Raw genomic sequence first — 109,887 nt, forward strand, 5'->3', positions numbered from 1 at the left:
ACCCTAACCCTAACCCTAACCCTAACGTCGCAGCAACACTAAAGATGGCGACTCGACCGGAAGTGGCTTCTGCCAGTACCCAAGATGGCGGGAAGGGCGGAAATTGCGTCACAGCCACGCTAAAGATGGCGGCTCCACCGGAAGTAGCTTCTGCCAGCACCCAAGATGGCTGCAAAACCGGAAGTTTGGTCATCACCACACTAAACATGGCGGGCGTCTACGTTTTTTCCTGACCTTTTCAAGATGGCGGCAGGGAAGGCCCCCCTCTAGCTGCGTCTATTCGACTGCCTGAGCGCGATGCCGACACCAACGCCAGCCCCGCGCTTTCACGCATCTTTCTGAGGCGTTTCCCGCTATGCAGACACCAAGTGTGGAGTCAGCGGCGCCTGGGGTAGGCGGGAGCATTCAGGCAGCCGAATAGACGGAGCGGGGTCCTCAACCGCCGCCATCTTGAGAAGGTCGAATCGCCACATTGGTGCGCTACCGGTAATTTCCGCCCTTCTTCGCCAGCAGTGAAAATGGCGGGGAGCCTGGGGAGCAGCGCGGCCGGGCCAGGGGCACCGGGGCGGATGCTCCGGGCTCGGAGGTGAGGGGGGAACGGGGACTGTCCCGAGCAGACCAGGGGGGGCCGGTATTCCGGCCCAGGGATGGGTGTCCCCGGCACAGGGATGGGTGTTTGCCACAGGGATGGGTGTCCCGGGACAGGGGTGGCTGTGCAGGTACAGGGATGGGTTCCTGGGCGATCTAATGATATTATATAACAATCGTACAAGGAGATCTATGTAAAAAATCCTCCATTGTCACCCTTCTCCCAGCCCCGCTGTGTTTTCAGGATCTTGGGGGCAGAGTTTGGGTCTGGACAAGGCTCTCGGGCACAGGGTGGGATTCTTGGGGTGCAGGGCCAGGATTTGGACTCGATGCTCCCTGTGGGTCCCTTCCAGCCCAGGAAATGCTCCGATCCTGTGCCTCCGAGGGTGAAATAAAGGGGATCGGTGGGGTTTTTGCCCGCTGTGTTCACGGCCCCGCCGGCTCCGGACGGGTTAAAGGCGCAGCTGCCCCGAGACAGCGGGACCGGCCGGGGCTGCTCGCTCCCGGTGCTGCCGCCTTGTGGGGAGAGCCCGGCACTGCAGCCCGGAACGGCGCTGGACACGGGATCGGCGTGGAACAGCAGCCCAGGGAATGCTGAGGCGTCCCAGGGAATGCTGAGGCACCCCAGGGAAGGCTGAGGCAGCCCAGGGAATGCTGAGGCGTCCCAGGGAATGCTGAGGCACCCCAGGGAAGGCTGAGACACCCCAGGGAATGCTGCGATCCCAGGGAAGGCTGAGGCATCCCAGGGAAGGCTGAGGCGTCCCCTGCCCGGGGCACTCGGCAGCAAATCCCTGATGTAGAGCAGAAAAAGGAAAGTTCTGGGTTAGTGGGAGGAGGTTTCTGGAATGGAGTTGGGACAGGTGCTGATCCACGCATGGAATCACGGGGTGGTTTGGCTTGGAAGAGCCACCAAGATCATTTACTCTCTGTTTGTTGTCTGATTCCACAGCAAAGAACGTCCAGAACTGGCACCTCACCCCCACGGACAGCAGGAATGTCTTGCATAGCTGTTGTTTTGGAATGGGAATGGCTGGTGGGAGCTCTGGCAGGACCAGGTAAGAACAGAAATGGGATCATTCCGGCTGCTGCTGGAGGTGGTTTTCTGCTTTCAGGCTGTTCTTCTCATTGATCCTTTCACAGCACTGTTCTAGGGCACATTTGAGGGTAATTCCAGGAATTTCAAACCAGATAAAAACTGGTGGGGAAAAAATGTGAACCCGATCCATTTCTGGTAATTCCAAGCTTCTCCCACAACACCGTTCCAGGGGAAACCTGATGAAAGGGTGAAGATGCAGAGGAACAAGTGCTGTAAACCCCCCTGGCACTCTGACAGAGCAGACCTTGCAGTACTCCCAGCAGATCTCTTGGAGAAACTGTGGGATCACAGGGTTTTCCAGGAAAGCAAAACAAGGGCAGAGATGAGGGAATAGGCTTCCAGTTACTCCTTTAGCTGAAAGCCTGGGGGAATTGAGAGGGGCCACAAGAACTGTTTGTGTAGGAAAATGGGAGTTTGGGGGCTGGATCTGAGTTTCTCTCTGGGGCATTTTTGAGGGAAAAGCTGAGGTGCTGTTTAAGGGAGAGAATGCACATTTTTGGGGTGGAAAAGGTTTAATCAATATTGTAGAGGAAGTAAAATGTTGGGGGTAAAAGTGGATGCAATCTGGAGGGGACAGAATGAATATTTTGAAGGCAAAATGGGGAACTCAGTAGTGGACAGAGGGGGAACATTTTGGAGGCAACACTTGACAAACTCTCTGGGGTGGAGAACGAAGACATTGAGGGAAAAATGAGGTGGTGAGCAGTGGGCACGTAGGGAAGGTTGTGGGGGTAAATCTTGAGAAAAGCCCCGTGGTATTCAAGAAATCCTTGGAATCAGGACGGAGGAATTCAGCGGTGGAAAAACATGGGAATTTTGTGGGGGTAAAACTTTAAAAGATCTAAGAGTTGAGAGTGAGTGTTTTTAGGTAAAAAGGATGTCTTGTTGAAGTTGGGCATCTGGATTGTGGCATTTATGGATCACAGGGTGTGTTTCCAGAAAGTAGAAGATAAAGAAGACTCCCAAAGCCTCGGTAGCTGTGTTAAGAAATCCCTCCCAGGGAAGAAAGGTACCTAAACCTCCTAGAAGTAGGGACTAATTAGCATGGGAAGGGAAAAACCCAGCCCAGTGGGAGAGAGCAGGCCGGGTAAGGGAAGAGAAGGATGCCCTTAAGAAGAAGCAGGGAAGGGGAATTTCTCGGTTTGCTAAAATGTATCAAAAAGTTTGGAATCTGGGTCTGTGTGGAGGCCGGGATTTTCTCGGCCGTATGCAGAGCCCAGCACTAGGAATAAAGTAATTCCAGGCTTTACAACGCCAGAAATGCAGTACCAGAGAGTTCTGTTGTCCCGAGGACTTGGGGGATATTTGGCAAAAATTTCTGGGGGCCCAGGCTGGACCGAGCTTTTCACACTCCCCAGATTCACGGGATCGGGGATTCCAGCGTGCCCTGCACGGGTTTTTCAGGGAAGTCCCAAATCCGTGTGAGCACGAAGCAGAATCCCCTGGGAGCTGAAGGCAACGGGATATTTGTTGGGAATTTTGAAGGATTGGGTGAGTCCTCAGTGTTAGGTTGGAATGAACGCAAATTGTCCGGGAGTTGCTGGTTTAGGGATGGCTGGGTCTGGGTTTGGATTTGTGGGCACCGAGCGTTCCTTGTGTCAGCTTTAGGTCTGGGTTGGTGGGAATTGTCGGAGAAAAGAGAAGGGAATTGCAATGCAGAGCTCCACTCCTGGAGAAAGGATCAGGATGGGAGAGGAAAGGCTGTGGAGCTGCTGGGAGCTCCTGGAGACCAAAAGGATCTGAGGTCCGGAGGCAAAAGCTGTGGAACAAAGCCTGAAAAGGGTGCGGGGTGGGGCGGGAGGGGGAGGAGGGCACCGCGGGGGGTGGGGGGAAAGAGGGAAAGGATCCCTGCTCCTGGAATCCAGCAGGGACCAGGAGAGGATCATTTTCCATCCACTGCTCGCAGTGGAATCCTAATAAGGAAGGTCGAAGGAAAGTGATTCATTTGTTTGTTCTTAGGTTTGGAATGAAAGGTGCTCTTCCAGAGGGGAATATTCACCTGTTAAAATTCTGTTGGATCCAGGAAAAGAGGGAGGCAGCAGCTGGGGAATGAACGGGTGGATTTTTGGTGGATACAGGCAAAGGCATGGGCAGGGGCACTTAGGTAAAATACACTTCATGGGCAGCACCAGGAAAAGCCTCAACTGCCCTTTTTTTCCAAGCTCTGACATTCCAGAGGAGTAAGCAGTGGTCAGCACATCGCTCTCTATATTCCTTGGATGGCCAGTGCTTTGTTGGGAAGAGGTGACATTTGGAAAGGAACAAATCCGGGGATATAATTCCTGATAGTGAGGCCCTGGTTTTGATATCCTTCCAGCACCCGAACGCAACAGAGGGAATCCTGGAGGAGGAGGTGGAAAACGCTGTCGCTCCGTTGGTGGAATTCCTGGGAAATGGAAAGCAGCAGAAGCACCAAGAACAGAGTTGGAAGCAGGCTCCAGCCGGGTAAGGCAGACACCAAATCCTTTGGAATTAGAACTGGGCAGGGGTGGGAAGAATTAATTCTTACATTCGTAGCCCATGGATTCCTGAGCAGGATCCCGGCAGGGAAGACTGCAGGGATCGGCCTGGGGACTGTTCCCATCTGGAGGCAGCAAGCCTTGGAATTGGCTGGAGGGAAGAAAGAGGGATCCTTTGAGCACAAGGATCAGCTGTGAAACGTGGAGATGGCATCAGACAATTCCTCGGGAGGGTTCGGTTCCTGGGCCAAATGGATCTCCTGCCTTGTGAAGGAGCTCAGAGATCTGGGAAGAGCCCAACCAGCACAGGGAATGGACTGGCAGATAAAACTGCTGGGGAACGGTGGGGAAAAGCATCCGAATAGGGGGCCTTGTTTTGTACAGGAATGGCACAAAAAATTGTCCGAAAGAGCAGGAATCCAATGGGATTTACATATTCCTTGGAGACCACATTCCAGTGGGAAGGCTGAGAGAAAGAAACAAAGCCTAAAAAGGCAGATGAGCCAAATCTGCCCAAAGCCTCCAATGGCCACATTCCCTGGCATTGCTGAGGAATTCAGCCAAGCTCCAAGCAAGAGGTGAGCCCGTGATTTTGGTGCCAAGGGAAACTCCAAGCTAAGAATAATCCAAATATGAAGCACTTCTCACAAAACTCAGCTTTGCAAACCTTTATTTGGGCTAAAAAGGAAAAGATGGGAATGCCCTTGGCAGAAAAGCAGCTGTGAGGCAGGCTTCAAATGCCTGTCAGCAGGAGCTCCAGGAGAAATGGCTGCTGGCTCCGGGCATCCTGGGCTTTCCAGGCTGGTTTTGTACTGGCTTGCAAGGCAGTTTTCCTGCCTCTGGGGGGTGGCACCTGCATCCCACTGGAAAGGGAAAATGTGGAGAGAGCGCCAAGCGGGAAGGCGGTTGCTGATGTGTGTCCTTGGATTGCAGTTCCTCCCGGTGCGTCTGTGCTGCTGGAAGTACAAAGGAGATCAGTCCTGGAGTACGTGTGGGTTCACCTGTGGGGCTTGGGAGAGACGCTGGACGTGAAATTCCAGGGATGTTCCCCTTGCTGGAGTGAGAAGCAGTGGAAGCAGTTTGCTGTCTGCTTCTTCATCGCCTTCACCTCGGTCCCCTGGGGCTCCAGGTAATCCCCTCTCACCTTTGCTTTTCCAAGGGTCTCTAAATGAGGGCTTGAGCTTTGGTGTAGCTCCCTTTTACAGGGAAGATCTGTTCCAGGAAAGGTCTCCTGGTCTGGACTGATGGCGTTGCAGGAAGAGCAGGAAACCCCACAGCTCCTGTGGCTCCCTCATCTGATTTGGCTGCAGGCCGCAAGGCTCATTCCCAAGTGTCATCCCCTGGCTCCGTGACTCGGTGAGGTTGTGTTCCCCCAAAGGCCAGGGGCCGCTTTGTGTTGCAGCTCACGAAAGTCCAGCTCGGTGGCGCTGGGTTTGGTTTTTGTGTGCCATGAAGGCATTAAAAAATTCCCCTCCTTCACTGGCACAGCCCTGGAGTGGGAGCAGATTCCCCTTATCCCAGAGTTATCCCACTCCTGCCCTGGATCCCTGTGGTGCTGTGTGTTCTCCAAGCTCACAGCACTGCTGGCTCTAAACAAGAAAAACAATTCCTGTTCCTTCTCTTCTCCATCCTTGATGTTCCCAGGCCCTGCATCTCCCTGGCTATTCCCTGTGTGAGTCTTCATCTGCATCCCACCTTATCCTGATCAAATAAGGGCCTGAGATGTGTTTAGCAGCAAATGCATTCTTGTAAAGAAAGCCAAGTGCAAAGAGCATCCAGATGCAGAGAAGTCTTTAGAAAAGCACTCCGGACGTGCAAATGAGGGATATGTCTTCCTGCATCTCCTGTTGTTTTTCTCTGTCAGGTTTTGGAGGGGTTTCTCTCTGCGATTTCCTGCGATCCAGGTGCGTCCCTTCCTTTGTCCAAATCCAGTGCCAGAGGATTGAACAGCTGACGAGGGGGGTCTGGGATGAAAACGGTTCTGCTAAAATGAGGGAAACAATGCTAGAAGAGAAATGAGCATCTTTTTAATGCCTGCAATAAAAATGCTGGAATGCTGCGGTCCCAGGGAATGCAGAGGCGTCCCAGGGAATGCTGAGGTGTCGTTGCTGCCACCAAGAAAATCACATACCCCTGCTGTGGGTAGCAGCCCCATAGGCACGGGGGGTGGAGGTATCAGCCATATCAGACCTCTGTTATTCCTTTATCTGTCACTCCTCTTTTGTCTCTGCCCTCTGCTTGGCTGCTCCTACCCGGCTTTACCTCCTAAAAACAAAGACAAAGAACAATGCTGGAACACAGCCACCAGTTACACTTGCCCTGCAAACACAAACAGCGACTGGCCTTCCTGTGGGAACCCCTAACCCAGTATGGGGTGCTCTGCCACGGATTTATGCCATCTGCAGCTGGAAAAAAGTTATGACGAAAGTCAAAGGGCTGCATGAGAACTTCAGAGCTCCAGCCATCCTGTGTCAAGCTAGGAATACCATCTAGTGGCCAAGCTACAGCCTACATTACAAATTTCAACCCCCCGGGGCCCTGTCCTATCACACCTATAGGCCAGGCTATGCAGAAGGGCAGAGCAGCTCTGGGCCAAACCCACACAGGCACCCGTGACACAGCAGATGACAAACAAGGGGAAGCAGAAAAGGAGAAAAAGGAGAAAAAACTCTCAGCCAGAAGAATGAACACAAGCACATCAAAGGGCTAAGGCAGAAGACACCAGATGCCCCATAGAGACAGAACGCACGATAGACAAGCGACACGACGTGCAAGTTTTTCTTCCCAATTTAAACCCCTTTTCTCCTAATGACCCCTCTCTTTTCTGGGGCCCCTGTGGAGGGACCAGGGGCTCTGGGGAGGGACTGACCAGGTAAAAGGGGAAAGTTGAAAGCTTCCCCTGGCACCCCGCACGCTGCCCCGCCTGCTCAGGTGCCCGGGTGCATCCGGCTGCTCCCCAGCCCCTGCTCGATGCTCTGACCGTTGAGTGGGATCTGGGATGAAAATGGTTCTGTTAAAATTAGGGAAAGAATGCAAGAAGAGAAATGAGCATCCTTTTAATGCTTGGTACAAAAATGTAATCTGTTTATTACCTGCTTTTTAATCCACGTAGTTCATTTCTGTTACTTGCTTATCATCCTCATAATAAATAAGCTTATCTGTAAATAAGTCATTGTTTTGTTCCGATCGCTTTGCTAATGGTATTAATGACCAAAATGGTACTTCCCTTCCTCTGGGAAAGATCTGCCCTTTTCCTCCAGGGGCCCGAGGCTGAAATTGCAATTCTGCCTCCAAAATTCCATACATCTGAGGTTCATAATTGCCAAGAAACTTCCCCACTGATTATAGGACATCACCTAGAGTTTTTCCTCTGGAATTGTCGCTGACTCGGCTTTCTTTGGAAGTGTTTGACACATTCATGGAGGGTTCTGGAGCTCAGTTATGGCTTATCCTGACGGGCCCAGGCCAAATCCAAACAGACATTTGAAAATTGGTGGTTTGGAATTTGATATTTTGAAATTGGATCATTTTGATATTTGGAACTTGATATCCTGGTATTTTGAAATGGAATTACTTTGGTATTTTGGAACTTGCTCTTTTGTTGCTTTGAAATGGAATCGTTTTGGTATTTCTGAACTTGGTATTCTGGTATTTTGAACTGGGTTACATGGGTATTTTGGTTGTCTGGTATCGTAAAAATGGTTTATTTTGGTATTTCGGAAGTTGGGTTTTTTGGGTGTTATTTTTTTTTTCCTGGCAGCAGGGACATTCTTCTTGTACAGCTGCACAGCGATCGCAAAGTATGTAATGCTGATGCAGTTTTGTGATCGTTCTCCGACGTTCCCAATTTTAGGAGGCGGAATCCCACTTGTTGACCCCACATGCGCTCGTAAACTCCTGCCAAATGCTTGCCACAATTCGGAATTTACTTGAGAATTCCTTAAATTGGCTGAATTCCAGTGGATTTGTAGCAAAAACTGGGGATGGGGGTGGGTAGTGACATCGCAGAGCTACAGATGGGACCCCCCCATCTCACTTACCCTTCCCCCGACTCGGGACCTCCCAAATTCCTGGTGTAACTCAGTTTATAAATCAAGTTGGCCTAATTCCAGTATCCTCATTCCTAAGATCCCAAAAATTAGGGGGTGACTGATCCCAGGACATGTAAATGGCAACACTAGAGCCATAAACGGAGTCAACCCCCCTTTTCCCAAACCCGGGATTTCGTTAATTCTCATTTATAACCCATTAAATTTATCCCGAAACAGGAGACCAATTAGGGAACCGATGTCCATTTATGGCTCCAACTGGGGGAACTTTATTCATTCAGGGGTTTCCCACCCCCAAACGGTGGGAATCCTGGGGACCCCCCCCCCTTTTCCGCCCCCATCCCGAGGACCCCTCGCGCCCCCCCCGCCCTAACGCCGCCCCCTTTCCCCCGCCGCAGTGCCGCGCGCTCCGCGCACGCGCGCGCCCCACCCGCCGCCGACCCCGCCTCCCCGGTCCCTTCCTCGCCTTCTCATTGGCCGCGGAGGGAGAGCGCCGTGCTGAATGGCTGTGAGGGCCGGTGACTGACAGCTGGGGCAAGGCGGGGGCGGGGAAAATCGGCGAACGCGCCTCCCATTGGCTGTCGCGTCGCGGGTGGGCGCGGCCTCGCCTCCTTCCCCCTCCTTTCCCTCCACGGGGGCAGCTCGCCGCGTTCCCATTGGCTACTTTCACGGGGGGGGGGGCGGGCGGGGCCGCCGCGCGCGCGCCCCTCTGGTCGCCGCTCATTGGTAGCTCTGGCGCTGGCGCGCCGCGCCATTGGCTGAGTGCGCGCGGTGGGCGGGGCCCGGGGCGGGGCGGGGCGCGCAGGCGCGGGCCCGGCGCTCCCTGAGGCGGCGGCGGCGGCTGCGGCGGCTCCTTTGTTCCCCCGCCGGGACCGGGATCGGGATCGCGCCGGGATCGGGCCGGGATGAGCCCCGGGAAAGGCCCCGGGAAGGGTCCCGGCCCCGGTAAGGCCGGGCGGGGGGGCGCAGGGCGGGTACGGCGGCCCGCGAGGGTCAGGGGCCCTTTGTTCGGGACCGGCGGCGACCTCAGCCCGGGGGGGGCGGCCTTGGGGATCCCCCTCCTCACAGGATTGGTCACCCACTTCAGCCCCCTCAGCATCCTCCCCTTTTTTCAGCTTCCCCATATCCCCTTTTTCCCATCCCATATTCCCCCGTTTTCCCTCCTCCATATCCCTCTGTTTTCTCCCTATATCGGCTTTTTCCAGATCCCCTATATCCTTCCCCATTTTCCTCCCCCGTTTCCCTCTTTCCCCCCCTTATCCTACTATGTTCCCCCATATTTCCCTTCCCCACCCCCCCCCGAATCCTCCCGGGCCGTGTCCGTCTTTGTCCTTCCCGAGGACACCAACCCCGCACCCCCCCAGTCCTTCAGATCCCAGGGGGCTTATCCCGGCCCCCCCAACCGAGACCCCTCCCAATTATGTGGGATCACGCCCGGCCCCGCTGGCTTTGGGAATCCCGTTTTTTCCGCCCCGTTTCCCCCCCTCCCCCCTTTTCCCCATCCTTTCCCATCTTCCCTCCTCGCCCCCAAATTACCCGATTTTCCCCCATTTTTGAGGGGGGGATCACACGATTCTCGAGGCCCCGCGGATAAGCTCCCTCGTTTCCCGCTGGGAGTTTGGCCCCTTCCTGGAAGAATCCGGGGGAGATACGGGTCGCAGCAGGACCCCCGATTTTGGAAGGGGGAGATTTATCCCGATCCATTTATCCCCCCCCCCCCCCCCGCCCTTTTCACCTCCGCAAATTCCCGCTGCCAGAATTACCCGTTTTCCTCCTCCGGAGGTGGATGAAGATGGGAAGAGGAGGATAATCAAGGGATTTAATTAGAATTAAGAAGCTGCACCCGCAGCCCGTTCATATTTCCTCTTCCCCTTCCCGACTTATTTTCCACCCCGCTAAATCCCTCCCAGACTCTCCTGCTCCAAAAATGGGCTGAAAAACCTCAGGAATGGGAAAATCCTCCCCCTGGCAACCCCATTAATTGATTCATTAATCCAAGGGTTTATTTTCTGGATTTCAGGATTTAATGACAATTCCTGCCTGTAATCCAGGGGGGTTTTAATAAAACAATCCAAGAAAAATCAAATTGTGCTGCGGGAATGATTTTTGTGGCTGGAGCAGGTGGAATCCGCTGCCTCCAGGAATAATTAAGTGCAATTTTTTTAATGGCTTTTGTAGCGTTTCCTCGCTGGGAGTCGGCAAATTGCCTAAAAATCCACCAAATTGGGCTCATCCATGAGGAAATCGCCATTTTTTAGGAGTCTTGTGCTCTGTTAGTGCTCAGGTGCTGCCCGATAATGACGTTCCTGACTTAATTCCAGATTAATTCCCGGTTTACCCTCCAGCCCGGCGTTAGAAGCTCGTCCCTCCAGAGGCATCGAAGACTCCCGTGCCTGTAGGTGGGTGCCAGAATTTTGGGACCCCCCCCCCCCCCAGGATCTGGGAAGTGACGTCCCATGGGAATATTTTCCTTGGAAACGACAGATTTCCCTGGAATCGGGCATAAAATTCCTGTGGGTGGGAGGGAGTGGTGGTGCTAGGGCTGGAAAAGAGCAGGAATGGAGCTTAATTAAAAATTCATTCCCCGGGATCCCTGGAATGGCGGTGGTTTTCCTGGGAAAGCCATGCCGGGATGAGCTCCTGCCAGATCGAGCAGGATTCAATCCCTCTCTTTCCCGGAAAACCGCTTTGTCAATCGCTGTTTCCTTGTCAGAAGAGGGGACGGGAACGGCTCTGCCCATGGGAGGAGAGAAGATTCCCAAGGGCTGGAATGACTTCAATTGGGATAAATCCCTCCATGTAGGGGGAAGCCAGTGCTGGGAAATCTGGGTTTTCCTGGTGCCGGCACAACCCGAGTGGGGAAAATTGGGGAAAGCTATCCTGCTTGTTTGAGCTCATTTCCAGTTGTTCCGGGCAGTGTCGGAACCCTCGGAATGGTGATTCCCAGGCAGCAGTCCCCCGATCCTGGAATTCTGTGGGTGTTGAACTTTCCTTCCTTTAAATCTGAGAATTTTAAGCCAAAAAAGTTTCTGGGGGAGGCCAGGGATGCACACAGATTCTTGGGAAGCTGCTCAGGGAGCAGCAGCATCCCAGGAAAACACGTTTTTAAAGATGAAGGAGCTTCTGGGCGCCGCCACGGAAGTTTCCTGGTGGATTTTGGGGATTTCCCGCCACTGGCCGTGACTGCTCCATGTCCTGGGAATCGCTGCCCTGGTGCTGTAATCTAGGTTTTGCAGCAGGAAACGAGCGGGAATGTGGAAGTTTGTGTGAGCTTTTCCTGACCCACAGGTCCTGGAATTACTAAATCCGTGGGTTCGATGCTGCTCTGGAGCATTCATGGGGTTTTGCCTGGAAAAATGAGCATTTTGCTTGGAAAAGTTTGGTGGGTTTTTTTTCTTCTGGAAAAGGAGGATTTTTTCCAGGAAAACCTACTCTGGGTTTTGCCTGGAAAAGGGAGAAACTTGCTTTGGATAAGGAGAGATTTGCATGGGAAAAAGAGGGGTTTGCCTGGGAAAAGGGATTTTTTCTGGAAAAGGAGTTTTTTCCCTAGAAAGAGAAGGGATTTGCCTGGAAAAGGAGCGTCTCCCATAAGAATTCCAGTGGCTTTAGGTGGAATCTCTCCCTCTTTGGGACTGGAGGGTGGATGTGGCTTCCCAGCATCCCAGCGAACCCATTCCAACCGACCCCAAATTGGGATGAGTGTCCCGGCTCTTTGCAGCCCTTCTGAATGACCAGAAATTCCCGGATCTTGCGCAGGAGCGGCACTTTTCCCTCCGCAGCCCTCTGACATGGATCAGGACAGGGCATTCCCATTCCTCGTTCCTTGATGATGGACTCAGAAGCAGATTCCATGTTCCTCGTTCCTCAACAATGGATTGGGAAGGGGATTCCCTTTTTCTTAAGATCTTGGTGATGGATCGGGAAGGGGGGTTCCTATCCCTCATCCCTCCGTGATGGTTTAGGAAGCAGATTTCCCAGCCCTCCTGCTTCGAGGATGGATTGGGAATGGGATTCCCGTTGTTTGTTCCCGAATGCTGGATTTAGGAGGGAATTCTTGCTGCTTATTCCTCGTTAACAGATTTGGAAGCTGATTTCCCATTCCAACTGCCTCAAGGGTGGATTGGGAAGTGAATATTCCTTGTGCCTGAGCATGGACCAGGGAGAGGGTTTCCTGCTCATTCCTTGATCGTGCATTGGGAAGGGCGTTTCCCACCTGGTGCTCCCTCAGTTCATTCCCAAAATTAACCCGGATCCCCTGTTCCAGGTGCAGCTCCAGGCGCCCGTTCCCAGCTCCGGATGTGAGATGGCGACTCCAGAACCTCCGCTGGGAGGGACCCCCCGGCCCGGCCCCTCTCCTGGTCCCGGCCCCTCCCCGGGATCCATGCTGGGCCCCTCTCCCGGCCCTTCGCCCGGGTCCGGACACTCGGGACATGCGCTCCCGGCGCCAGGATACGCCCCGGACACCATCCACCCCCTGCACAAGGTGACGCATCCCAGCGTTCCGGGCCTCAGGAGCCCTCGGGCGTGGCCAGGGGATTTATCCTGATCCATGTGTCCCCTGGACCTCATCGCCTCTGTGAATTCCCAGTGCCGGAATGATCCATTTTCCTCCTCCAGCAGCGGAAGGAGATGGGAAGAGGAGGATAATTAAGGGATTTAATTAAAATCCATGAGCTGCACCTGCAGCCATTTCCCATTCCCGTTTCTTCTCTCCTTTCCCAACTTATTTCACCCCCATTCCCCCCAAATCCGTCCTGGACTCTCCCGTTCCAAAAATGCACCGAAAAGCCTCAGAAATGGGAAAATCCCCCACCCCGGCCCCATTAACTAACTCATTAATTGAGAGGCTTCTCCTCCTGGATTTAGGGATTTAACAACAGTTCCTTGCCTGTAATCCATGGGGTTTTTAATAAAAAAATCCAGGAAATTGTGCTGCGGGAAGGATTTTCGTAGCTGGAGCAGTTGGAATCCGGCATCTCCGGGAATAATGAAACAGAGCTCCGGCTCCAATTCTTGGGAATTCTGCAGGTGGGGTGGGTTGGGAGCGTTGGGATTTCGTCCAGGAATGTTGTGCCGGTGTCTGATTTCCTGGGATGTTTCCCTCCTGCAGCCCCTGGATCCGATGCACGAGAAGGGAATGTCGGAGGATCCACGCTACGGGCAGATGAAGGGAATGGGAATGCGGCCGGGGGGGCACACGGGAATGGGGCCCCCCCCCAGCCCCATGGATCAGCATTCCCAAGGTTGGGAGCGTGGGAAGAAGCGTGACGGGGGGAGTGGGGGAAGCCGTGTCCAAATCCCAGATTTGTGGGGGGGTTTTCATCCTTCCAGGATTATACCCTGGATGCCGGGGCAAAAGTCCTGGATTCCGGCAGCACTCCAGGGGATTTCTGGGTCTACGTGCTGGATTTTGGGGGAGGAACGGTGAAATCCTGTGGGGTTTAGGGTGGCAATCCTTAATTTTGAGGGCAGACATGGCTCTCTGGGAATTCCAGCTGTAAATCCTTCATTTTGGTTGGGAATTCAGCCCCTTGCACTGCTCCCAAGCGCATCCCTGTTTTCCCCACCAGGTTATCCATCTCCTCTGGGCGGTTCGGAGCACGCCTCCAGCCCAGTGCCATCCAACGGCCCCTCCAGCGGCTCTGCAGGCGGCTCTGGAGCGGCGCTGGATGGCTCCGGCTCGGACTCGCCAGCGCTGGGCCGGGGCCCGTCCCCATTCAACGCGGCTCAGCTGCACCAGCTCCGCGCCCAGATCATGGCCTACAAGCTGCTGGCGCGGGGGCAGCCGCTCCCAGAGCACCTCCAGGTTGCCGTCCAGGGAAAGCGGCCCCTGCCCGGGATGCAGCCACAGATTCCTGCTCTACCTCCGCCCGCTGGCACCGCGCAGGGCCCGGGACAAGCGCCCGGAGCAGGGCCAGCACCGCCCGGGTATTCCAGACCTCACGGTGAGGAGGGGCTGGGGGGAAAGGGAGGCCTGGGGGCGTCTGTCCAGTCGTGTCCTGGGGGATCCGAGGGACGCTCATCCCGTTCCGTCCCAAGGGATCTGTGGGGCGCTCGTCCCGTTCCATCCCAAGGGATCTGTGGGGAGCTCGTCCCGTTTCATCTTGGGTTATCCTGGGAGATCCAGGGGAGCTTGTCCTGGGATATTCATGGAGAGCTCATCCCATTCTGTCCCAAGGGATCCGTGGGAAGGGACCTCATCCCGTTCCATCCTGGATAATCCACGGGAAGCATTAGATCCCAGGTTGCCCCAGTATCCCCCAGTTTGGGTTTCTCGCTCTTCTCCCATCCGTGTCTGTGGGTGTTCCGGAGGCTGGGATTTGGGATCCGTCCGGACTCTGGCAGTTCAGGGGAAAGAGGGCCATACCTGCAGGTCCTCATCTTCGGCCAGAGCAGACCAATGTTCCTGCTGGGAATCTCCCCCAGGAGTCAGCATCCTCATGGGATTTGCCTCTCTTTTTTCCTTTTTCTGCCCAATTTTTGGGAAATTCTAGGAATAGGGGGGCCCAACATGCCCCCACCCGGACCCTCAGGAGTTCCCCCTGGCATGCCAGGACAGCCCCCTGGGGGGCCCCCCAAGCCCTGGCCGGAAGGTAAGACCTTGATCCCAAAAATTCTGGGAATTCATCCCAGATCTGTGAGCAAGGGATGCTCTGGGGCATGGGAATGGAAGGAAGTTCATGGTTAAAACCCTGAAACTGGGGCTGGAGTTCTGTGAATGGCTGGTTTAAGTTCCACACTGGAGCTTCCCAGGGATCCGTGTGCTCATTCTGAGACAGATATTTGGGGTTTTTTAAGGAATTGTGGTTAATTTTCAGGCAAACAATGTGAGTTTTGGGGGATTTGGGGCTGATTTCTAGCCAAATAATTGCACTTTTTGGGGGATTTAGGGTTAATAATTGGAGTTTTGGGGGGAATTGGGATGAATTTCCCAGTAAATCTCTGCAATTAGTCCACAAGCTCATTCCAAGCCAGATATTCAAGTTTTTGGGGAATTTTAACTTCATTTGTGACCAACTAATTAGATTTTTTTGTGGGAATCGAGATCCACATCCCCTGGGAAGCTGCGCCTGTCCCCAGGCCGGTATTCCCAGGTTACCTGTTCCTGCAGGGCCGCTGTCGGCGGCGGCTCCAGGCGGGGCCCCCCAGAAGCTGCTGCCGCCCCCCCCTGCCGGCCGCCCCTCCCCCGTGCCCCCGGCTGTGCCCCCAGCATCCCCTGGGCCCCCCCCACCCTCTCCGGGGCAGCCGGCGCCGCCTGCGCTCCCGATCCATCCCAAACAGAACCGGATCACCCCCATCCAGAAACCCCGCGGCCTCGACCCCGTTGAGATCCTGCAGGAGCGTGAGTACAGGTATGGCCCCGCCTGGATCTCCTGGGAATTGCCAGTGTTCCTCCCAGATGCCCCCATGCCATGTTCCTTCTTCTTGAGACCCTCCTGGATGAGCAAGAGGACATTTTCCTTAGAATTCCCAAGGCTTCTCCTGGCCTCAGCTGCCCCCATCCTGTTTTCCCTCTTCCTGGTGTCCACAGGTCCAGAGGGATGAGTGTGTTTTCCTTGGGGAGTCCCAAAGTTTCTCCCATCCCCAACGGCCTTCATCCCATTTTTCCTCTTCCCAAGATCCAGAGGGATGAGTGGGAGAAGATTTTCCTTGGAGATTTTTCCTGATCCTTCCCAGCTCCGTTGCCCTTCCCTGGCCATGCTCCAGCCCTGCTGTGTCCTTGTTCCCGTGGGGGTTCCCAAAACCCATCCCACGATTCCAGCAGCGACTTCCCAATGCCCTCACCCTGCTCCCATGCTCAGGTTCCTGACGGGAACTAGGATGGGAGTGGAGCTGAACTCATCCCGAAATCCCTTCCCCTCCTCCTCAGGCTCCAAGCCCGCATCGCCCACCGCATCCAAGAGCTGGAAAACCTTCCCGGCTCCCTGGCCGGGGACCTGCGGACCAAAGCAACCATCGAGCTCAAGGCTCTGCGGCTGCTCAACTTCCAGCGCCAGGTGGGCACCGGGATCACTGGGATTTGGGAGCAGGGAGGCTGCGGGGTCGCCCCGGGGACTGATCCCGTGTGGTTTTCCCGGGATTGCAGCTGCGGCAGGAGGTGGTGGTGTGCATGCGGCGGGACACGGCGCTGGAGACGGCGCTCAACGCCAAGGCCTACAAGCGCAGCAAGCGGCAGTCGTTACGCGAGGCCCGGATCACAGAGAAGCTGGAGAAGCAGCAGAAGATCGAGCAGGAGCGGAAGCGCCGGCAGAAGCATCAGGTCAGGGGATTCCCGGGAATTGGGACAGGGAGGTGGCAGGGGTGGAGGTTTTAAGGGAATCACCTGGTTTGGGGGATTGGGGAAGGCTGACTCTGGATGATGGTGGCCAAGAGTTTGGTGATGGCCATTGGGACCCTCTACAGACCATCGGGACTCTCCGATTCCTGTTACTCTCTTCCAATGACCACCAATCCCTCCCGACTCTGCCATTCTCCAACTTCCTGTGCAATCTCCGCACACGAAGGAAGCCCTGCAATCTGACGCCCGTGTCCTGTTCCCACAGGAATACCTCAACAGCATCCTGCAGCATGCCAAGGACTTCAAGGAGTACCACCGGAGCGTGAGCGGGAAGATCCAGAAGCTGACCAAGGCGGTGGCCACGTACCACGCCAACACCGAGCGCGAGCAGAAGAAGGAGAACGAGCGCATCGAGAAGGAACGGATGCGCCGGCTCATGGTGAGCCGGACGCGCGATACCGGGAAAAAGGCGGCCAGGAGACGGGAGGGGCGGGATCGGGGTGGATGTGGCGGGATCTTTGTCCTCGCTGAGGGTGAGTAGGGGCACCAGGGGGCAGGTGGGGTGAGGTCAGGGTGTTCAGAGCTGCTCCCAAGTGATCTCAAGTGTGTTGTTCGTCCCCGGGCAGGCGGAGGATGAGGAGGGCTACCGGAAGCTCATCGACCAGAAGAAGGACAAGCGCCTGGCCTACCTGCTGCAGCAGACAGACGAGTACGTGGCCAACCTAACAGAGCTCGTGCGGCAGCACAAGGCAGCCCAGGTGGCCAAGGAGAAGAAAAAGAAGAAGAAGAAGAAGGTGGGAGAAAGCAGAAACTCCAGGAATGGCACCGGGAATGGGTCACAGAGGGAACACCAGGGCTGTACTGCCCAGGTTGACTCCTGTCTCCTTCTTATCCTTCCACCTCCTCCTTTGTTTCCTTCCTCTCCTTCCCTTTTTCCTCTTCTCCTTCTTCTCTTTCTTCCTCCTCTTCTTTCTCTTCTCCTTCCTTTCTTTCTCTTTCTCTTCTTGCTCTCCTCCTCTCCTTCTTTCCTCTTTCCTTTATTTCTCCCCTTCTTCTCTTCACTCTCTTCTCTCCTCTTTCCTTCTCTCCTTTTCTTCCTTCCCATCCTTCCTCTCCTTTTCTTCTTCCTCTTCCTCCTCTTTTTTTCTTCTCCTTCCTCCTCCTCCTCCTCTCCTTCCTCTTCTTCCTTTTCCTTCTCCTCCTGCCCCATTTCTCCCACAGAAGGCAGAGAACACCGAGGGACAGGCTCCGGCCATCGGCCCTGATGGGGAGGTGAGTCCGGGCTCATCCCACGGATCCTGGGATGGCCGGGAAGGGGCCACAGGGATCATCCTGCTCCAGCCCACTGTAGGCGGGGAGTGCGGGCCGTGTCCTACCCGGTCCATCCGGATCCTCCCTTTACCCCCGCTTTCCCAGCGGGTTCGGGGGGGTTGAGGCCAAGAATTCCCAATCCCGATCCACTGGCCCCTCCTGCAGCCGCTGGATGAGACGAGCCAGATGAGCGACCTCCCAGTAAAGGTGATCCATGTGGAGAGTGGGAAGATCCTCACCGGCACCGATGCGCCCAAGGCTGGGCAGCTCGAGGCCTGGCTGGAAATGAATCCCGGGTATGCCGGGAATGGGGGGCTGGGAATGCTGCAACTGGGAATACCAGAGCTGGGAGGGAATGGGGTGCTGAGAATGCCGGGGCTGGGAATGTAAATGGGAAACTGGGTATGCTGGAGTCAAGAATGGCAGTGGAGGACTGGGAATGGGAATAGGGAGCTAGGAATGCTAGACCCAGGAGGAAATCGGAGGCTGGGAATGTAAGAGCTGGAAGGGAAGAGGGAGCTGGGAATGCCAGAGCCAAATTCCATTTAAAATTCCCTGTTCTCCATTTTTTCCCTCCAGGTACGAGGTGGCTCCACGCTCCGACAGCGAGGAGAGCGGCTCCGAGGAGGAGGAGGAGGTGAGGGGGGTCCCGCCGCATTCCCACTGGGAGCGTTCTGGGAAGAACAGCAAAGAGCTGACCTTGGCAATGGCTGTTTGGCAGCTCAAAAAAAATGGGATAAAATGGAATGAAACAGGAGGATAATGTGGATTAAAATGAGACGAAATAGTAGGATAACGTGGAATAAAGCTATAGCATAAAATGGGACAAAACAATAGGATAAAGTAGGATAAAATTAATTCAAATGGGATAAAAAAATGGGAAAAAGGAGTATTAAAAAATGGGATGAACTGAGATGAAAATTGAAGAAAATAGTGGGATAAAATGGAATCTCTGTGTTGAACAAGCACTGGGCAGCCAGGAACACTTGGAAATTCCCTTTGGGAGATCCCAGTTTTCATCTGAAATATTCCTGACGTGGCACCTTGGCCATTCCAAAGGGAACGGCGGGATCCTGTGGGAGTCTCCCATCTCTGTGAGCTTCAGGTGGGAGGGGGCAGGTGCTTCCCAGGGTGTTCCGAGGCGGTTTTCCCTGGAATTCCTGGGAATCCTGCAGGAGGAGGAAGAGGAGCAGCCGCAGCCGGCACAGCCGGCGCTGCCCGTGGAGGAGAAGAAGAAGATTCCGGATCCGGACAGCGACGACGTCTCAGAAGTGGACGCCCGACACATCATCGAGTGAGCTCATTTTCCTGCTCCAGCTTCCTATTCCCAATCACTTCCCCGCCCCAGGGGTGGGGTTCCACGAGCAGCATTCCCCTAAGCCCATTTTTTTCCAAACCTTCCCAAAACATGCCTGACATGGCATTTTATCTGGAAATTCAGTGGGAAAACAACCCTGCACAGGATTGACGGCACTTCCCAGGAATTCCCCCAAAGCATCATCCTTCAAACTTCCCTTTTTTCACCCCAAGAATGCAAATTGTCTCCCTTTTTCCTCCTTTATGTTCCCTTTTCTGCCCACAAGGAATAGGGATCCCCCATTCTCATCCATGTTTTTCCCTCCCGAGATCACGGTCTCTTCCATTATTCCTGTTTTTCCTCCAAGTTTCCTCCTCTCCCCGTGTTTATCTCCCCATACTCCCTCCCACCCTACTCTGACCCCATTCCCTGGTGCGCCGTGATGCGTTATCCCAGTTTTCCGGGCAGGAACGCCAAGCAGGACGTGGATGATGAGTACGGGGTGTCACAAGCACTGGCGCGGGGGCTCCAGTCCTACTACGCCGTGGCTCACGCCGTGACCGAGCGCGTGGACAAGCAGTCGGCCCTGATGGTCAATGGTGTCCTCAAGCAGTACCAGGTCTGGGAATGTCGGAGATACGGGGGTGCCAAGGGAGGTAGCAGAGACTGTGGTGGTCCAGGGATGGGATAAACAGCTGGATCCAATGAATACCTGTGGTAGGATAACGGCTGTAGCAGGATAAGGAACCGGAGCTGGTGCAGGATGAGGAGTCACAGCTGGGAAGGAATAACGAGCTGGAAAGGGATAATGAGTCTGAGGTGGTGTGGGATAATAAATGGAATGGTGTGGGATAATGAGCCAGAGTCAGAGTGGGATAACGAGATGGAGCCGGAGCAGGATAACGAGTTGGACTCGCTCCCTGCTGAAAGCCAAACCCATCATGTTCCGTGTGAATCCATGGAATATCCCGATTCCTACAACTGGCTCTGAATAATTAACCCAGCCTTGTTACCAGCTCGTTTGTGTGCACCCAGGCTGGGAGCGGGGCGAGGGGGGGGGAGTGGGGCAGGGGGGCAGGGTGAGGCCAGCCACTCTGCCACCCCCATTCCAACCCCCATCCACGTTCCTGCAGATCAAAGGCCTGGAATGGCTCGTGTCCCTGTACAACAACAACCTCAATGGGATCCTGGCAGACGAGATGGGATTGGGGAAAACCATCCAGACCATCGCCCTCATCACATACCTCATGGAACATAAGCGGATCAACGGCCCATTCCTCATCATCGTCCCGCTCTCGTGAGTGCTGGAGCGCCTGAAAAACTTCACCCAGCCGCCGCTCCAGCCCCACATTCCCAGATTCCCACCCTTTCTGTGTCTTTCCTCCCAGGACTTTGTCCAACTGGGCCTACGAGTTCGACAAATGGGCTCCTTCTGTGGTCAAGGTCTCCTACAAGGTAAGCGCCACGTTCCTTGGATTCCAGCTTCCCTTTTCCTCTTCCCGCTCTGTTACTGCTATCCCGAGGAAGCCATGCTGCATCCCAGCTCCGAATCTATGAAATCCCATTTTTGGTTGTTCCTCAGCAAGCAGGAACCCCCCCAAACCTCCTCACTTTGCTGTTCCCTGTGGATAACAGCCCTCTCCTGGGAATTCCCTTCTTGCCTGACATTACGGTTGGAATTCTCCCTGCAGGGCTCTCCGGCGGCACGACGCGCCTTTGTCCCGCAGCTCCGGAGTGGAAAATTCAATGTCTTGCTTACAACATACGAGTACATCATCAAGGATAAGCACATCCTGGCCAAGGTGAGGCCAGGAAGCACTGGACTCTGAGGTTTTCCCAATCTCACCAGGCTCAGGGATGGTGCAAACAGGAAAATCCCTGTCTTTTTTATCCCCAAATCCTGGTATTTTATTCCCTGGAGCCCCCACAGGAGCTACTCCCCCTCGGTGGCCAAAGCTGAGTTGGAATTCCTGCTCCCAGTTTTTGGCAATGTATCCCATGATCCAGTGGATATGTGGTTCCCGCTTCATGAAAAATTCCCTGGATAATTGATATTAATTGGATCCCTAAGAGACCCTCATTGCCGAGGGGTTCGGATCCGTGACCACGGGAGGAGGATAAGTGGGATGGAGCAGTTGTGCTGATGGAACAACATTCAGATAATGCTCCAGATCCCAAATTCTGGGATTGAGGGATTAGGGCCTCCTCCTCAGTGGAGCTGGGATCCACCATCCTGGCAGGGATCCCCTGGATTCCCATCCTGGTGTGAATCACCTGGATTCCCATCCCGGTGTGGGGGGACCCTCCCAGTATATTCCCCTCTCAGAGCCTTTTTGAGCTGCTCTGGCATCACCGAACCATCACGGGCTACTCTGGGCACATCCCCACTCCCCAGTTCCCACCATCCCTGCCCTTCCCACTCCCACAGATCCGCTGGAAGTACATGATCGTGGACGAGGGGCACCGGATGAAGAACCACCACTGCAAACTGACGCAGGTGCTCAACACCCACTATGTGGCCCCGCGGCGGCTGCTCCTCACCGGGACTCCGCTCCAGAACAAGCTCCCGGAGCTCTGGGCCCTCCTCAACTTCCTGCTCCCGACCATCTTCAAGAGCTGCAGCACCTTCGAGCAGTGGTTCAATGCGCCCTTCGCCATGACCGGGGAGAAGGTGTGGGACAGGGGAAATGCGGGAGCGGGTGGGGGCTGCCGGCAATGGGGACATGCTTGGGGTCAATGTCAATGGGTAGGGAGGAGCTGGAAGCGTCCCTGGAGCTCTGGGATGTGGATCAGTGCCTTTAATGGATCTAGAGAAATTTGAAGTGGCTCTGGAACTGTGGGATGTGGTGTCATCATTCATGGCTCCAGAGGGGTTGGAAGCGTCCCTAGAGCTGTGGGATGTGGCTCAGTGTTGCCATTGAGGGCTCTGTTCCCTTCTCTGGGTCACAATTCCCTTCCTTGCTGACAATTCCCTGCCCTCCCCATCCCAGGATACGCTCACAGAGCTTCATCCTGCTCTAGACTTGCTGTTGGGTCAAGCAGGCAGTTGGATTGATCCTGCTAGGAATTGGGTATCGGGGGGTTCTTGGAGCAGAGGGACCTGGTGTTTTGGGATGTTGGGCTTCCATCCAGTTCCATTTCTGGTAACAATTTCCATTTTCTGGTGACAATTCCCTTCCCTGGCCAGGTGGACCTGAATGAGGAGGAGACGATCCTCATTATCCGCCGCCTGCACAAGGTGCTCCGGCCCTTCCTGCTCCGGCGCCTCAAGAAGGAGGTGGAAGCTCAGCTACCGGAAAAGGTGATACCGGGGGTCCGCTCGCCTTTCCTCGTCCCAGGATACGACTGGGGGGTTCATCCTGCTCTTACCTGTCCTGGGATGTGCACTTGGAGCTTCATCCCACTCCAGAGTCATTGCTGGATTGGGTTGAACAGGTGGTGGGGTTGATCCCTCTGGGAACTGGGGACTTGGAGTTCTCGGAGTGGGGTTTTGGGGTCCATCCCAATCTTCCCCATCCTGGACTACACCTGAGGGGTCTCCGTGCTGCTGTTCCCCATCCCAGAATGTGCAGGCAGCGTTCCATCTCGCTCCGCAGTCATTGATGGGTTGGGTTGAGCAGGTGGCTGGGTTGTGATCCCTCTGGAAATTGGGGGCTTCCCAGAGCAGAAGGACCCCGTGTCCAGGGTTCCAAGGGGCTGGGCGTGAGTCCCTGTTGGGTTTTGGCAGGTCGAGTATGTGATCAAGTGCGATATGTCGGCGCTGCAGCGGGTCCTGTACCGGCACATGCAGGCCAAGGGTGTCCTCCTCACTGACGGCTCCGAGAAGGACAAGAAGGTCTGGATTTGGGGAATCAGTGCTGGGAATGCTGAATGGAGGCGGGTTTATTTCCATTACAGGGTGGGCTGAGCTTGGGCCCCCAATGTGTTTGGGTGATCCGTGGAGGCTTCTCGTAGCCATCAGCAGGTCCGTGAGGAGAATAAAGCCACAAAATAGTCAGAAAGAGACGCTTTGATCCCAGCTAAAAGCTGGAGGTGGGAAATTCCGTTTTTCAGCTCCATTCCCCCAAAACAGCCAAGTAGGAGCAGCCTTGCCTCGAGGGGACTTGGAGGTTTCTTAGAACCTTGAATTTATTTTCATGTTTCAGAGCCCTCTTTTTGGGGCTGTGAATTCCCAGTCGACGTTCCCAAACATTCCCGGGAACGCTGGACTGGCAGATAAAGATGGAACCCAGCATTAATCTGGGCTTTTAACCTCCCGGATGGTTCCTGGCAGGGGAAAGGTGGCACGAAGACGCTGATGAACACGATCATGCAGCTGCGCAAGATCTGCAACCACCCCTACATGTTCCAGCACATCGAGGTGGGGCCAACATGTGGAAATGGGGATAAATCCAGGGGGGGTGAACCCAAAGGGGCATAAAGCCAATAGAGTTAGAGCCAGGAAAGCCAGGGATGAACCAAAAAAAGAGATAAACCCACAAAGGGATAAACCAAATCAGAGCTAAACCCAACAAGGATGAACCAAATCGGGGCATCAGGCCCACCCACCTTCCATCACTCTGTTTTCCACCCAACCGATCCATTCCCTCGCTAGCTTCTGAGGGAACTGGGGGGAGGAGCAGGGCTTGGCTCTTCAGGGCAGCTCTAGATTTTTTTTGATTGATTTCTGCTGCTTTCTGACACTATTTCTCCTGCCAATTTCAGGAATCCTTCTCGGAGCACTTGGGGTTCACGGGCGGGATCGTGCAGGGGTGAGTCTGGAATTTTGGGATTACCAGTGGAGAAATTTGTGAATTTACAAACTCAAGCGGTTTCTAGGGGTGGAGGATGAACTACCGCCACCCTGAGGAGCCAGATGATCCCAGCAAGGAGGAGACACCACATTTTCAGCCTCAAATCCCGGCTTTTCTCTGATCGTTCCTGTTTTTATCCATCCCAGGCTGGATTTATACCGTGCCTCCGGGAAGTTTGAGCTCCTGGACCGGATCCTGCCCAAGCTCCGGGCCACCAACCACAAGGTGCTGCTCTTCTGCCAGATGACCTCCCTGATGACCATCATGGAGGACTATTTCGCTTACCGCGGCTTCAAATACCTCAGGCTGGATGGTGAGTTCCCCTGTGGGGGTGGGGGAACAGTGAGTGCCCTGCTCAAAGTGGAGCTCAAGGTCAAGACATCAAGAAAGATATCAAGATGTAAAGAAATAAAGATAACTGGGCTGAACAGAAAGGTATTGAGGAATATCAAGATAGAAAAATACAAAACCATCAAGATGCAAAGATAAATCTCTAAGTAAAGAGGTAAAGATACCAAAGTAGATGTGAAGGTACCGAGATAAATCTCAATCTGTCAAAATAGATATCAAGGGAGAAAGTGAGATAATATACCAATAAAGATATAAAGATCGATGTCTTGATATCCAGATCATGTGATCAAGATCAAGACATTGATATTGAGACATTGATAGTGAGATTGATATCAAGGTTTATATCAAGATCAACATCAAAGACATCAAGACTGATACCAAGATATCAAGGTCAATACCTTGATATCCAGATCACACGATGGATATTGAGACATTGATACTGAGATACCAATAGAGAGATCAATATCGAGGTTTGTATCAAGATCAGCATTAAAGATAACAAGATCAAGGTTTCTATCAAGACTGATATCAAGGTATCAGAGATTGATATAAATACTTTTTAAGTTTGGTAACAAGATATTGAAGATTATATCAATATATCAAAGATCGATATCAAGTTATAGAAGATTGATGTCAAGATGTCAAATACTCATGTCAGTATCGATCTCAAGATGTCAAAGATTGATATTGAGGCATCATGTCCTCATTGCCTGCTGCTGTTTTTCCCATTTATTCCAGCTGATCTCCTGATTAATCCTGGGATCCCGTTGGGTTTGGGGAGGGCCCTTGGGGACTCCCACGTTACTAAAATAAATGTGGATTAATAGGTCGGATTGCAGGGTTGAGTTGCAACAGGATAGGTTTTAAACTTCCTTCCAACCCAAATCATTCTGTGATTCTAAAATACACATGGATTAAGAATTGAATTCTGGGCTTTGAGCACAAAATGTGACCTGTGGCCCCCACGTATCCCTGAAAACAGGCCCAAAATGGCCTCAATGCTGCCATAATTCCGGCCGCTGCAATCCCAACTCCTGGAAGACCTCCTGCCTCACCTGAGTGGGATCCACCCCTTTTTCCAATTTTTCTACCAAAATCAGCCCAATCTGTCACAGGACCCCCTCTCCCGGGGGGAAAGGGCTCCCCATTCCCAATGAAACCACCCTCCAGACCCCCCAGTGCCCCTGAGTCTGGTGCCAGGGGGCAGGAGTGACGCCCGTGTGGAATTCCAGGGACCACGAAGGCAGAGGACCGGGGGATGTTGCTGAAGACGTTCAATGAGCCAGGCTCTGAGTACTTCATCTTCCTGCTGAGCACGCGGGCTGGAGGGCTGGGCCTCAACCTCCAGTCGGCCGACACAGTCATCATCTTCGACAGCGACTGGAACCCGCACCAGGTATGGCCAGGACTCACCCACCCGGAGATCAGCCCTGAAATGGATCCAGAGAATTGAAAATTGGCCCAAAAATCAACTTAAAAATTGGCCCACTGATCCAAAAAACAACCCAAACCCCAATCCATTGACCTGAAAATCAACCCAAAACCAATTGACCCAAAAAACCACTGACTGACACAAAAATCAACCCAAAACCCAACTGACTGACCCGAAACCTGACTGATTGACACAAAACCTGACTGACCAACCTGAAACCAACTGATTGACCTAAAAACCAACTGACCCGAAGAGCAACCCAAAATCCAACGACCCCAGATCAACTGACTGACCCAAAACTCAATGAACCAGCCCCAAAACCAACTGACCCAAAGAGGAGACACACGGCTGGAATTCCATCATTCTCCAAGACCCACCGGTGCTGTCCTGGAGAGCCACCCCCAAATCCCAGTGGTGTGGCTGGGTTTTCCCCGCATCCTCTGTCTCTGAAGGAGAGAGCAACCAATGATCCCATTCTGGAATCGCTGTAATCCTCTGGGATTGCAGGGGGCATATCCCGTGTCTTTGAAGATAAAAATAGGATTTTCGGGACCCCTCATCTAACACTGCTCTTTCCCACAGGAATCCTGTTCCTGGGATCCTGGTGATCCTGTTACCCAAAATCCCATAATCCATGGGGGGAACCCTGAACTCCTCATGGTGCATCCCACGTCTCTCCCATGGTCTATTTGTGGTTAAAACCAGTGGTTTTGGTACCTCTTGGCCAGTGTGGCCATTTCCTCCAGGACCTACATGGTCCCAACAATCCCATTACCCAAATTCTCATAATCCTTAGGAATCTTTGAGACCCCTTGGGGTGTATCCCCTGTTTTCCCCATTAAGGCTAAAATACGGAGTTTAGCACCTCTTGGCTGATGCTGCCCCTTCCCACGGGACCTCCATGATCCCATTACTGAATCCCTGTGATCCCTGGGGATCCCTGAGCTCCCTCAGGGCTTATCCCACATCTTCCCCGTGGATTTTGAGGACAAAAGTGGGATGTTTGGCACTCCTCTTGCAACACTTGCCCTGTCCCACAGGACTTACATAGTCCTGGTGATCCCATTGCTACATCCCCATTAGCCTTGGAAATCCCTGCAGATTTTGAGGACAAAACCAGGGGTTTTGGGACCCTTTGGTCAACATGGCCCCATCCCACAGGACTTAGAGAGTCGTGGTGTCCTAGTCATTGTTGGGAATCTCTGAATGCCCTCAGGCCTCATCCCACACCTCCCCCTGTGGATTTTGAGGACAGAAGTGGGATTTTTGGGAGCCCGGTGCTATCACTGCCCCTTCCCCCAGGACCTGCAGGCCCAGGACCGGGCCCACCGCATCGGGCAGCAGAACGAGGTCCGTGTGCTCCGGCTCTGCACTGTCAACAGCGTGGAGGAGAAGATCCTGGCGGCCGCCAAGTACAAGCTCAATGTGGACCAGAAGGTGATCCAGGCCGGAATGTTCGACCAGAAATCCTCCAGCCACGAGCGACGGGCGTTCCTTCAGGCCATCCTGGAGCACGAGGAGCAGGATGAGGTGAGGGCCGGAGCGGAGTTCCCGTGGGAATTCGGGGGTCAGGAGACAGAGAGAAGGAGGAAAAAAAAAAAAAAAAAGAAAAAAGAAAAACCAACAAACCAACCCCAGAGCAGGAGCATGGCGGCTTGTTTGGAATTTTTTGGGAGTAGCGTCGGGAACAAAGGCGCCGGATTGACAGCCCTGGAGACTGAATCCCTGTGTTTATCCACAGAGCAGACAGAGCGCGGGCAGTGGCAGCTTCCCCCACGCTGCCTCCTCCCTGTGCCTGGGCGCTGAGTCGGAGGAAGCACCTCTAAAGGTGAGCGGGGTCGTTCAGTCTCCACTGCCCATTCAATCCTCCCGCCAGCACTGCCCGGCACCGCCGCGCCACAGGCAGGGATCGGCCCGCGAGGAGCCCCAGCCGGTCAGGGAGGGACAGAACCCAGAGAGAAACGGGCTGGGAAGAGCGAGAAATGAGATTGAAATGGCTTGGAAGGGCCAAAAGTGAGATTAAAATGGCCTGAAAGTGCTAGAATTGATATTTAAAGGGCCTGAAACAGCCAAAAGTGAGTTAGGCCTGAAAATGGCAAAAATGAAACGGTCACAGCCTGAAAAAGCCAAAAATTACTTAGAACTGGCCTGAAAGTGCCAAAAGTAAGATTAAAATGGCTTGAAAGTGCCAAAACTGAGGAACAAACAGCCTGGAAACAGCCAAAAATGAGTTCAAACTGGCCTGAAAGTGCCAGAAGGGAATGAAAATGAGCCTAAAAGTGCTAAAAAGTAGTTAGAACCAGCCTGAAAACAGCCCAAAACAAGTTCAAATCAGCCTGAAAGATATAAAAGTTAGTTAAAACCTGCCAGAAAGTTCCAAAAGTGAGTTAAAACTGGCCTGAAAGTTCCAAAAGTGAATTAAAACTGGCCTGAAAGGGCCAAAGGTGAGACAGACTGGCCCAAAACCAGGCAAAATGAGCTAAAGACAGCACAAAAACAGCCATAACAACTTTAAAAGTACCTGAATAGAGCCAAAAATGAGAAGAAACTGCCTGAAAGCCAAAATGAGCTGAAAGCAAAAATGAATAAAAATGCCTAAAAATGAGAAAACTTTCAAAAGAAAATCACCCCCCCAAAAAATGAAGTAAAAACCGCCTAAAACCACCCTGAAAACAGCGAAAAGCGAGTTGAAACCACCCAAAGATGAGGGACAACAACACAGAAACATTGAAAAACCAGCTAAAAATGTCCCAAACTGAGCTAGAACCACCCTGAAATGAGCTAAGTACCAAAAAGTGAGCAAATAGATATTAAAACACCCCAAAATGAGCAAAAACACAGGAACAGCCCAAAACCAAGCAAAACATGCTGAAACCGCCCAAAAACAAGCAAAAAAACCATTGAAACCGCCCCAAAATGACCAAAACGAGCCTGAAGTGCCCCAAAACGGGGTCAAACGACAGCGAAAGATCCAAAGGGGAGCGCAAGGCCCCCAAACCCTGAGGAAGGTCCCCGATCCGTGGGAAGCCAAGGAGCGTCGGAGGGGTCTTGGGGGGGCCGCGCCAGAGGCGCCGGGGGCAGCAGCTGAATCCCTGGATTTGGGTTTTCCCAGGAGGAAGACGAGGTGCCCGACGATGAGACCGTGAATCAGATGATCGCCCGGCACGAGGAGGAGTTCGACTTGTTCATGGTGAGGAAGAGGAGGAGGGGGAGAGGGCGGAAGGATAGGGTGGGAGGAGCAGATCTCCCAAGGAAGAGGAGGAGCAAGGAGGGGAGAAAATGGGGAAAGGTCTCAAAAGGAGGAGGAAGAAGGAGCAAGGGGAAGAGGAGGAGGAGCAGGAAAGGAGAGGAGGAGGATCTTGTGAGGAGGAAGAGGAGTAGGAAGAGGGCTTTGGGGTCTCCATGAGGGAGGAAGAGAAGGGAATTGAGGTATCCATGAGCAGGAGGAGGAAGGAGAGAAGGGGGAGGGAGGAGAGGAAGAGGATGAAGGAGGGCAGGAGCTCAGGAGCCCCAGGAGGAGGAGGCATGGCAGAGAGTGTGGAAAAAGCCCTTTTCCCATCCAAAATTCCCACAGCCCAGGGAAGGGAGGGGGGTGGAGAGGGAGAGCGTGTCCTGGCACAGCAGCCTCACGGTGCCAGCGACATTCCCAATCTGAGGACCCCCCTGGGACCCTGTCCCAATGCGCAGGGAGTGTCCCTGCCCAGAATGCCAGCAATGCTGTACCTGGACAGAGAAGTAGGACGGGGAGGCCGGTGGCTTCCAGAACACTCCCAATTTCCAAAAGCTCTCCCGCTACCCAAAGCACCCCCAATTCCCAGAACTTCCCATTCCCCAAACTTCTCAGTTCCCAAAACTCTCCCCGATGCTTTGGCTGTGCAACCTGTGCTGCTCCCAGAATTCCTCTGGGAGTTCCCAAATCATTTCCAGTTCCCCAAAGACCCCCAGCTCCCAGTGTGGCTCCTCCAGCTCCCAGTTCCAGCTCACAGTGTGGTTCCTGCAGTTCCCAAACCTGCCCCAGTTCCTGAAACTCCTGCAGTTGCAGTTTGGTTTCCCAGAGCTGCTTTCTTCAACTCCTGAAACATTTTCAGTTCCCAAAGCAGCCTCTGGCTCTGGGTGTGGCTCCTCCATCCCATCCCACCTCAGATCCCCCTGACCCCCTCAAAATTCCCCTTTGGGATCCATCCCTTATCCCCATCCCATTTCCAATCCCTTGGATGTTCTCTCAGATTCCCCTGACTCCCTCAAAATCCCGGTTGGGATCCATCCCTCCTCCCTGTCTGACCCCCGGGACCCCTGCCCGGATCCCCTGTGACCGTTCCTGCTCCGGCAGCGCATGGACCTGGACCGGCGGCGGGAGGAGGCACGGAATCCCAAGCGGAAGCCACGGCTGATGGAGGAGGACGAGCTCCCGTCCTGGATCCTGAAGGACGACGCCGAGGTGGAGCGGCTCACCTGCGAGGAAGAGGAGGAGAAGATGTTCGGCCGCGGCTCCCGGCATCGCAAGGAAGTGGATTACAGTGATTCCCTCACGGAAAAACAATGGCTCAAGGTATTCCCAGGGTGGATCCGCCCAGAGGGCTGGGAGTGCGCCTGTGGAGGCTGGGAAAGGTCCAGGGTCCCTGGGGAAACACAGGTCCCCAGAAAATGCCCACAAGTCCCAGGAAAAGGCCCACAGATCCCAGAAAAATCCCAGCGGGTCCCAGAAAAGATCTGTGAGGCCTGGAGAGTCCTCCAGATTCCAGAAAACACCTGTGGGTCTTGGAAAAGGTCCACAGGTCCCAGAAAAACACCCCAAGGGTCCTTGGAAATGGGAGCCCTGGTCCCTTTGGAAATCCCCGTCTTTCCAGGACTCCCCAGTCCCTGTGGGCCTGCCTCATCCCTGTGGGATCCCCATCCCCGTTCCCCGCAGGCCATCGAGGAGGGGACACTGGAGGAGATCGAGGAGGAAGTCCGGCAGAAGAAATCCTCGCGGAAGCGGAAGCGGGAGCCTGAGGGCCCCGCGGGGCCCCCCCCGAGCGCCCGGAGTCGGGACAAGGATGAGGAGAGCCGGAAGCAGAAGAAGCGTGGGCGGCCCCCAGCCGAAAAACTGTCCCCAAATCCACCCCCCCTGACCCGGAAAATGCGGAAAATCGTGGATGCCGTCATCAAGTACAAGGACAGGTGAGGGGGGGCCAGGTGCTGTGGGGGGTTCCCGGCCATTCCCAGGGAGCCACGTTCCCATGGGTGACACAATGAGAGGATGAAGATCAGAGGGAATGGGGTGGGATGGGAGGGGATGGGGAGAATGAGGATGAGGATGAGGAAGGCCAGCCCTCACTCCTGTTTTCCCCCCCGCAGCAGCAGCGGGCGGCAGCTGAGCGAGGTTTTCATCCAGCTCCCGTCTCGCAAGGAGCTGCCGGAATACTATGAGCTCATCCGGAAACCTGTGGACTTCAAGAAGATCAAGGTACCAGGATCTGTCAAGATCCACTGGAATCCGCCCCCCCCTCCCCGAGCCCCCCCTTCACCCCTTTTCCTGCTCCCAGGAGCGGATCCGGAACCACAAGTACCGGAGCCTCAACGACCTGGAGAAGGATGTGATGCTGCTGTGCCAGAATGCCCAGACCTTCAACCTGGAGGGGTCCCTGGTATGGAAAACCAGGAAAGAGCCCCTGGCGTAACCAGGAATTGCCTGGAATGGCACCTGGGAAGGGCTGGGAATGGCCAGAAATGGCCTGGAACAGCTTGGAATGGCTTGGGATGGCCTGAAGTGACCTAGAATGTCCCATTTCCCCCCAGATCTATGAGGATTCCATCGTGCTCCAGTCCGTGTTCACCAGTGTCCGACAGAAGGTGGAAAAGGAGGAGGAAAGCGATGGAGAGGAGAGCGAGGAGGAGGAGGAGGGAGAGGAGGAAGGATCCGAGTCGGAGGGTGGGCGTTGGGATGAATGGGATGGGGGGGTGGGTGGGTGGATGGGAGGGGAGGGGATTGGGAGGGGAGAGAATGGATGGAGGGATGGAGGGTCAGGATCATTTGGAGGGTCTGGATCCCCCCCCAGCCCGCTCGGTGAAGGTGAAGATCCGTCTGGGCCGAAAGGAGAAGGTTCCGGAGCGCGGGAAGGGCCGGCGCCGGGGGGGGCGGGGGGGACGCCCCAAACCCCTCCTGAGCGACGACGAGAGCGAGGACGAGCAGGAGGAGGTGAGGGAATCCAGGAATGGCACTGGATCCTGGAGAGGGCCTGGATCCTGGTAGTGACCCTGGATTCTGAGAGAGACCCCTAAATCCAGGGAGTGACTCCCTATCCTTCACCCTTACCCCAAATCCTGGGAGTGACCTTGGATCCCGGCAGTGATCCCAAATCCTTCATCCTGACCCCAGATCCTGGGAGTGACCCTCAATCCCTTGTTCTGACCTCCAAATCCTGGGCTGAACCCTCCAGATCCTGGGAATGACCCCCAAATCCTTCATCCTGACCCCAGATCCTGGGAGTGACCCTCAATCCCTTGTTCTGACCTCCAAATCCTGGGCTGAACCCTCCAGATCCTGGGAATGACCCCCAAATCCTTCATCCTGACCCCAGATCTTGGGAGTGACCCTAAATGTTGAGCTGAACCCCAGAGTACCTCATCTCAGTCCCAAATCCTGTGAAGCCCCCAAATCCATGGCCTGACTCCCAAATCCTATCCTGAACCCCCCAAATTCCTCATCCTGGACCCCAGTTCCTCATTGTTTTTCCCCCCTTTCCAGGATCGTTCCGGCAGCGGCACCGAGGATGACTGACCCTGACATTCCACAGCTCCAGAATCCCCGTGGAACCCCAGAGCCCCCCCACCCCTGTTCTCCCCTGTAGCTCCGACGGCAGTGACGCCAGACTTTCCAAAATCCTGAAAATCAAAAAAAAAAACCACATCCAACCTTGTCCATATTTATACTGGAACCAGCGCTGCCGCAGCCACCGGAGCTCCTGGGTCATCCTAGGTCTGGGTGGTCCTGGATTGTCCAGGATGGGCCAACTGGGCTTATCCCAGGTTGTTTCAGATGGTCCCAAGTTGTCCCTGCTCATCCCAGATCCAGATTGTCCTGAGTTGTCCTGTTCCAGGCTGTCCCAGATTCGGATGGTCCCGGATTATCCAGGGTGATCCAGACCATCCTGGGTGGTCTTGGATCCTCCTGAATCATCTGGGATCAGCCCAGGTTGTCCTAGCATTGTCTTGGATCATCCCAGCCTGTCCTGAGTGGTCCCAATCTGGATCCTCCCAGCCAATCCCAGTCCCACCCCCCCGTGCCGTCGCTGTCACTGGATTCCCAGCAGTTGATAATTAATTAATAAATTAATCCAACGGGAGCGGAGTCACCTCTGGGGGGGCAGCTGGGAGGGGGAATTGGAGGTGCCAGAGGAATCTCGGGGGGGAGTTGTTGGCGTGACTCTGGGGATTGGGGGGTCTCTGGGGGCACTGGGGAGTCCCTGGGGGCTTTGTGGGGGTCATTGGGTGATCCGGAGGGGGGGGGGTCTCAGGGGTCACTGGGATGCCCCACCCCAGTGGGATTCGTGTCATTCCCAGAGGTGCCACAGTAACGATCCTACCCTCCCCTGGGAAATGGGGGGGAGGTTGGGGATAATTGAACCCCCTTGTGGCTCCCCCCTCCCCCTCCTCGATCCTACTCCAACTCCCCCGGGAATCACCTTCGGTGGAAAATCCACGATTAATCCCGCGGGAAAGAAGGAAAACGCTTAAAAAGCGGCTTTTGGGTGGGGGGCCAGGGGGTAGGCAAAGGGATCCCCGTGTCCCACCCTTTCTCCCTCCCGCTTTTCCCTCCTTCCTTCCCGGTTTTCCTCCCTTTATCTCGGCTTTTTCTCCCCCCACCCCGGTTTTCCTCCCTTTATCTCGGCTTTTTCTCCCCCCACCCCGGTTTTCCTCCCTTTATCTCGGCTTTTTCTCCCGGTTTTTCTCCCCCCACCCCGGTTTTTCGGCCGCCCCGGTGTCCGCTTCTCCCGGATCCCGGCTTTCCGTCCCTCCCTGTCGCTTTTCGCTCCCTCATTGCCGGTTTTCCCGCCCCACCCTCCACGTTTTTGAACGCCCCGAGCTCCTCCCCCCGCCCGTTAAATGGGGCCCGACGGGACCCGGGTCCAAGGGCGGCGGCGCCGGGAACACCGGCACGGACCGGGATCAGCACCGGGACCGGGATCAGCACCGGGGACAGCGCAGGCACCGGCATCAACTCCGGGACGAACCGGGACCGGCACCGGGATCGTCACCGAGCGTCCGGACCCCTCCAAGCCCTGGATCTGCTCCTGGTGGGCGCCAAGACACGAACCCCGAGTGGGAAAACCGGGATAGAGCCAAGGACGGGGCACGGAACCTACGGAAAAGAGCCAGGAAACACCGGGATGGGACCCGGCAGCAGCGGGATAAGAGCGGGAACAGCCGGGAGCGGATCTGGGACCACCACGGTGGGCTCTGGGACTACCGGGAGGAGACCGGGAAGCACCGGGACGCGCTCCGGGACCATCCTGCTCCTTCTGGGAGCGGCGGCGGCCGCGGCGGCGACACCGAGCGCAGGTAGGGGGTCCGAGGGGGGATTTTGGGGGTCCGAAGGGGGTCGACGAGGGGGAGGAGGACCCCACTCCACGCCCAGATCCGCGTGGGGGGGGGGGGGGCGGGGGAGGGCACCGGGAATCCCGGGGGATGGGTTGGGAAGGGGGTGAAAGAAACCGGGAGGGACCGTGGGGGGGGGCACTGGGGGTCGCCACCCGAGAGGCGATTTGTTCCCACCAAAGCGGGGACGCCCCCCCCGCGCCCCCAGGGCACCTCCCACGGGTGAGGAAACTGGCGGGGGGGATTTGGCTTTGGGGCCCCCCCGTGACCCCCTCGTGACCTCCCAGGACCCCCAAAGTCCCCGCGGGCCCCCCACGTGTCACGCCCCGCCCCACGGGCGGGGATGCCCCGCCCCCCTGGCCCGGGGAGGACAAATCAGCGCGCGCGGCCCGCCCCGCCCCGCGACGGACGCGGCTCCCATTGGCTGAGCCCAGACTGGCCACCCGCGGGGGCGGAGCCTGCGCCAGCCAATCAGAGCACGGCGCGCGGGGAGGGCGCGCCCGGGTGGGGCCGGGGAGGAAACTGGGACCCCCCCCCCGAAATGGGGCTAAAACACCCAAAAATGTGCCCAGGATCCTCCGAAATGAGACCGGGAACCCCAAAAAACGTGATCGGAATCCAACAAATGGGACTAAAACTCCCCAAAAATGTGACCGGAACCTCCCCAAATGGGACCAGAACCCCCCTAAAGTGGGGTCAAAATCCTCCAAAATGGGATCGGAACCTTCAATATTAGACCGCAACCCTCAAAATTGTGCTAAAATCCCTCAAAAAGGGGCAAGACCCCACGAAATGGGACTGGAAGCCCGAAAATGGCTCTGGGACCCGCGAAAATGGGACTAGGACCTCCTGGATTGACACACTCCGTCCTTACCCCGGGCTAGGAGCTTCCCCCCTGGGACCCCCCGCGTTCGGGGAGGGTTTGGAAGGTCCTTGCAGGGTGGGGGGAAGCTACGAGGGTCTCTGGAGGGTCTCTGGGGGTGTCTGGGTGGGAGAGTGGGGACCCGGGGGGGGTTATAGGAGTCCCAGGGGACATTTTGGCTTCCCGGGGGTATTTTGGGGGTCCCTGGCTCGATTCTCTCCCCTCCGCAGCGCCCCCGCCGTGCCCCCCGGACCAGCTGTCCTGTGGGGATGGCTCGTGCCTGCCGCGAACCTTCGCCTGCGACGGGGAACGCGACTGTCCCGACGGGGGGGACGAGCTGGGCTGCGGCCCCGCGCCCTCGCCGCCCCCCTGCGACCCCTTCTACTTCCGCTGTCGCGACGGGAGCTGCATCCCGCTGCTCTGGCGCTGCGACGGCGAACGCGACTGTCGCGACGGGGACGACGAGGAGCCCGAGCTGTGCGGGACCCCCCGCCCTCCCCGCGCCTGCCCCCCCCTGCAGTTCCCCTGCGGCTCCGGCGAGTGCGTCCACGGCCGGTGGCGCTGCGACGGGACCCCCGACTGTCGCGACAGCTCCGACGAGGAGGGGTGTGGTGCGTGGACTGGGAGGGGCTGGGAGGGGCTGGGATGGACTCGGAGGGGCCAAGGTCGGTGGCGCTGCGACGGGACCCCCGACTGTCGCGACAGCTCCGACGAGGAGGGGTGTGGTGCGTGGACTGGGAGGGGCTGGGAGGCGCTGGGACGTCCGGGCTGTCGCTGCCCCGCTGACCCCCCCGCGCCCCTCCCCAGCCGCGCCCCCCCCGTGCCCTCTCGGGCAGCTCCGCTGTCGCGACGGGCGCTGCATTCCCGGGGCCCGGGCCTGTGACGGGACCCCCGACTGTCGCGACGGCGACGACGAGGAGGAATGTCCCGACGGTACGGGGCGGGGGGGGGGGGCGGGGGGGGGGGGCTTCGGCGGCCTTTGGGGACATTTGAGGGGGCTCAGAGGGGTTTTGGGGGAGTCGGGGGGGTGTCTGAGGGGTTTTCTCGGGGACTCTGGGGAGGTTTGAGGGGGTTTTGAGGAGGATTTGAGGGCGTTTGGGGGGGACTTGAGGGGGTCTGGGAGGGCTTGGGGGGATTAGGGGGAGTTGGGGCAGTTTCAGGGGCCACTGTGTGGTTTGGGGGTGATTGGGAGGGTTTGAGAGGATTATGGAGAGCGGGGGAAGTTCAGGGGATGTTTAAGGGATCTTGAGGGGGAGTTTTGAGGACGTTTCGCGGGAATCTCGGTCTCTGACCCCCCCCTGCGCTCCCCAGCCCCGTCGTGTGCCCCCCCGCACCGGTTCCGCTGCCGCTCGGGCGAATGTATCGCGATAGGGCAGGTCTGCGATGGGCGGCGCCACTGTCGTGACTGGTCCGACGAGCCGCTCAAGGAGTGCGGTGAGGAGGGGCCCCAAAATGCTCCAGTCCCCCGCCCCCCGACCTTCTAAACCCCCCCAAAGCCGCTCCAGATCCCCTGAGAAACCCCAAACCCCCCCGGACAGCCCAAACTCCCCCAGGACCCCCAGAATTCCCTGGAAACCCCCCCCCCCCCCAAAAAAAAAAAACCCAAATCCTCCCAGTACCCCCAAGCCCACCTCAAACCCCCCCAAATACCTTGAAAACCCCTCGGGACCCCCCTCAGACCCTCCCAAAACCTCCCCTTCAAAACCCCCCCAGGCCCCGCTCACCCCCACCCCCCCAGTTCCTCCTCCCCAGGACTTTGGGGGTCTCTGCCCCTTTCAGGGGGGGATTTTGGGGAGTCTGACCCCTCCCCCCTGCCCCCCAGGGGTGAATGAGTGCCTGGCGGGGGGCGGGGGCTGCTCCCACGGCTGCCGGGACCTGCGAGTGGGCTTCGAGTGCCTTTGTCCCCCCGCCTTCAGCCTGGACCCCGACAACCGGACCTGCCACGGTGCGTGAGACCCCCCAAAATACCCTGAAATACCCCAACCCCCCACTGGGACACCACGGGGGAACTCTGACACCACCAAATCTGCCCCGGGGAGTGTTGGGGTCCCCAAGAGGGAAGTGGGGTTCAGGGGGAGTTTTGGGAGGGTCCCAGGGGGGTTGGGGGTTAGAGGGGGGTGGATCAGGGGGTCCTGAGGGGGAGTCAAGGGAAATTTGGGGGTCCTGAGGGTTTGGGGAGTATCAGGGGTTTGAGGGGCCATGTAGGGATTTGGGGTGATTTTGGGGGGGATCCCTGCGAGGGGTTGACCGCGGTGTCCCCCCTCAGGCCCCCCCGGGACCCTCCTGGTGAGCACCCGGCACCAGGTGCTGGCACTGGGGGGCCCGGAACCCCAAATCCTGCGGGGGCCCATCAAGCACGCGGCCGCTCTGGACGTCGGCATTGAGGGCGGGTCCCTGTTCTGGGGGGACCCCAGCGAGGGGCTCATCTACAGGTGAGGGACCTCCCGGGACCTCCCCAAATCCCTCTGGGACCCCCCCAAACACCGCCAGGATCTCTCCCCGGGACCCCCAATGACGCTTGGAGACCCCCTGGGACCTCCCGAATGCCCCCCAGGACACCCCCCAGTGACCCCAGTCCTCCCCAGTGATCCCAAATACCCCCCCTGGCCCCCCAAATTTCTCCCTCCCATCACGCCCCCAGTGCCTCCCATGTCCCATCAGGACTCCCAATTCCCCTCCAATCTCTCTCGACCCCAACTCCCAACTGCCCCCAGAGCTCCCAGGGCCCCCCGTGTCCTCCCAGCCTCCCTCCCCAGATGCCCCCACTGATCTCCATGCTCCCCAGAGCCCCGCTGGCCGCGGGCCCCGCAGTGCCCCTGGGGGTGGTCCCAGGCCCGGGGTCCCCGGCCGGGATCGCCCTGGACTGGATCCACCGGCTCCTGTACTGGACCGAGCCCGGCTCCGGCTGCGTGGCCGTCAGTGACCCCTCGGGGATGCGCCACCGCACCCTGCACCGGGACCCCCGGACACGGCCCTGGGGGGTGGTCGTGGACCCCCTGAACGGGTACGGGGGGGACACAGGGACGTAGGGGGGACAGGGGTATGTGGAGGACACGGCGGGTGACAGGGAGGGGGGTTAGGGGGCTTTGGGGATGTGGGGGAACGCAGGGGGACTTGGGGGAGTGGCAGTGACATTGGATGGACAGTGGGCTGGGGGGGGGCACGGGTGGACAGGAGACACTGGTAGCACTGGTGACACTGGTGTCCCCCAGGTACCTGTACTGGTCAGACTGGGGGTCCCGCCCCCACATCGCCCAGGGGGCCCAGGATGGGGGCCCCCCCAAGCCCCTGGTGACTGAAGACGTGGAGCGGCCTCAGGGGCTGGCCCTGGGTGAGGGTCCCACACCCAACCCCAAACGTGTCCCGTTGCCTGTCCTGTGTCCCCAGACCAGTCCTGTGCCCCCAGACCTGTCCCCATGTTCCACAGAACACCCCCAGACTCCCCCATGTCTACCTGATCTTCCAGGTGCCCCCATATGTCCCCAGCCCTGTTTCCCCCCCAATGCCAATGTTCCCCCATGTCCCCCCAGTGACCCCTTGACCCCTCAATGCCCCCCTGACCCCCCCCGTGCCTCCAGACCAGTCCTCCCAGCGCCTGTACTGGGCCGACGGCCGCCTCCACACTGTGTCCAGCGTGGCCCTGGATGGGAGCGGCCGCCAGACACACCTGAGGGACCCCCAGCACCTGGCGCAGCCTCTCGGCCTCGCCGTCTTCCAGGTGAGACCCCCAGGACCACCCCGGGCCCCCCCAACGGCCTCCCACAACCCCTCTTGTCCCCTTCCCCCTTGACCCTCCCTGTGTCCCTCAGGACCCCCCCCAGTGTCCCCCTGAACCCTCCCGCTTCCCCCCAACCTCCAATGTCCCTCCTCATCCCCCAGGAGCCCCCAGTGTTCTCCCTCGTGTCCCCTCTGAGTCGCCCCATGTCCCTCCCTCCAGGACTGGGCCTTCTGGACCGACCCCTCCCGGGGATCCCTGGTGGCCATGCAGCTCCAAGGGGGCTCCCCTGCCCCCCAGGTGGTGGCCCAGGAGCTCTTCAGCCCCGAGGCCGTCGTGGTGCTGCACCCAGGGAGGCAGCCAGCAGGTAAGACCCCCAAAACTCCCCCAAAATACCCCTGGGACCGCTCAAAATGCCCCCAAAATATCCCTGGGACCCCCAAAACACCCAAAGCCAGCCAAAAATACCCCAAAGACATCCCCGAGACTCCAGAATCCCCCAAAGACCACTCCAGACCCCCCTCACCTGTGCCCTCCCCCCAGGCCCCAACCGCTGCGAGGGTCCCGGGGGTGTCTGCTCCTTCCTGTGCCTCCCCTCCCCTGTCCGCGGCCCCGGCTCCCCCCGGTTCAGCTGCGCCTGCCCCGACGGGGAGCACCTGGACAGCGACGGACGCACCTGTGTGATAGGTAACCCCCTGAGACCCCCTCCCAGTGCCCCTAAAATCCCCCAACCCCCCCCCGGGTTCACCTGTACCCAGGTGACCCCCCCCCCCATATTTCCCCAGAGCACCCTGGGACACCCGAGCCCCTCGCCCGGAACTTGAGCAAGGAGGGAAACGCCTCGATAGGTAATGGCTGCACCCACTGGCCACACTCACTGGCCACACTCACTGGCCACACGCTGACCACTCCTGTCCCCACAGGTGATCTCGGGGGAACCAGGGGGGCCTGGCCAGGGCTGACAGCACTTGGGGTCCTGCTGCCCCTTGGTATGGCCCTGCTTGGGGGGGGGTAAAAATTCTGGGGGGTTGGGGGGGAAATTCAGGGGGTCCCAAAGAAAGGGTGCCCAGAATGGGGGGGTCTGGGGGGCTGGTGTCCCTAAAAAGGGCGGGGAAATGGATGGAGGGGGCAGAATGGGGATCTCAAAGGTGGGGAGAGGGTGGAGTTTCAAAACAGAGGTGCCAAATATGGAGGGTTGGGGGGGGGGCCACAATGGGATGGGGGCGAAATTCGGGCGGGTTTTCAAAGGTGGGGGGTCTCAGAGGGGGGCGTCCCCTTTGAGGGTCTCGTCTTGAGGGGGGCGGGTCCTATCCCTGCAGTTGCCCACCCGTGCCCACCAGGGGCCTTCAGGGATCGGTCCCATGGGGGGGTCCTGGATTTTTGGGGGTGAAGTCCGGATTTTAGGGGTCACCTGAGGAAGGTGTCCCCGTTTTGGGGATCCCCCGTGACACCCCCCCCGCGCCCCCCAGGGCTGGTGCTGTGCCTAGGGGTGGCAGCCAGGGCACTGTGGCGGGAGTGGCGCCGGCGCAGCACCAACAGCATCAGCTTCACCAACGCCACCTTCCGGAAAGGGCCCGGGGACCCCCTGGATGGGGGGGGGCTGGGGGACCCCCTGGTGAGTGAAAGGGGAGACTTGGGGGACCCCCTGCTTAAAGGTGGGTTCTGTGGCGGGAGGGGGTTCAGGGACCCCCTGCACTGACCCCCCCCCCCGTTTCCTCCCCCAGCAGCCACTGACGTCAGAGGATGACGAGCCCTGAGGATTTGGGGGAGCCAAGACCCCCCTCAGAGCCCCCTGGGGTTGGGGAACGGACTGAGAGCAGGGCTGGGGGGCAGCCACAGCTGGGAACATCTGGGAGCACACCTGGGAACAGCTGTGTGCACAAAGACACACCTGGGTGGACACCTGGGTATGCCTGGGCACACCTGGCTATGCTGCAGCAATACCTGTGCACAGCTGGACACAGCTGCAAAGAGCTGTGCACACTCGGACGTGGCTATCGACACAGCTGCGAACACCTGGACACACCTGGGAACACCCAGGCACTCCTGGACATGGCTGAGCACACTCGGACACGGCTGCAGACACAGCTGGACACACCTGGACGCAGCTCTCCATGCCTGTCCATACAGTGACCCCTGGGGCGCGTTGTTTGGGTTTTTTTTTTTTTTAACCAAAATACTGTGAATCCCCCCAAACTGAGGTCTTGGGAAGTGGGCGGGGCCGAGGAGACCCCGCCCGTTCCCCCCGTCAATAAACTTTTATTTATTGACCTCTGCGAGGCCGGACTGGGAGAACTGGGAGCGCGGGGGCGGGGCACGGGAGGCCCCGCACGCAGGCGATTGGCCCGGAGCCCCTCCGTGCCGGCCGCTGATTGCTCGCCGTTTCCCTCCTAACTCGCTGCTCGATGCTCATTGGACACCGGGCAGACAGAGACTCACGCTATTGGCTGAGCGCACTGCCAATCACGCTCCGCCCCCAACACCGTCTGTGATTGGCCACCTCGTTTCCCGCCGCCGATGAATTCCCGCGCCAGTCATTGTAACAAAGCCCCGCTCTTCCACTCCCCGCGCTCCATTGGCTGCGCTCGCCGTCAGTCACATGCATCCTCCAATCGCTGCGCAGCGGGGAGACCGCACTGTGCGTTATTGGTCACTGCCAGTGTCAATCATTTCTCGACCCGCCTTTTCTATGATTTCCGCTTCCTTGACCAATCGCGGCGCCTCGCGGGGCCGCCCAGGCGCACCCCGCAGCGCGATTGGCTGCGCCCTCCTCAATCCCGCCCACGCACGGCAGCCAATTGATGCACTCCCATTGGCCCGTTCGGCTGCCAATCATACCGACGTGACTCAATCGCGGCGCGCCGGCGTCTTACCTGCTCCCATTGGCCGCTGCGCGGTGCCCGCAGCCGCTGATTGGTCGAGAGCGCCGTCACTCAGGGCGCTCCGGTGCGGCGATTGGCCGCGCGGTGCCGGTGCGGGCGGGGCTCCCCGCCGCGCTCCCAGCGTGCCCCGCGCGGCCCGAGGCGAGCGCGGCCCGTGCCCGTCGCCGCCTCCGCCATGTCCGAGTTCGGCCCCGCGCCGCCCCCGCCCCCCCAGCCCGGGTCCGCCCCCGCCGCCCCCCCCTCGGCCGGGCCCGGGGGGGGCCCGGGGGGCGGCGGCGGCGGCGGTGGCGGCGGCGGGACGGGGCGCAAGGACGCGTTCGCCGACGCGGTGCAGCGCGCGCGGCAGGTGAGGGGCGCGGCGGGGCGGCGGGAGGCGGCGGGAGGGGTCGGGGACCCCCCGCGACCCCCCCCGGGGCGCCGCGGCCCCGCCCCCACGTTCCCGGTAAGGCCCCGCCCCCCCCCGGGGGTCGTGGGAGATGGGGTCACCCCTCCCCCACCCCCGGGACCCCCACACACGCGTTCTATCCCCCAGTTCCCGGCCCCCCCCCCCCCCCCTCCCGCGCCCCAATAAAATCCCGCATCCCCCTCAGTTGTTTTCCCCCGATTCCGGGAGATCCCGGCGCCGTAATTACGGTAGTTACGGCACTTTACCGTAATTCCCTCCAAACCCCGGGGCCTCCCCCGCTCCGCGCGCCCTTTGGCGCTGCAATTACCGTAATTACCGTAATTAGCAGCCCAGTTAACGGCGAGGCGCTTTGCGGGTGCTCAGCTCTGCCCCCCCCCGACACCCCCAATTCGGGTGTCCCGCCGTAGCCTGGGGGCGCTCAGGGAGGGATTTCGAGGGGCTCCCAAATTACGGGAGATTGGGGGGCCTTTGGGGGAACCCATCGGCGTGAAGGGGTTTGGGGGGCTCGAGGAGCGGTTGGGGATTCCCTGGGTGGGCTTGGGACACTTCCATACTTTTGGAGGGTCCTGGGGGGGCTCAAACGTAGCTGTCACGGTGGCTTTGCGGGGTCCCGGTCTGGCGGGGGTTGTTTTGGGGATTTCTCGAGTTTTCGGCCCCCCTCCGAGATATTTTGAGGCAATTTGAGGGGGTTCCTGCTTGTGTTAAGGGAGTTGGGGGGGGGGTCTTTACTTTGAGGCGACCCCACCGGGCATTTTGGGGGGTTTTCTGCGAGTTCTCAAGGGGTTTTGGATGTCTTTGGGGGGCACCTGGGGGGGTCTGGGGCCTCCTGGGTGGTTTGGGGACCTCCGTGAGAGGTTTGGGTGGTCCTTGGTGGGTTTTGGGGGTCTCTGCATGAGTTTGAGAGGGACCATTTTTCAGGGTGACCCCTGGGAACTTTTGGGGAGGTTTTAGGGGAGCTGGGGGGATTTGGGATCTCCTTTATGAGTTGGGGATCTCTGAGAGTGTTTGGGTGTCCTGGGGGGGGGACGGGGGGGAGGGGGGATTCTGGGAGTCCCTGGTGGGTTTTGGGACTCCCTGGGGCCTTCAGGCCCCCCAATTTTGGTGTGACCCCCTCCCTTACCCCCCCCAGATCGCAGCCAAGATTGGGGGGGACGCAGCACCGCCGGTGCCCAACAACAATCCCCCCCCTCCCGATTTTGGGGGCTTCGGGGGGCAGAAACGGCAGCTGGAGGATGGCGGTAAGGGGGCCTCGGGACCCCCAAACCCGGGGAGAACCCCCCAGACCGTGGGGGGACCCCCAAAACCTCGGGGGGGGGGCAGTCGGGGGGTCCCTAACACCGCATCGTTCCCCCAGACCAGCCTGAGAGCAAGAAACTGGCAGCACAGGGGGATGGTGAGTGGGATTTGGGGGTCCCCGGCGTGGGTTTGGGAGTCTCGGGGTGGGGGGGGTTTGGTGGTCAGGATGTTTTGGGGGGGCTCCTCCAGTACTAGCCTGTTCCCAGGAGGGGGCGCTGTGGAATGTCCTGGAGAGGTTTAAGGGGTCCCAGGGGGCAGTTTGGGGGTCCCCAAAGAGTATTTGGGGGCCCAGGGGAGGTTTGGGGTGGCCAGTGGGAAGCCTGGATGTCCTGGAGGACTTTCATGGGGTGTGGTGGGAGGTTTGAGGGGGGTTAAGGGGTTGGGGGTCCTGGGGAATTTCGGGGTGTCTGGAGTAGGTTTGAGGGGTCTCGAGGGGGTTCTTCGGGGAGTCCTTGGGGTGGTTTGGGGGATTTTGGAGGGGTTTGGAGTCTGGGAGAGGTTGGGGGGGGTGGGGAAGTTGGGGGGTCTTGGGAGGAAGTTGGGGCCCCCCCCAAATTGGGGGGACCCCCACAGACAGGTCAGGTTCCCCCCCCAGCGCTGCCGGCACCGATGGGGCCCATCCACCCCCCACCCAGGTATGGGGTCCGGGGGGTGTTGGGGGGTGGCAGGGGTTCTTTTGGGGGTTCCTGCGGGGTTTATTAAGGGTCTGGAAGGGGGGGGGGGGGGCCCTGTGGAGTCCTCGGGATTTGAGGGTTTTTTTAGGGGGATATTGAAGATGTTGGGAGAAGGTTTGAAGGGTCCTCGGGAGGAGGGTTTGAAGGTTTTGGTGGCTTTTGTGGGGTCTTGGGGTGGTTTTAAAGCGGCCTTGGGGAGTTGGGAGGGGTGTTGGTGGGTTCTGGGGGTTTTTGGGGTGCCCGTGGCATTTTTTTGGGGTCCCTCTGACCCCTCTGGTGTTCCCCAGGACAACAGTGACAGAGGAGTACCGGGTCCCCGATGGGATGGTCGGCCTCAGTGAGTCTGACGGGATCCTGGAGGGGCTCCGGTGGTCCCGGGGGGTTGGGGACCTTCCAGAGAACTTTGGGGACATCCCCAAACGCCGCTCTGTGTCCTCCCCCTGCAGTCATCGGCCGCGGAGGGGAACAGATCAATAAGATCCAGCAGGACTCGGGGTGCAAAGTGCAGATCTCCCCAGGTACAGGAGGGCTGAGACCCCAAAACCCTCCCATGCCCCTCAAAAGGAGGGGACAACCCCTGGCCCCCCAAATGCGGGGGGACCCCCGCTGACCCCCCCGTGCCCCCCCAGACAGCGGCGGGTTACCGGAGCGCAGCGTGTCCCTGACGGGGTCCCCGGAGTCCGTGCAGTGAGTGACCCCAAAATCCCCCTGGGAACCCCAAAATACCCCTGGGACCCCCAAAACCCTCCCAGAACCCTGTTAGGGACCCCCAAAATACTGCTTGGGGACCCCAAAATGCCCCCTGGGACCCACTTAGGGACCCTCAAACAGCCTTGGGACCCCCAAAATCTCCCCAGGACCCCCAACCTCCCCCTGGATCTCCCCAGCACCCCCTCAGTGACCTCCCAAGTCTCCCCCAAACCCCACAGTGACCTCCCAAATTCTGCCTAGCTCTTTCCAAATATCCCCTAAACCCCCAGATGACCCACCCCAAATCCCCTAGTGACTCCAAAACCCTCCCAAATCTCCCCTAAACTCCCCCCCAAATCCTCCCAGTGACCCCCCAACCCCTCCCCAGGAAGGCAAAGGCGCTGCTGGACGACATCGTGTCCCGGGGCCGGGGGGGCCCCCCGGGACCCTTCCCCGACGCCGCCAACGGCCAGAACGGGACAGTCCAGGAGCTGATGATCCCAGCAGGAAAAGCAGGATTGGTCATCGGGAAGGGTGGGGAGACCATCAAACAGCTCCAGGTGCCCCCAAAACTCCCCTGGGGGGGTGGACATGGGGGAGATCTGGGGGGCTTTGGAGTCACTGAGCGGAGTTTGGGGGTCTCTGATGGGATTGGGAAGGGGGGAAGAGCATTCAACAGCTCCAGGAACCCCAAAACCTCCCCGGGGGGATCCCTGGGTGGTTTTGGGGGGGGGGATCAGTGCTGAGGGGTCCTGGTGCCCCCCAGGAACGGGCGGGGGTGAAGATGATCCTGATCCAAGACGGTTCCCAAAACACCAACGTGGACAAACCCCTGCGGATCATTGGGGAGCCCTACAAGGTGCAGGTGAGAAGTGCCCAAAACCCACCCTGAAATAACCTTAAGCTCCCTGAAATAACCCCCAACTGACCCCTCAAACCCCCCATTCCCAGCAAGCCTGTGAGATGGTGCTGGACATCCTTCGGGAGCGTGACCAGGGCGGATTTGGGGAGCGTTCAGACTACGGCGCCCGCTTGGGCGGGGGCATCGATGTGAGTGTGCCCCCAAGATCCCATTTGGCACCCCAAAATCCCGTTTTCATCCCAAAATCTTCACTTTTCACCCCGAAAAACCCCATTCTTCAAACCAAACTACCTCATGTTTCAGCTCGGGTATCTCCCTTTTCACCCCAAGTTTTTATGTGAATTTTCACACAGAAACACCAACCCAAGCCCCTATTTTTCACTCTAAAAAAATGCCATTTTTCAAACTAATTCCTTAATTTTTTATTTCTAGACTCCCATTTTTCAAAGAAATCCCATTTTCCAATCTAGATTTTAGCTTTCAATCAGAAACCAATCCTACTTTTCAATCTTAAAAGTTCTTATTTTTAAAAAAAATATTTTCACATCAAGAAAATCCTGTTCTTCAACACGAAAAACTAGTTTCTAATGATGTCGTTTCTCAATGGAAAAATTTTCATTTTCACTCTAGAACTCACATTCCTTAATCCAAAAATCCCCATTTTCCACTGAAAAAAAAAAAATGGGGGGAGGAGGTCAGGACCCTCAAATCCCCCCAATCCCCCCAGGTGCCAGTGCCGCGACACTCGGTCGGGGTTGTCATCGGCCGCAGCGGGGAGATGATCAAGAAGATCCAGAACGACGCCGGGGTGCGGATCCAGTTCAAGCAAGGTTTGGGGAGCCCCTTTCCCCCCCAAGAAAGACCCCTCCCCATTGACCAGGGGGCGTGGGGACCCCTCGTGACCCCCCAACCCCCACAGATGATGGGACGGGGCCGGAGAAAATCGCCCACATCATGGGACCCCCAGAGCGCTGCGAGCACGCGGCCAGGATCATCAACGACCTGCTGCAGAGCCTGCGGGTAATTTGGGGAGGGGGCTGCACCTTGGGGAGGGGGCTTTGGGGTGGGGGAACTGTCAGTGACCTGCTGCAGAGCCTGCGGGTAATTTGGGGAGGGGGCTGCACCTCGGGGAGGGGGCTTTGGGGTGGGGGAACTGTCAGTGACCCGCTGTAGAGCCTGCGGGTAATTGGGGGAGGGGGCTGCACATCGGGGAGGGGGCTTTGGGGTGGGGGGACTGTCAGTGACCTGCTGCAGAGCCTGCAGGTAATTTGGGGAGGGGGCTGCAGTTTTGGGGGTGACAGGAGCTGCTCTAGGGGAGGGTCAGGAGCTGTTTTTAGGGTGGGGGGTTTATTTTGGGGAGGAGCTGTTGTAGGGGCAGGGATGATTCTGGGGGGGGCGTCCCCCCTGTTTTGGGGGTTCTTCCCACCCCTGATGCCCCCTCCCTGCAGAGCGGCCCCCCGGGACCCCCTGGGCCGGGGCTGCCGCCAGGGGGGCGCGGCCGGGGCCGGGGCCAGGGCAGCTGGGGCCCCCCCGGCGGGGAGATGACCTTCTCCATCCCCACCCACAAGTGCGGGCTGGTCATTGGCAGAGGTGAGGGGGGGGCGACCCCTGGGACCCCCCAAACCTCCCAATTCCCCCCCCCCCAGCTCCCGAAATCCTCACAAACACCCCCAAAATCCCTTCCTAGACTCCCCAAATCTCTCCCTAGACCCCCTAATTCCTCCCCTGAGCCCCTCCTGACTGCCCCACCTTTTTAAAACCCCCTCACAGCTCCCCCAGACCCCAAAACCTCCCCAGATCCTAATTTCCCTCCCCAAGCCTCCTGAATCCTCCTCAAAATCCCCCTGAAACACCCTCCAGGCTCCCCCTGAACACCTATAACTCCTCTGGACCCCCATAGACCCTCAAGATCCCCCAAATCATCTTGAGCCCCCCACAAACCACCCATAAGGTCCCCAAATGCTCCCCAAAAACATCCAGACTCCACCACCTGACTCCCCCCCACCCCAAAAAGCCCTTTCTCCTTCCTTATCTAAGGGGTGCTCATTGGGGAGGGGGGAGGTTGGAGGTCCCCACATTGGTTTGGGGGTCCCCAGAGGGCTTTGGAGTCCTGGGGAGAGTTTGGGGGTCCTGGGAGGGTTTTGGAGTTCCCCAGGGGAGGTTTTGGGATCCCCAGGGGAGGTTTTGCTGGTCCCAGGGAGGACTGGGGGCTCCCAGCGGCTTTGGGGGGGTTTTGGGGTGCCCCCTCTTACCGCAGGGGGTTTTGGGGTGCAGGGGGGGAGAACGTCAAGGCCATCAACCAGCAGACAGGGGCGTTCGTGGAGATCTCGCGGCAGCTCCCCCCCAATGGGGACCCCAACTTCAAACTGTTTGTGATCCGTGGGACCCCTCAGCAGATCGATCACGCCAAACAGCTCATCGAGGAGAAGATTGAGGTGGGGGCACCCTAAAATTATTCATAGGGGAACCCAAAACTCCCCCGAATCCCCATAAAATCCTGTAACCCCAAAAGCTCTTTGGGGTCTCGGACTCACCCTCCAGTGGGGAAGGTGTGGTGCTGCAAGAGACCCAACCCTCCACCCCCACCCCAACTCCAGATCTCTCTGGGGGACCCCAGAACCCTTCCTGGGGTCCCCCAAACCTCTCCTGACCCCCAGTTTTCCTTGCCCAGGGCCCGCTGTGCCCCGTCGGCCCCGGTCCCGGCCCAGGGGGTCCCCCTGGCCCTGCCGGCCCCATGGGCCCCTTCAACCCTGGACCCTTCAACCAGGGTCCCCCTGGAGCCCCCCCGCAGTGAGTACTGGCCTTTTTTGGGGGGGTTCTGGGGATTCTCCCCCAGATCCGACCCCCCTGACTCCCCTTTTCTGCAGCCCGGGGGGACCACCCCCCCACCAGTACCCCCCCCAGGGCTGGGGCAACACGTATCCCCAGTGGCAGCCACCAGCCCCTCACGACCCCAGTGAGTACCGCGACTCCCCGGGACCTGGGGGGGGCCCTGCTTTTTGGGGGGCCTCCCAAGGGTTTGGGGAACCTCCCCAGGGCTGACCCACTGGGCTTTGGGGGTTGGGGGGGGGGGGGGAAGTGGGGGTAGACTCCAACGGTGTGTGGGATGTAACCCCCTCTGTGGGGGTGCTCTGGGATGTTGGGGGTGGTCACTGAGTTTGGAGGTCCCCCCCTGCATTCGGGGGGCTCACACTGGGGTTTTTGGGACCCCCCCAGTGTGATCTGGGGGCAATGTCAGACCCCAAGCTGTGACCCCAACCGTGCTGCCTTGAGTTTGGGAACATGCTGTGTTTATAGGGGGGATGAGTCCCAAATTTGGGGCTGCTGCCTCCCAGATTTGGGGCCCCCCCCCGGCTGACACCATGGTTCTGGGGCCCCCCCCAGGCAAGGCGCCCGCCCCGGACCCCAACGCGGCCTGGGCCGCCTACTACTCGCACTACTACCAGCAGCCCCCTGGGCCAGTGCCAGCGCAGCCCCCGCCTGCCGCGCCCCCCGTGCAGGGGGAGCCCCCCCAGCCCCCCCCCCACCGGCCAGGCCGACTACACCAAGGCCTGGGAGGAGTACTACAAGAAACTAGGTGGGCACCCTGAGTTTGGGGGCGGGGGGGTGGGTCCGGGAACCTCCAAACCCCCATGGGACTCCCCAAAATCTGCCCTGGGGCTCCCCATGCCACCCTCTGCTGGGAGGGGGGGGCACTGCAGGAGTCCCCGACCCCCAAAACCCCCTGGGACCCACAAACCTCCCCTTGAGGACCCACCCAGCGCTCCCTGGGAGCCAAACCATTCACAGAGACCCCTGAACCGCCCCCCCCCAGGATACCCTAAACTGCCCTTAAATCCCAAATCTGCTTTCTGACCCCCAAAACTGCTCTGGGGATCCCAAATCTGCTTTTCTGACGCCCTAAACTGCCCCTGGGTGACTGTAATGCCACTTTATCCCCCCAAACGTCCCCTGAGGACCACACATCTGCTCCTCTGTCCCCTCTAACCCCCTTTGGGGACCCCTAAACCCCCCCCAGTGTCCCCTAAACTCCCCCATGCCCCCCCCCAGGCCAGCAGCCGCAGCAGCCAGGGGCCCCCCCACAGCAGGATTACACGAAGGCCTGGGAGGAATATTACAAGAAACAAGGTGAGTCCCCCCAAAATCCCACCGGGGGGGGGCTCTGGGGACATCCCCCCTCCTCCTGACTGCCCCCACTGTGTCCCTGCAGCGGCCCAGGTGGCCTCGGGGGGCGGTCCCGGGGCCCCCCCCGGCCCCCAGCCCGACTACAGCGCGGCCTGGGCCGAGTATTACCGGCAGCAAGCGGCGTACTACGGGCAGACCCCCGGGGGGGCCGGCCCCGCGCCCCCCCCCGCGCAGCAGGGACAGCAGGTACGGCGCCCAAACCCCGCCAGGACTGCCCAAACTCCCCCCGGGAAGCTCCAAACTCCTGGAACAATCTCCCTGCCCAGGGCGGGGTTGGTGTTGATAGACTCCCCTCCCCTCCTCCCCCCCGTGGTGTGCATTAAACCCCCCCCATCCGGCACCCCCAAAACCAACCAGGAGGTCCCAAAAAGTTCAGGACCCCCAAAACCTCTCCCAGACCTTCCTGCTGGTTAAGGGTTGGCACTGCAGGAGCCCCCCCCTCCAGCATGTCCTGACCCCCAAAATTCCATCCCCGAGACCCCAAACCCCACCCCTGACACCCGAAACACCTTCAGAACTCCCCCTGGGCCCCCCAGACCCAGCCGGGAACCCCCAAAACTCCCTGAAAACCCCCTTGGGATGTTGGGATGTTTCCCACCCTGCCTGTTGGGGGAGGCGCTGGTACTGCAGGAGCCCCCCAGCCCATGCTGACCTCCACCTGAGGACCACAAAGCCCCCCAGGCACCCCCCAGAATTCCCCCCCGAGGGGTCTGGGGTCTCCCCCCAGCCCCCCCACCCACCCTGCTTCCCCCCCCCACAGGCTCAGTGACCCCAACGTGCCCCCCCGTCTGTGACCCCCTTTTGTTTTGGGCGAGCGGCCGCGGCTGGACGGGGCGAGTGGCCCCCCACGACCCCCCAAAACCTCCCTGGGGGGAGGTCTCCCCCCTCCCCAGCCCCCTTTCTACCCCCAAACCCCCCCCGGAGCCGCTCGAACATTCCTGGGAGCCGCTGGGGACCCCCCAAACACCCCCGGGGACCCAAAAATCCCCCTGGGACCCCCAACCACCTGGGGAACCCCAAAACCCCCCCCAAACCCTCCCGTCCCCTTGTGGGGACCCCCAGACCCCCTCTGGGAATCCCAAGACTCCCCCAAGGGCCCCAAACTCCCCCTTGGGAACCCCCCAAGGCCCCCCCAGGGTCCCCAAGGCCCCCTGGGATTCCCCAAGCCCCCTCGGGGGTCCCCAAATCCTCCCTGGACCTCCCCCCGGGGTCCCCGAGCCCCCCCGGCCGCCCCCCCCCCCCGCCGTGTCCGTGTCGATCCGGAGCATCTGGAAAACTCCGACCACCGAAGGCTCAAAGTTTTTACTTTTTACCGCTTGTTTTTAACTTCACAAATAAACGGAACAAAAACCACTCTGGGTTTGAGATGAAATGCGGACGGATTGGGGAAAAAGGGGAAAAGCCCAATTTTGGGGGGAATTAGAGGGGATTTGGGGGTAAAATTGGGGTCTTGGGGTGAAACATGGGAGGCTGGGGTGAGAAATGTGGTTTGGGGATGAAAGTTGCAGTTTTTGGGGTGCAAAGTGGTGATTGTGGGATGAAAAGACGAGGTTCAGGGTGAAAACTGCGGGCTTTGGGGTGGAACGGGGCGGTTTTGGGCCTGGACCGCCGCGGTTGCCACGGCGACGCATCGGCCGGACTGAGCGATGCTTCCGGTCACGTGGAAATTGTTCCAGGCTGTGTTTCCGGTCATGTGATGCCGAATTTCCGGTTCCGGCAGGAAGTGGAGGCGGGGCCGGAGCCGGAGCGGGCGGTGGGGGCGGAGGGGCCCCGGGGAGGGTTGGGGGCTCCTGGCGGTCTCTGTGAGGGTCTTGGGGGAGTTCTGAGAGACTTGGGAGGAGCTTGTGAAGGTCCTGGGAGGGACGGGTGGGGTCTAGAGGCCCCTATGAGGGGTCCGGGAGGGTGTGTGGGGGGATCCCCACTTGGATGGGGTCCCGGCTTTGGGGGTTCCCAGGCCCTGATCCCCCTCCCTTTCCCCCCCAGGACCCCCTGAGCCGGATCTGGGGGTGCGCTCCCCTCTCCCCCCACGATGGCCGCACTGGTGAGTGGGGGGGGGCTCCCAAAAACCCTCCCCGGGACCCCCTAAATCTCCTCAGGGACCCCCTGGGGGACCCCTACCCCCCACTCCAGGACCCTAAACCCCCCAAAAACCTCCGGGGGACCCCCCCAGGACCCCTTGGGCCTCCCCAAATGCCCGTGGGACCCTCAAACCCCCTCGGGGATTTCCCCAAACACCCCCAATTTTCCCTGGGACCCCCCAAACCCCCCCTTGTCCCGCAGGGCAGCAGCTCCCAGGTGGTCACCGAGTACGTGGTCAGGGTGCCCAAGTGAGTGGGGGGCTCGGGAAGTTTGCGGGGGCTCAAGAAGAGTTCGGGGGTGCCCAGGGAGAATTAGGGGGCTCTGGGAGATATAGGGGGGGTTGGGGCTATCAGATTTGGGGGGTTCTCAGTGGTTTCGAGGGCTCTCAGGTGATTTGGGGAGGGGTCAGGGGGGTTGGGTGTGTCAGATTTGGGGAGTCTCAGGGGGTTTGGGGGAGTCTCAGGGGGGTTGGATGCTGTTTCGAGTATCTCAGTGGGGGGGATTTGGGGGTGTCATATTTGGGAGGTTGGTGGTGGTTTGGGGTTCTCAGGAGAAGTTTTCGGGTGGGTCTCAGATGGTTCCGAGGGGCCGGGGGGGGTTCAGGGGTTGCTTTAGGGGTCTCTGGGGGTATCGAGGGTGGGATCTGAGGGGTATTTCTGCACCTCCCCCAGAAACACCCCAAAACGCTACAACATCATGGCCTTCAACAGCGCCGACAGAGTGACCCTGAGCACCTGGGCACAGGTGAGTGGCGTCTGGGGGGGATTTGGGGTCCCGGATCCATTCCCACTCCTCCAGTTGGCAAGATTTGGGTTGGGAACGGTGAGATTTGGGGTCCAGGATTTGGATCCATCCCAGTCCGTGTCCAGGGGGGATTTGGGGTCGGCCGGGGGGGTTGAGAATGGTGTGGTCTGAGGCTGGTTTTGGGGTTTGGATCCCATCCAAGGATTTGTGCTGGGAATGGTGGGATTTGGGTCCGGGGAGGTGTGGGAGTGGTGGGGTGCGGGGTCACAACTGTGTCCAGTCCCAGTCCGGGTCCAGGTGGGATTTGGGATCCTGATCCGATCCTGCTCCATCGGCAGTGGGATTCAGGGAGCTGGGGGCTGGGAACGCCGGGATTTGGGGTTGGGATCAATCCTGGATCCGCGTCCAGGCGCGCATGGAGCGGGACATGAGCAACAAACGGATCTACGCTGAGGAGGAGCTGCCTGAGTCCGGCGCTGGCAGCGAATTCCACCGGAAGCTGCGGGAGGAGGCGCGGAGGAAGAAATACGGGATCGTCCTGCGGGAATTCCGGGCTGAGGACCAGCCCTGGCTGCTGCGGGTCAACGGGAAAACCGGCAGGAAGTAGGAGGGGAGCGGGGAAATTCGAGATTTGGGGTGGGAATTAGGATGAGGATGGGAATAGGAATGAAATGGGAGAAGGAACGGGGGTTTGGGAGTGGTGAAGGAGTTTGGGGGAATTTTGGGTGACTTTGGGATGGTGATCCCTGTTTTCCAGGTTCCGGGGGGTGAAGAAGGGGGGGGTGACAGAAAATGCCTCCTACTACGTGTTCACCCAGTGCCCTGACGGCGCCTTCGAGGCCTTCCCGGTCCGGAACTGGTACAACTTCACCCCGCTGGCCCGGCACCGCACCCTGACGGCCGAGGAGGCCGAGGAGGAGTGGGAGAGGTGACCCCAAAAACCACAGGGCAGACCCGAAATCCCCTCCCAGACACTCTAAATCCCCTCCAAAGTCCCCCAAATTCTCTCCCAGATCCCCTTCTAGACCCCCCCCAGGCCCCCCAAAGTCCTTTCCAAGACCCTTCCAAATCCCCTCAGAGCCCACACAAATTCCCTCCAGATCCTCCCAGACTCTCCAAATCCCCTCCCAGAACTCCAAATCCCTTTGAGGATCCCCTAAGGCACGTCCCTGGCCCCCTAAATCCACTCTCAGCCCCCTTCAGGACCCCCCCAAATCCCCTCCAAGCCCTGCTGAGCCCCCTCAACACCCCCCAGGAGGAACAAGGTGCTGAACCACTTCAGCATCATGCAGCAGCGGCGCCTGCGGGACCAGGACGAGGAGGACGAGGACAAGGACAAGGGGAGGAAGGCCCCGGGCAAGGGCGGGGGGCTCCGCATTCACGACCTGGAGGAGGATCTGGAGCTCAGCTCCGAGGAGAGCGAGGGCAGCGAGGCTGAGGGTGAGAGGGGAAATCCCGAAATCTCACAGAATCTTCCTCAAAGTGCCCCTAAATCCTCCTTAAATCTCTCCAAAATCCCCCCAAATCCACCCAAAATCCCCCTGTTCCAAGAAGAGTGAGGCCAAGGGTGAGGAGGGAAGCCAAAAATCCACCTAAAACCGCACCCAAATCCCCCAAAGCCTCCCAAATTCTCCCCTAAATCCACCGAAACCTCCCCAAATCCTCCCAAAAAATGCCCGAAAGCCACAGAATCCTCACTCAATTCCCCCTAAATCCCCTGGAAATCCCCCAAATGTGTGGAATTCCCAGGGGAGAAGGCAGTGAGGCCGAAGGCTGCCGGAGGGGGCCCGAGGAGGAGGAGGAAGAAGGGCAGGAAGGGCTCAGAGGACGAAGCTCTCGAGGACAGCGATGACGGTGACTTCGAGGGCCAGGAGGTGGATTACATGTCTGATGGCTCCAGGTGGGACTTGGGGGTGTTTTGGGGGGCCGTGGAGGGGTCTAGGGCGGATTAAGGGGGAATTTTGTGGATTCCTGGGTGGGTTTGGGAGTTCCTGGAAGGATTTTAGGGACCACAGCAAGGGCTTGTGGCTCCCTGGATGGAACTTGGGAGGGAAGTCCTGAGGGGTTTGGGGGGATATTGGGGTGTTGTGGGGTCACTGAGGGGGTTTAATGGGGCTGGGGGGAGCTTGGGGGGTCCCTGGGAAGATTTTGGGGGGAGTGGGGACCCCTTGTGATGCCCCCAACCTCACTGTGTCCATCAAAAGTGTCCTCCACAAACTACCCCGGGGATGCTTAAATCCCCCTTGGGACCCCCAAATTCCCCCCCATCCCCTCCTGATCTCCCCAATCCCCCTTGTCCTGCAGCAGCTCTGGCGAGGAAGACGCCGGCAAAGCCAAAGCGCCCAAGGAGGAGGAGGAAGGCCCAAAAGGTGGGGTTGGGGAGGAGGTTGGGACCCCACTCTTGGTTCCTGAGGGAGGATTGGGGGGGTTTTTGGGGTCCAAGATCCTCAGGACCCTCCCCCAACAAAGGCATCGATGAGGCGAGCGAGAGCAGCGAGGAGAGCGAGGAGGAGAAGCCGGAGGAGAAGGAGGAGGAAGAGGAGGGAAAAGCTACCCCCACCCCCCAGGACAAGAAGAAAAAGAGGGGTAAGACCCCCCCCCAACCCCCCCAGCAGGAACTGGGGGAAAAGCCCTAGAAAACTGGGTTTCTGGCATCATCAACCCCCAGAAAGCAGCGACGAGTCGCAGACATCAGAGGAGAGCGACATCGACAGCGAGACATCCTCAGCACTGTTCATGGCGGTGAGGGGGGGTCCTGGGAGGGTTTGGGGGTCCCATGGGGGACTTGGACACCCCCTGACCCCTCCCTTCTTCTCCCCCCACCCCAGAAGAAGAAGACCCCCCCCAAGCGGGAGCGCAGGGCCTCAGGCAGCAGCTCCAGGGGGGGCTCCCGGCCTGGGACCCCCACGGATTCAGGGGGCACCGGGGGGACCCTCAGGGCCGCGGCTGCCAGGCTGGAGCAAGGTGGGGTTTGGGGGTGCCAGGAGGGTTTGGAGGGGGGAGTTGGAGTCTGGGGAGGTATTGGGGGCTCTGGGGCAAAGTTGGGGGTCAAGGGAGGGGTTTTGGACAGTTGGGGGACACTGAAGGGGGTCCAGGATTGTCTGGGGGGGGTCGGAGGGTCTGGGGGGGTATTGAGGGGTCTCGGGATGGATTTTTGAGGGAGTGAGGGACACTTGGGGAGGGGTCACAGCGACATTTTGGAGCGGGGGCGATTCCCAACTCCCTCCCAGGGATCCCCCAAACAGCCCCTGACCTTCTCACCTCCCCCCAGGCCGCCGGGCCCCCCCGGGGGGGTCAGAACCCCCTCCCCAGAAGCGGCTGAAGGTGGAGCCAGGGCCCCCCTCGGGCAAATGCACACCCCAGCCCCACTCCGGGAAGTCGACCCCAAGCAGCGGGTGAGTCTGAGGCATCAGGAGTGAGCCTGGGGAAGCAGGGGCTGTGGGAGCCCGGCCCCACTGACCCCCCGGCCCCCGCAGGGAGGTGCAGCTGACCGAGGAGGCCGTGCGCCGGTACCTGTCCCGGAAGCCGATGACCACCAAGGACCTGCTCAAGAAGTTCCAGACCAAGCGCACGGGACTGAGCAGCGATGCCACCGTCAACGCCCTGGCCCAGCTGCTCAAGCGCCTGGACCCCGAGAGGAAGCTCATTGCGGACAAGATGCACTTCTTCCTCAAGGAGTAGGGACCCCCGGGAAGCCCCCTGGAGCCACCAGAACCCCCAAATCCACAGAGACCCACCCAAAACCCCAGAGCCATCCTGCTGCTGCCCCAAGTTCCTTTAGAAGTATCTCCAGGACAGGGATGCCAAAATCCATTGGAACCCCCAAATCCCACGGGACCCCCCCATTCCAACAGGAGCCCCCCAGTTTTCCCAGCCCCTACCTACCACTCCAGATGCCCCCCTTTCCCCGTACCACCCCCCCTTTTCCTGACTCCCACCCCCTGTCCCAAATTTCTGTGAACAAACTCATCACTCCCCTGCCCCCTCCCCAGGAATGTGGGGGGCCCTGGAATTTTTCCGGGGTAGGGCAGGGAAGAGACTCCCCCCCCACGCTCTGCATGGTTTTTGGGTCAGAATTGGGATGTTTTGCTATTTTTAGGCTTTTTTTCCCCTATTTTGTGCCAGCCCCACATTCCCCATGGTGCTGGAATGTTCCACCAACCCCCCAGGGGGGCTTTGGGCCCCCCCCAAAACGAACCCCCCAATGACCCCCCTTCCTTTGGGGGTCGGGGCAAATTTCCTCCCTCCCCCAGGGGGTTTCACCCCAAAACAGCCCTGGGGGGGATGGGCAGTTGTTTGGGGGTCCCAGTTATTTGGGGGGGGAGAGGAGGCGTGGGGAGTCCTGGGGGAGTAGATTGAGACCCCAACCCCACTCAGCTGCTTTTTTGGGGGAGGAGGGGATCTCCAGTCTGGAGGTCCTGGGGATCTCATGTCCCCCTCGCTGGCATGGTGGGGTCTCCACTATCCAAATGAGCCCCCCAAACCCCTGGGTGGGTCCTGGGGGTCTCACATCCCCCAATTTTTGGGGTGGGTGGGGTCCCCATTAACTCCCCCTCCCCAATCGAAGGCACCCCCCCCCAAATCTCCCCTGGGGTGGGGGGAGGGGGGGTCAGTGTCCCCCCAAACCCCTCTGGGCAGGTCAGGGTTAACCTCCTCCCCCCCAAAAGCCCCTCCCCCTCCACACTCCATAAGTACCCCTCGGGGCACTTTTTTTTTGAGGGGGCTCAGGATGGCGAGGCCGGGACTCCCTTGGTCCTTCCTCCTCCTCCTCCTCCCGCTCTGCTGCAGCCCCCCTGCACCCCCCCCCGCCACTGCCCCCCCGTGCGGGCTCCGCAGCGTCTCGGTGGGGGTGGGGGCCCTGGGCTTGGGGTACCCCTCCCCTGAGACCGTGGTGTTCCGCTACTGCGGGGGGGGCTGCCCCGCACCCCCCACCCTGCACGGGCTGGCGCTGGGGGCTGTGCTGGGCCCCGGGGGGGCCGTGGGGGGTCCCTGCTGCCGCCCCACCCGCTACGAAGATGTGGCGTTCCTGGATTCGGGGCTGCGCTGGCAGCGGCTGCCACGACTCTCAGCAGGGGCCTGCGCCTGCCTGGGGTGAGCCGCCCTCCAAAATATCCCCCTCTCCCCCAAAACCTCCTCCCCATCTGTCGGGGGGGGGAGTTTGGGGGATCCCTCCAATCACCCTCCACCCCCAAAAGCACCCCCTGGCCACCAGCTCGGGGGGGTTTGGGGGTTCCCCAAAGGCTCCTCCTCCAAGCTCCCCCAAAACAGCCCCCCAAGAGCCAAGTGTGGGGTGTCACTGTTTATTTTGGGGGTGGGGAATCCTGGGTGTCCTCAATAAACACTGGGAGGTCGCTGAGAGGGTCCGGAGGCGTCTCTGGGGTGGAGGAGAAACAGACACAGAAACAGGTTGGGGCAGATTTGGGGGGGTCTTTCCTGGGAGGTTCGGGGGTCCCTGGGGATGTTTAGGGGATCCGGGGGCTTTTTAAGGGGGTCATGATGGATGGGGTTTGGGGAGCTTCTGGGGGCAGTTGGGGGTCTCAGGAGGATTGGGGGGCTCAGAACCTGCTGGGGGGCTCTTACAGTACCACGCTCTCCCCAGAAGGGGGTGGTGGGAAGAGTACCAGCAAGGGAAATTAGGGAGTCCTGGGGGAGCTTGGGGGGTTCTCACCGGAAGGGTCATTGCGGAAGATCAGGGCCACCCGGCGGCCCCGTGGCACCCGGAGCCCCCCAAAAAACGATTCCTCATCCGGGAGGATCTCGTGAGTGAACTCGTACCTGGCAGCGGCCCTGGAGGAGATCGGGGGATCAGGGGGTCCTCAACATCACCACAGGGGTCCCCAAAACCCTCGGGGGGGTTGCACAGGGCTGCCCCAAACCCACCGGAGGACGTAGAGGGACCCTGGCTCCAGCAGCAGCTCCAGCCAGTCCTGGGGGTCCTGGAGGCTCCGGAGCCGCAGGACACTGGGGGACAGCAGCGACAGCCCCGCGATGGTGCAGCCGCAGAACTGGGGGGGGGAACGGACACACCTGAGACCCCTCAAAACCGCCCGAGGACCCCAAAACGCCGCCGCCCGAACCCTCCAAACCCACCAGGAACCCACAACCCCTCCTGACCTCCCGCCCTACCCGGGCACCGCCAGAATCCCCCCAGGCCTCCAGAAATCTCCCCCGGGACCCCCCACCTTGACGCTGTCCACGTGCGGCCCCACGCGGCCCCCCGGCAGGAGGTCGAGGACGTGGGCGCTGGGCCGGGGGGGGCGGCGGGGGGGGAACGCAGGGGTCACCCGGAGCAGCAGCGCCCGCCCCGCGCCCCCCCGCAGGCCCCGCTCCGTCTCTCGGTACCCGGTGATGGCCTGGGGAGGACAAAGCGGGGGTTGAACTCTGACCTTTGACCTCAGGATGACCCCTGGTCCGGCCCCAGTGACTTTCTGTGACGCTCCCCACCAGAGCCCCCCCGACCCCCCTCTGACCTCCTCGACCCTGAGCCCCCCGACCCCTGTCACCCCCCAAACTCCTGTGACCTGGCCCCCCTCACCCGGTCCCAGTGGTCGTTCTGGTACCGCCCCCGGCCCAGCCCCGGCTCCACCTCCCGCAGCAGCTCCACCGCCTCCTCCTCGCTCACGAAGCCGCCCCGGACCAGCGCGAGCCCGCGGAGCCGCCGGGCCACATCGGGGCTGCTGGCGCGGAGCAGCGCCGGGTCCGTCTCGGCCTCGGGGCCCAATCCCGCCCCGGGACACCCCGAGATCGCCCGGGACCCCCCGAGGGTCGCGGCGACCCCCGCCCGCCACAGGCCGCGCGCGCGGTGCATGGCGGGAGTGCGGCGGTCGCCGCCTGGCGTCTCGAAGGCTCCAGAGCTGGGCACACACGGAGGGCGCCGCCTGGCGGCCTGGAGGACTCGGACAGGGGTTCACAATGTCACCCCCACGAAAACCCCGCCTCCCCCCAAACCCAGAGCCCTTCCTGGGCTCCACCCAGTCTCTCACTGTCCCCCCAAATCACTCTGTGACCCCACAAATGCTCCCATGTAGCCCAAATCCTCCCTCTTCCCCCCCAGTGCATCCTTGGCCCCCTTCAATCACCCTTCCCAGCCCCCAGCACCACTCTGACTGCCCCCAAAATCCCTCCAGGACTCACTTGGGTTCCACAGCCCTTTATTTCCACACAGCAGGGGCGTTCCCAGAGCTCCCCCACTCCAAAGGGGTGCCCCAGTACCCCCAGGGGAGGTCTCAGGATGCCAGCGGGATTTGGGGAGGCCCTGAGGGGCTGTTGGGGGGCTCCTTCTGCACCAGCCGGGGCTCGTCCTCGCCGCGTGGTGGGGGATGCACCAGTACCTGGTCCAGAAGCCCAAATTCCTGCGCCTCCACCGGGCTCAGGTACCGATCCCGCTCCATGGCAGCTTCTGGAGAGGCACAGGGGGGTCAGGGAGACCTCCAGGGGAAACTTGGGGGGTCCTGCAGGACTTTGAGGGGTCCCTCACTGCGGATGGGCAGCGCCTGCCCCTCGAACGTAGAGCCCGCAGCTCTTGAGGGTTCAGGGAGGGTTCTGGGACATGTGGGGGTCCCAGGGGAATGTGGGGGTCCCTCACCGATGACGGGCAGTGGCTGCCCTGTGTGTTTGGCATAGAGCCCATTGATCTGGCGCTTCAGCTGCAGGATTTCCTCGGCCTGGATGGCGATGTCGGTAGCCTGGCCCTGATTGGGGGGTTTGGGGGGGCTCAGGAGGGTCTGGGGGAGTCTGGACCATCCCCAGCCCTGCCCACAGCCTTGGGGGCATGCCCACACATTCCCCCCAGTATCCCCTGGGGGATCCCAGCACATCTCCCCCCACCCAGGGTTCCCCTTTCTCCCTTCCAGGCACTGGCCCCCATCTTTTAGAGCCCCCTCCCCACACGCACAACACGGGGAATGTGCCCCTCCCCATTTCTGTACTCCCCTCGTTTCAGGGTCTCCCCAAGCCCTTCCCCCCCTCCCCACAATTGCTCCTCCAGCTTCGAGCACTGGCTGCCACCCCCCGAGCCCCCTGCCCACCGTACCCGGGCCCCCCCTGAGGGCTGGTGCACCATGATGCGGGCGTTGGGCAGCGCGTGGCGCATGCCGGGTGCGCCGGCTGCCAGCAGCAGCGAGCCCATGCTGGCCGCCTGCCCGACACACCACGTGCACACCGGGGTCAGCACGTATTGCATCGTGTCGTAGATGGCCAGCCCTGAGGTCACCGAGCCCCCTGCGGGGGGAAAACCCCATGAGGAAAACCCCAAAAAACATTCAAACCCCTACAGGGACCCCAGAGAGCCACCACAGCCCCCAGGGCCCCCAGCGCCCACAGGGGTGTATGTGGTGAGGGGGAATCACTGAGACTCCTGGGGGGAGGACAGGGTTCACAGGGGCACCCCCAAACCCCCTGCAGGACCCCTGAACTCCGCCCTGGGACGCCCAACCTCCTCCAAGCCATTAAAACTCCACGGACACCCCAAAAAGACACAACAGCTCCATCGGTGGCCAAGGGAGGGTCACCAAGCCCCTGATGCGGGCAGACACCCCCTTGGTGACACCCCTAAACTCGCCTTGACCCCACAAACTCCCCCAAAACCCCGCAACCCTCCCCTTTCTGCACCCAGGGAGAGGGGGTTTGGGGTCCACAATCCTCTCCACGTGGTTCCATCTCCCCTTCTCCCTCTTTCAGACCCTGCAGGCCTCCCCCAAACCCCCTCCTCTGTCCCCCAGCCCCTCCCCAGCCTCACCAGGGCTGTTGATGTACATGTGAATGGGCTTCTTGTTGCTCTCAGACTGCAGGAACAGCAGCTGGGCGATCACCAGGCTGGCCAGGCTGTCATCGATCTGGGTGGTGCCGCGGAGGGGTCAGGGGGTTCCCAGGGCTCGCTCTCGGGGGCGGGTCTGGGGGTCCCCGAGCCCCCCCCCCCGGGGGTACCCACCGGCCCCATGACGCAGACGATGCGCTCCCGCAGCAGCCGCGAGTAGATGTCGTAGGCTCGTTCCCCCCGGCCCTGGAGGAGAAAAGAGGGGTCCGGGGGTGGGTCTGGGGGCGTCCGGGAAACAAGGGGGAGGCTGGGATGGGGCTGGAAGTTTGGAGGATCGCGGGGTGCTCTGGGGGAAAAGGAGGGGGTGTCCGGGGATGCTGAAGGGGGTCGGAGTGGTCTGGGGGACTCGGAGGAGTTTGGGTCGGGCCAAGGGGGTTTGTGAGGGCCCGAAGGGGGTCGAGGGGGTTTGGGATCTCCGAGACCACCTCCCCACTCACCGTCTGCTCCACCACGATGGGGATGAGGGGGGGGGGCGCGGGTGGGCACTGTCCCGTGCAGGCAGCGCCGGGCGCCGGCCCAGGCCCGGCGGAGGGAGCGCTGGGGGGAAATGGGATAGTCACCGAGACCCCCGAGACACCTCCCCAAAACCAAGAATCATCCCCATAAACCCCCCAGAATCGGGATCCCCCCGAAATCGAGACCCTCCAAACTGGGGCACCCCAGGACCGGGACTCCCCCTGGGTTCGCCCCGGACCCAGAAAACGCCGGAACTCTCACCCCGAACCGGGACCCCCGGGCCACCCCCGCCCCCCCCCCCGCCCCCTCACCGCCACCCCCGGCCCCATCGCGCCCCGGAAGCGTTCGGAGGACACGTGACCCGCGTGCACGTGACATGTCTTCCCGCCGGCCGCGCCCCCTCATGGCCACGCCTCCCCTAAAACCCGCGCCCCTCTGTGGGCGGGTCCATCGACGTCACGTGACGCACATCGGGACTACGTTTCCCACCGTGCTCGGCGGCGCAGCCGCCATGACACTGCCGGGTGCTGCGCTGGGGGCCCCCCTCTCACCTGTGGCCCGCCCGGACCCGGCACAGCCCTACAGACCAATTTTAGGCGTTTAAAGATCCGGTACCGCCCCGCGGAAAGCAAGGCCCAGGAGTTCCCGCACGCACATGTTGGGCCTCCCGGTCCTAATGGCCCCACGGCGAGACCCCCGTTTCGTTCCCCGATTAAACCCCTCTCGATCTCCTCCTCACGGCGCTAATTAACTCCCTCGGTAGCGCCAATTAGGGAGGAACGCCCTGAAAACAGCCCAGCGATGACGTCACGCCTCCGTGACGTCAAGAGACGCCTCTGCCGCAAGGGACCACATCTCCCGGTAGCCCTCAGAGCCCGCGGCGCGCTCACTCCCCAGTGCTGATCGGCAGCCGCGCTGGCCAATAGCATTTCGCCAGCTCCCCGCGAGGCCCCACCTTCCCTGCCCCCCTCAGGAAGCGCTGATGGACGCACGGAAACACCAATGATGCGAGGGAGGGGCGGGGCTTGTGTGGAGCGACGAGTGGCTTAACCAACCAGTGCGCGCCGGCGGAGGCTGGAAACCAATAGAAAGAGAGGGGCGGGACCGATGCGGGCGGCCCCGCCCGCCGCCGAGGCGGGTAGCAACAGTTGCCCCGGTGAGGGACCAGGGAGGCCGCCATAGCCACGGTCACCGTGGCGACCGCGCTCCGGCCCGGCCCGGTCCCTGCCGCCGCCGCCCCCCGCTCCGTCGGGCCCCGCCGGCAGCAGCAGCCGCGGCACCGGGGGCAGGCGGAGCCCGCGCGGGGCCCCGGCGGCGGCCGCGGGCAGGTGGGTCCGAGCGGCGCCGCCAAAATGGCGGCGGGGGGGTGAAGGGGGGAGCGGGGGGGGGGGGCAGCGGGCCTGGGCGGGGAGGGCGGGGCTTGAGCGCGCCGCGCGATTGGCGGGCGGGCGGGCCAATGGGGAGGCGGGGCGCGGGGCGGGAGCCAATGTGGGCACGCGGGTCGCGCCTGGCCACGCCCCCTCCCGCTCGGTGACGTCACGCGCGGGTCGTGACGTCACTTGCGGGCATCCCGGGGGCGGAGTCTTGTAGTGACGTCACGCGGTGGGGGCCACATGCGGGGGTGGCATCACCCCTTTTTTCCCTGCGGTGACGTCAAGCGCTGCACTGACGTCGCTCACTCATCACCATGATGTCACCCCCCCCAGCCGTCGCCATGGCGACCCAGCCCTCATACGTCACTGAACTGACTGCGACGACGTCACAGCAACAGCAGCCACCGGCCTCGGCACCGCCCCCCGCCGGCACCGCCCCTTTTGGGGCGGAGCTGCCCGGAGGCACCGCCCCCGGGGCGCCCCCCCCGGCGCCCCCCGCGCCCGCGCCCCCTCCCCAGCAGTTCATCGTGGTCACTGTGGCGGGTGAGCACCCCAAAACCGCCGCGGCTTGCTCCAAAATCCCACCCTCCCCGCACCCCCTGCTTTTGGGGGTGACCCCAGAATATGGGGGAAGGCAAAAGTCTGACCCGAGTGTGCCGTTTTTGTCCCCAAAGCAGAGGGGCTGCGGCCCCCGGAGGGTGCCGAGGGCAGCCCCGCCCCCCCCGCGCCCCCCCAGCCCGGGCCCAGCCCCGGGGGACAGCAGGTGCGAAAAACGGGAGGAAAACTGTGTCTTAATTGGGACTGGAGTGGGGTGAAATGTGGTTAAAATGGGCAGGAAGCAGGTAAAATTTAGATAAAGTTGTCCAAAAAGGGCAGAAATGGGGTGGGAGTGGGGTTAAAGTGGACTGGAATGGGGTAAAATTGAGCTGAAGTGGCCCCAAAATATACAGAAATGGAGCTGGAATGGTGGTGGAATGAGGTGATATGGGATGAATAGGGACGAATTTGGAATAAAACTGGGTGGACTGGGGCAAAATGGGATGAAAAGGGTGAGAACTGAAAACAAGGGTGAAATGGGGTGGACCGGGCTGGAACGGGGCAAAGTGGGTCTGGGACGGGTTAAAAGTGGTGCTGAAAAGGGTTAAACTGGGGTTGCCAAGTGCCCCAAGAGCTGAACCGGGGGTACCCCCCCTGTGCCCCCAGCGCTCCCCAGCCCCCAGCGCCACGGCCGCCCCCAAGCCCGGCCCCCCCCAGGAGGTGAGCGGGGGCCGTTCGGGGGGGACGGGGGGTGTTGGGGGGTGCCCCCCGCTGACCCCCCCCGGTGTTTTTCCCCCCCAGGTGCAGCAGCTGCCCCCAGTGCAGCACGTGTTCCCCGCGCCCGTGTCCTACGTGGAGGGGGGGGATGGCTCGTACCCCCCTGGCGCCATGTGAGTGCCCCCCCAGCCCCCCCCCCCCCCCCCGCAGCCCCTCGGAGGGGTCCCCAGGGCTGACTGACCCCCCCCATCCTATGCTTCTTCCCCCGCAGCCGCTCGGGCTCGTTCCCGTTCACCGAGACGCCGCTGTTCGGGCAGAACTCGGGGGGCTACTTCGAGGGGGCCGGGGGGGCTGCGGTGCAGCCCAGCCCCCCCCCGCCGCCCCCCCCCCCGGCCAGCTCACAGGCCCCCCCTGCTAGCGCCCCCGTGCCCATGTATGTGGCGGGGGGACAGATTTTGGGGAGCCCCCCCGCCCCCCCTCAAGGCAGCACCGGGACGCCTGGGGCTCCCGGCGGAGGCACCTACGTCATCCAGGGGGGGTACATGGGGGGGGGGGGGCGCGGCCTATGCTCACACCACCCGCGCCTCCCCCGCCACGGTGAGAGCCCGGCATGGGGGGGGATACCTGGATTTGGGGGGTTGGGGGATCGGAGAGAGGAGAGGACATGAATGACTCTCTTGGGCACAGGGGGCTTTGTCTGAGGGGCTGGGGGGGAAATCAGGAGCTTTGGGAGGGGAAAAGGGGGGATTTGGGAAGGAAAAAAAAAAAGGAGGGTTGAGGGGTCAATTGGAGAGTTCGGGCAAAATGAGAAATATAGAGGAGTGGGAGATTTGGGGGGGGAAATGGAGATTTGTGAGGGAAATACTAAGATTTTGGGAAGAAAATTGGGAGCTTTGGCCTCGGGGACATCCCTTTCCCACAAACAACACCCTCCAATAATCTCTTCCCACCCCTCAGTATTTCGGGGCAAAACCCGTGAGGAATGGGGCTCTGGGGGTGGGTGTGGTGCTGGGGGCGGGGTCGAGGGGGCTTTTGGGGTGCAGGTGACCGTCCTCTTGCCCCCCGTAGGTGCAGTGGCTGCTGGACAACTACGAGACGGCAGAGGGGGTGAGTTTGCCCCGCAGCGCCCTGTACTGCCACTACCTGCTGCATTGCCAAGGCCACAAGCTGGAGCCCGTCAACGCCGCCTCCTTCGGGAAGCTCATACGCTCGGTGTTCATGGGGCTGCGCACGCGGCGCCTCGGCACCAGGTCAGAGCCCCAAAAACCCCAAAATCGCCCCCAAAAAGCACCCCGAAATCCCGCAGGAAGCGGAGCCGCCACAGCGCCCCTGCAGGTCACACGGCGCCATTGCAGCGCACGCCTGCACGCCCCCGCCGAGGGGAGATCCCCGAACTGCCCAGGGGAGACCCGGCCCCCTAAATCCCTCCGGCCCTCCTGTTTCCAGGGGGAATTCCAAGTACCACTACTACGGGCTGCGCATCAAGGCGGGGTCGCCACTGCTGCGGCTCGTGGAGGATCAGCAGCACCTGGCCATGCGCCAACAGCCTTTTGCCCAGAAACAACGGTGAGGGGTCCCCACAACCCCCCTCTCCGAGCCCCACAAAACCCCGCTGACCCTCCCCCTTTTCCCTCCCCCCACAGCCTCAAACCCGTGCAGAAGGTGGAGGGGGGGGTCACCAATGGGGTGTCATCGGGGCCAGCCCCCCCTGGCGTCCCTGACATCAGCGCCCAGGTGCAGCAGTACCAGCAGTTCCTGGGTGAGCACCCCCACAGTTCTGCACCCAAAATGCAGCCCTCCTTCCCCCCCCCGCGATTTCGGGGAACCCCCCTGACCTGACCCCTGGATCCCCTCAGATGCCTCCCGCACGCTGCCGGAGTTCCCCGAGATCGACGTGCAGGGGAAGGGGCTCCCCGAGGGCGCAGGGGCCGAGGACCTGCGCGTGTTCCAGCAGCTCTACCGGGAGCACTGCGAGGTGGGAACCCCCCTGAACCCCAAAACCACCCTATTCCCTCATCCGGGCCACCCTGACCCCACTGTGCGCCCCCCAAAGGCCATCGTGGATGTGATGATCAACCTCCAGTTCTCGCTGGTGGAGACACTCTGGAAAAGCTTCTGGCGCTGCAGCGGCGAGACCGAGGCGTGAGTGGAGGGGGCCCCCAAATTAGGGGGGGTTCTGCGGGCTGGGGGGACCCCGGGGTGCAGGGCAGGCCGGAGGACATGGGGTACAGCAGGATTTGGGGGTCCCGTGGGTGTGGGAGTGCTGAGGACATGGGGGTTCCTCCTGGTGCGGGGTGTCTGAGACCCCTGGGATTTGGGGGTCCCTGGGATGTGGGGTGCAAATGGTTTTGGGGCTGCTGGGGTGGGACATGGGGGTGCTCTGGGGCTACTGGGGGTCCCCCCAGGTTTTGGGGTGACCCCGGCCCCCCATCCCGCAGGCAGGAGGAGGCGGAGCGGCGCCTGCCCCGACGGCGGCTGCTGCTGCTGGCCCGGCACGAGCCCGTCCTGCGCTGGGTGCGCGACTGCGACCACGCCCTGTACCAGGGTCTGGTGGAGATCCTGGTGCCCGACGTGCTGCGCCCCATCCCCAGTGAGCCCCCAAATCCCCCAGAACCCCACAAATCCAGCATGGACCCCCAAAACCCCCCAGGAACCTCCCTAACCCAGCATGGCCCCGAAACCCCCTCCGGCCGGATCCAGCTTTACTTAACTGCTCCCAGGGAGAATCTGTACCCCCAAACCTCCACCCAGACCCCCAGAAGTTCCTTGTGGCCCCTCAAGGGCCCCCCAGATGAGCCTCCCCGGCCCCCCAAATGTCTCTTTTGCCTCCTCTTTCCAGGTGCCTTGACTCAGGCAATTCGGAATTTTGCCAAGAGCCTGGAGAGCTGGTTGGGGAACGCCATGGTCAGCATGCCTGAGGAGATGGTCCGCGTCAAGGTGGGCTTTGGGGGGTCCCTGGGAGCTTTGGGAGGGGTTTTGGGGGGACTGCGGGGAGGACCGTGGGGAGCACAGTGGGGTTGTGAGGGGTCTATGGAGGGTTTGAGAGTCTTAGTGTTGGGGTTTAGGGGGTTGTGCTTGGTTTTGGGAGGCCTGGGGGAAACCTGGAGTGGTTTGGGGGTTTCAGAGGGTCATAGTGGGTCATGGAGGGTTTTGGGGTGCTGTGCCAAGCTCGGGGGGGCTCTGGGGGGGCTCTGAGGGTGCCTGGTGCCCTCCTGAGCCCGCAGTTCCCCTGCAGGCAGCAGCGGCTGGGGCCTTCGCGCAGACCCTGCGGCGGTACACGTCCCTGAACCACCTGGCACAGGCGGCGCGAGCCGTGCTTCAGAACACGGCCCAGATCAGCCAAATGCTCAGCGACCTCAACCGCGTCGACTTCGCCAACGTCCAGGTGGGGGGGACCCCAAATGGGGCTGGGGGAGACTGGGTCTGCTCCATCCCTGGATCCATGGGCTCCTCCCTCAATCTCCCAGGAGCAGCGGCCTGGGTGTGCAGTGCCTGGAGTGGGGCTGGAGGTGGTCTTGGGGTTCATCCTCACGTTCCCGGTTCCATCCCGTGCCCCGTCCCACAGGAGCAGGCGGCCTGGGTGTGCCGCTGCGAGGCGCGGGTGGTGCAGCGCCTGGAGCAGGATTTCAAGGCCACGCTGGGGCAGCAGCACTCGCTGGAGCAGTGGGCAGCCTGGCTGGATGCCGTCGTCGGCCGTGTCCTGCGCCCGCACCTGGGCACACCCGGGCTGCCCCGCGCCGCCAAGCTCTTCCTGCTCAAGTGGTCCTTCTACAGGTGAAGGACCCCCCGAAACAAGCTCAAATCCCACAGACACCTCAACCTCCCCTCCCTGTGACCCCCCGGAACACTCCCAATCCTCCCTTCCTCCTGGAAGCCCCCGACCATCCAGAACCCCCCCAATGCCCCCATCACCTTCCTGCATGCCTCGCCCCCTGGCCCCCAGACCCGCTGACCCCGCTGTGCCCCCCCAGCTCCATGGTGATCCGGGACCTGACCCTGCGCAGCGCCGCCAGCTTCGGCTCCTTCCACTTGATCCGGCTGCTGTATGACGAGTACATGTACTACCTGGTGGAGCAGCGTGTGGCACGGGCCCGGGGCACCTGCCCCATCGCCGTCATGGGCGAGGTGGGCGTGGGGGGGGACGGGGGGGGGCACGGGGGGGCGCACGGGGGTTTCAGGGCAGGTTTGTGGCCTCACCTGGATCACCTGGGGGAGCAGATCAGTGCCTCATCAGTGTCATGGGCACAGGGCAGCTTTTAGAGGGGTTATGGGGGGGTGACCCCCAACACCCCAGAAACATCCCCAAACTTGACCCCCCCTCCTCCTTTCCTCTCCCTCTCCCCAGTTTGCCAACCTAACGAGCTCCCTGAACTCGCAGGACCCTGACAAAGGTGCGTGACACTCCCCCATTCCTGCACGCTCCCAGCAAGGTGAGGGTGGCAGTTAGTTCTGGGGCAGGGGTTAATTTTGGGGTGGTATGTTAATTGGGAGATTCAATTCTGGAACAACTGATGGCAGCCCCCCACCATCACCGGTTTTTGGGGGAGGGCCACCCTTCCCCCAACCCCCTCCCCACACTGTTCCTCCCACCCAGACGAGGAGGAGGAGGAGGAGGAGGAGAGCGATGAGGAGCTGCCAGCTGAGCTGGGGTTGGGGGGTGGCGAGGGGCCCCCCGATGCCCTGGAGCCCCCCCTGGAGCCCCCCCTGGACCCTCCCCCAGCCAAGCTGCCCCGCGCTGACCCCCGCGGGCTCTTCGTGCAGGCCCTGCCCTCGAGCTGAGCCCCCCCCGCGCCCCCCCGGGGGGGACAATGTGCCTTAAGTGACGCCGGGACCGTGCCAAAGCCCCCCCCGGCCCCCCCGGGGGGAAGGGGGAAGGGACCCGCAGGACTTGGGGATGGCCCCTCCCCCCGGGGGGGATGGGGATCCTTTGGGGGGGAGGAAGGGGAAGCCCGAGGGGGGAGGTGAACAAAGACCACGGGGACCCCAGGCCGCTGCCCCCCTCCCCCCTGCAGTGCCAACCCCCCTCCCCCGCTGCCTTACGCCCCCTCCCCCCGCATGTCGGGGCCCCCCCGGCCCCCCCGCGCTTCGCCCCTCCCCCCCCCGTATTAGATTTTGGCGTTTTCGATCATTTTGTGCTTTGTGCCCCCCCGGGGGGAGGGGCCGTGTCCGTGGCCGCCCGTGTGGAAATTAAGCCAAACCTGGAATTTGGAGGGGGGGGGGGGTCCTGGGGGTGAGTTGGGGTCCCCCCTGCCCCCCCACCATGCCCCCCGCCCCTCCCCCTCCTTGCAGACGCTGTTTTTTACCTTTTGTAGCTTCTTTGTAAAATGAATAAAAACCAACTGCGGTGTTCACCCGGCTCTGCCTGTGCCAGAGGGGCAAATCCCAGATTCACCCCAAATCCAAACTGAAAATCCCCAAATCCCAGCCCAAAACCTGCCCTCAAAAGCCCAGAACAATCCCCAAATCCCAGTGAATTGAAGTGCCAAAATGTGGAAATGGGAATTTTATTCTGGGGAGGTGGGGTTGGAGGTCCAAGGGACCCCTCCCCACCCTGATAAAACACTGAATGGCAAAAGGAGAAAAAAAAAAAAACAGAAATGAAAATCAAAAAAAAAAAAAAAAGAAAACCAATGGCCCCAAACTGGGGGCTCAGGTCTGTGTCCGTATCCGAGAGCGATGCCGCTGTCACAGCCCGGGCCCGCTGTCACAGCACGATCCAGGTGTAGCGCTCGTTGTCCGCCAGAACCTTCAGGGAACAGCCTTGGGGGGGGAGGAAAAGCAGCGATGGGGAGGGGCAGGACCCCCAAACCCAGGCACCAACCCCCTCAACTCCCCCTCCCAGGATGGCCCCAAACTGCCCCAGCCCCCCTGGGAACTCCCAGATCCCCACCCACCTCCCTTGGACACCCCTGGGACTGTCCCAGGAACCCTCAGACCTCCCCCGGAGCCCCCCTGGACCCCCCAGACTCCTCCAGGACTCTCCTCTGACCACCCCAGGATGCCCCCAGCCCCTCCAGGTAGCCCCCGCCCCCACAGAACTCCCCCCCCAGCCCTCCAGACCCCCACCCTTGTGCAGGGCCTCGTTGGTCATCCTGTGCACGCCGCGGCCGGGCCCCTCGGGAACGAGCCAGCGCATCACAGTGTCCACGCAGCCCTTGCGGTACGAGCTCCACACGCTGCCGCTGCCACGGTGGGTTGGGGGGGCTGGGGGGGCCCCCCAGACCCCCCAAAGGGCACCCTGGAGTCCCCACAGGCACTGCGGCCCTGCAGCATTTTGGGCACCCCAAGCGCGGGCGCTGCCAAAGGGGGCTTGGGGAGGTTTGGGGGCGGGTCCCTGAGCCCTTCCAGTACCACAAACTGCTGCAGGGGGGCCTCACCCGGCACCCCCAGAATGCAACCAGCCCCTCCAAACCCACCTGAGCACCACAAATCACCCCCAGACTCCTCAAATCACCCCCCAGACCCTCCAAACCTTCCTCGAGACCTCAAACTCGCCCATGGCCCATCCAAATCCACCCCAGCTCCCCAAAACCCCCCTGTGAGAGACCCCCAAATCACCCCCAGCTCCCCTAAGCCCCCTCCCAGCCACTCAAAACACCCCAAAATCACCCCCTCCTCACCTGGTCTGCCCCTTGACCTCGGTGAGGTCCCCGACACCCACGGTGGCGAAGGTGCCACTGTTGAGGTCCCAGGCGACCTTGAGGCTCGTGTGGTACGTCCTGGGTCTGGGAAGGGGGGGGGGTGAGCACCCGAGGGGGTTCTGGGGGGCTTCGGGACCCCCCCACCCCTCTCACCGGAGCTGCCCCTCCTCGTCGGGGGAGGGGAAGGCCAGCAGCAGCAGCCCGATGTTGATCACCACCTGGTTGGTCTCCGGGCACACCTGGAGGCACAGAATGGGGGGGGGAAGGGTGAGGGTGACCCCCCCCCCCCCCATTCAGGGGGATCCCACAGGGGTCTGGGCAAGGCCTAGGTGGGTTTTCGGGGAGTATCCCAGGGGTGTTTGGGGGTCCCGCACCATTGGGATGCACGGGGGTGGCACAGGACACAGAGAAACTGGCATGGGAGGCAGCAGGAATTTGGGGTATCCCAGGGTTCGGGGGGGGCTCAGGGAGCTCTGGTGGTCCCGGCACCTCAAGGATGACGATGTCGTAGTCGCTGAAGGAACAGAACTGGCGGGACCAGGCGGCGTCGTTGCGAATCACCTCATTAATGACGTACTCGAAGTCCAGCGTGAGCTGCTCTACCGTCAGGTACTGCCCCTGGGGGGGCCCGGGGGGTCACCGCGGCTCTGCCCGCCCCCCCACACGGGTTCCTGGGGGGTCCTTGTGGATCTGGGGGGCCCCCTGAGCCCCACCTGGGCCTTGGCTCGGTCCCGCAGAGGCCTCAGGCTGCGGCCATTCAGGTCGGTCACCACGAAGGGCAGCGAGATCTTGTCGTCCTCTAGGTCTGGCGGGGGGAAGGGGTCAGGGGGCAACCCAATAGTGGGGGGACTCCAGGGGGCACCCCCAGCTCCCCACTCACCCTCGGGGGGCTCCCCGGGCTCCAGCACATAGCGCAGTTTGGTGTAGTTGACGTAGCCAGGCTCAGGGGAGGTCCCGGGAGGATGCGACTCCCCCAGGGGGCTGCCGGGGGCTGGGGGGGTGGTCTCGGGGGGCAGCCCGCGCGGGGGGGGGTGGGGGATCATCTCCCCCATCGCCGTGAGCCCCCCCGGGCCCTCCCCCAGCACCCTGAGCCCTCCGGAACAGGTCGGCCACGAACTCCTTGGCCTTGGCCACGGCTGGGGAGGGGAGTGCAGGGGGGAGGTCTGGGGTTTGGGGGGGTCCCGGGGGTGTCTGTGCAGCCGGGGGGGCCCCCCCAGGCCCCTCCAGCTCCTCGGGGGGTTGGGGGGGGGCGTTTTCCCCCCTCCGGTTGGGGCCTGGAACGTTCCGGCGCTCGTAGAGGATCTGTCGGGAGCTGCTGTCGCCTGTGGGGGGTGTGGGGGTCAGGGGGGCCTGGGGGGCTCTGGAGGGTCCTGGGGGGGGATCAGGGGATGCCGGGGGGATCCTGGGGGTACCTGCGGGGTGCACAGCGATGGCGCAGGCCACAAGGGAGAAGCTGGTGTTGAGCAACACGACGTGGTCCTTGCGCAGCTGGAACGCCGGCTGGAAGGTGGGGAACGGATACACCACCTGGAACTTGGTGTGCAGCAGGAAGCCGTGGCGCAGGCAGGCGGGGGGTGCCTCACCTGGGGGTGTGGAGGGGTCAGGGGGGGGTACCCTGGACTGGGGAAGCCCCAAAAATTTCCCCCCACCCCCCCGCCAAAAAACCCCGACTTGGTGCTCAGCATGGGAATGGCCAGCCTGAGGCTGAGGTGGGCACAGGGACGCCCCTCAGCAGGGGCCAGAGGGTCGGGGGGGGTCGGGGTCTCACCGGGGGGTGCGGGTGCCCGGCGGCAGGCAGGGCAGTGCCGTGGTGGGGGCACGGCCACGGCGCTCACGTAGATGTCCCGGTGGTTCTCGTCGCTCATGAGCATCATGTTCACCTGCAGCCCTGGGGCCGAGCGCGTGCTGGGGGGCACGGGGGGATCAAGGGGTCACCAGGGGCTGGGCAGGGACATGGGAGGGGTCACAGGGTGCCACCCACTTGAAGCCGAAGACGATGACCTTGTCGCTGTCCCCCGGCCACTCGCACACGGTCAGGTAAAGGTCACTGTAGATCTCCTCGTCCTGGAACAGCCGCACCTGGCGCACCTGGGGAGGGCCATGAGTGGGCAGGGGTTCCCCGGCGGTGTCCCCAGCAGTGTCCCCAGGGGTACTCCTACCAGGCGCAGCTTGCTGTGGACGTTGAACTCCCACCAGTACAGGTGGTACAGGTAGAAGGAGAAGTCGTCGTCCCCAGAGCTGCTGGTGTAGGACAGGACATAGCGGCCACACTTGGAGAAGCCCAGGAAGATGTGGCTGGGGGGACACGAGGGGACATGGCGGGACATGAGAACACAGGCTTGGGGACAGGGACATAAGTATGAAGGGACACATGGACACAGTGACAGACACAGAGACACGTGAACAAAGGCACAAAGAATTAGGGACAGGGATACGGGAATGGAAAGACATATGGCTGCAGTGACAGCCACAGGGACATGGCAACGGGGGACACGGATGGACACAGGCAAAGAAAGGGACGATGGGACAGACAGACATGGGGACATGGGGGTGGGGACAGATGGACATGGGAATGGGGGGACAGGCAGTCATGGGGACATAAAGATGGGGCCAGGGAGATGATGAAGACAGACGGAATAGGACGACAATGGACATGGCAGGTGGGGAACACACACAACAAGGGTCACCCCAGGGCCCCCACAGAGTTGGGGTCCCCCTCACCCCGCCCACAGAAACTCCTCGTCCACGATGCTCTTGAGGGTGACGCAGACACGCGGCGGAAGCTTTCGGAACAGCCGGGGGGAGAGCTGCCCACTGAGCTGGGGGGCACGGGGGAGTCAGGGACCCCCCAGCACCCCCCAATAGCCCCCACAGGTGGGAGGAGAGCTGAGCTGAAGGGGCACGGGAGGGTCAAGGACCCCCCCCTAGCACTCCCCAAAGACCCTCACAGCCGGGAGGAGCTGTCCACCAAGCTGGGGGGACACGGACCCCCGAACCCCCAAAACCCCCCCAAAATCTCCCAACACCCCCCAAGAGCCAGGGCAGAGCTGAGCTGGGGGGGCACTGGTGGGTCAGAGGCCCCCGAACACCCCAACACCCCCAACAGCCGGGGGGAGCTGCCCCCTGAGCTGGGGGGGCACGGGGGGGTCCCTGCAGCCCCTCAGCTCGTGACCTCCAATCCCTCAGAGAACATCCCCCAGACTATGGCTCCCCCCGAACCCCCGACCCCTCAGCTACCACACAGGACCCCCCCAACTCAGGACACGCTCAGGGCCTTCTCAGAGCCCCCGCTTCCTCCCGCAGGGTCCCCCGCCATGTCCCCGATCAGGATCCCCTCAGTTCCCCCGTTACCTCCTCAACGTCCCCTCACAGAGACACCCCCCCCCCCCCACGACCCACCTCAGGGCCCCCTCAGAACCCCCTCCCTCAGTTTCCCCCCCGTCCCCTCAGCCCCCCCCCCCCCGCCGCTCACCCGGACGCGGTCGAGCTGCCTCACGAGGTGCTCGCGGCGGCCTCGGGGCGCGGCGCAGGGCCCAGCCCCCCCCGCCGCCCCCCGTTTCCCCCCAGGGCCGCCCCGCTCCGCTTTCGAGCTCGGCGCCATTTTCCCAGACCGGCCGCTTCCGGCGCGCCGCACGCCGCCGCCGCCCCGCCCACACCGCGCTCCCAGTGGCCGCCGGCGCAACGCACGAGCACCTAATTGGCTGGCTCATCCGTCAATCCCAGCGCCCTCCCCCCCCGACGCGGCAATATGACCAATAGGAATGCGGCGGCCGCAATGCGATTGGCTGCTGCCGCGCCCGTCCGTTCTGGCGGGGTTGCCATGGAGACGAGGGAGCGGCGAGGGCGGCCCCGGAGGAGTGGGCGGGGCCCCTGCCGTGATCGACAGCTGGGGGGCTCTGCGAGGACGGGGCCCACCGGGGGTCACCAGAATCCGCGTTTTACTTCTTAAAAACTTTATAATTTGTGAGAGCGCTCGGAACAGCCCCTCCCCTACAGGCACTTGGGGGGCATCCGCTTTGGTGGGGGGACACGGGGGCTGGGGGGAAAAAGTGCTTGGGGGACATGGGGACCCGGGGGGGGAGGAGCCAGTGTCACCCTGTCATTGGGAGGGGTTGGAATCACCCTGTCATTAAGCGGGGGGGGGGGACGGGGGGGGTCAGTGTCACCCTGTCATTGAGGGGAGTCAGTGTTACCCCGGGGGAGTCGGGGGAGATGTAGCAGCTCTGATCCCTGTGATTGTCACAGTGGGGATGGGGGGAGTGTTGCCAGAGCCCCCCCAAAGCAGGGGGAGAGGTCCTCTGAGCTCCCCAAAACCCTGCGTGGTCCCAGCCCCAGAAGGGGAGGCAAGGCGGGGGGGACTCATCCACGGAGCTTTTGGAGCTGGAAGAGAAGAGGGGGATGAGGGAGGGGTGGCAGGGGGTAAGGGGGGCCGAGGAACCCCCAAATTCCACCCCCCTGGGGTCCTCACCTCACTCTCCACCAGGTTCCGCTTGTACAGAGCCTCCTTGGCTGCCTCCTGCAGGGGGGGAATCGGGGGGGGGGCCCAAAATAGCACCCAGAGGGATGGGGGACAGCAGGAATTAGGGGCCATCAGGGTTGGGGAGGCACCAGGAGTTTGGGGGTCACATCAGGAATTTGGGGGTCACCAGGGTGGGGGGGCAACAGGAATTGAGAGGGGGGGGACACAAATTGAGAGGGTACAAAGAACTGGGGGCATCACCAGACTTGGGAGTCTCCAGGGTTTGAGGGAGCCCAGGATTTCAAGGGGGGGCACCAGGATTTGGGGGGGCTGAGGAGAGTTTGGAGGGGCACCAGAAATTTGGGGGTTACCAGGAATTTGGGAGACACCAGGGTTGGGGGGGAATCAGGAACTGGGAGCTCCCAAGGTTTGGGGGGAGTCCAGGATTTCTGGTGCGAGACCACCAGGATTTGGGGGTGTCGGGGAGGGTCTGGGGGTGTCCCCCCGGTACAGGGTTCCCGGTTTCAGGGCTCACCCGCTCTCCCTGGGTGCCGAGGCGCCGCGCGGCTTCCGTGTAGAGCCGTAGGTGCCGCTCCAGGTGCTCCGTGTACTCTGGAACCGGGAAAAACCAGGATACACTGGGATAACACACAGGGATACACTGGGAAAAACCAAGGTAAACGAGGCTTTTGGGGCACGGGGCAGCCCAAGCCCCCCCTCACCCATGCGGAAGTGGGGGTCCCCCCCCTGCAGACGTGTCCGCAGTCCCTGGATGCGCCGGAGCAGATCCTGGTGCTGCTGCCGCAGCTCGGGGGGCACCGGGCACCCGGCGCGGCCGAACGGCACCATCTGAGAAGGGGGCGACAAACGGGGGGGTCACCAGCATCCCCGGGGGCTCCCTGGGCTTCCCTGTCCCCCCAAAGCGCCACCACCTCCCTCTCACCTTCCGCTCCAGCCGCTCCCGGTCAAACAGCAGCAGGTTGAGGCTTGGGAATGTCGGGACGGACCTGGGAAGGGGGATCAGGGAGGGGGGGACATGATAAAAACGGGGGGGGAGACCCCTGAAAAACCCAGTTCGGCCCTGGGACATTGGGGGAGAGGAATAGGGGGCCCCGGGGGGGGTCCCAGAACTTTCCACCCCTAATTCCCATGCCAATTCTTCCCCCATAATGATAACCTCCCCCTGGAATTCCCAGTCCTCCCCACCCCTCACCTGTTGCTCGGGTCCTTCGGGGCCGCCACAGACGGTTTAGGAACGGCGACCTGAGCAGGAGTTGTGGGTTATTTAACCCAGGCTGGCTGCCGCCGGCCGATCCCAGGGGATCCCGGCGGGTTCCCGGCACTCACCGTGGCCTCGGCTCCCGGCTCCAGCACCAGCCAGCGCTCAGAGCGCGGCTCCAGCTGCCGCTGCGCTCCCAGCGGCTCCCGGATCCGCACCCACACCTCCAGCTGCCCGCCTGTCCGGCGCCGCCCGTCCAGCAGCTGCGGAACACCGGGAATAGCACGAACAGTGGGGATGGAGGGAGCGGGAATGAGCCTGGGGGATGGGGAATGGTGGGAATGCTGGGGGTGGGAATGTCCTGTGGAAGTGGGGAACACTGGGAAGCGCTGGGAGTGGGAATGAGCTGCCATGGGAACACCGGGAAGCACCGGGATCAAAAGGGAGGCACATCTGGGACCACCAGGAAGCGTCGGGATCGGGAATGCCTGGGAAGCCCCCTCACCTGCAGCTGCTCCCGGAGTTCGCAGGCCCCTTCCAGCCCCTCGAGCCGCAGCTGTGCGGAACCCAGAGCCCGCTCCGGCCGGAACAGCCCCCTGCGGATCAGGCCGAGGGGTCGGGATCGCCTGGATCCAGCCGGGATCCCGACAGCAGGGGGGGTTACGAGTCCCTGCCCTATGAACGTCCCGAAAAAATCGGGAATTGCTGCACTTCAGTCACCTTCCACCCCCTCTGGCACCTCTTTACCCGGACACGTGTGGATTTTCCAGCTCATGTTCCCCGTTTTCTATGTCCTTCTCTGTGTTTTCTCTTTCCTGTGCTATTTTATGTATTTCCTGTGTTATTTTCCATATTTTCTGTATTTCCCACTGTATTTTTCACATTTCTTGTGCCGTTTTCCCTGTTTTCTGTACTTTCCACATATCCTATGCCACTTTTCCTATTTTCTGTATCTTCCATATTTTCCATGTCATTTCCTCAGTTATTTCCTACATCTCCCATACTTCCTATGGGGTTTTCCAGGAGGTTTCCCATGTTATTCCCTCCTCCCTCTCCCCAAAGTCACCCCGTACCCTTTCTGGGTCACCTCGAACTTAATCCCACGGGAGCTCAAGAGCCTGCGCAGCCCCCGGTGCCCCCGGAGCAGCCGCAGCCGGAACCGCGCCCGGAATTCTGGGGACGGGGGAAGAGAGTCAATGATAATCCCCCAGGGACATCCCAGCCCTGGTGACACCCCCCCCACCCCCCCAATTCCCAGGACTTACCAGGACAATCCGTGTTTTTGACAACGTTGGTCTTGTCCCGCTGTGCCTCCTCCTGTAGGGGGAAATCAGGGACACCAGGGGGGGGAAATATGGGGGATCCCAGGGGACCCGAGGGGGCACTGGGGACACAGCGGGGGGGGGACACAGGGGGGGTCACTGGGGGTGCCACTCACCGCACTGGGGTGGGGGAACTCAAAGCGCACGAAAGTGTCCAGGTCACCGGGGGCCACGCCTGGGGGGACAGGGCGTGGGTGGGGGGGACACAGGGCACCAGGTGTGCAGGGGCCTGGCAGCCGCACCTGCCCTGGTCCCTGTTCCCGGCTCCCCATCCCCCATTCCCAGTTCACCCAGTCTCTCACCTGGCGGCACTGGGAGACCAATCCCTCTCTCTATTCCCAGCTCCAGGTCACTGCTGCTCAGCTCCGGGAACATCCTGCAGGGGAGGGGGGCAACAGGGGAACCTGTTAGACCCCCCCCAGGTGAACCCCCCCCCCCCACCCGGGTGAGGCCCCCCCCCTCACTTGACAACACTGAAGGTTCTCTGCTCGTAGCGGGGTTTCGGGGGGGGCCCCCCCCGGCTGTGCTCCCTCCGCAGGGTCTCCATATGCCGCCGGCACTCCTCGGCCAGCGCCTCACACCTGGGGAGACACACCTGGACAGGTGACTCCCCCCCCCTTCCCCCCGGCATCAGGATTACCCCCCTCGGGATCAGCCTCCTCTTCCTCAAGGGAGGAGGAAGATCCCATCTCCCCTCCCCCCAGACCTCACCTGGTGGTCTCTGAGATGTTCCCCAGCTGAGCAAATTGTCGGGAATAGGTGAGACACATCTGGGGGAACCACGGGAACAGGAGGGAAAGAAGGAGGAGGAAGAAAAATGAGGAAGAAAGCAAAAAAGGAAAAAGAGGAGGAAGAAGAAAAGGAGGAACAGAAAGAAGTTTTCCACATCCATCCGGTATCCTGGAGCCCCCCTCTTTGGGGTGCTCCCAAGTCTCCTCAATTCCTGGGGATACTCACCCAGTTTTTGGAATACTACCCTGTTTTTTGGGGTTACTCCCCCTTTTTTTGGTGGTCCCCACCTGGTGCTGCCTCCGCAGGGCCCCCGCCAGCTGCAGGAAGGTCTTGGCGGCCTCGGGGGGCATTGGGACCCCCCGGCCTGGCCCCAGTTCGAACTCAGCCCCATCCAGAGGCACCTCCGGGACCTGCGGCAGGGATTTGGGATCCCGTGGGATCCGAGGGGTGAGATCCTTGAGGGGACGGGAGCTGGGATGGGATTTGAGACAGGGTGGGATCCAGTGTGGGATGAGAGCTGGGATGAGAGCTGCAACAGGATACAGGGCACACAGAGGGATGGGATGGGATCCATGATGGGATCTGGGACAGGATCCATGACCGGACACATGGATCGTCCCCTCACCTGGGCAATGTCCACGGGGAGCCCGCCCCGGGCGGCCCCAATGAGCCCCTCAATGCCTTTGGCCCGGCGCAGCAGCAGCTTGGCTCCCTCCAGGTCATTGCAGCGCTTGGCCCGGAGCGCGGCCTGTGCCAGCTGCCTCCGCCGCAGCTCCAGGAACTCCAGCTGCTGCTGGGCTGGGAGAGGGAGGCACGTCCCAAACGGGGGTCAGGGTGCCCCCACCCACCCCGCCGCCCCCGCCCCCCCTCCCTCCTGTACCTTTTCCAGCAGGTTTGGGAGCTGTTTGGGAATTCCGTGGGGGCGGTGGCTGTTTGGGAGGCGGCCCACAGGGAGCACTGGGCTGGAGCGGGAGCAGTGGGATGATGGTGTTGGTAAGAATCATTGGGAATGTCCCACTCGGGGTCCTGCCCCGACAAATTCCCGGGACCCCCAAATCCCACCTTGGCCCCCTTGGTGCCCCCCTCTTCCTCTTCCTCCTCCTCCTTTTCCTCCTCCTCCGGCCCCGCCAGCCTCAAGGCTGCCTCCAACATCCCAGAAATGCTTGGCTCCGATGCAATCTCTGTGCCCTGAATGGGGGGGAAGCCTGGAAAAGGGGGGAATGCCAGTGGGAATGAGAGGTTCCTGGTCCCATTGTCCCCCCCACCATGAGTTAGGAAACAGGAACGTACCTGGGGGAACCGGCAGCTCCGAGAGATCCACGGCTTTGCCAGCGCTGTGAGCACGGATGGCAGCCTGGTATTGCTGGGGGGGGGCACAGGGGTGTCAGGGGGCATCCAGAGGGGGACTGGGAGCCCTGGGGCCAGACTGGGAGCACCACAGAGGGACTGGTGTCATTGTGAGGATCACCATGGTGGCACCGGGATGATTGTTCTGGGATCGGAAGCACCAGGACAGGGTTTCCCCCAGGGCAGGACTTGGATCACTGTGCTTGGACTGGGATCACTGTGCTTAGACTGGGATCACTGTGCTGGGATTGGGATCGCTGCGCCTGGATTGGGATCGCTGTTCTGGGACTGGGCTCTCCCACCTTGACGATCCTCTCGTGCATCCGTGCCTTCCTCCCATCCCCGCTGTCCTTGGCCTGGGCTGCGGCCACCCGGTACCGCTCCATGCGCTGCTCCAGCGCCTCCCGCACGTCCCGTGGTGCCTGGGGGGGCTCTGGGGTGGGAAAAACAGGAAAATCCTAGAAAATCCCCCTTTTCCTCCCTGTTCCCCCTCCCCAGGGAGTGACCGGGGCTGACCTGCGGCGGGAGGGGCTGGGCTGGTGCCCGGTGGATCCCTCATCGGTGAATCCCTCGGGAGTGGAGCCTTCGGCTTCTCCGGCTGTGGATCTGCAGGAAGGGAGCAGCCAGATCCCACCAGGACCAGCAGGACCCCTGGGGTGTTTATCCCCCAAAACGGGAGCTCAAACTTTTCCCGTCAGGATCGGGGTCTCACCAGGGGCTGGCGGAACTTGGCCTTGCCCCAGTGCCTCCAGCTGCGCCTCCAGCCTCTGGAAAACCATGGGAAAACGGGAATTCGGGCATGGCAGCAGGGCCCAGAAACAGAGGGATATGGGGAGATTCCAGGAATCCTGGACTACCTTGGCTGCCCGGTAGTGCCCAAGGGCTGTGGCCGTGTCCCCACAGCGTTTGGCCGTCAGCGCTTCCTTCTGCAGCTCCTGGAGCCGCACCCGGAGCGCCAGCACTGAGCCAGGATCAGGGCAGGGATCTGGGCAGGGATCAGGGGCTGGGGGGGGCTGTGGAGGGGCAGGGGGCTGCACTTGGGGCTCAGGGCTGACGGAGGGCAGCGGCACGGGGGCCACCCCACCCTTCCCCAGAGCCACCGGGGGCGGAATCTCAGCCTTGTTGATCTGCTTCCCGCTCCGGACGGATTCCAGCATCTGCTCCAGGGTCTGGGGGCAAAGGGGAATGGGAAGAAATGGTGAAAATCTGGAGGAATGGGGTGAAATGGGGGGAGAGCTGGGAAGAATGGTATTAAACAGGGATCTGTAATCAGAAAATGAGATAAAACAGGGTTCAGAACTGAATGAAAGAGAATGGATGGAATGGAATGAAATAAATGGATTGAACGCAAGGGAATTCCACTGGAATGAAACTGGTCGGGAAAAGTGGGATAAGTGAAATAAAACTGGGCTCAAAAATGGAAAAAACAGGATAAAGCTGTGCAGATTCATGAAAAACTGGGTAAAACAGGGTTCAGAATTGGGACAAGCTGCTCAATACTAGGAAAAACAGCACGAACTCAAGGTTATTCCAAGGGTTTTAACAGCAGGGGGATTGGGTCTGGCCAGAATGGCCAAAGTCCCAATTTCAGGGGTTCAGACTCACCTTGAGGCCGCGCTGGAGGCGCCGGAGCCGGGCCCCGTTCCCGTTTTCTGTCACGGCGTTCCTGAGGGCCGCCCGGTAGAGCTCTGCACGCTCCGACAGCTCAGCCAGTAGCGCCCCAGCATCCGTGGGCTCCTACAGGAACACTGGATCACCGGGATACCCCTGCCGGGATCGACCCCAGGATTGGGGCTGGGGTCACCCAGGCCATACCTGTGGGGTCTCCGCTGCAGCCACGCTCCCAGACCCGTCCTCGAGCACCTCCTGCAGCTCTGCCTGCTCAGGGATCCCAGGAATCAGCCCTTTCTTGGGGCAGGGATCCGTTTTTCCAGGCTTGGGACCCCCCCAGTCCCCCCTCACCAGCAGCTCCTCCTCGTTCTCCAGCTCTTCCTCCCCTTCCTCCTCTTCCTCCTCCTCCAGGGGATCCCGGAGGCAGAGCTGGGCCAGGGCCTCGACTGCTGCCAGATCTGTGGGTGGACAGGAGGGTCACAAACCCATCTGGGGGGCAAGCTGACCCCCATTCGGGGAGCTCTAGGCGAGGGAAGGGGGATTTACCTTGCTGGGGGGGCGGGGGCGGTTCGCCCCCCTCCGGCGCCTCCCGGCCCCGCAGCAGCAGCAGCAGCTCAGCCTCCAGCGCCGCGTCCCCGTCACCGCCAGGATCCCCCGGGCTTCCCCCCGCGCCGGGATCCGCCAGCAGCCCCATCTGAGGCGGGGCGACAGTGCTGAGGGGGGAGCTAGGGGATCCCGGGATCCGGAGGAAGGGATCCCCCCCAGATCCAGAGCAGGGGATCCCCGAAAGTGGTGGAGCGGAGAGGGGATTTCCAAGAGCCCATGGAGGGGAGGAGGGGGATCCCGGGGATCACACGCACCTGCCTGGCCATGGCGGCCCCCCGGCCCGGGACCCTCCGCGTTCGGCTCATGGCTCCGTGTCCCGTCGGGCCGAGCTGGAGGGGAATACGTGGGGATCCCGACCCTGAGCTGAGCCCCCGACTCCCGGAGCCTCCCGCGAGCCACTCCGAGCTCCCTTCAGGGTCCCAACCTGCCTCAGAGTCCCTCAAAAGATCCTGGTGTCCCCCCCCGCTCCTCACAAGGCCCGGCCGCCACACCCCCGGTCGCGCCCCACAAGGCCCAGTCGCCCCTTTTCCCCCCTCTCAGAGCACCCCACAATGCGCCGTCACCTCCCATCTCTCCGCCGGTGCTCCGCTGCCCCTCACCCCCCGATCCCGGTGACCCTGGCGATCCCGGGTGATCCCGGTTTATGCCGGTTTATCCCGGTTTATCCCCGCTGCTCCCCGTTTTCCTCACTCACTTCCTGCTCCGTCGGCTGCTGTCAACACCCCGCGCTTTACAGCACCGCCGTCGCAAAAGCCGCTGTCGCAAAATCCCCTGCGGTTGCGTCTCGCTTGGAGGCGCGGGAGGAGAACTGTAACTTCCGGCTCGCCGGGAAAAAGGCGGGAAAAGTGTGAGGGGGCCCGTGGGGAGGTGGGAAATCGGGTGGAAATCGACGGAAATGGGGGAAATCGGCGGAAATTCCACGGTTTTTAACTCAAGCCTGGAGGGTTTAGGGCTTTCTGTTGCGGTTGTGGCTTTGGGCAGCCTGGGGGATATTGATTGGGCTGAGGGGGTGGAGAGCTGGGGGGGAAAATGGCTGCTGGGCCTGAGAGGAAATAGGGGGGTATGAGAGGGGTTGGAGTAATAGGGGGCTGGGGTAATTTGGGGCTGCTCCATGTGCCTCCCAGGTAGCACCAGGATGGGGAAGCGCAGGACCCACCCACTCCCAGGTAACTGGGAAATGCCCAAATGTCCCAGTTTGGGCCCAAAATGACCCTTCTCCATCCAACTGGGACTCCTCCACATCCAAATTGGGACTCTCTTTCCTCCCCACAACAGGCAACAGGAAATTCCATGCTCCCAAAGCCAAGCGGATCCTTCAGGAAGCTCCGGGAGCTGCCAGCTCAGCTGTGCCTATTCCCTCCCAGAGCAATAATCCTGATGGAGATCCTGCTGGGATGGACCCCCAGGCGAGGTAACGGGAGGGGACTGGGGGGTGAATGACCTGGGCTGGATCCATCCAGGTCCAGCCCAATGGGATTTGCTGGGTCCAACAGCAAGAACAGCAGTGGCAAGGTGGATCCAGAGGGAATCCATGTGGAAGAGCATGGAGCCAGAGCCTCGCAGGTATGGAAAGCCTCCAGCATGGTGTTCACAACCAGTAGAGGGAAAAACTTCCCAAACTGGGGTTTTTAATGTGTTTTTTCAGGAAGGGAGAGACAAGGGAATCGGAGGCGGCAGAGCACCGGGATCACCGAAACAGGGAATTTCAGATGGGATGGGAGAGAATCATCTGGAATTGCCCCAGCTGGGAATTTTGGAAGCGGATGGGACAGGAGAGGATGAGCTGGAGTCACTAAAAGTAAGAATTTTGGATGGGGCAGGAGAGGATGATCTGGAGTCACCAAAACCAGGAATTTGGGATGGGGCAGGAGAGAATGGTCCAGAATCACCAAAACCAGCAATTTTGGAGGTGGATGGGGCAGGAGAGGAGCCCCCAGCGTCAGTGAAACATGTAATTTTGGATGGAATGAGACAGAATTATCTGGAATCATCCCAGCTTGGAATTTTGGAGGGGGATGGAGCAGGAGAGGAGCAGCTGAAGTCACCCCAGCTGAGAATTCCAGAGGCAGATGGAGCAGGAGAAGAGCAGTTGGACTCACTGAAACTGGGAATTTTGGATGGAACAGGAAAGGATCAGCTGGAATCACCAAAACCAAGACTTCCTGAGGTGGATGGGGCAGCAGAGGAGCAGCTGGAAACACCAACACACGGAATTTTGGATGGCGCAGGAGAGGAGTGTCCAGAGGTAGTGAAACCAGGAATTTCAGACGTAGATAGGGCAAGAGATGAGCAGCTGGAGCCACTGAAACAGGGAATTTGGGATGGGGCAGGAGAGAATCAGCTGGAATCACCAAAACAAGGAAATTCTGGAGCACAGGGATCCAGCCCTGAGGACACGGTGAAGGACACAGCCCCTGCAGAGAGTTCGGAGGTGCCGGATGCAGAGGGAGAGGGGGAAAAAGGTGCCCTGGAGGAGGGATGTGGCACTGGGATTGCCCTGAGCATGGACACGGGGTCACCGGATTGTCCCAGAGATCCCCAGAGCGGTGGAGGGGACACAGAGAGCAGGAATTGCAAGAGTGGGAATGCTGAGGGTGGCAATTCCAGTATGGTGACACTGGGACTGGATCCAGCAGCCACCAGCACCGAGCCTCAGGACCACCAGGAAGGGACCAGCCCAGAGCTCCCAATGGAGAAGGTAAAACTGGGATGACCCCTCCCCACCCAAACTGAGACATGCCCCCAAGATGGGATCCAGGGACCCCTCCCCATCCTAAACTGGAACCCAGAGACCCCTCCCCACCTCAACTGGGACCCTCCACATCCCCCTGGGCTCCATCTTCAGCTCTTTTCTTTCCCTGCAGCCATTCCCAGATGCTGCTGGGCAGCAGCCATGGGACACCAGAGGCCAGATCCACACCAGATCCATGGGGAACAGCCCGGTACAGCCATGGGAAAGGTGGGTGGATCCAGACCCTAGGGCAGGAATAAAATCCTGATTTTGACTGAAATTCCTGATTTGAGGAGTAGGAAGATCCTGATTCTCCTTCTCCCAGCAGTGCCAGGGCCACAGAACCAGCAGATGCGACCGATGTCATCCGCGGGCTGATCCGGGAGCTCTCAGACCTCAAGTAAGTCCCAAATCCACTTGGATTTCCCTGGGATTGGGGGTCCAGCACCCCTGGGTGATGCCCATGTCTCCCCACAGCCGCCTGGCCATGGGTGCCTGCCGGGGACTGGAGCTGCTCCGGAGGCAAAAGCCACGACGTGGCCGGAGGCCAGTGCCCAGTGGGAGCCGCTGGAAAGAGGGGTAGGGACATCAGGAATAACCATTTATTGATGGACACAATGGGAATAAACCACCCTCCAGCACTAAATGCCAGGCTCTTCCTGCCATCATGGGTGAACAAATCCCACCAAACCCACCCAAAATGCTCAGTAACAGCCCCAGTGCTTGAGTAAAGGCTCCAACACTTGGACCACTGGCCCCCTCCCAGTCCCTTCCTGGCCTGGGATTAACCAAAACTCAACAATCCAACCCAGAACATCCAGTAACGGCTCCGGCACCCAGAGCACCGGCCCCTTCCTGGGCTGGGATTAACCAAAACTCAATAGTCCAGCTCAGAACATCCAGTAATGGCTCTGGCACCTGGAGAAGCAGCCCTTTTCTGGCCTGGGATTAACCAAAATTCAGAACTCAAAACTCAAACCCAACACAAAACAGAACTGGCCCTGCTGGCAGTGCCCAAATCCGGCCAGACCGACTCTTCCAGGTCCTACGACATTGGCAGGCGGCACAAAGTCGCACAAACTGGGGAGACTGGTCCCAGTGGGAAGCGCTGAGCCACGGTCTCATCTTCTGAGGAAGTCCCTGGAAGAGAAGCCAGGAGAGGCGGGAGTACTGGGAAGCACCAGCATGCACCCCATGATTAGTGCCCAATCCCTGATGAGATTCCTTGCAGGAATCCCGTCCTGGGCAAACCCAGGCTCCAAGTGTGTCTCTGTCCTTACGTCACCTGTTTCCCAGTGCCCCCTCCTTCCTTTAGCTCTGACTCCCCGGTGAGATTCCCTCATGGGAATCCTGTTCCTGGCTAAATCCAGGCTTGGATCCACAAACTCTCCAGTACCTGCATGGGGATGTGGCATCCTCCATCCCTCGGCTACTTCCTGGTGTGCCCCCTTCCCTCCATCAGTGCCAATTCCACGATGAGATTCCTCATGGGAATCCCACCCTGGGATGAACCCAGGCTTGGCTGTGCCACATACGCCATGGCATCACCAGCATACCACACCCCACCAGTACCTGTGCGGTGACAAAGGATCCTCCATCTCTTGGCTACATCCTGGTGTTCCCCTGCCTCTTCCCGGCGCACACCGGGCGGGAGTAGACGGAGGTGTAGCCACGGTGCGTGCGAGGGCAGAAGCGGCGCGTGTGGGCCCGGTCCTGAGTGGCCCCGCACTGGGGACAGACGTAGCTGCGCAGCACCGGGCACTGCAGGCGGCCGTGGGCATCCCGCAAGCTGTGGCTCCGGTACACACCCGGGGCCTCCCCGTTGTGCTTGCAGAACGAGCATGGGGCCAGCCCAGCACGCGGAGCTGTCTCGGCACACGGAGCTGGCCCCGCACGTGGAGCTGGCCCAGCACACGGAGCTGGCCCCGCACGTGGAGCTGGCCCAGCACACGGAGCCAGGGGCCCCAGGGGCGGCGAGGGGTCCTCAAGGCCTGGGGGGTCACGGAGGAGCGCGGCCACCATGGCCGCCAGCCCCAGGTAGTCCCGCCACATGTCGAACTGGCCTGTGGGTTCCGTGCATTGCAGCGGGATGGGGGTCTCAGGGCTCCCAGTGTGGGGTGGGGTGGGATACTGCAGCGCTCTCATGCTTCCAGCCCGAGGCTGGACACCACAGCATTGCAGTGCTCCCGGTGTGGCGTGGGGACAGATACCGCTTCTCACGCCAGTGGTGCTCCCCACACTGCTCGTGGCTGGGTGTGGCTCCTTGCTCCAGATGCTTCTGGTGCTCCCGGTGCTCCCGGTGCTCCCGGTGTGGCATGGGGCTGGTTCTGCCAGTGTTGCTGGTGGCGTGGGGCTGGACACCATAGTGCTCTCTCCCAGTGCTCCCAACCTCCTTGTACTCGGTGCTGATGCTGCTCCCGGTGCCGCCGCTGCTCCCGGTGCCCGCGGTTCGGGGCTGGACGGAGCTCCACGTGCTGGGTCCCAGTACTCCCAGTTTTCCTAGGCCGCTGCACGTGCCCAGTGCAGCCGAAAGAACCGCCCAGGCCCGGCTCCAGGAGGAGTTTGCGCCGTCCCCTTCCCGACTGGAAGGCGCCGGCGTTTGGGTAAATCGACGGGATTTGGGTAAATCGCCGGGATTGAAGTTAATGACCGCGATTTGGGTAAATCACTCTTGACTAAAAACCTCCCCACCCCGCCCCAGGGCTTCCTGGTGAAAGGAATGAGATAGATTTGTCTTTAGAAACGAACTATGGGTCTGCTGATAGGTAAAAGCTAGATACTGAGAGGCGAAAGAAGCGAAGGGGGGAACCATAAATTCCACAGGAAAAGAAAAAGGGGGGGTACACATTAGAAGGGGGTCTGTATTAAGCGATTCGGAAATTCTGTACATCTCAAGTACCTCAGCCAACGGGGAAGAGGGTGATGTGGCCGGGAAATTAGGATAAAAAGGAGGCTGCATCTAACAGTTTGGGAGACTTCAGGGGAATGCCCCATGGCCTCTCCCTTTATTCGAATGAAGTAACAGGACTCCTCTGTCTCCTTTTTGGACATAAACATCTGGTGTTTGTGAATTCATTTTCCTGACACCAGGAATCCCGGAGCATCTGGATTTTAGGGGAAGATTGGGGATTTTCGGTACTTCAGAAGCTCCGCACCTGAGGGGCACTGGCACCTCCTGACGGAGGAAATCCACGAGTTTGGGAAATTCCTCCCTAGTGAGGATCACCAGGATCCTCGGGATGCTCTGGGGGGCGGCAGGACACACTCGAAAGTCGGCGATTTTACCCCAAACTCACCGACAGCCTCCACGGCACTGGGATTCACTGGCAGGAGCTGGGATCTGACGCTGTCCCCCATCCCCTGGTGGATCCTCCATCCACCAGGATCCAGCCTCATCCCCCACCTGCCTGCAGGACCCAGGATCTGTCCTCCATCTCCCACTGGAGTCTGGGATCTGCTCTCATCCCCTGTTCTCCTGCAGGATCCAGGATCTGTCCCTGTTGTCCATCCGGTGGGGATCCTGCCTCATCCCTCCTCACCCAGAGGGGACCAGGGATCCAAACCTGTTCTCCATCTCCCAGCGGCATCCGACCCTGCTCCTGGCATTACCTCTCCCCAGTTATCCCTCAGGAATCCCGCCAGGATCCCTCCCTAACGAGGCACCGAATCCAAGGCTAATTCACGCCAAACCCAATCCCAGCATCAAGCGAATCCCAGCATATTCCCAGGAGCCACCGCAGCCCCTTCTGGAGTGAGAAATGGGAAAAAGGGAATAAACTGGGGGGTCGGGGGGTTGTCATTGACCGGCTGAACCCCAATTCCCCCGGATTTGACCCCAAAGCGCCTCTTGTCCCGGGATGCCCGGGGGCTAGGGAAACTCTGTGACCCCCGGTGTGGGTGGGGTGTCCCCAGGGGTCCCGCGTTGTTCCCAGGGGTCCGAAGGTGCCCCCAGGGGTCCCGCGGTGTCCCCAGGGGTCCCGCAGTGTCCCCAGGGGTCCCGAGGTGCCCCCAGGGGTCCCGAGGTGCCCCCGGCTCTGACGGGAGGGGGGGCTCCGCTCAGGCCGGCGGCCCCGCCCCTTGGGCGCACGCGCCGCCTCCTCGGCGCTGATTGGCCGCCAGCCCCACCGGCCACCCTCCCCCCCCCCGCCCCGTTCAGCCCCTCCCCTTAAAGGGGCGGTGGGCGCGTTTAACCCCTGCGAGCTGGGCAGGGGGGGTCGGGAGGGTCTGGAGAGGGGGAGTCCCGTGTTCCCTCCAGCAGACCCCAGCCAGCGCGACAGCCTCTCCCCGAGATAGTTGGGGAGCGCAGGGGCTTCGTGGCACGGCACAGTCTGGCATGATGTGAGCGGAGAAACTGAGGCACGGGAAGGCGGGGGCCGGTAGAGCCACTCGTCGCACGTGGGGAGGCACACGGTCGCACACGGTGGCATATGCGCTCCGCCTCTTCATCCCCGGGCCACCCCAGCGTGGTCCCATTGCCCCATCCTGGCGGTCCCGGGGGTCCCGATGGTCCCTGTGCCCTGTCCCGGGGGTCCCGACGGCCCCTCCCGGTGGTCCCGGTGCCCCCAGCTATGCCACAACCCCCGGCCCGGCCCCGCCCGGCTGCGGTGACTCACCGGCCCCTACAAGTCGGGGCTTGATGCTGGGACGGGGGTAGGACAGGGGGAGAGGGTGATGCCCCCCCAAACACCCAGCAGGGGCCGGGAGGGGCCCTAAGGGTTTGGGGGAGTCTGCGGGGGTGTCGGGGGGGCCCATTCCTGTGAAAGCGCCTTTGTCCAGACCCGCCGATCCCACCCCAGGGTGACTCACGGGCGCGTGGCTGGGCCCTGACTCACCCCCCCCCCCCGTGCCCCCCACCCGCGGCACCGGGGGCCCCCGGGGCCTCCTCCCCCCTTTCCCCCGCAGCATCGGGATCCCCCGGGGCCCCCCCGACCACAGCGGAGGCATCTGGGGAGACACAAAGATTCGGGGAGGCTTCAGGGTGAAGGGGGGTCTGGGGGTGCAGAGAGGGCCCGGGGGGCACCCAGGGGTGCAGGGAGGGAGCCTGGGCGTGCAGGGGGCCCCGTGGTTGCAGGGGGGTGGTACGGTTGCTGGGGGGCCCGTGGGTGCCCATCACCCCTCTGCCTCGTGCCCTGGGAGGTGCCAGGCACCCTCCCCCCGGGGGATACCCCCTGGGCTACCCCCGGCCCCCGCAGGGCCGCCTCCGGTGGCCCCGCCCGGTGGTGCCGGTCCCGGGGCTGCCGGTGAGTCACGGCCGTGACTCAGCCCCGCCAAAACAGCGTCGCGTGGCAACGCTGGGACCTGCGACAGGAACGCCTCGGGACCCACGGACCCACAGCTCTGCCCCCCACTGACCCACGGCAGGGACCCACCGATCCGCAGCCCCCAGCCGCACTCCCGAGCAAAGGCACCGCAGGCCCTCGGAGCCCCTGGAGGGGGACAGAAGCCAGGGGTGGCTGGGGATGCTGGGGGCATCTTGGGCGTCCCTGGGATCTGAGGGGATCCAGTGGATCCGGGGCGTCCAGGCGTTGCCCAGGCCGAGGAAGGAAGGAGCTAGGAGGGAGTGGGGGGGGGAGGAAAGGGAAATCCCGGCCCAGTGCCTCCCCCCCAGTGCTTCCAGTCACTGCAGTGCCCAAGGTCCAGGGCTGCCAGTCTCTGCAGTGCCTTGAGCCCAGTGCTCCCAGTTCCCTCAGTGCCAGGGCTCCCTGGGCACACGTGTGTGGTGCCGTGTCTGTGCCGTGTCAGTGACACACATGTGCCATGTTGGTCCATGTCCACATCCACATCATGCCAGTGACACCCGTGTCAGTGCCATGTTGTGCCCTGTTGTTCTTTGCTGGTGACACCCGTGTCAGTGCCATGTTGAGCCATGTCAGTGCCATGCCGTGCCCTGCTGGTGACACCCGTGTCACTGCCATGTTGTGCCCTGTTGTTCCACGGTGGTGACACTCGTGTCAGTGCCATGCCATGCCCTGTTGTGCCGTGCCCGGGCCGTGCCGGCCCCACTGCCGCTCCCGCTCCTCCCGGCCAGGCTGACTCAGGCGGGAGGAATGTGCCGGCGGCGCGTGGGCGATGGCCCGGCTGCTGCCATTGCCTAGAAAGGGCATCGCCGAGCCCTGGGCCACAGGGAGCCCACACGGCCACCACGGCCACACAGGCACCCAGCAGGGCCACCGTGGGACTCACAGGAAGCCAGCACAGCCACCATGGCTACTCGTGACAAACAGGGACCTGGCATGACCACCACGGTCCCAGCAGGGCCTCAGCACAGCCACTGTGGCCATTGTGGGGTCGACAGCAACCTGACACGGCCACCACGGTGCTGCCCTGGGCCTGTGCGGGTGTGAACACACGTGTGCAAGCATGTGCAAGTGTGCTCAGGTGTGCACAGCTGTGCATGTGCGTGCAGGTGTGCATGGCCACATGTGGGCACATGCGTGTGCTGCGTGTTGGCAGCGCCATGTGCTGCGTTCAGCATTCTGTGTCCCGTGTTCTCTGTTCCCATGTCCTGTGTTTCCTGTGCCACGTTCCCCGTTCCGTGTTCCATGTTCCATGCCCGACCCTGAGCAGGGCCGGGGGCCCGCGGGAGGCCGGGGGGGTCCCGTGTTTAAAATTAGCAGCTGGCGAAGGTGGGGGGGGAGTGTTGCTCTGTCCCAGATGTGCAGCCACTGCCAGATGTGGGGTGGGACCAGGAAAGGCCTGGGGGACTCTGGGAGGCACTGGGGCGCACTGGGGTGCCCGTCCTGCCCCACTGCTAGGGGGCAGGTGGGTATGGGGGGTGTGGGGCAGTCTATGGGGCAGGGCTGGCCGTGGGGCAGGGGGGTTATGGGACAGTCTATGGGGCAGGGGGCTATGGGGTGGGCTGCGGGACAGGGCTGGGGGTGTGTGACAGGGCTGGCTGTGGGGTAGGGCCGTGGGGCAGGGCCAAGGGGTGTGGGGCAGGGCTGGCGCCGCAGCCACGGTGACGCGTTGTGGTTTCGCTACTTCCGATATAAAACTCTGTTTAATGTCTGTGTGTGCAGCATCGCCATGGTGACCCCCGGCTCCCCCCCCGGCCCCACCAGCGCCTTGTGGCGCCCCACGGCCACAGGGTACCCAGGCACTTGCTGTGGGGCGTCCAGGCCCCCAGCCATGGGGCACAGGAGCTACTCACTGTGGGGTGCAAGGATCCTGTGGATCCTGTGCCATGGGGCACTGAACCCCATTTCTGTGAGGCACACAGCCCCTGTGCCATGGGGCACATGGCCCCCTTGCCATGGGGCACCAAACCCCCTTTCTGTGGGGCACATGGCCCCTATGCCGTGGGGCACACAGTCCCCTTTCTGTGGGGCACACAGCTCCTGTGCCATGGATCACTGAGCCCTTGTGCCATGGGGCACCAGGATCCCTTTCTGTGGGCACTGAGCCTACTCTCCATGGGGCACACATCACTCTTGCCATGAGGCTCCGAACCCCCTCGCCATGGGGCACATGGGCCCCCCCTGCTATGGGGCTCCAAAGCCCCCTTTCTACGGGGCACGTGGCTCCTCGCCACCGCCGCTCCTTTGCCCACCCGGGCTCATCCCAGCGCCGCTGCGGGGCCGTGCGGGGATCCGGGCCCGGGGCGGGGCGGGCTCGGGGCCGGTGCTGGTTCAGTGAGGGGGGTTGCGGGGTCGGGGCGGTCCCGGGGCGGTCCCGGGGCGGGCGGAGGCGGCCCCGGTCCCTCCCCCCCCTCCCCCCCCCCTTCCCCTCCGCCGCCGCGGCCTCGTCGCTCCCGGGGCGGAGCGAAGCGTTTAAAAGCGTTTCCCTTCTTGGAGTAAAAGTCAGAGACTTGGGGAGCCCCCGGGAGCCCCCGGAGCCCCCCCCCCGGCCCGGCCTCCCCCCCCAGGGCCCCCCGGGACCCCCGGCCGCCGCTCCCGGTGAGTAACGGCCCCGCAGGACCCCCGGAAGGTTCCGGGGCGGCGGGAGAGGGGCCGCGGCCGTGGCCTCGTGCCCGGCGTGGGGATGGCGGGAAGGGCCGCGGGGTCCCGCCAGATCCCACCGGATCCCTCCGGATTCCCCCCGGGGGTGGCGGCGGCACCGCCACGGCCATCGACGGCCCGAGGCTGGCGAGGGGCGGGCAGGGGGGTGCGGGGCGTCCGAGAGGTGTCCGGGGGGTCCCGGGGGGGCGTCTGGGGGCTCCGGGCCTGCTCGCGGGGCGGGGGCCGGGGGGGCCGGGGGGACGGTGGCGCCGGGCGGTGATTCATCCTTTCCCCCCGGCGCCGACGGGCGCGGACGGGGCGGCCCCTTCCCGCCCCCGCCCCCGCTTGGCCCGCGCGACGCCGGAGCCGCCCCGGCCTGGGAACCCCAAATCCCAGACCCCCCCCGGCCTGAGAACCCCCAGACCCACAGATCCGCCCCCCCCTCCTCCTCCAGCCTGGGAACCCCAAATCTCAGATTCCCCCCAGCCTGGGAACCCTGAAACCCACGGAGCTCCTCCGGTCTGGGAACTCCAAGACCCACCTGGCATCACACCCCCAAATCCCAGACCCCTCCCGGCCTGGGAACCCCGAAACCCACCGACCCCCCGGCTCTGGGAACCCCCAAATCCACTCGGTACCGGCTCTCCCCAGACCTGCAGCAGTCTCCGGCATTGGACCCCCAGCCCCGCGGACCCCCGCGGCATCAGACCCCCCAGACCTGCCGCGCCCCAGCCTTGGGACCCCCAGAATCCACGGCACCCCTGGCCTCATCTCTTGGGCCTTGGGACCACCAACACACAGAGCCCCCCCGCCCCCACAACACACCCAGCCAGGGACCCCCTCAGCCCCCCAACCGCTCTGACATCGGACCCCCAAACCGCCCCCCCATATCAGCCCCCCAACCCACGGACCCCCAAAACCTCCTGACCCCCCCATCCCACCCCTGTTCCTGCATTCCGCAGGCGATGGGCGGCGCCGCTGCTTTTTCCCACTCCTGTTTTGGGGACGAAGGTGGGAATTTTGGCACCGGGCACCCCCCGCCCCCCCCGCCGGGGCCGCCCCCGCCCGGGGCCGCGGGAGCCGGTCGGGGCGGCCGGGCCGGCACCGCCCTGGCGCCGGGGGGGCACCGGGAGGGGCCCCCAAAATCGGGGGGGGGGGGGCCCAAAAAACCGGGGGGAGACACCCCAAAACCCGGGGGGGGCCCAAATCCGGGCCACTCCCAGACACGAGGTCACCCCCCGCCCCACACTTGGGGGGCACCGGGCTGTGCCCACGGTGCCAGTGGGGCTGGTGGCACCAAAGGGCTGTTGCTGTCGTAACCATTGTGGCCCCTCCTCCCCTGCCCCGTGGACCCCCGGATCTGGCCACCCCCGGACCCCCCAGGACCCCTCCCGGCCTTCTGTCGGTGTCGCCACCGCTGGCACCGGTGACAGCTGGGCCCCACTGGCACCGGGGGGCCGTCACCGTCGCAACTGTCGCCACCCCCCCCGTGGGGACCTGGGGTCGGGGCACCCCTCGAGCCCTCCCGGAGTCCCCCGGGCCCCCCGGCCCCGTGTCGGTGCCGCCGCCGCTGTTTACCCCCATTTTTTGGGCCGGTTCCACCCGATTCCCTTTGAAGTCGCCCCGTTGTCGTGACGACGCTGATGTCACGACCGGGCGGGGCCTCGTGGGTCCCACATGGCGCCTGCAGAGCCCCGGTCCCGGGGACACTAGGGACACCAGTGCCAGGGCCACCGCGGCCACCAGCCCCAGAGCCACCATGGCCACCAGTGCTGGGGACACCGGGGCCGTGCCAGTGTGACCAACGGCTACGGCCTGGAGGCCACGGGGGTCCCAACATGCGCTGACGGGGACATGGTGACACTAATGGCACCGGGGGACGTGGGTCCCGGCCAATTAGGGAGATCCAGGGGGTCCCAGAGTGGCTATCCTGCCATGGGGACACCGAGGGGACACTGGGGACGTGGCACGGCTGGGGACACGTTTCACGCCGCAGACTGGTGATGGGTGTTGTGGTGCTGGGACTGGGGAGAGCCACACATGTCCCGGTGCTGTGTCCCAGTACCGTGGCCCAGTCCCGTGTCCCCTTGCCATGTCCCAGTCCTGTCCCGGTCCTGCTACCCTTCCCGTGTCCCCCCAGGGCATGGCCCAGTGCCACCATGTGCCCGTCTCCACAGAGACTCCGCTGCCCTGGGACCCCCCAGATTCCCCCAAAACACTTGGAGCCCCCCCAGGGGTGAATCCCCACCAACCTGCCGACATTCCCACAGGTGGCACCGGGTCCGGCCTCGACACTGAGATGACACCGTGGGAGCACCGGGACCGTCACTGGGATTTCTGAATGTCCGACACCGCTGCTCCCCGCTGCCGCCCGCCGGGGTTCCTGGCGATGGGATTTTTTACCGTTTTTGCCCAAAATCACATTGCCAGGGATTTCCAACGGGCCCCAGCCCCCACCACCACGCCGGGCAGGGCCAGGGGAGGGGGTTTGGGGGGGGTCCTGGAGACTTGGGGGAGGGGTTTAGGGGAGTTTGGGTGCAGGGTGCAGGTGGGGGGCTGCATAGGTGCCGTGGGGGTGGTTTTGGGGTGCTGGGGGGGGTTTTGGGGGCCGGGGGCAGGGCTTAGCCCACCTGTGAACAGAGTCCAGCCGCGCCATGTTCACAGTGGCTAAGTTCCGCCTCCCGCCCCCCTCACCCAGACAACGGGGGCTCCCCGGGGCCCCCCAAACCCTTGGGGCTCTCCCAGTCCCCCCCAAAACCCTTGGAGCCCCTTTCCGGGTTCCCCCTGAATCCCCTTGAGCTCCCCCAAGCCCCCCGAGTGCCACTGGATGCTGAATCCCCAAAAGCACCACGGGACCGCTCAACACCCTGGGGGACCCCCAGGACCCCCCCGAAGCCCCTTGGCCCCACCCGGGCGCTGCCCCCGGTGCCCGCTGAGCTGATTTGCAGTTGCTTTGGATAAACTGGCTCAGTTCAGCAGGAACAGGGGTCGGGCCCCCGCACCCCGACACCCCCCTTGGTGTCCCCAGTTCCCCCTGAACCCTCCAACCCCCCCTGAGGACCCCTCAAAGCCTCCGGTCCCACATGTCCATCGCTCTCCCCGAGCTCACCGGGACCCGCAGGATCTTCCACAGCACCGAGACCCCAAAATCCCTGGAGGGGTTACCCAGAAATTTGGGGGTGGGGGGAGGGAGCAGGGACCCTTCAGCACGGTTGGAACCATGGCTGATGGGGGGGTGCTAGGAGGGGGTGGGGAGTGTCGAGGGGAGGGTGGGAGGCAGTGTGGGGGCACAGGCGGTTCGTGGGGTGCTGGGGGGGGTAGTGGGGGGTTTCTGGGGGTTCATGGGATTTTGTGGAGGCGCCCCGGGGGAGTTGTGGGGCGCGGCTGCTGGTCCCCGTCTTCCCCCCCCCGCTTTCCCCCCCCGGTCCCGGGCGAGCCCCGGCAGCGGCGGCCGCGGCCCCCCCGGCTGTGGGTGAGTCACGGGAGGGGTTTGGAGGGGTCTGGGGGGCCCCGCCCCACGCGAGGCCCCGGGGGGGGCTCCGGCGTCCGGCCCCTCCCCCAATCGTTCCCTGTTTGTTTCCCAAAATAAACCCGGCGGCGCCGATTCCAGGGAATTTCCCTGACGTCATTGGAGGCGGGGCTTTTGTGCAGACCACGCCCTCGCCGGCCACACCCGCTGTGGGGGAGGGGAGGCGCCCACGTGTCTCTGCCCCGCCCGGGGGGGCGTGGTGCCTTGGGGCCCTGGCCCCGCCCCCGCCCTGCTCCCATTGGCTGCCGCGGCTCCCTCCGCTGTCAATCAACGCGGGGCGGGACGAGCTGCCAGTCAGGCCGCGGCGCACCAATCAGCGCGGAGCGGGGGCGGGACCTGGCGATCCATTCATAAAGTTGTGGCGGCGCCGGGAAACGGGGGGGGGGCTGGGATCCCCCCACGGGCCCGGCGATCCATGGAGACCCCTCTGAGAGCACCCGCAGAGACACCGGGAACCCCGAGGAACACTAACACTTCCCCCTAGTCCCGCTTTAAGGACACCGGGACCTCCTCGAGACCCCTCCCCAGGAACCTCTCAGGGACCCCCAGAATCCCATGAAGACACCGAGACCCCCCAGAAACACCCCCCGAGAACATCGGGATCCCCCCCACTGGATGCAATTATACCCCCCCCCGAGACCCCGAGATCGTCCCTGAAGACCCCCCAGGAATACCTGGACCAGCCCCAGAGACACGGACACCCTCCCCCCAGAACCCTCCGGGGGGATAAAGTAACACCCCCCAGGGGTCCCCCGATCTCGGGGCTACACCGATGTCCACCCCCCTCCCCAAATCTCTCCTCCAGGAGCTCCCCAAGCCCTCTCCGACCACATCCCGGGCCCCCCCTAATCAGACACCAGCGTCGGGGGTGCGGGGGGGACCGCCGCCCACAAATCCCTTTTATTAAACAACGATGAGGGACTGAGAACAGCCCGGAGTCCCGCAGATCCTCGGGGAGGTCACTGAAGGAGGGTTCAGAGGGCGTTCCCCGGGGGTCTCAGCCGCGGCCCTTCTTGGCTTTGCTCTTGGCGGGGCCTGGCGCCGTGACCAGGGCCAGCTTTTTGGGGAGGCCGCCCTGCGCGCGCTGCACCGTCTCCTGTTCGATCCGCATCCGGATCCCGACCTCCAGGCGCTGGGGGGGGGGGAAGCACGGGGGGGTTAGGGGGGCACAGATGGATTCCCCCAGACCCCTCGGGATCCCGCAAAACCTGCCGCGTCCCCCCCCACCTTCTTCAGCTTCTGCTGTTGGATCACACGGAGCTTCTTCGGGGCGATGGTGCGACCTGTGGAGAGGGTGGCTGGGCTGAGACACGAGAGATCCCCGGGACCCCCCCCACTGACAACCCCGAGCTCCCAGAAGCCGCGAGTCCCCGCAAGAGACCCCAGGGAGGGCAGCGGAGACCACCAGGACTTCTATGGGACACACCCGCCACCTCCAGAGCCTCCCTTTCACTCCAGAGTCCTGAGGCCACCTCTCGCCCTCCCGGGGCTCCCCTGAGCGATCCGTGGACCCCCAGCCCGCCTGTCCCCCTACACCGTTCCCCGGGATCCCCGGCCCTGGGACCCACCTTACCTCCCTTCCTCGGGCCCCGAGTACCCCGTGCCGCCGCCGCCGCGGCCGCCTTGGGACGCTTGGCCGCCACCTTGGGCCGGCCCTGCGCCATCGCCGCTACTTCCGCGTTAGGGCCGGAGCAGGCCGAGAACCGGCGGGGCGGGGCGGAGCGTGCGGCACGCCGGGATACACCGAGGCACTTTGCCGCTAAGGCTGCCGGGATTTACCGGGGCTTTATTGCCGCAAAGCCTGCCGGGATACACCGAGGCGTTACTGCCGCAAAGCCTGCCGGGATTTACCGGGGCTTTATTGCCGCAAAGCCTGCCGGGATACACCGAGGCGTTACTGCCGCAAAAGCTGCCGGGATTTACCGGGGCTTTATTGCCGCAAAGCCTGCCGGGATTTACCGGGGCGTTACTGCCGCAAAGCCTGCCGGGATTTACCGGGGCTTTATTGCCGCAAAGCCTGCCGGGATACACCGAGGCACTTTGCCGCTAAGGCTGCCGGGATTTACCGGGGCTTTATTGCCGCAAAGCCTGCCGGGATACACCGAGGCACTTTGCCGCTAAGGCTGCCGGGATTTACCGGGGCTTTATTGCCGCAAAGCCTGCCGGGATACACCGAGGCGTTACTGCCGCAAAGCCTGCCGGGATTTACCGGGGCTTTATTGCCGCAAAGCCTGCCGGGATACACCGAGGCGTTACTGCCGCAAAAGCTGCCGGGATTTACCGGGGCTTTATTGCCGCAAAGCCTGCCGGGATTTACCGGGGCGTTACTGCCGCAAAGCCTGCCGGGATACACCGAGGCACTTTGCCGCTAAGGCTGCCGGGATTTACCGGGGCTTTATTGCCGCAAAGCCTGCCGGGATTTACCGGGGCGTTACTGCCGCAAAGCCTGCCGGGATTTACCGGGGCTTTATTGCCGCAAAGCCTGCCGGGATACACCGAGGCACTTTGCCGCTAAGGCTGCCGGGATTTACCGGGGCTTTATTGCCGCAAAGCCTGCCGGGATACACCGGGGCGTTACTGCCGCAAAGCCTGCCGGGATACACCGAGGCACTTTGCCGCTTAGGCTGCCGGGATTTACCGGGGCTTTATTGCCGCAAAGCCTGCCGGGATTTACCGGGGCGTTACTGCCGCAAAGCCTGCCGGGATTTACCGGGGCTTTATTGCCGCAAAGCCTGCCGGGATACACCGAGGCACTTTGCCGCTAAGGCTGCCGGGATTTACCGGGGCTTTATTGCCGCAAAGCCTGCCGGGATACACCGAGGCACTTTGCCGCTAAGGCTGCCGGGATTTACCGGGGCTTTATTGCCGCAAAGCCTGCCGGGATACACCGGGGCGTTACTGCCGCAAAGCCTGCCGGGATTTACCGGGGCGTTACTGCCGCAAAGCCTGCCGGGATACACCGAGGCACTTTGCCGCTTAGGCTGCCGGGATTTACCGGGGCTTTATTGCCGCAAAGCCTGCCGGGATACACCGGGGCGTTACTGCCGCAAAGTCTGCCGGGATACACCGGGGCATTACTGCCGCAAAAGCTGCCGGGATTTACCGGGGCGTTACTGCCGCAAAGCCTGCCGGGATACACCGAGGCACTTTGCCGCTTAGGCTGCCGGGATTTACCGGGGCTTTATTGCCGCAAAGCCTGCCGGGATTTACCGGGGCGTTACTGCCGCAAAGCCTGCCGGGATTTACCGGGGCTTTATTGCCGCAAAGCCTGCCGGGATACACCGAGGCACTTTGCCGCTAAGGCTGCCGGGATTTACCGGGGCTTTATTGCCGCAAAGCCTGCCGGGATACACCGGGGCGTTACTGCCGCAAAGCCTGCCGGGATACACCGAGGCACTTTGCCGCTTAGGCTGCCGGGATTTACCGGGGCTTTATTGCCGCAAAGCCTGCCGGGATACACCGGGGCGTTACTGCCGCAAAGCCTGCCGGGATACACCGAGGCACTTTGCCGCTAAGGCTGCCGGGATTTACCGGGGCGTTACTGCCGCAAAGCCTGCCGGGATTTACCGGGGCTTTATTGCCGCAAAGCCTGCCGGGATACACCGAGGCACTTTGCCGCTAAGGCTGCCGGGATTTACCGGGGCTTTATTGCCGCAAAGCCTGCCGGGATACACCGAGGCGTTACTGCCGCAAAAGCTGCCGGGATACACCGGGGCTTTATTGCCGCAAAGCCTGCCGGGATACACCGGGGCGTTACTGCCGCAAAGCCTGCCGGGATTTACCGGGGCTTTATTGCCGCAAAGCCTGCCGGGATACACCGAGGCTTTACTGCCGCAAAAGCTGCCGGGATTTACCGGGGCTTTATTGCCGCAAAGCCTGCCGGGATTTACCGGGGCGTTACTGCCGCAAAGCCTGCCGGGATTTACCGGGGCTTTATTGCCGCAAAGCCTGCCGGGATACACCGGGGCGTTACTGCCGCAAAGCCTGCCGGGATACACCGAGGCACTTTGCCGCTTAGGCTGCCGGGATTTACCGGGGCTTTATTGCCGCAAAGCCTGCCGGGATTTACCGGGGCGTTACTGCCGCAAAGCCTGCCGGGATTTACCGGGGCGTTACTGCCGCAAAGCCTGCCGGGATACACCGAGGCACTTTGCCGCTAAGGCTGCCGGGATTTACCGGGGCTTTATTGCCGCAAAGCCTGCCGGGATACACCGGGGCGTTACTGCCGCAAAGCCTGCCGGGATTTACCGGGGCGTTACTGCCGCAAAGCCTGCCGGGATACACCGAGGCACTTTGCCGCTTAGGCTGCCGGGATTTACCGGGGCTTTATTGCCGCAAAGCCTGCCGGGATACACCGAGGCACTTTGCCGCTAAGGCTGCCGGGATTTACCGGGGCTTTATTGCCGCAAAGCCTGCCGGGATACACCGAGGCACTTTGCCGCTAAGGCTGCCGGGATTTACCGGGGCTTTATTGCCGCAAAGCCTGCCGGGATACACCGGGGCGTTACTGCCGCAAAGCCTGCCGGGATTTACCGGGGCGTTACTGCCGCAAAGCCTGCCGGGATACACCGAGGCACTTTGCCGCTTAGGCTGCCGGGATTTACCGGGGCTTTATTGCCGCAAAGCCTGCCGGGATACACCGGGGCGTTACTGCCGCAAAGTCTGCCGGGATACACCGGGGCATTACTGCCGCAAAAGCTGCCGGGATTTACCGGGGCTTTATTGCCGCAAAGCCTGCCGGGATACACCGAGGCACTTTGCCGCTAAGGCTGCCGGGATACACCGGGGCGTTACTGCCGCAAAGGCTGTCGGGATACACCGGGGCTTTACTGCCGCAAAGCCTGCCGGGATACACCGAGGCACTTTGCCGCAAAGCCTGCCGGGATACACCGGGGCCTCGCTGCCGCTAAGGCTGTCGGGATACACCGAGGCCTCGCTGCCGCAAAGTCTGCCGGGATACACCGAGGCCTCGCTGCCGCCAAGGCTGCCGGGATACACCGGGGCGTCGCTGATCCCCGGCCCTGGGACCCACCTTACCTCCGTTCCTCGGGCCCCGAGTACCCCGTGCCGCCGCCGCCGCGGCCGCCTTGGGACGCTTGGCCGCCACCTTGGGCCGGCCCTGCGCCATCGCCGCTACTTCCGCGTTAGGGCCGGAGCAGGCCGAGAACCGGCGGGGCGGCGCGTGCGGCACGCCGGGATACACCGAGGCACTTTGCCGCTAAGGCTGCCGGGATCTACCGGGGCTTTATTGCCGCAAAGCCTGCCGGGATACACCGGGGCGTTACTGCCGCAAAGCCTGCCGGGATTTACCGGGGCGTTACTGCCGCAAAGCCTGCCGGGATACACCGAGGCACTTTGCCGCTTAGGCTGCCGGGATTTACCGGGGCTTTATTGCCGCAAAGCCTGCCGGGATACACCGGGGCGTTACTGCCGCAAAGTCTGCCGGGATACACCGGGGCATTACTGCCGCAAAAGCTGCCGGGATTTACCGGGGCTTTATTGCCGCTAAGGCTGCCGGGATACACCGGGGCGTTACTGCCGCAAAGGCTGTCGGGATACACCGGGGCTTTACTGCCGCAAAGCCTGCCGGGATACACCGAGGCACTTTGCCGCAAAGCCTGCCGGGATACACCGGGGCGTTACTGCCGCTAAGGCTGTCGGGATACACCGAGGCCTCGCTGCCGCAAAGTCTGCCGGGATACACCGAGGCCTCGCTGCCGCCAAGGCTGCCGGGATACACCGGGGCGTCGCTGATCCCCGGCCCTGGGACCCACCTTACCTCCGTTCCTCGGGCCCCGAGTACCCCGTGCCGCCGCCGCCGCGGCCGCCTTGGGACGCTTGGCCGCCACCTTGGGCCGGCCCTGCGCCATCGCCGCTACTTCCGCGTTAGGGCCGGAGCAGGCCGAGAACCGGCGGGGCGGCGCGTGCGGCACGCCGGGATACACCGAGGCACTTTGCCGCTAAGGCTGCCGGGATTTACCGGGGCTTTATTGCCGCAAAGCCTGCCGGGATACACCGGGGCATTACTGCCGCAAAGCCTGCCGGGATACACCGGGGCGTTACTGCCACAAAGCCTGCCGGGATACACCGAGGCACTTTGCCGCTAAGGCTGCCGGGATACACCGAGGCGTTTTTGCCGCAAAGGCTGCCGGGATTTACCGGGGCTTTATTGCCGCTAAGGCTGCCGGGATACACCGAGGCACTTTGCCGCTAAGGCTGCCGGGATTTACCGGGGCTTTATTGCCGCTAAGGCTGCCGGGATACACCGGGGCGTTACTGCCGCTAAGGCTGCCGGGATACACCGGGGCGTCGCTGCCGCAAAGCCTGCCGGGATACACCGGGGCCTCGCTGCCGCTAAGGCTGTCGGGATACACCGAGGCCTCGCTGCCGCAAAGTCTGCCGGGATACACCGAGGCCTCGCTGCCGCCAAGGCTGCCGGGATACACCGGGGCGTCGCTGATCCCCGGCCCTGGGACCCACCTTACCTCCCTTCCTCGGGCCCCGAGTACCCCGTGCCGCCGCCGCCGCGGCCGCCTTGGGACGCTTGGCCGCCACCTTGGGCCGGCCCTGTGCCATCGCCGCTACTTCCGCGTTAGGGCCGGAGCAGGCCGAGAACCGGCGGGGCGGAGCGTGCGGCACGCCGGGATACACCGAGGCACTTTGCCGCTAAGGCTGCCGGGATTTACCGGGGCTTTATTGCCGCAAAGCCTGCCGGGATACACCGGGGCGTTACTGCCGCAAAGGCTGCCGGGATTTACCGGGGTGTTATTGCCGGTAAGCCTGCCGGGATACACCGAGGCGCTTTGCCGGTAAGGCTGCCGGGATACACCGGGGCGTTACTGCCGCAAAGCCTGCCGGGATACACCGAGGCACTTTGCCGCTAAGGCTGCCGGGATATACCGGGGCCTCGCTGCCGCTAAGGCTGCCGGGATACACCGAGGCGTCGCTGCCGCAAAGCCTGCCGGGATACACCGAGGCGCTTTGCCGCTAAGGCTGCCGGGATACACCGAGGCGCTTTGCCGCAAAGCCTGCCGGGATACACCGGGGCATTACTGCCGCAAAGCCTGCCGGGATACACCGGGGCTTTATTGCCGCAAAGCCTGCCGGGATACACCGAGGCGTTACTGCTGCAAAGTCTACCAGGAAACATCGAGGCGTTTTTGCCGCCAAGGTTGCCGGCAGCCTTAGGTACACCGGGGCTTTATTGCTGCAAAGCCTGCCGGGCTACACCGGAATCTGTCACTGCTCCCCCCGCTCCGCCAGCGCCCGGCACACCTCGGAGGGGGCGAAGACCCCCCACTCCGTGATGATGCCCCCCGTGATGAGCTCATGCGGCGTGACGTCAAAGGCGGGGTTCCACACATCGACGTCTGCAGGAGGAGGGGGGACACGGGGTCAGAGGGGCTCTGGCAGCGACCCCAGGCTGTCAGGACCCCCTGACCCAAATGCGACCGCCCCACCTCATATAGGACCCCCTGACCCATCAGGGAACCCCCATCCCTAGACACCAACCCACCCTGGGGTCTGTGACACCCTGACCTGCCCAAATGAGACACCCCAGGACGCCCGCGATGCGTGGCACCCACCAGGGTCAGCCAGGAGGACGCCCCTGAGCTGGGTGAGCTCTGTCCCCGGCCGCTCCTCAATGGGGATCAGGCGGCCCGAGGCCAGCGTGGGGTCGCAGGTGCTGCTTGGGGCGGCCACGTAGAAGGGGATCTCCATGTGCCGTGCAGCCACCGCCAGCTGGAACGTCCCGATCTTGTTGGCCACGTCCCCGTTGGCAGCCACGCGGTCAGCGCCCACCACCACGGCTAGGGACAGAACGGGGTCAGGGGGACCTGTCCTTTGTTACCTGCCCCCATCACGTCCCCTCCCTGTGCCCCCCCTCTTTGTCCCAGTCCTTTCCCATGTCACCTGTCCCCAGCCTCTGTCACCCATCCCGTGTCCCTCCTCCTTGTCCCCATCCTGCCCTGCGTCCCCTCCTCATCTTGTGTCCCCTCCCTATCCTGTTTCCCCTCCCCATCCCTTGTCCCCATCCCCCTCCCGTGTCACCCCCTCCGTGTGTCCCCCCGGCCCCCACCACCCCTCACCCTGCACTCCCCGCTCCCTCATGGTGACGGCGGCCGCGCTGTCGGCGATTAACGTGACAGGGATGCCGTCGTGGCGCAGCTCAAGTGCCGAGAGCCGCGAGCCCTGGTTGTAGGGCCGTGTCTCGGTGCAGAACACGCGCGACAGAGACCCACGTTGGTGCAGGGCCCGCACGACACCTGGGGACACGGGGGACATGTCAGGGACTCCGCGATAGAGACACCTCCCCCTGCCATAGAGACCTCCGCACAAGCCCTGGGGGAAATGGGCGACACTGAGCTCCCCAGTGCTCCCAGTACCCAGAGCGGTGCTGTAGCCCCCCAGTGCCTCCAGTACCCAGGGCGGTGCCGTAGCCCGCTGTCGCCAGGGTCCCGGTGTTGCAGTGGGTCAGGAGGGTGACAGGGCCACCCCCCGGGACCCTCCCCAGGATATCGCTCGCCCCGTGCGCCCCAATGTTCCGATTGTCCCTCCGGTCCTTCTCCAGGAGCCCCTCGATGTACTCAATGATGCTGGGAAGGGAGGGAAAAACGGTGGGTGTGACCCCCCCAACCCTAACCCCAAACCCACCCCAGGGGATCCCGAGACCCCCCTCAACACCCAAACCCACCCCAAGGGCACCTGGAACCCCAAATCCACCCCAGGACCACCTCAGGACCCCCCCTCAACACCCCAAATCCACCCCAGAGGGATCCCAGGAACCACCTGAGACCTCTCCCAGCCCCCCAACTTCCCCCAATATTGGGGATCCACAATACTGACGTCAACACCCCCCACCACCACCTCCCAGCCCCCCAGCGCCCCCCAAATTCCGCTCACCCCCGTTACCTCTCCCGCAGCTGCTGGGGGGTGACACCGGGGGTCTCCACCTGCTGCCGGACAAACGTCCGGAGCCGCTCGGCCTCGCGGCCCAGGTTGGCGGCCGTGGGGCGGGCGCTGAGCAGGAACCCCAATTTCTGCCCCACAAACTCCTCCAGGGCCCCCAAATCATCGGAGGGCCCGGCGCCCCCCGCCAGCTCCACGGCCAGGCTCAGGCAGCCCAGCAGGGCAATGGCCGGAGCCCCCCGCACCTGGGGGGGGCACAGAACAGCCCCTGAGCACTTCCCGGGCGGATTTGGGAGTTCCCCAAACAAGGGGGTGGTTGAGGTGGGTGGGGGGAAGGGAGAGGCGGGGGTGATTGGGGACGGGGCCAGGACCGGGGGCTCAGAGGGGGTCGGGGGCACTGGGGGGGGGTCTCCCCTCACCTCCATGTCGCGGATGGCGCCCCAGGCCCGCTCCACGCCCCCCACCCGCTCGTAGCGGAGCTGCCCCGGCAGCAGCCGCTGGTTCAGCACCTCGAGGGAGCCACGCCGGTACCGCAGCGACTCCAGCGCCATCGCGACACCGCTACACCGCCCCTTCCGGGGCGACGGGACCGCCCTCGGCGGCGTCACGGCGGGACCGAAGCGCGGGGAGGGCCGGGGGAGGGAGGGGAGTCGCGATCCGGAGCGGGGGTCCCATGGCGCGACATGCGACACTCACGACAGGCCACCGACAGCTTTTAATGTTGGGCTCCTCGGGGGTATAAATAACGGGGGGGGGGGGGGTCTCGGGGTGGGCAGGGGGCTCGGCGCCCACCCAGACCAGGCCGGGGGGGGGGGGGTCCAGCCCCCCAAAACCCCGCTCAGGGGCTCTCGGAGCCGGAGTCCGAATAGTCGGCGACGAGGGACGGGGCGGGGGCGGCAGCGGGGGGGCCCGGGGGGGCTCCCCCAGCCTGGGGGGCGGCACCGGGGGCGTCCGGCGGGGCTCCCTCAGCCTGGGGGGCGGCACCGGGCGGGTCCGACCCGGCCTCGGAGCTCCCCCGGGGCAGCCCCTCCGCCCCCCCGCCGTCCTCCCCCGCCCGCCGCCGCACGATGCCGAGCCCGGCGGGGGTCGGAGGGGGGCCCGGGGGTCCCCTCGGCGCTCGCCCCGCCCCCAAAGCCAATTTCTGGAGGGCCCCCCCGCCCGCTCGGGCCGTGCCCTGGGCGAACCAGGAGCGCTGGGAGATCTCGGAGCGCTTCAGCCGCTGCTTCTCCTCGTAGGCTGTGGGGGGACAGGGCCGGGTGGCGGTCAGGGGGGGCGCGGGGCCGCCCCGGACCGCCGCGGGAACCCCCCCGGGACTCCCCCCACGCACAGTCGGGGGCGCGCAGGGTGAGCAGGGCGGCGAGGCGCCGATCCTCCTCCTCCTCGCGGAGCAGCGGGATGCTGAGCCCGGCCCTCGCCCGCAGTGCTGCCGCCTCCTCCTCCTCCTCCCGCAGCGTCTTCTTCTCCTCCTGGGGGACGAGACGGGGCTGGGGGGCACGGCCCGGAGACCCCCGGGGGTGCCTGGGGGTCCTGGAGACTCCAGCGTGGACAGGAGCCCCCCGCTGGGCTTTTCGGGATCCCGGAGTCCCCCAATGAAAATCTGGGGGTCCCGGAGTCCCCCAGTGAAAATTTGGGGGTCCTGGACCTCCCCACTGACCCGGAAGCGCCTCCGGAGGCGGCTGTTGAGGCCAAAATCGTCCTTCCAGGCGTCCTGAGCTTCCTGCAGCCGCGTCAGGGTGGGGGTGGCGCGCTCCAGGACCCCCCGGTCTGTCACCCCGTGCTCCAGCCGGAACATGGGATCCATGGCCAAGCGCTCCCGCTGCTCCGGGGCTGTGGGGATGCCATTACCGTGGCTCACTGGGGGCACTGGCAGGGACTGGGGGCACTGGGAGGGACTGGGCAGGACCAGGGCGCTGTCCCTGCATCCCAGCGCTCATCCTTGTGCCAGGCCCGACTGGGAGCCACTGGGAGTGACTGGAATCACCAGGACAGGGGTCCCTGGGACTGAGTGGAGGCACTGGGCCATACTGGGACTCACTGGTGGGCAGGACCTGGGCGCTGTCCCCGGGGTCCCAACGCTCCTCCTTGCGCCGGGCCCCGCTGACGATGACATAGTCGCAGTTCCCGGGATCCGTCTGCAGCTCGATGTAGTTGACGCACAGGTGACACTTCATCCGGAACCTGGGGAGCGCATACGGGTCAGGGGGTCCCCAGGCGTCCCCGCAGGTGAGGGAGGGGCTGTGGCTCACCTGTACACAGGGGTGGTGTAGTAGTTCCCCACCTTCTTCTTCTCCGCGTTGTACCTGACACCTGTGGGGGGATGGGGGGGTCAAACCACCCCCCCCCCCAGATGTGGGGGCCCTTTGGGACCTCCCAAAACTCCCCAATCCCCAGAACAGGGGTGCAACTCACCCATCCCAATGTGGTTCTGGCAGCCATCGCACCAGATATTAAAGGGCATCTCGAACCTGGGGGGTCAGGCAGGGTTTGGGGGTGTCAGTGCTGCCCCCGGGATGTGACAAGGAACGTTTTGGGGTGTCCCCCCTCTCACCTGATGACAAGGATGCCCTGGGAGAGCTTCCGGGCGCGCTCCCGCAGGGGGTGGCTATGGTGGTACTTGTTGAGGGAGCCATGCTGAGGGGGAAAAGGAGGATCAGGGAGGGGGCCGGCCCCCCCAAAATCCCCGCATGTCCTTCCAGCCCCCCAAAATTCCACTCCCAGCTTCCTGAACCTTCCTGCCAGCCCCTAGCCCCTCAAAGTCCCACCTTCCCCACAACCTGACATTCCCCCAGCACCCCAATATCCCCCTAAAATCTCCCTGACATCCCTCCCAACCCCCCCTGCCAGCCCCTAGCCCCTCAAAGCCCCTCCCTAACCCTGCGAGCCCCCCAGCCCACCTTGGCGGGGTCGAAGTCGGGCGGGTAGTATTTGTTGGTGCCTTTGCGCTCACCCTGGGGGGAAATCGGGGTGTCACGGGGTGGCCACGGGGTGACCACGGTGGCCCCGGTGTGGCCGCGGTGGTCCCAGCGCAGCTGAGGTGGCCCCGTCCGCACTCACCATGGCCGAGGGTCTCTGGAGCCGCGCGACCGGCACGGGCAGAACCTGGGGGCGACGAGGAGGTCACTGGGGAGCCCTCGGCCCGTACTGGGAGGCGTTAACGGGGCCCGTGCTGGGACAGGGGCACCGGTGCGGGGACAACAGCCGCTGGTTTGTACTGGTAGGGGGTCGGGAGACAGCACCGGCCAACACGCTCCCAGAACGCGGCGAGTGGGCACTGGTCTATACCGGCAGCGGCCCCCGGCCCAGTTTGGGGTCACTGGTCTCTACTTGCGACCAGCTATCCCCCGGTTTGGGGTCACCGGGCTATACTGGGAGCGGCCCCCCGCTCCAGTGCGGGGTCCCCGTTCCGCACCGGGGTCCCCGGTCCGTACGGGGGTCCCTGGGCTGTACCGGGATCGCCCCCGCGCGCACCCCCCGGTCCCCACCGACCTTTTCCGGCTGCGCTCCTCAGGCCCCGCCCCTTCCTGCCCATCACCGTGCGCTGATTGGCCCGGCCACGACGAGGGGGCGGGAACCTTCCTGTTGGCCCCGCCCCTCCCGCGGCGTTCGCGATCTCTGGCGGCGCCGCAGCGCGGTGACTTACGGCGGCCCGTAGCAACGGGAGCTCTGTAGCAACGGGGGTCCATAGCAACGGGTTTCCATAGCAACAGGGCATATCGCAGCGAGGGCTCCATAGCAACGGGGTCCACAGCATCGGGGGACCCCATAGCAACAGCGTTCAGCGCGTCCGTTTCCATAGCAACGTGCTTCATACCAACGGGGTCCACAGCGACGGGGAGCTCATGGCAACGGGGGACTGTAGCAACGGGGCTGCATAGCAACGGGCTCCATAGCAACGGGGAATCATAGCAACGGGTTCCATAGAAACGGGATTCCATAGCAACCGACTGCTCCCCTAACCCTCTCCCCTCCACAGCCCCCCACCGTCACCCCTGTGTCCCCATCACTGTCCCCATCATCCTGTGTCCTCAATGGATAGAGTTGACCCCCCCATGTCCTCATGGGGGGTGGCAGTGTCCCTTGTCATGGTCACCCCATGTCCCCATGGGGGTGGCAGTGTCCCCATCCCTGTCATGCCAGGTCCCCGTGGGGGTGACAATGTCCCTATCCCCATTTCCATCACCCCATGTCCCCCATGGGGGTGGCAGTGTCCCTGTCCCCTCCCCACCAACCCATGTCCCCCCCACAGGCTGGCGGTGCCCTCAGTCCCATCCCTGCCGCCATCCCTGCCACACACCTGCCACCATCCCCCCAGCCCCAGC

The 109,887-nt window shown here is 62.1% G+C and overlaps 15 protein-coding genes and 1 long non-coding RNA gene across 30 annotated transcripts; 8 read left to right on the forward strand and 8 right to left on the reverse strand.

Moving 5' to 3' along the window:
- The first annotated feature begins 8,996 nt into the window (after window positions 1-8,996).
- On the forward strand, window positions 8,997-32,973 carry SMARCA4 (SWI/SNF related BAF chromatin remodeling complex subunit ATPase 4). 5 transcript variants are annotated; one of them, XM_068997877.1, is made up of 36 exons: window positions 8,997-9,137; window positions 10,514-10,591; window positions 12,457-12,675; window positions 13,303-13,435; window positions 13,763-14,137; window positions 14,687-14,785; window positions 15,304-15,544; window positions 16,063-16,189; window positions 16,279-16,452; window positions 16,736-16,909; window positions 17,097-17,264; window positions 17,692-17,742; window positions 17,947-18,077; window positions 18,361-18,418; window positions 18,957-19,075; window positions 19,547-19,697; window positions 20,212-20,375; window positions 20,467-20,533; window positions 20,770-20,880; window positions 21,507-21,749; window positions 22,266-22,379; window positions 22,806-22,913; window positions 23,352-23,438; window positions 23,783-23,829; window positions 24,018-24,184; window positions 25,455-25,618; window positions 26,957-27,184; window positions 27,396-27,482; window positions 28,767-28,844; window positions 29,985-30,203; window positions 30,564-30,814; window positions 30,992-31,100; window positions 31,180-31,281; window positions 31,433-31,565; window positions 31,693-31,832; window positions 32,382-32,973. In XM_068997877.1, exons 3-36 carry the CDS (start codon window positions 12,496-12,498, stop codon window positions 32,412-32,414), a joined length of 4,833 nt encoding a protein of 1,610 aa, XP_068853978.1. In that variant the 5' UTR covers window positions 8,997-9,137; window positions 10,514-10,591; window positions 12,457-12,495; the 3' UTR covers window positions 32,415-32,973. The 5 variants fall into 5 exon arrangements, with proteins under 5 accessions (XP_068853978.1, XP_068853980.1, XP_068853979.1 ...); XM_068997879.1 differs by having other exon boundaries at window positions 30,995-31,100; XM_068997878.1 differs by having other exon boundaries at window positions 10,538-10,591.
- A 777-nt stretch (window positions 32,974-33,750) lies between these two features.
- LOC138100231 (low-density lipoprotein receptor-like) lies at window positions 33,751-41,078 on the forward strand. Its single transcript, XM_068998008.1, has 15 exons — window positions 33,751-34,195; window positions 35,324-35,704; window positions 35,901-36,026; window positions 36,405-36,527; window positions 36,916-37,038; window positions 37,360-37,525; window positions 37,879-38,097; window positions 38,306-38,424; window positions 38,672-38,811; window positions 39,031-39,175; window positions 39,352-39,495; window positions 39,594-39,656; window positions 39,732-39,797; window positions 40,278-40,423; window positions 40,533-41,078. Exons 1-15 carry the CDS (start codon window positions 34,024-34,026, stop codon window positions 40,563-40,565), a joined length of 2,166 nt encoding a protein of 721 aa, XP_068854109.1. The 5' UTR covers window positions 33,751-34,023; the 3' UTR covers window positions 40,566-41,078.
- A 766-nt stretch (window positions 41,079-41,844) lies between these two features.
- KHSRP (KH-type splicing regulatory protein) lies at window positions 41,845-50,655 on the forward strand. Its single transcript, XM_068997978.1, is given in 21 exon segments — window positions 41,845-42,036; window positions 43,226-43,334; window positions 43,451-43,489; window positions 43,988-44,027; window positions 44,354-44,403; window positions 44,513-44,584; window positions 44,696-44,753; window positions 45,145-45,316; window positions 45,523-45,621; window positions 45,708-45,806; window positions 46,346-46,448; window positions 46,538-46,638; window positions 47,067-47,208; window positions 47,893-48,053; window positions 48,290-48,408; window positions 48,486-48,574; window positions 49,003-49,129; window positions 49,131-49,195; window positions 49,669-49,746; window positions 49,829-49,989; window positions 50,564-50,655. Coding segments are annotated over 21 exon segments (2,064 nt in total). The 5' UTR covers window positions 41,845-41,865; the 3' UTR covers window positions 50,573-50,655.
- Window positions 50,656-51,516: 861 nt separating this feature from the next.
- On the forward strand, window positions 51,517-56,925 carry GTF2F1 (general transcription factor IIF subunit 1). 4 transcript variants are annotated; one of them, XM_068997911.1, is made up of 14 exons: window positions 51,517-51,556; window positions 51,787-51,844; window positions 52,084-52,130; window positions 52,554-52,626; window positions 53,036-53,229; window positions 53,384-53,554; window positions 53,882-54,066; window positions 54,376-54,526; window positions 54,931-54,995; window positions 55,096-55,212; window positions 55,295-55,368; window positions 55,455-55,590; window positions 55,898-56,021; window positions 56,103-56,925. In XM_068997911.1, exons 2-14 carry the CDS (start codon window positions 51,833-51,835, stop codon window positions 56,305-56,307), a joined length of 1,554 nt encoding a protein of 517 aa, XP_068854012.1. In that variant the 5' UTR covers window positions 51,517-51,556; window positions 51,787-51,832; the 3' UTR covers window positions 56,308-56,925. The 4 variants fall into 4 exon arrangements, with proteins under 4 accessions (XP_068854012.1, XP_068854014.1, XP_068854013.1 ...); XM_068997913.1 differs by having other exon boundaries at window positions 54,934-54,995; XM_068997912.1 differs by lacking the exon at window positions 51,517-51,556 and adding an exon at window positions 51,636-51,653.
- A 36-nt stretch (window positions 56,926-56,961) lies between these two features.
- PSPN (persephin) lies at window positions 56,962-57,982 on the forward strand. The gene has a single exon (XM_068997918.1). The coding sequence runs from the start codon at window positions 57,056-57,058 to the stop codon at window positions 57,719-57,721; it is 666 nt and encodes a 221-aa protein (XP_068854019.1). The 5' UTR covers window positions 56,962-57,055; the 3' UTR covers window positions 57,722-57,982.
- On the reverse strand, window positions 57,913-59,481 carry ALKBH7 (alkB homolog 7). 2 transcript variants are annotated; one of them, XM_068997917.1, is made up of 5 exons: window positions 59,213-59,481; window positions 58,809-58,979; window positions 58,507-58,631; window positions 58,295-58,413; window positions 57,913-58,000 (listed from the first exon to the last, which is right to left on the reverse strand). In XM_068997917.1, the coding sequence occupies exons 1-5, from the start codon at window positions 59,432-59,434 to the stop codon at window positions 57,927-57,929; spliced, it is 711 nt and encodes a 236-aa protein (XP_068854018.1). In that variant the 5' UTR covers window positions 59,435-59,481; the 3' UTR covers window positions 57,913-57,926. The 2 variants fall into 2 exon arrangements, with proteins under 2 accessions (XP_068854018.1, XP_068854017.1); XM_068997916.1 differs by having other exon boundaries at window positions 59,162-59,481.
- Window positions 59,482-59,760: 279 nt separating this feature from the next.
- Window positions 59,761-62,554, reverse strand: CLPP (caseinolytic mitochondrial matrix peptidase proteolytic subunit). The gene is made up of 8 exons (XM_068997848.1): window positions 62,513-62,554; window positions 62,209-62,315; window positions 61,879-61,978; window positions 61,556-61,627; window positions 61,364-61,460; window positions 60,659-60,846; window positions 60,212-60,317; window positions 59,761-60,025 (listed from the first exon to the last, which is right to left on the reverse strand). Exons 1-8 carry the CDS (start codon window positions 62,552-62,554, stop codon window positions 59,853-59,855), a joined length of 885 nt encoding a protein of 294 aa, XP_068853949.1. The 3' UTR covers window positions 59,761-59,852.
- A 1,439-nt stretch (window positions 62,555-63,993) lies between these two features.
- On the forward strand, window positions 63,994-64,886 carry LOC138100230 (uncharacterized). Of its 2 annotated transcripts, none has more exons than XR_011146804.1 (3): window positions 63,994-64,033; window positions 64,609-64,697; window positions 64,796-64,886. It is a non-coding gene; the product is annotated as an uncharacterized lncRNA (long non-coding RNA). The 2 variants fall into 2 exon arrangements; XR_011146803.1 differs by lacking the exon at window positions 63,994-64,033 and adding an exon at window positions 64,471-64,527.
- Window positions 64,887-64,955: 69 nt separating this feature from the next.
- On the forward strand, window positions 64,956-69,549 carry RFX1 (regulatory factor X1). The gene is given in 14 exon segments (XM_068997849.1): window positions 64,956-65,068; window positions 65,070-65,121; window positions 65,593-65,774; window positions 65,971-66,090; window positions 66,168-66,283; window positions 66,381-66,499; window positions 66,578-66,666; window positions 66,963-67,114; window positions 67,364-67,461; window positions 67,760-67,909; window positions 68,090-68,298; window positions 68,496-68,649; window positions 68,870-68,915; window positions 69,119-69,549. Coding segments are annotated over 14 exon segments (1,785 nt in total). The 3' UTR covers window positions 69,304-69,549.
- A 589-nt stretch (window positions 69,550-70,138) lies between these two features.
- On the reverse strand, window positions 70,139-74,766 carry DCAF15 (DDB1 and CUL4 associated factor 15). Its single transcript, XM_068998029.1, is given in 14 exon segments — window positions 70,139-70,284; window positions 70,591-70,706; window positions 71,145-71,249; window positions 71,319-71,404; window positions 71,655-71,783; window positions 71,879-71,970; window positions 72,046-72,196; window positions 72,198-72,487; window positions 72,578-72,748; window positions 72,934-73,070; window positions 73,147-73,253; window positions 73,325-73,460; window positions 73,887-73,984; window positions 74,638-74,766. Coding segments are annotated over 14 exon segments (1,803 nt in total). The 3' UTR covers window positions 70,139-70,228.
- A 574-nt stretch (window positions 74,767-75,340) lies between these two features.
- Window positions 75,341-83,202, reverse strand: CC2D1A (coiled-coil and C2 domain containing 1A). Its single transcript, XM_068998001.1, has 29 exons — window positions 83,156-83,202; window positions 82,716-82,790; window positions 82,402-82,549; window positions 82,207-82,313; window positions 82,060-82,122; window positions 81,850-81,981; window positions 81,102-81,413; window positions 80,957-81,011; window positions 80,761-80,850; window positions 80,547-80,677; window positions 80,188-80,260; window positions 79,960-80,102; window positions 79,778-79,859; window positions 79,523-79,695; window positions 79,185-79,307; window positions 78,877-78,935; window positions 78,630-78,746; window positions 78,468-78,541; window positions 78,282-78,340; window positions 78,109-78,160; window positions 77,917-78,016; window positions 77,349-77,439; window positions 76,972-77,106; window positions 76,838-76,887; window positions 76,568-76,631; window positions 76,347-76,473; window positions 76,160-76,236; window positions 75,634-75,681; window positions 75,341-75,545 (listed from the first exon to the last, which is right to left on the reverse strand). The coding sequence occupies exons 2-29, from the start codon at window positions 82,764-82,766 to the stop codon at window positions 75,525-75,527; spliced, it is 2,757 nt and encodes a 918-aa protein (XP_068854102.1). The 5' UTR covers window positions 82,767-82,790; window positions 83,156-83,202; the 3' UTR covers window positions 75,341-75,524.
- Window positions 83,203-83,281: 79 nt separating this feature from the next.
- On the forward strand, window positions 83,282-86,802 carry BRME1 (break repair meiotic recombinase recruitment factor 1). Of its 4 annotated transcripts, XM_068998040.1 has the most exons (9): window positions 83,282-83,308; window positions 83,586-83,627; window positions 83,737-83,872; window positions 83,955-84,024; window positions 84,107-84,706; window positions 84,839-85,159; window positions 85,326-85,420; window positions 85,518-85,592; window positions 85,670-86,802. In XM_068998040.1, exons 2-9 carry the CDS (start codon window positions 83,597-83,599, stop codon window positions 85,773-85,775), a joined length of 1,434 nt encoding a protein of 477 aa, XP_068854141.1. In that variant the 5' UTR covers window positions 83,282-83,308; window positions 83,586-83,596; the 3' UTR covers window positions 85,776-86,802. The 4 variants fall into 4 exon arrangements, with proteins under 4 accessions (XP_068854141.1, XP_068854138.1, XP_068854140.1 ...); XM_068998037.1 differs by having other exon boundaries at window positions 84,107-85,159; XM_068998039.1 differs by having other exon boundaries at window positions 84,107-85,159; window positions 85,521-85,592.
- NANOS3 (nanos C2HC-type zinc finger 3) lies at window positions 86,250-95,578 on the reverse strand. 2 transcript variants are annotated; one of them, XM_068998043.1, is made up of 3 exons: window positions 95,382-95,578; window positions 86,765-87,774; window positions 86,250-86,332 (listed from the first exon to the last, which is right to left on the reverse strand). In XM_068998043.1, the coding sequence occupies exon 2, from the start codon at window positions 87,554-87,556 to the stop codon at window positions 86,798-86,800; it is 759 nt and encodes a 252-aa protein (XP_068854144.1). In that variant the 5' UTR covers window positions 87,557-87,774; window positions 95,382-95,578; the 3' UTR covers window positions 86,250-86,332; window positions 86,765-86,797. The 2 variants fall into 2 exon arrangements, with proteins under 2 accessions (XP_068854144.1, XP_068854143.1); XM_068998042.1 differs by lacking the exon at window positions 95,382-95,578 and having other exon boundaries at window positions 86,765-89,182.
- A 1,942-nt stretch (window positions 95,579-97,520) lies between these two features.
- On the reverse strand, window positions 97,521-98,417 carry C30H19orf53 (chromosome 30 C19orf53 homolog). Its single transcript, XM_068997919.1, has 3 exons — window positions 98,232-98,417; window positions 97,886-97,941; window positions 97,521-97,790 (listed from the first exon to the last, which is right to left on the reverse strand). Exons 1-3 carry the CDS (start codon window positions 98,320-98,322, stop codon window positions 97,656-97,658), a joined length of 282 nt encoding a protein of 93 aa, XP_068854020.1. The 5' UTR covers window positions 98,323-98,417; the 3' UTR covers window positions 97,521-97,655.
- A 5,398-nt stretch (window positions 98,418-103,815) lies between these two features.
- MRI1 (methylthioribose-1-phosphate isomerase 1) lies at window positions 103,816-106,134 on the reverse strand. 2 transcript variants are annotated; one of them, XM_068997896.1, is made up of 6 exons: window positions 106,078-106,134; window positions 105,572-105,813; window positions 105,083-105,255; window positions 104,749-104,925; window positions 104,245-104,469; window positions 103,816-104,028 (listed from the first exon to the last, which is right to left on the reverse strand). In XM_068997896.1, exons 1-6 carry the CDS (start codon window positions 106,117-106,119, stop codon window positions 103,898-103,900), a joined length of 990 nt encoding a protein of 329 aa, XP_068853997.1. In that variant the 5' UTR covers window positions 106,120-106,134; the 3' UTR covers window positions 103,816-103,897. The 2 variants fall into 2 exon arrangements, with proteins under 2 accessions (XP_068853997.1, XP_068853996.1); XM_068997895.1 differs by having other exon boundaries at window positions 105,988-106,134.
- Window positions 106,135-106,329: 195 nt separating this feature from the next.
- On the reverse strand, window positions 106,330-109,094 carry YJU2B (YJU2 splicing factor homolog B). The gene is made up of 10 exons (XM_068997921.1): window positions 109,055-109,094; window positions 108,623-108,667; window positions 108,463-108,516; window positions 108,117-108,199; window positions 107,978-108,033; window positions 107,815-107,875; window positions 107,604-107,746; window positions 107,223-107,395; window positions 106,896-107,034; window positions 106,330-106,804 (listed from the first exon to the last, which is right to left on the reverse strand). The coding sequence occupies exons 2-10, from the start codon at window positions 108,623-108,625 to the stop codon at window positions 106,407-106,409; spliced, it is 1,110 nt and encodes a 369-aa protein (XP_068854022.1). The 5' UTR covers window positions 108,626-108,667; window positions 109,055-109,094; the 3' UTR covers window positions 106,330-106,406.
- Between the last annotated feature and the right edge of the window lie 793 nt (window positions 109,095-109,887).

This window comes from Aphelocoma coerulescens, chromosome 30, assembly GCF_041296385.1.
Source record: "Aphelocoma coerulescens isolate FSJ_1873_10779 chromosome 30, UR_Acoe_1.0, whole genome shotgun sequence".
Taxonomy (NCBI): domain Eukaryota; kingdom Metazoa; phylum Chordata; class Aves; order Passeriformes; family Corvidae; genus Aphelocoma; species Aphelocoma coerulescens.

Excerpts from the sequence above, each read along its gene's own strand:
- LOC138100231 (XM_068998008.1), top strand. The coding sequence starts at position 34,024 with ATGGGACCCGGCAGCAGCGGGATAAGAGCGGGAACAGCCGGGAGCGGA. Across the intron at positions 36,027-36,404 it reads CGAGGAGGAATGTCCCGACG|CCCCGTCGTGTGCCCCCCCG; the intron begins GTACGGGGCGGG and ends TGCGCTCCCCAG. Across the intron at positions 38,812-39,030 it reads TCGGCCTCGCCGTCTTCCAG|GACTGGGCCTTCTGGACCGA; the intron begins GTGAGACCCCCA and ends CCCTCCCTCCAG.
- CLPP (XM_068997848.1), bottom strand. The coding sequence starts at position 62,554 with ATGTGCGTGCGGGAACTCCTGGGCCTTGCTTTCCGCGGGGCG. Across the intron at positions 62,316-62,512 it reads GCCTTGCTTTCCGCGGGGCG|GGGAGGCGTGGCCATGAGGG; the intron begins GTACCGGATCTT and ends CGCGGGTTTTAG. Across the intron at positions 60,026-60,211 it reads GCAGCCACTGCCCGTCATCG|AAGCTGCCATGGAGCGGGAT; the intron begins GTGAGGGACCCC and ends GTGCCTCTCCAG.
- NANOS3 (XM_068998043.1), bottom strand. The coding sequence starts at position 87,556 with ATGGTGTCCAGCCCCACGCCACCAGCAACACTGGCAGAACCAGCCCCA.
- GTF2F1 (XM_068997911.1), top strand. Across the intron at positions 53,230-53,383 it reads AACGGGAAAACCGGCAGGAA|GTTCCGGGGGGTGAAGAAGG; the intron begins GTAGGAGGGGAG and ends CCTGTTTTCCAG. Across the intron at positions 54,996-55,095 it reads GGAGGAGGAAGGCCCAAAAG|GCATCGATGAGGCGAGCGAG; the intron begins GTGGGGTTGGGG and ends CCCCCAACAAAG.
- C30H19orf53 (XM_068997919.1), bottom strand. The coding sequence starts at position 98,322 with ATGGCGCAGGGCCGGCCCAAGGTGGCGGCCAAGCGTCCCAAGGCGGCC. Across the intron at positions 97,942-98,231 it reads TCGGGGCCCGAGGAAGGGAG|GTCGCACCATCGCCCCGAAG; the intron begins GTAAGGTGGGTC and ends CCCTCTCCACAG. Across the intron at positions 97,791-97,885 it reads AACAGCAGAAGCTGAAGAAG|CGCCTGGAGGTCGGGATCCG; the intron begins GTGGGGGGGGAC and ends CCCCCCCCCCAG.
- PSPN (XM_068997918.1), top strand. The coding sequence starts at position 57,056 with ATGTCCCCCTCGCTGGCATGGTGGGGTCTCCACTATCCAAATGAGCCC.
- BRME1 (XM_068998037.1), top strand. The coding sequence starts at position 83,597 with ATGGGGAAGCGCAGGACCCACCCACTCCCAG. Across the intron at positions 83,628-83,736 it reads CAGGACCCACCCACTCCCAG|GCAACAGGAAATTCCATGCT; the intron begins GTAACTGGGAAA and ends TCCCCACAACAG. Across the intron at positions 85,160-85,325 it reads CAGAGCTCCCAATGGAGAAG|CCATTCCCAGATGCTGCTGG; the intron begins GTAAAACTGGGA and ends CTTTCCCTGCAG.
- YJU2B (XM_068997921.1), bottom strand. Across the intron at positions 108,200-108,462 it reads CCGACTTCGACCCCGCCAAG|CATGGCTCCCTCAACAAGTA; the intron begins GTGGGCTGGGGG and ends TTTCCCCCTCAG. Across the intron at positions 108,034-108,116 it reads CAGGGCATCCTTGTCATCAG|GTTCGAGATGCCCTTTAATA; the intron begins GTGAGAGGGGGG and ends CTGACCCCCCAG.
- SMARCA4 (XM_068997877.1), top strand. The coding sequence starts at position 12,496 with ATGGCGACTCCAGAACCTCCGCTGGGAGGGACCCCCCGGCCCGGCCCC. Across the intron at positions 19,076-19,546 it reads GACGCCCGACACATCATCGA|GAACGCCAAGCAGGACGTGG; the intron begins GTGAGCTCATTT and ends TTTTCCGGGCAG. Across the intron at positions 19,698-20,211 it reads GTGTCCTCAAGCAGTACCAG|ATCAAAGGCCTGGAATGGCT; the intron begins GTCTGGGAATGT and ends ACGTTCCTGCAG.
- ALKBH7 (XM_068997916.1), bottom strand. The coding sequence starts at position 59,434 with ATGCACCGCGCGCGCGGCCTGTGGCGGGCGGGGGTCGCCGCGACCCTC. Across the intron at positions 58,632-58,808 it reads CGCACGTGGACAGCGTCAAG|TTCTGCGGCTGCACCATCGC; the intron begins GTGGGGGGTCCC and ends TCCCCCCCCCAG. Across the intron at positions 58,001-58,294 it reads CTTCCGCAATGACCCTTCCG|AGACGCCTCCGGACCCTCTC; the intron begins GTGAGAACCCCC and ends CCTCCACCCCAG.
- MRI1 (XM_068997895.1), bottom strand. The coding sequence starts at position 106,119 with ATGGCGCTGGAGTCGCTGCGGTACCGGCGTGGCTCCCTCGAGGTGCTG. Across the intron at positions 104,926-105,082 it reads GGGCTACGGCACCGCCCTGG|GTGTCGTGCGGGCCCTGCAC; the intron begins GTACTGGAGGCA and ends CCGTGTCCCCAG. Across the intron at positions 104,470-104,748 it reads GAGGGAGCGGGGAGTGCAGG|CCGTGGTGGTGGGCGCTGAC; the intron begins GTGAGGGGTGGT and ends TTCTGTCCCTAG.
- CC2D1A (XM_068998001.1), bottom strand. The coding sequence starts at position 82,766 with ATGAGCCGAACGCGGAGGGTCCCGGGCCGGGGGGCCGCCATGGCCAGG. Across the intron at positions 82,123-82,206 it reads AGAACGAGGAGGAGCTGCTG|GCAGAGCTGCAGGAGGTGCT; the intron begins GTGAGGGGGGAC and ends ATCCCTGAGCAG. Across the intron at positions 76,632-76,837 it reads CCGAAGGACCCGAGCAACAG|GTCCGTCCCGACATTCCCAA; the intron begins GTGAGGGGTGGG and ends CCCCCTTCCCAG.